This window comes from Podarcis liolepis, assembly GCF_965112155.1.
Source record: "Podarcis liolepis genome assembly, chromosome: 5".
NCBI classification, from domain to species: Eukaryota; Metazoa; Chordata; class Lepidosauria; order Squamata; family Lacertidae; genus Podarcis; species Podarcis liolepis.
Genome location: NC_139556.1, coordinates 49,889,728 through 50,033,906, shown reverse-complemented (window position 1 = coordinate 50,033,906; position 144,179 = coordinate 49,889,728). Strand labels below are relative to the sequence as shown.

The window sequence follows — 144,179 nt, the reverse complement described above, 5'->3', positions numbered from 1 at the left end:
TTGAAAAAGGACAATTTCTTTTATGTTGCTACAAATCTCCAAGAAGGGCTGCAAATGCTTATGGTTTGGAGTAAGGAAAGGTGGCATACAAGTATGCATGTATGCATGTAATGTGTTTAACACATATAAAAAGAGCCCAACTGCATCCTCTATTAATTTGTCCAATCCTTTTTTTAAAGCCACCCAACCTCGCACACTGGCAGTGCAACATAGCCACTGGTGGACCTTACAGAGAAACATTTCTCGCCTCTAATAAGTAGAGAGCCCCTTTCATTTTCCAGTGTCAGCTGCACTGCTGCAGTATGTAAAGTGACCCAGAACAGAATTAAAAAAGCTTTGAGATAAAACCCACGGGGGTTTCAGGAAAGGTGAAGAGCTATGATGATAGGCAAGAGGATGGCTGAGTGGGACCTGACAGGCCTGATCGCTTGTGTTGCACATTCCTAGAGTGTGAACACTCTTTTTAACAAAAGGGTTAGCTCCCTTGGGGGGGGGATAACACCCTGTATTTTGACCATCGGTTATTGATCATATGACCCAATCTCAACTCACATAACTTTTTGAGCCAGTGGATGATGTGATATTTTTCTTTAACTTGAACTGATCCCCCCCCCTGCAATGCTACAGGGTCAGAAAAGCCATGTGACATCTGGTCACTGCTCCCAAAAGCACATTGAGTTCAGCCTGGATCAGGCAATGGTTACAAAGAGCTGTCTCAAGAAGAGCTTAGTGTGCAACAGGCAGCAGTGGTCTGATTTTACATGACCATATGAACTCAAGACTGCATAAAAAAAGACATTCCAGGCTGACCAAAAGCCACTGCCTACCATGGACTCAAAAGTTTCTGCAAGTCAGCCTGAGAATATGAATTCAGATGATTCTTGAGAACCACCTTGGCTTGTCATTCTTTCAACATGAACACATATTAAAAGTATCTTCTCCCCACCGTCTAGTTGCCTTTGAACTGAATTGACTTTGCTCCCAAGATAATGGATTGCAACTGGAAAAAGTGGTGCATCAAAAAGACCGTTCTCACAACAAAGCTACCTGTCATCTTCAATCTAATTATCACTGAGTAATGAGACAAGCCTAGCGAGCAAGAAGTCACGATTTTGAGAATTTAGCTAGAGGAAGCTGGGAAGACACAATTCCTCTGATCTCTTTAATCTTACAGCATGGGCTTCACTGTGTGCTGCTTACCACACAAATAGCTAGCTCTCTGTTGAAACCTGTCCACCATTTTTTCTAAAAGAACTTTCTCAGAATGCTCTAGTATTTCTTTAGCATTTCAGTGAGGTCAGAGTTGAGCTTCCCTTTTTGTTACAAGGTGGCTGTAGGCGGTGGGGCTTTTCTTTTTTGCTACATTGCAGGGATGTTTTTGTCCAAACCACACCTGAGACTCTGACTTACTTTTAAGTGAACATACGCAGACTAAGGCTGTAATGCGAAGTCAGTTTACCTGGTCATAAGTCCATGAATTCACTAAAACTTAACTTCTGAGCCAAAAAGGTTGGGATTCTAGCCGTTGCTCTTATTTTGTAACATTTCATTATGTCATTCCATAGCACTTAGGGGTTGCTGCTCTGGGCTGCTTTTGGGAGGGAGGACAGGATATAAATGTATCAAATAAATGAAGTACCTAAGAATTTGAGGTGGTCACTTTCTTGAATACTCCTATAGGAGCCTAGATATATGGAAGTATCAATGGCACTTACTTCTGTGCAGACATAGAAATACAATGTAATTCTCCTCCCCCCCCCAAAAGTACAAGGAGTTTGCGCCTTGTCCCTGCCTGAGCATCAGGCAGTTGGAGTCTGTGTCCACCACCCACCCCTTAGCACCCCTGAGAAGATGAGAGACATCTGTCTTAAGAGCCAATATGAAAATAAGGCATTAATTACTCATCAGATAGATAGAGGAGACATTTCATGTGGGCAGCACAGGCAGAGGCTTCCATTTTAGATACTGGAGTGATCTGGGTTTAGAGACTGTTTAAATAGGAAATGATTCTATGGGGTGTAACTCTAATATGTGGAACACCTCAGTTATAAAACTTAAGTTCTTTAGTGACAGGCTCCTGCTTAGAGTAAACACTTCATTTCTTAAGAAAATGCTATTTGGACCCTTTTATGTTGCCATGCACATTGATGTAACCTAAGCCACTCTGTAGAAGGACAATATCTATTACTTAGCATTTGCGTTTTCATGAGAATCCATTACATATTCCTATTCAGAATCACCAGTAATTTACCTGCATTTTTCATCATGTAGGAATGCTTTAATGGGATATGCAGAGTATTAAATAAAACACAGGATAATAAGGAAAGAGAGCTATGGCGTGCTTTCTGATTCTTCACATCAAGGCCACTTATTATATTAACTGGACTTCTGTCTTAAACAGAGGTCCTGTGGAGTGTGAGGAACAGTCCCTAGGAAGACATCTTATTATTGGGGGGCAGTACTCTTCTGAGAAGTGCTATGCTTAAATCCAACCTCCAATTCCTCAAAAGTTTCCTCCTGCTTTGCAAGTGGTGTCCCTTGTTCTATCTCATTCTCTTTGCGCTTTAGAACTCCTTTATAATTTTGGTGGGTGAGGGGTTTTGAGCTTACCTTGTCACTGCAAGGTGGCCAACCGTGATGTGTGCTTTTTCCTTTCCAGTTTACATTTATCCAGCACTCCCTGTAGCTTCCCTGTCTGCTCATGCTTCCAGATCTGAAAAAGTCCCATGGGAGGAGCTACCTCATGGTGGTCTTTAATTGAAGCATGGGCATCTATGAAGGCTGTACAGTGCAGGCCGCTGGTGAGATGACTGGAAAGGGAGCACACTCTCTTCCGGTCTGCTGCGGAGGACAATGGCGGTGTGCTAAGTGTCGTCCGCGACACAGAGCTGGCAGAGAGGCTTGAAGGGCAGCTCAGTGCACCCCCCAAAAAAACCGCACAGGAGAGTGGGGACCTGAGGATTCCAGTGGAGTGAGAATTCTTGCTCCCCCGATCGCCTTCCGGCCACTGTTGTGCGCATGGAAAGGAAGGGGAAGAGGCATGAGATCTCTCTCAATAAAACATTTCAAACGTGGAATTAGACTCTAAAATTGCAATCTGGCAAAACGGAAGCAAAACGGGAAGTCAGCTTCCGATCTTTGCGGACATGCTCTGCAAAGGGAACTTTTTTGTGAATGGGACTCAGACTCTGCTTATAGCAAAGGAGAATTGCAACAGTTAACTTTGGCTGGAGGGATGGTTACATTCTAATGGTTTGCAGATTTAACTGTATCCAGTTACCTAGAGAGTTACAAGTGAAAGTCCATTGACAGCTGGAGGTTTGAGCAACTTTTTAAAAATTGGAGGAGCTAAGGAAGAAAAGGGGGAAGAAAGGAAAGGAAGCCTGCAGGGAACTCTTGCACATTTGGGGGGCAACCCCAATAAAAGTGGAAAAGAGCTTGGAACAGCTTCCCAATCACTCTGATGTACCCCCCCAATTTTTTTTGAAAGAGCTCTTCAAAAAACAACTGTGAACTAAAACCCCAGCCTGTTTGCGAATTGCAAAACAAGACAACTGCCATGGGGTTAAAAATAAGAATTAATAAAATAAAAAGGAGCTACAACTTCTGGAACTATTGTAAACCATCATTATTAGAGATTTCATAAGTGGATAAGTATAACTCAAAGAACAAACACAAATGCTGCATCCCACCCATGAGAATTTCAATATATTTTCTCTCTCGCCTTCATAATTTTCAAAAACAATTTCTTTTTTCATTGATTTATGGAGAATGGTTTAAAAAAGAGATGTGGGAGAAATTTTTGAGAAGAGCATGCCTGGTAGTTGTGGGTACTTTGTTCAGTAGTGAAGTTAACAATAAGAAATAGTGAGATTAATAGTAATAATACTGGTGCTGGTAATCATCATCATCAATTCTGCTCTATCGCCCAAAAAAGCTCGGGGCAGAAGTTCAGGGCATTGTTTTATGTAAGCAATGAAATTAGTGATCTTTTGTAGAATTCTAGAAAATTGCATCTGTGAACCTCTTTAATCTCATGATGGAATATCACATTATTTTCATTGAGTTGTAAAAACACAGCGTCAGGAAGGTGTGATCCCAAGAGTATGGAAGAGCTACAGGTTTTGTTAAAAAATGTAAAGCAGTTGTAATATCCTTAAACAGTTAAGACTCAAATATAGTTTGTCTGATGATTATCTTTATAAATATTTATGAAACTGACATTTGGTTGCGTGGTCCCTAGTGAATAAAGGAAGGCTTCTGTTGCCTTTTCTTCCTGTTAGAATTTCTGCTATACACAAACAATTATTATGAACTCCTCTCCAGGGCTCTATACAACAGTGAATGGTGGTGTGGTTGTACTGAGAGCAGGAGGGGCCAGGTGGTGGCCAGGTTGGCATGGTGCAAACAAGCTGGCGGAGCTATCCTGGCACATTTGTGCACCTGCAGGTGCTTTCTACTGCACTGAGCTCTCTGCCTGGTCCATTCCTCTCTCCATCCCAGCATGCAGCTGTGACTCAGTCAGAGAGAGATCAGGTGAGCTTGCAGTTCCATCACCCCATTTGCAGCAGACTCCATTAGAACCCAAGGGTGGTGAAGCTAAAACTAGCATAGCAGAAATATACTGTAGTAGCTCCTGAACATACTTTACATTGGTTGGTTGCTGCAGAGTGAGGATAACAGTAGTATAGATGCATGACACTCCATTCAAGACCATCTACTGTCCTATGTGAATATGAGCTCAGCTGCTTATAAATGTAAGCATCACTTTTAGTGAACACACTTCACAGACATTTATCCTAACCCGTGACAACCTGCTCCTTTTTGTTCTTTCAGTTCTTACCCCGCCCTTATGCACTTCCAGGCTCTCTATCTGGCTATAGATGAGCAAGCAGAGCTTCTTGCAGATTCTTCTCCACATGTGCAGTTGACTCTCTGGGACATGAGTCGGCAAACTAAGGCCCACGGGCTGGATCAGGCCCAATTGCCTTCTGGAGCTGGCTCGCGGATGGTCCGGGAATCGCAGTGTGGATCGCCAGTGCATGCGTTCTTTCCCTCTCCCTCCCTCACACGGTGGCAGTCCCTCCTCCTGGCTTCTCCCCACGCTGCCTAGGGGAGGAAGGGGGCTGGGCTTTGTTGGTGCCAGCAGCAGCAGTGCTCGAGTGGCCGCCATTTTAAGCTGCCCCTCTCCAGAGCCCTTTCGCATGCTGCTCAATGTCCCGTTCCCGCCACCAGCCCCTGCTGCTTGCAAGACACAGGTAAGCTGCCACTGGGGTTTGTGGTGCTCTTGCATCAGCCCCCCCCCAAATATAGTCTGTCCCCCCACAAGGTCTGCGGGAAAGTGGACTGGCCCTCTGCTGAAAAAGTTTGCCGATCCCTGCTCTAGGAATTAAGGGCCAGATTCAAATATGTTGTCCTGCTAGCAGAAGCTAGTGCAAGGACTCCTGCTAGTGCAGTGGGGCTTGCCCCTCCCCTCCCCCCTACCCTGTATGACTGAATTCCACCCTATATATTTCCCCTATTTAGAGTACAACACCTTTGCTAAAGCATCTACGTAAGTAGCAAATGCTCAATGTCTTCTTTTACCTCAATAGTAGAAACTTTAGGTGCGGATAATCCTGTTTGAACCGTCCCTGCATTTATAATGGAAAACCTGTCCTTTTAATTAACAATTGCTAACAACCTGAACACATTACTGCACAAGATCATAAAGGGTACTCATTCAGATAATGATGCTATGCTGTTTACAAATCACAAATCACCTCTTTGATTTATTGCACCGTTATAATGGAACTGTTTGGGAAACTGATTCTTGGGCTCTTGATGCACTGATGGAAGGATTTGTTTCACTGGAGAGCTGTTGAGTGGTTGCGTAATAAACAAAAAAACCTTAAACAAATAAGAAACTAAATGCATACAGATGTATTCGACCATGTGCCCTCCCCCCCCAAATTACACAGATACTCACTTGAGAGCATTTTCTGGAGCCAGTAATGAAGATCCTTAAACCCATTTATGGCAATTTAAGAGGAGAAAACAGGGATTAAGAAGTCTTGAACAACTTACTTATGCATTAGGCTGTTAAAAAGAATAGCTGCAATTACCATAGCTATTCATTTTAGCATTTACATTTACGAATTCACAAATTTCGTGGGAATATGTCAATAGTAAGTCTTAATGAAATGTATAGTGATTGTTGGAAAATCACATAAGGCATTTGTAAAAGGCAGGAAAATGGGTCAAGGTCAGCTGCCAAAGGTATGAAGACCATTATAAAGAAAGAATATGAAACCTAATCAGCTCCGAATTTTATTTCTTGTAATTCAGTTTGGTTCAATAAAATATATTACCTGTAACAATTCTGAGTCTCGGCAATAAACGTCCGAGATTCTAAACTGGCAAAATCAACTTTAAGTGGGCTAAATCACAAGTTTTAATTATCTTCTTGCGCTTTAGAATCTGTGTGTCTTTCCATTTAGAAATGGGAAAATGTTCTTTTCGTTTTAGAATATAGGGCCTTGGTTTTTATTACAAGATTCAGGCTTCATTATAAGCCTGAATTTAAAGAGAGGCCACCACTCACTCATTCGTTTTATTTTTTAAATAGGGAATATATGTTTTACACGGGGTTGAAAGTACTTCTTGTAGAGGTCACCTGAAATTTCAGGGCTTTCCATAGCCAACTGACACAGGCCCAATTTGCATATCCCAACCATGGCTTAGAATGAACAAGTGTGCAGTTTCTTAGAGTGAAGATTGGGGCTATTGCATTCCTCATGCAGTCCTGCTGCTGCCATGATATCCAGGGCAAAGCAATGGTTTGGTTTAGTGATACATTCAGACCTGAGATGGTTTGTTTGTTTCACCCTGTGAGTGTCTGCTAGCTCAGGCCAAGGCTCCATCTGGCCCAGCATTCTGTTCTCACAGTGGCCAACCAGTTGCCTATGTGCAGCCTGCAAACAGGACCTGAGTGGTACAGCCACTCTCCCCTGTTTTGATTCCCAGCACCTGGTTTGTGACAAGCGCCTCATCAGCATGTTTCTGCAACAAGTGACCCTACTGCTTCCTACAAAAAGTGCAACCTGTAAATAACACATGGTGCATTTCAAGATATCCTGCCAATATTTGGCTGGGGAAAAAACCTACATCTCTGAAGCTGCTATTGTAGCCTCCCCAAAAGGGTCTATTATCCTGAGTTACCAGACAGCAATATGATAATCTTCTGACACTTTGGGGACTGGGAGTTTGCAAATGGTCTTGTTGACTTGAAAATGCACTGATATATCATTTCACTACTCGCAACAAGACAGCTAAGGGTGTTGCATGAGGGGGAGTTGGGGGTTATGGTGTTGTTCTGCTTATTATTATAATATGCCTCCTCCCCCCTCCCTCAGTGAATTCTCTGTAGCTACAGGTTTCGTATCTCTAGCTCAAACAATGTTTTGTAATAGTAATAAATAAATAAAAATAATTCCCAGTCTTGTCCTCTATGGACTGTGTCACAGGCTCAAGTATTACAGTGTACAGCTGCTGTCAGATGCTTTTCCTATGAGAAATGAAGAAAAAGAATGAAAAGCAATTTATTTCTCCCATTTCATTTAGGATTTGAATGATTAAAAAACCCTAGGAAATACATTGCTATGAAGTATTCCCCCCTCCCCTTTTTGTCTCACCGGACCTCATCATGCTACGAAATCAATTCTCCAGAACAAATATTAAATGTCAACATTGTTTCCATACTGCAAGGGTGGAAAGTAATAAAGGGATAATAGATGATGCATATAGGCATTTTCCTTTCAAAAGAATGGATTTCTAGCATTCTTTCAGTACTAAGATATTTTCTGTATACTTCAATTCTTGTGAAAAAGTGAGCCCTTACATTAATGTGGAAATAGTTATTTGTGTAGAACATATTTGTACTGTCAGTTTCCTTGGAGACTATTATAATGGTTCCCCCAAAAATTCAAAACCTAATTCAGTAGCAGTTTGGTCTGCATTAAGGAATGAAACTTTTTGGAATTCTGGAAATAGATTTTTGTGCCAAATGGCCTTTGAGAATTAAAATGTGGTTGGTGTGGTAAATGAATCTAAAAGAATCAGAGCAAACATAGTATTAGACAAGACTCTGTTCTCTCAGGCCCTGTCTTAAATGACTTTTAAACATATTTCTGAAAAAATAAGGAAAAACATTGAATGTTTGAAACGTATGATGACCTGGTTCAGATGCAAAACTAAATCATTGAGCATTCCTCACTCCAAAGTCCAGGGTTGCACCAGAGGAGGAAATTGGAAGCATCAGATTCTTGTTTTGCACTAACCACAGTTTGTCATGCAATTTTAACTGTGTTTTGTTGAAACTATGGCTTATTGAAACAAGTCAAGATCAAACAATAACTTCCAAAATTGGACCTATATGAATGCTAAGTGTTCTTATTATATTCCAGTGGTCCACACTGCTATGCAGGCACACTCAAGTTTTGCACTGGATATTGGTTTCTTGCAAGTAGCCCTATTAATCCTATAGACCTATCAATTTGCACTGAAGCAGTCTGTTCTCATGCAAAATTGGCCAGCTCAAGGCCTTCTTTCATTCCATTGCACTGTGTCAGGGAATGGTCTGAATCAGAGGTGTGGGGAATGCATTCTCAGGCAGATCAGCTCCTTTCTGAAGAGAAGGAGGAGGGGCAAGATTCGCCCCCCCTTGTTTCCAGTGGTTTCAGGAGCAGAGAGAGACACAGACACTCAGCAGCTTCAACAGGAGTTGCCTAGTTACAAGATAGTGGAAAGAGAAACAGAAGGGAGGGAACAGCCAGCAGAGACGTCATTAGAACTAGGAGGTCCATCCGTATTAGAGAACAAAGAACAGAGAGGAGGAGGAACTTCCTGTTGGTGCCCAGGATGTTGCTGGGGACGGAAGGGGGAGGACTGAGAGTAGCCAACTGCTCTCCTTATGGAGAGATATGGATTTTTGCTTGTAACCAGATGACTGAATAAAAAAACCCATAAAATATAAGCTGCTCATTAATTCTTGTTTGTAAAGTTACCAAAGAGAGGGGAGGACTCTTCATGCAAGACACACTGTCATCAAATCTATGGGGAAGGTGGCTTACTGTTTCACTATATGTTGCCTCTTGTGGATTCCCAACATTTTCATAGCAATTGAGTTCAATAATTCAAATAAGATCAAGTCATTACAACATTGTGTATGCTGAGTGCTTTAGCTACACAGACCTTTGGGTGGCAGTAGCATGGCATGGGGGGAGCCCCACTGGCCCTGGGTGCATTTTTTTTGAGGGGGTGCGACCAGGCACCCTCACAACAGCTTCTCTCATGAGAGCATGGCTCTGGCATGCAAAGGAGCTGCAGAGACAGCTTCCTCGTGCGACAGCCCAGCGCTGCCAGCTGCAGTTCCACCCCTGGTTCAAGCCTGCCCAGGGGGCAGAAAGAGACTGTGGTGTGTGAAGAAGCTGCCAGGTGGTGGCGTTGGCAGTGGCGTAGCGTGGGGGGTGCAGGGGGGCCCGGCCGCACCGGGCGCAACATCTGGGGGTTAGGGGGCGCAAATCCACAGGTTAGGGGGCGCAAATTACTTGCCTTGCCCCGGGTGCTGACAACCCACGCTACGCCACTGGGCGTTGGCTTATGCTATGCCACTGAGTCTGGGGCTTGAAAAGAATGGGAAGTTCTAGAAAAAATGAAAACACTTCACACACTTCCCATTCTGAAAACTGAGACAGAATATCTAAAATATGGGGAGAGGGAAAGATAAAGAATAGTATTGTCTATATAGGCCTCTTTCTAGCCAGAAGGATTTTCAAGGCGATACACAATCCAGTCCCAATTCGCTTTCTAGCAGCTCTAATAGACTTGACATTATTCTTCGTAATGGCACGGATGCTGATTAATACAGCTGAGATTCAAAGCGGTCTTCTTGCACTGCTTCAGGAGTTCGGTTCTAATTCATTAATTTTCAAATAAAATTATTGGTACAGGTTTTTGTTTTGCCTCAAATAGGATAGCAAGAATGGTGCCTCTGGGGAGTGGAGGACAGTTTGTGATTGGCGTTGTGCAGTTTCCCCCTCAGATGCAGCGATAACCAAATTGGGTTTATTATGAGCAACAGCTTTATTAAAGACAACTTTTCAAAAGCGTTTGTGCTGAATAGAATGCTAGGTACAAAGGTATTTCTCTGCAGTGTGGCTCCCTCTTGATGTAATGTAGAGCTGGGGAACCTCAGGTCCAGGAACCAGTGGCGTAGAGTGGGTTGTCAGCACCCGGGGCAAGGCAAGTAATTTGCGCCCCCTAACCCATGGATTTGCGCCCCCTAACCTGTGGATTTGAGCCCCTAACCCTAACCCCCAGATGTTGCGCCCGGTGCGGCTGGCCCCCCCTGCACCCCCCACACTACGCCACTGCCAGGAACCAAAGCTGCCCTGAGCCATTCAGTCTGACCCTCAGGATTCTCCCTTTGCCAGTGCTGCTTTGCACCTTCCTTGAATATTTTGGCCTGACCGGAATGAGTCCTTCAACTCTGATCATGCCTATTGCTTGCCGGGATGGAGAACAGAGACATGTGTGTGAGTGTCTGTAGAAACTAGCCTACTATACAAAAGTAAAAATTGCATCTGCTCCTCTGCCCACTGTTCCCACTGTCTTGCTCTGGCATGTGGGCTTCAGTAGGGAACTGGGCTGAGAAAGGGTTCCCCATCAACAGTTAAGGCATTGGCCAATTCCTGCTTATGCCCTACCCCTTTGGTGGGTTGAGACTGCATGCTCAGGGGTCCTGAGTAGTTAATTCTCTCACCTTGATGAAGTTCTTCTTCTCCTCAGAGGGAGAAGGTCCATTCCTACTGATGGAAAGGGATAGCTCTGACAGTGCTTTTTGTCCCTGCAGTTCTCCCTTGGCTAAAGTGAATGGGGCAGAAATGAATGCAGTGGTACCTTGGGTTACATACTCTTCAGGTTACATACGCTTCAGGTTACAGACTCCGCTAATCCAGAAATATTACCTCTGATTAAGAACTTTGCTTCAGGATGACAACAGAAATCGTGCTCCAGTGGCGTGGCAGCCGCAGGAGGCCCCATTAGCTAAAGTGGTGCTTCAGGTTAAGAACAGTTTCAGGTTAAGAACGGACCTCCAGAACGAATTAAGTATTTAACCCGAGGTACTACTGTACCTTATATCAGGGGTGGCCAATTCCCAAGAGACTGCGATCTACTTACCATGTTCCTTCAGTTGTTCTGACAGTTACTGACCTCTCTCATTTTCTCTCTCTCTCTCTCTCTCTCTCTCTCTCTCTCTCTCTCTCTCACACACACACACACACACACACACACACACACACACACACGTGGCTGCTTGCTTGACACGCAGCTTCCCATTTATTCTAATTTTTGTACCTCTTGGCACCCCAAAGTATCAAGATGGGAATAATTCAATCATGCTCAATTTTCTCACACAGCTTGGACTTCATATGGTGTCTGAAAAGGCACCAAATCCAATTTGTTTCTGACAAGATGCAGCCAATATTTATCTTAGTTAGCACTAATGAATGGGAAGAATTGTTACAGGTGACATCTATTGGTGAATACACAAAGGCAACAGGTTACATGGTACAGTGCATTATCTACTTTCACACGCAATAGACAAATGCCTATTTCTTTTCTCTGCTGGTTCACCTCCTGTATCTGTGAAATACCGGTAGTTCCTTTGAGTTACCTTCTTGGCACCAAAGTTTGGAAAGGGCATCAGTTTTTTCCTTTGTTTAATATGATTTGAAACCAGTCTCATAGTGCTTTTGCTATATGTTTCATTCCTTTATTGAAAGTAAAAAATGCATTTCCATTTATGTCCTTCCTAACTGTATGACAGAAATAGCAAAAGCGTATATTAGACATTATACAAGCTGACCCTGTTATGGAGGAGCTCACAGCATTAACACCCAAGGAAGGTCTTGCTTCCCCCATAGCCACAGCCTTGGATTCCAACAGAAATCAGGCATGACTCTGTCTCCCAGCTGCCCAACCTTCATCCTGCCAGTTTCTAGCTTCTAGATCACATAACTCAACTTTCCACTCTGCCTTTGTCTAACTGCCAGTGAGTTGAGGGAGGGGCCCCCAGACATTTGGCATCTGGCACAGAGCCATTTCCTTTGTTACCTTAAAGGCCCATACTAAGAGGGCCATTACCTCTTCAGGAAACTAGCCTGGCTATTCCAGGAATTTGAAACCTTACTTAGATTTTAACACTTGCTGGATCCAGGAATTAAAAGGGTCTCAGCACACAGCCCACCAACCCATAGAACTAAAAAATACTTTTCATTTCTCTTAACAATATAGAAAAGTGGTGCCATAGCTTCTAATTCCCTACTAAGGAGGGCAGCATTGGGTGGTCCATTGCTGGTGCCAGACCAGGAAAGCTCCATAAAATTCTTCCATACAACACAGCTGTGCCATGCAGGGAAAAGGATGGTGGGAAAGGCTGATGTGGCAGTTGTCTCTGTGAGGATTGCAATGAAGTTAAACCTTTGTATAGGATTGCTTGAATCTGCCTGAGCTATCATTGTCTCAAACACAGCAGGATAATACACAGACAGTGAACCCCATGTGATTTGTGCTACCTTGCTAGATATCTTCACCATTACTCCACTCCTTCTTGACAATGCATTTCAGGCAGATGACAAGAGATGCACTGTGTTTAAGTACAGCTGTTTTGCTTTGCTCAAAACTTTTGAGCATGTGCCAGGATCATGAGAATCTGATCAGTCCTCAAATTGCAGTGCTAAAAGCTGTTGTTGTCTGATTTTCTTCTCTCTCTCTATTTTTAAATCCCACAGAGATAGAAAAACAATTAAAAGTGAGGCTAATGAAGGGCACTTCTTGCATTTCACTGTGGCCCCCTGAAACAGGAATTAAATTACACTGAATTTTCACTAGAGAATTGTATCCGACAGATTGTTGAGAACAAGAGAAGATTAATACTCTTATTCTCAAAGCAGTAACTGCCTGGACGGTTTGATAATAAAAAAATGCAAGCACATTGTTATAAAGTGAATGAAAGCAGAGAAAATAATTGGCTCTAAGAGAACAGCAAAACCAAACAAAGCTATCTGTATTTCACCTATTGTGTAATCCTGTTGTTTATTTTGGAGTAAGGAATGGAGAAGCAGTTTTGGAACAGACATGCTGAGTCCAGACTAGCACTCTTTGGATACAATCCTAAATGCATTTACTAGGAAGGAAGCTCCATTGACCACAGTGGGATTTACTTCTGAGTAAACATGCAGAGGATTGTGCTGCATAGCAATCATTACTCATAGTGGCTTCTAGTGTGCTGTTAGCTTAACCAGTTGTATAAACGTCTAATCAGAAGTAAATTCAACTGAGTTCAATGGAATTTACTTCTGGGTAAGCTTGCATAGGATTGTAGCCTAATCCATATTGTTTTTAAAAAGCCATTTTAGATGGTTCTAGCTGTCCTTTCCAAACCCTTGTGTCATTCTTGCAGATAAAATTCAGCACAAACTCCTGTACATGTCTGTGGGCATCACTTTTAATAAAGTTCAAGAGGTGTATTAATCTTAGGTTTAAACATCGTGCTATATCGTGTTCTATAATTCCTCTTCTCAGCTGTCCAGGGAGAGCTGCAGGTTTGAGAGGAAGAAGGGTGGTGGGTAAATCTTTTCACCCTTTGGTCATTATTTCAGTCCAGAAATGCTCCCCTGGTTGCTTTTTCACCTGCAGGGGGAAAAATATAGGTCCCTACGGGGGCATTCTGGACTAAAAAAACAACAAACAGCTGGGGGAAGAAACTCTCAAGCTCAAAAGGACTTGGGAGGTGATGGAATGATTATTTAGCCCCTCTCAACATTTTTCTTCTCAATCTCCTAGCCTGTCCAGGCTGCTTTTGATTTTTCGAAAACTGCTATCAATAAAATATGTTGCCCATATGTGCATGAAGCATATACAAAAATGGGATAAGAGACAAGAGTTCCTGAAGATGAGAGCATTTAGGGAAGTCAAGCTCCCACTTCCCCCAAAACTGGCAGGGACTGCCCTCACGCTGTCACTGAATTCAGATGAGTTAGAGAGCAGAGCACAAGCTCTCACCCTCTGGAGTTGGGAGACAAAAGGGAAGCAAGTGACTTGTTAATTTAAAATTTCATTAATGAGGATTTATAATCTGCTTAATCATAAATACCTCAGTTTTACATAAAACCTCTTTTTAGCCTGGAGCCTAAAAGTGCCCCCCCCAAAAAAACATGCACCGTCAGACTCCATGCACCTGTACCCTGAGCCCAGCTCTGCCATAGGGTCATTTAAACTACAAGGCAGAAATGGTTGTGCATTCAAATGCACATCCTTTTACAGGCACACCATCTGGGACCCTAGCCATCATCTGACCCTATTAGGGCTTTTGAAGGTTCAACTTAGCATTGGACTCTCTTGAATCAGCTCTGGATGTCCCTGGGAGCTCTCCAAGGTCCTGTAGTAACTGAATCTGAAAGCAGCAATTTCAGCCCACTTCTCCACTCTCCAAAATCTTCTCTTTTCTACCGCATCCCACTGCCTGCTTCTGGTTGCTCTTAGCTCCAAGTCAATTGCCCCAGACATTGTTTAGCACTTTTCAGACGGTCAGCCTATCAAACACAGCAGTGACATCAGCAGTGGATATGTTAGCTGGTTTTCCTCAGGATAGGTAAAGGTAAAGGGACCCCTGACCATTAGGTCCAGTCGTGACCGACTCTGGGGTTGTGGCGCTCATTTCGTTTTATTGGCTGAGGGAGCCGGCGTACAGCTTCCGGGTCATGTGGCCAGCATGACTATGCCGCTTCTGGCGAACCAGAGCAATGCACGGAAACGCCATTTACCTTCCCACCAGAGTGGTACCTATTTATCTACTTGCACTTTGATGTGCTTTCGAACTGCTAGGTTGGCAGGAGCTGGGACCAAGCAACAGGAGCTCACCCCGTCATAGGGATTCAAACCGCTGACCTTCTGATCGGCAAGTCCTAGGCTCTGTGGTTTAACCCACAGCGCCACCTGTGTCCCATTCCTCAGGATAAAGCATAGCAAATCCAGCAAATTCTGTGTAACAACTGCAGACTTACTGCATTAACAACAGAATTCTGAAAGTTCCCATATCTTGGCTTGGTATAAGACTGTATCCTTTCCCCTTCCCTTTCTCTAGAAACCAACTTCTGCAGCTGGAGTAATGCTTCAGTAGCATCCAGAGCACCCCCATAATTTAAAACAATAAGAACAAAGGCAGTAGATCACATATTTTAGCGTGTGTGGGAAGGCTCCCCAGTTCATTATGATAGATTGGTCTCTGAAGATCAAAGATCCAACATATTCTGGAGACTTCATACTGTGGCGAGTCTGCCCATCTTATAAAACTATTAATAATTTAATCTGTTCAGTTTCGGCTAATGTGCTTCTGAGTGATGTGCCAGCTGGGAAAAATGATACATTTATGAACTTTCTTAAACAATGCCATTGATCACATCTGGTGTCAGCTTCTTGAGAGGAGCTAATTCTTCAGCAATTTTGTCCCTGATTAGGTTTGCTCTCAGAAAATCTACTTACTGAATCTGGCACTGGGGGGAAACATTACATTACAAGACAGAAAACTGGATTTCAAATTTGTTATTGGTTGAAGATGGTCGAAAATCAGAAAATGTTGAGTGGCATTAATTTGAAATCATCCAAAACTGGCACTAAAAAATTGACATAGATATCACAGATCTGGAATTCCTTGATATTCCTTGAGTTACTTTAACATATAACATAAAACAACTGTGTATCAGCACTTTTTATCTTTGTAGGAGCTGAAATATGAAATACAGCACAATGTGGGCTAATTTATAGGACAGCGTGTGGAGTGAGAGAATATCAAATGTGGTGGGGTTTCCCCTCAGAATATTAATATTGAAAAATGGTTCTCTGAAGTTGCCTCATCTGTTAGGAAGCCCAGACCTTGAATCAAAAACCTGAGGTTAGCACCTAAGCCTGGCAAGCTGTTAAGTCCCAATAAGATTTTCAGATGGAGAACAGAAGTGGACTATGTAATATTGGCTCTTACCACTGGAAGGTAATAGGAAGCCGCTGTTGTCCAGGCCTAGTATGCATTCTGTGAGCCAAACTTTCTATCCTTGACCAAACAACAGAGCATTTTAGGGCCCAGTCACTGACCTCAAAGATTTGGAGAACACACCGTTCATATCAGATTTGGGTATAGCCAGCACACGAATATAGGAAGGTTATTACTTGCATCATGTTTATATTGTGGATTCTTTTAGAGGAAAAGTGAACAGGATGTGCAGTAAATGATAGCCTAGTACCGATGCAATGTTTCCATATTGCCAACCATGGGTTGGTGACTAGAAGGGCTCACACACTCCTTCCTCACTCCCTCTTCATCTCTCATTATAGGCACTGTCCTTCTCTTTCAGAGTAGGTAAGCGCTATAGTTACAGTTACACCTGTTCTGGTATTTTTGCTAACCATAGTTAGCACAGTCTGCCAACATGCTTCTGACCATGATAGCAAACTGTGGTTTGTCATTTACTTTGGTTCACAATGTGAAAAATCAGTACGACAATCAGTACTATTGTAAAGGTTGTTGTAAATTCCAGCAACTGTTCATTTTTCATTAAATACAGCATGAATATTAAACTGTTGGAATATTAACAGATTCTAAGATATCTATGTATATATTTTCCATGGATTATACCTCCCTCTTTAGTTCATTTTTAATGTTTGTGCTGCATTTTACTGCACTTCAAAAAAGAAACATAAATATAAAAATCCATAGCAAAGGTGGCAAACCTTTTTCATTTCAAGCACCATTCTCTCTCTCTCTCTCTCTCTCTCTCTCTCTCTCTCTCTCTCTCTCTCCTACCATATCTATATGGGCTGCATTAAATTAGTCTTAGGGACACATATAACCCATGTGGCCACAGGATGCTCATCCCAGATGGGAAGGGCCTCTCTCCCCAGTTTGCTATTCCTTTAAAAACCTCAGTTGATAAAGATTGATATCTATGGCTCTTTCCAATCTCTTTGCATAACTTTGGTATGTTAGATTTATTTCAGAGGTTAAAAGCATTATCATCCTTGTTAGGGGTCTCTGGCTGGGCTTTTGTGAATTAAAACTGATTAGAATGGATGGGGAATACGAGGACATATTTCAAGGTCACCAGCTCCTTGTTGATGTAAAAAAGCACGACTCTGTATTATTTAGAGAGCAACCCAGCTCATGGAAATGTGAGCTTCTCTTTATAAATATTAATCCACAAATGCATCCTTCTTGTCGGAGAGGGGTTGTGATCAAATCAAACCCCGAAGCTAAAACCGTAGAACAAGATTGTGGTAAAGGATGTCTCCAAGATGTCAAGAAACATCCAGGGCACCATTAAAGAAAAGGTGAATTTGAAAACGTTGAGACTATGCTAAGAGGGGAACTAATTCATGAAAGAAGTAGAGAGGGAAGCTGAAGTTCAAGTTGTACTAGTTTTAAAAGTCCTGGGGGTGATAGAGTCCCCATTAAAACCCTTGGCAAGGATACAGCTGTTTGCTGTGTTGGGTTGTGATGGTGGTGGACTATACAGAGAAAAATCACACCAAACCAGGCTAATGAGTAAACGTTGAATGTTTCTTGAGAAAAGCAGAGGCCAACTTTCCGCAAGCAGAGCATATTCCAAGGGGGATAGACCAGGAATGACCCTTGAATTAATGATAACAGTAGTAGTAGAAATGAAAAGTCAGGGACAACTAATCAAGGGCTCGGTAAAGCCTAAGATCACATCTCTCATCTTAGAAGGCACCTCTGAGTTTTATCATTACTGGAACAGCATAGGAATGGAGCTTATTTGGAGCAAGCATGCGAACGAAGATGGCTGAAAATGCTTTAGGGACTCTAAAACGAAGAAATCAATTGACAGGCCAGAGTGAAGCGAAGTTGCTGTAGAACCAACTTAATTCTCACTATTGGAGAAACTCCTTCCTGAGACCGAGAGAGAATCAATTCCACAGCCACGCTGTGGTAGATTGGTCCTATTTCAAAGTAATCCAAATAATAACTGTGCCCTAGAGGCAACCTTGTAAAGATCCAGTGCCCCTTCTCCATATACAAACACTCCATTTTCCTTGCCCAGCCACATAGTGAAAGGATTTCTGATTTCCCATACCAATAGCAAATAGGAACAGCATCTGCGTCTGCATAATACTTGGTGGCATTATTGGACTCCAATGTTTCGCCATCTCAGTTGTCAATTACTTATAGTAGTTATCTCAGGAGTTGGTCAAGACTTCATAGGATAGGAATGGAGAACCTGTGACCCATCCAATGTTGCTGGACTCCAGCTCCCTTCCACTCCAGTCGACATGGTCAATGATCAGTTGATTATGGGAGTAGAGTCCACCAACATCTGGAGGGCCACAGGATCTCATCCTTGAGATAGGGCTTCTAAGTGCTCTTCAGGTGTTATTTGGGAGGGTTGCTGCACTTTGTTGGGGTTTATTGGGGACGTGTTTTTTGATGTTGACCATATTTTGCGCTCTCCTCTTTCACCTTCATTAAAAGGTTGTTTAATTCCTCATCACTTTCTGCCATCAAGGTTGTGTCATCTTCATATCTGAGATTGTTGATATTTCTTCTGGCAATCTTAATTCCGGTTTGGGATTCATCCAGCCCAGCCTTTCGCATGATGAATTCTGCATATAAGTTTACATCCAGGTAAATGTGTATAGGATTGCAGCTCCCACTGAACTCAGTGATACCTATTTCTAAGTAGACTTGCAATAAAAAGCCCTCTCACTGGCATGCCTAGGATTGTAGAGGAAGAACTTCTATCACCAGTATTTTTCCTACTGTTTGTCTTTGAGCATTAATAGAGATACATTTCTGGAGAAAGTCATTTTAACCCTTCCCCCACTGCTTTGACTGAAAAGCTAGTGCTAGTTTTGCAATTCATTGAACTGATCCAAAATAAATGAATGCAATTAATTCCACCTCCGTCAAGGAATTGCACTAATTATACTAATTAGTGCAATCCATTCTACTTTCACAGACATAAAAGAAGAAAGTCCCTGAAATGTTGGTCATATTGTTACCTTAAGAGCAAGAAAGATGATTTTGGAGAAAAGAATACGACTAAATAAACAAAGGCTGGAAGGAAATGCTTTAACTGCACTAGCAAAAATCTGAAACAAATACACTACTGGGTCTTTCAAACTATTTCTCCTGGCTGGAAACACAAAAAAGCAGGTTTTCCCACTCCCAGGACTCGGAAACTTCACAACGAAAATGAGGAGGAGTAAATGATAAACCGAAAAAGCAATACTATCTATTATTCAGAAATAAGCAGTACATACCCTTGCCAGCTTTGTTCCTGGCACCAGAGTGGAATAATGCTTCAAACACACCCTGGGTTCCACAAAAGCAGCTAGACCTCATCCTGGTCTGTCCTAATAAAGTGCTACATTTATTTTGTGCAGAATGTGTAACTATGGGATTTCACAGGAGGTTGCTTTAAGGGAGTATAGCAGGGTTGTTGTTTTTTAATGCCAGTAGTGTGTTTTTCAAATAAAATAATAACCACGCTGAATCAATATTTCATGTAACTTTTTAAAATACCCATAATGAGATCCGCATATGAAATCCTGAAATGCATTTCAAACCTGTTCATATTTACCAAACATCCTTTCCAACATTCCTTTCCTCCTGTGCATACGTGAATGAGATATGGCAACAGGGGCAACAACAGAAACAAAGAAACAAAAATATTGTGGGCATAGGGCTCTCTGTTTACTTATTAATCTGAGTACAAATCCTGCCTTTCTTGTTATACTCAAGGTGGCTAACCTAAGCAAAGAAGCAGCAAATAAAAATTACAGAAACATAGAACTGTATTTCAATGGGCAAGTGAAACACATAGCAAGCTGCCATATACTGGGTCTGACCATTGGCCCATCTAGCTCAGCATTGTCTACTTTGACTGGCAGTGGCTCCCCAAGGTTTCAGCCAGGTGTCTCCCGTAGCCTTACCTGGAGGTGCCAGGGATTGGACCTGGGATCTTCTGCATGCAAAGCAGATGCTGTGCTATAGAGCTACTTGCCCATCCCACATACAGTGGTGCCCCGCAAGACGAAATTAATTCGTTCCGCAATTTTTGTTGTCTAGCGAATTTTTCGTCTTGCGAAGCACGAAATCCCATAGGAATGCATTGAAAATCAATTAATGCGTTCCTATGGTCAAAAAAAGTCCAAACAAAGCCAAATTTGGTACAACAACAGTTTATTAACTGCTCTTTAAAGTCACACATACTGTAAAGAGCAGTTCGAAAATTTAAGGGAAAATAAATTAACTTTATAAACAAAACATGTCTTTGTTTTTAGTCAAAGAAAAAAAGTCGCGAGACGTTTTCGTCTTGCGAAGCAAGCCCATAGGGGAAATTCGTCTTGCGAGGCAAATCGCGAACGGAAAAACCTTTCGTCTAGCGAGTTTTTTGTCTTGCGAGGCATTCTTCTTGCGGGGCACCACTGTACTTAACTATCTCCCATTGAAATAATGGGTACCACCAAGATGCTTACTGTATTGTGCCTGGAGATAGATAGATAGATAGATAGATAGATAGATAGATAGATAGATGATAGATAGATAGATTACATATCTGGTTCAATATACACTGAGCAATCATCAATGGTCAGATCTAATGGGGAGGAAATAGGAGCCACCTAGAGAATTCTTTTGGATTCTTGTTACAGCTTGTATTTTCTCCTTTAAAGGTAAAGGTAAAGGTACCCCTGCCCGTACGGGCCAGTCTTGACAGACTCTAGGGTTGTGTGCTCATCTCAGTCTAGAGGCCAGGAGCCAGTGCTGTCCGCAGACACTTCCGGGTCACATGGCCAGCGTGACGAAGCTGCTCCAGCGAACCAGCACCAGAGCAGCACATGCAAACGCCGTTTACCTTCCCGCTATAAAGCGGCACCTATTTATCTACTTGCACTTAAGAGTGCTTTCGAACTGCTAGGTGGGCAGGAGCTGGGACCGAACGACGGGAGCTCACCCCACCGCGGGGATTCGAACCACCGACCATGCGATCGGCAAGTCCTAGGCGCCACCCGTGTCCCATTTTCTCCTTTACATCCCAAATAATCAAAATTTATTAATTTCTAGGTTTTAGGAGAGACCCGTCAAATCCATAACGATATATACCAATGCATTTAAGGTTTTGGTTTTTTTAATTGCAATACAGAAAATAGCATTGGGCATTCTGGCCAGATATCCAGAAACTGAATTTCTTCCTTTTAGAGTATTGAAATGTATTTGTATGAACAGCATCTCAGAAGAATTCACAGCAGAGCTGCCATAATGTGCCCTGCAATAATGGCCTGGAAGAGCTCAAATGGCCAGAATTTTCAATCTGCTGTTTCCTGTTTGGCCTTTTAGGACTTCTATTGATGCAGCGAATGACAGTTGTGACAGGATGGCATCTTTGATTGCATAGCCATTTGTCTTCTAGGTCTTAGAGTGATTTCACAAAGGATCTGAAGTGGCTGTCAAATGCTCCTGCCAATCTGATGTGGCTTGGATGGCTGACCTGGAGATTAAAGAAAACATCTAGGATTCTTCTTTCTCTCTTGACTATAATTCACTTATCTTGACAACCCAGCCAGCTTTCCATTTTTCTGCCTTCCAGCCTTGTTATGACCTCCTTACTCTCTCTTTTGCCTTGTCTAGCCTTCCTTTTAAACTCTCCTTTTTTCATGGTATCCTGTCTCTCTGAAGGGCATGTATATTTCAAATAATGTGCCCATCTTCAACTAAATGCACACAACAGTCTCCATTTGTGTCTGTTCTGAGGCGGCCACTTTCTCTTGCTAACTATGGGCAATTTCTCTCCGGTGGACCATCAAACATGTTCTATAAAGCCTGTGGATTTTTTTTCAAGGAAACTTGTGTGAAATACTGATGCAGAATTTCAAATGTCAACAAATAGGCTGAAGCTGTATGTGAATTCCTGCAACATTTGGAGTTGGGGGTTGCATGTGGAATTTAAAGATGGATTGCCATCTATTGGTACTAAGTGCAAATGTTGTTGGTTAAATTCTCTGATTATACATTTCAGAGAAAAAAGCTTCTCTCCTTCACAATTTGTTAGTGTGGGATGTAACTTCTCAGTCCTTTTTAAAAAAACCCTAATTCAGTTATGTGTGCATACACAACAGTAGTTTATGGTGTACTTGCAACTGAGGAGTATCTTCCTAGCTTCGCTTTGGGGCTCTGCAGGCACAATTTTGAGACCCAGCAATGGTGCTTCTTAAGGCTTAACAGTAGTGGCTGGTGGGTCAGCAAAGGTGGGGCTGCTCTGATCTGGTTTACCAACATTGTACACAACTGCCATGTACTGAGAGGGAGAGAGGGAGGCAGCCTGGAGCTCACTACAGTGTGGCCAATCTGATGCCTCAGACATTGTGCCTGCACTGTGCTGACCTCCCTGTTACCTTGCCCCTTGCCCTCTCAGTAACCAGCAGTGGTGCCCAACACTGGGAATCCAGGTTAGTAACACATCCCTTCCTGTGCTGCCCCACTGGCTGCTATTGAGGCTTGAGGAAGTGCCCTCCTCAAGCAAGATGCCTTCTGATTGATCTCCTTTAGCATCTGAGTCTGGGCCATTTAATTTCCCCACAATTCTAGAGTGATGCAATGTTAGGAGCATTGCGAGAAATAAAAATTTTTTTGCCTGACTTTTCAGGTGCTGACTAAACCTGTAGCTGTGGTACCTGGGCAGTTCATCAATGGGCAACACAGCAAATGCACTAAACCTGGCAGCTGTCTAACAGTTATGGGGGTTGATTTCTGGCTTGATCTTGGGCATGTGAGCTTTGGGGTGAAGCTTTGAACATACAAACAGTGCATTTGCCCAATTGGGGTGCACATGAATAGCTCCAGGCTTCCCAGACAGTATCCATTTATTTTAAAGTATTCCTTATTTAGCAGGGGATGCATGGACCTAATCCAGCAATTTTCTTTTTGCTGGATTGGAACAGTTCCCTTCAAAGTCAATCTGCTGAAATCAATAGGTCTTTGCCCAAGCAAATGTGTTTAGGATTAGGATGCAAATTGGTAGCTGTTCAAATATTTTTATAGTAACATGGATGTTTACAACTTGCAAATATGTGGCTTGAACTTTACAAGCCATGCAGTGCAAATTTAAGCTCAGTCATCAGAAGAAAGGAAGATAGGAGAAGCTCTTGAAAATGCTGTTACATGCCTGCTTTGATTCTACTATATAGGGTACTATATAGTGGTGGTGGTGGGGGAACACATGCTGGTTATTTGAAACATGTTACTGGGTTGTGTGTTTGACAAGACAATATACTTATGGTTTGCTGCTAATGACCTACTCTGCTGAGCCAGGAGCTCATAGCAACAGGTGCAAAGGTCCTCCTGCTGAAACGAGATGAATCTGAGAGCCCTAATGTGCAAGCTAGAAAAAGCTCTGGATCATGTAGGGCTCAACACTCCTCTGCAACAGCTGCTGTATTGTACTGGCAAGAGAGGAACCAGAGGAAGGCATATTTCCATGTGCCAAATAAGGGTTATGTACTGTTACATGGGTCGTGTAATCCTGAGATTATGGTTCTGGGTTACATTCAAAACGCTTGCAGTAAAAGCCCCATACAGTCTGGGACCAAGATACCATAAGAGCTGCCTCCTTCCAAGCCCTAAGATGGCATCAGAGGTTGCACTTTGTGCCCTATCACCATTAGATGTAAAGCGGCTGGGCCACAAGAGAATAGTAGTGTCCAGGACCGCAGCTGAACATAGCTAAAGCAATATTATACTACTTCAAGCAGTCATGGCTTTCCCCAAAGAATTTGTTGTGTGTTGAGAGTTGTTTGGATACCCCCTCACTGAGCTGCCCCCCCAACTTCATTGTGCAGAAGGAATGATTGTTCAGCCATTCTGGGAACTGCAGCTCTGTCCCTTCAGTGGACTGGCGGAATATGCTCAATTGCTCTTATGCAAACCCGGCATTTTTGGACCCACAATAAACAGTGAAAACAGTAGCTCTCCTTGGCCATAGTGAACCCAATGCAACAGTTGCCTAGCAACTATTAAGGCATCTTGTAACAGCAGCAAGTGTCCCTTAAGAGCCATACCTTTGACTCCACTATAACATGCTGTGCAATTTAGAAGAAAACATGCTATAGAATCACTTGTCTCAACTTTGAAATGGACCTCTCAAGGAAACATGGAGTATCGCGAGGGAGGAATCTGATTTTTCTCATCATCCTCTCCTTCAGTGTTTTAGCTGGACTAAATGAAGTAAGGTGGCAGTTCCCAGCTCTCTCCACCAGTGCAAAATACGGTGCTCCAAAAATGGGTGCTGATTGCGGATGCTTAAGTGGAATAGAATGGCAATCCTCCCATTTTAAATAAGCTGATTGGTTTCATTGAAGTTGCTTCCTAGATGCATTGGGGAAGGTGCAAGAAGCAGTCACTAATCAAGACTTCGTTTTGAGAAACGAAGTTCAAGCATATTTTGCAGGCAGTTGCAACTTCTAATCTGGATGCTATTTCCCCATGTGTGAGGACTTATGGCTAAGGGAAAGACATTCTCCATTTGCCCAGAGACACTCTTTATGTGTACGTTGCTGGTGTCTAGCAGATTCCAGGGCTGCTTAAATTCTGATTTCACTTACGTGAAAGACAGTATTTTCCAATATCCCCAGAGTTACAGAGAGGTTTCCCTCTAAAGTATGACTTTTATTTTGAATCCCAGCTGTGATCTCTAACTGTGGAAATAAGGCTTCTGCAGGATAACATTGATTTACTGTCACATTTCAATAAATGTTATCCTACATCAGTGTGCTTTTATTTGTTTTAATTTGCAGTGACTGTTGGGTCTTCATTTGCTGCTTGTCTTAAAGAATCCTTGCAGTCATTTTATTATCAAAAACACTTCAGAGACTTTCCAAGTTACTTTACTAGTATCTGCACCTTTCACATTTTGCTGTATCTTCCTCTTTCCAGAAATCTGTCTTGTGCCCATGACAGATAATATGGTCTCATGCTTGCCATCCATTATGGATAACTCTGCGCTCTTGAATATGTATTTTCTGTTTGTTTTCTTATTGAGTAGAAGGTTTTTTAAAAGGAAATTTAATAGCAGTGTGTGTGTGTGTGTGTGTGTGTGTGTGTATAAACACACACACACACACACACACACACACACACACACTATATCTGACATGATTGTGCAGTGCAATCTGGTTCCCATAGTTATTTTTAATACATCACTTGGAATTCCACAGTAGAGATACAACTTTTCATTTAATGCTAATGGATTTTTTTGGAGAGGTGAGCATTACAAGGTAGGATTGCATGAGGCAGACTTGGAGGCTGCACTGTAAGAAAGGGTAACTATCTCCCTTGTATCCTTTTATGCTCCCTATAGGACTAGCCCTCCCAAAGAGGCAGGTATCAACTTGATTCTATCCCTATTTACTCACAGATACATCTCTTGGGTTTCAATGGGAGTTACTCTGACGTATCCTTAGGCTCCCACCCTAGGGTAAATATTGACAACTAGGGCCTTGTAACATCTGCACACTTCCTGTGAAAACACTTGTATGCAAGCCCAAAACAAGAAAAAGTAGTGAACGATGGGGGAGTAGCAATTGCCAAGAAACGCAACACAGAAACATTCCAACAAGGACAAACTACTGGTGTGGATGAGAAACCCTGGAACACCTATGAAAATCCAACACTTAAAAATGGAGGTAGCAGATAGACAGATGATCCGTAGCTACTGAAATTCATTGATCCTCCATGAATTTGTCTAATCTCCCTGCAACTGCATAAATCGTTTTCCTAGCATGCTATACTGGATAGTAGGGATTGTTTCGCAAATGCTCCCACGGTTAAGGATGAAAAGAAATCCTCTGACCCGCAGTGCTGTGACCATTTTAAAAGCCATTTCTCTCTCTTTCTCTTTGCTCTCTACTCCTTTTTTTATAAGCCCAATTCCAGCTTCAGTAGCACAGAGCCCAATACCATATGCTGTCTTTAAGATTTGAACTCCAGTAGTTTAAAGCCTCTTTCCATTTTGTTCTTTAATTGCTAACATCAGTCATGGTGCTCTGGAATACTGACAGCTAGGTGATGTTAGGGCAGCTGGTACTATCCTGTATTATCATGAAATGATGGTTGTGATCAAGGTTCTATTCAGTTGGTGGGGGTCTTCTTTTCGTAAAGGGGATGCTGCAAATTCACATGACCTACGCAGGCACACGGTTCCCTTCAAATAACTGCAGTTTTATGCACCTTGGCATTCTTTTGATGCTTCCTTGTATTGCCATTGGGCATTTCTGTGTAGCATTTTTCACTGGTGATTTTATCTCTCAGTTCTGAGCTTTATTTGTTGAATTATGGCACAGGTGACTGAGCTAGAACTCATGACTCACCTACCTGAAAGCACAAGTATGCACTATATGGCTCTCAGAGTCAGATGAGAATGAAACAACCAAGTTCACAACTACTGTACCCATGAACTGAGGAGCTATACTGAGTTCCTGATACTGAACCTAAGGCTAGTGATCAGCAGCTCGCAGGACCTGAGCTTAACTCTTCACAGATACTTTTCTCCAAACCTAATTCACCTGAAGATCCAAATACCTCCTACTCTACCCTATCTGCTCAACAGTGCAGGGAATGTGCTAGACTGAAGAAAGGTGGAGGAATGCTCCCTTTCAGGCGGATGATATTTCTCGATCCCCTTAAGCACCTGCCTTTTTTCCCATAATTGAGAAACCAGATGAGTGCACCATCAATTTCTAGCAAAAGTGAGAGAGGGGAAGCTCTCAACAGATGCTACAAAACAGAAAAGGAAATATAGGGGAAGGAGGAAATCTGCTGCCTAACTACCATTAAGGGTTAAAAGTCCTTTTCAAGGACAATTCAATTTTTTCAAGTTTATCCCAAAATAGCGATGTATTTTGCTATCTCCTACGCTGACGATTTCCTCAATCAGCAACTTGCCTTCCATTTAAGGCTATTGCATATGACAAAATGTGCCCTGGGAAACCCTGGGATGAGCTGCTGTGAGTTCAATTTTATGATGCTTGACAGAACCGTAAAAGTGCCATAAAGCTGATAAACAAGAATGCTGGTGGTTCCCCCCCCCCCTGTTTTTCAGGAAAGCTTCATTGCTGCTGCACAATAAAAATGCTTATTGTGCTCTGAACATATAATACAAAACAAATGACAAAGAAACAAATGAACAAAAGAGCACAACCAGGTTCCACTGAAGGAACTTATCTCGACAGCAAGAACATAATGGTGTTACTAAAGCATTATAACTGTGTGCCTTTTTTTTGTGCTGATCAGCCAAAATCCTTCTCATCGTAACTTCCTGCAGACCATGATAAGCCTGTCCATATGCACCAAAAGATAATGGCTCATATTCACAAAGCAATATGGGCAACAGGTCAGTGGGGATAGCAGTAAAGTCCAAATGCAACCACGTTGCATTGGCGTACCCAAATACCTCCAATTGTGGAATGAGGGATGTTAGTTTTTTTAAAAAGAGATTCAGTGCTATCTTGAGCTACAGAATGATTCAATACATGCAGATCCGTCTACACTGTCACTCCTCATGAGTAAACAGGACAATGACAGGCATAATAGTGATTGAGCAGGCCACAAAAATGGCCTCTTGGACAGATCAAGGGAGCACTGGTGGCAAAAATGATAGATTTTTCTTGGGACTCTTCTCAGCCTCCAAGTCTACCAGGTGCTGTTGGAAATGTGTAAGGTTACCATCTAGAGAAAACCCTATAACTCATACAATGGTTTCATTTCATTCTCAGAATGAGCCTCACTGAACCTGATTAGCTACTACAACAGTTACATTTGAGGGATCCCCATTTTTTCATAGAATCATAGAGTTGGAAGGGACCAAGAGGGTCATCTGGTCCAACCCCCTGAAATAAAGGAATCTCAACACACGGTCCCCCATCCAATCTGAAACCATGTCAGACTCTGTCTAGCTTTGCAAATGTGCTAAATTGCTCTTCTACCAGGGAAGGAGGTTTTCAGAGGTGGAGCCCACCATTAGCAATGGCAGTAGCACAACTTCTTTCTCCAACGCTCCCCATTTGTTGTGTTTTCAAAAATATATACTGATCTGGTCACCATTTTGTAGCCTCCACAATTTTGCAGACCCAGCATCACTCTGAGACATTGTGGAGGTAGGAGGAATGGTGGTTAAAAAACACACACATGACAAAGGGGGACAATAGTCAGAGAAAATTTTGTGATGTGATCTTCTTCTTGGTGGGGCAGGAGATGAGAAGTAGAAAAACCTCAGACTTTTTTTTCAGCAAAGAAGTATTCTGAGAGACTTTAGCCTAGCTCTAATTTGCTACTTATTTAGATTCATGGATTAAAATCCACATATCTCCTTTAGCCACAGCTTCAGGTGGGAAGCTATAGGTAGTGAAGAAGGTAGCATCTCATTTATTATCGTAGACGGACTACCTCTGTTGGACAATCTGCACTAGCTTTTACTGTGGAGATGCCATAAGTAGCTTTTTTTAAAAAAAAATTGTGGCAGAATGAGAAAAGAAAGGGAGAGAATTGTGAGCTTGAATTTCATTGAACTGCAGGCTTGGCTTTATCCATTTCAAACAGACATGTTTTCCTAGCAAGAACTGATTAGCTTCCGTGTTTTTCTTACAGCAGAATAATCTTGAGACCCAAGATTAATGGGTCGCTTTCCTTTTCTTAAATTGTTTCCAGATGTACGGTTCCAATTGGCAAAGAGATAGCTATGCAGATTGACTGTGTTGAACGTTTCTGCTGAGCTGAGTTCTTAACAAGACCTGAAAGCATGAAGAATGTCCTGTCTGCTGCTATTAGAGCTCTGTGAAGTTCCTACATTTGGAAAGTATGTTGTCCAATTTGGTGCTCTGAGGCGGAAGAGGAACTGTCTCCATGTTGTTGTGTGGTTGTGCATGCAACTTTCACAGTAACATCTCTGAGGGTCTTCTGCCCTTCTCGAAGGAGGAAATTGCAAGCACCCTAAAAAGAATGGACTGAAAAATGGAATAAAGCATCCAGGAAATTGGAGAAGAGATTTTGGCACTGCCATTCCTACTTTTGACTTGGATGAATTTGCCACAACCCTGCTCCCCTATGAAGAAGCCTTGAATGGCTTGTCTTTACTGAATTTTCTTTGGGTCCCGATGAACCAAATTCTGATCAAACCTTCTTCAAAGTCAATCTTTTTTCTTGCCAGCACTGCAAAGTTTACAACCCTGCTGGAGACTTAATCATGAATCTTAATCAAGATCTGCTATTTATGTGCCATGACAATGCCACAAAGAAACAATAGGCTGTCTCTTGGGGGATTCATTATTATCTCCATCATTCATGTAAACAAGTTCATTTTTTTTAATATCAACCACCTTTATAATGGCATGAATGGTGTATCACAGAAAACATATTGGGAGATTTAATGACATAAAGCTTGTGATGGGATTGAAAAACTGCTGATGAAAAGATGCTACGAAGGTGTTCATTATTCTCTTGCAAGAACTGATTTGGATGTGCCATGTTTGTGTAACTTGCAGAAAGGTGAATGACTCATTCTTTGAAAGCCCTGCCTATATGGGATGTCTGAACTGTTGTTTATAGCAGCCTCACACTTTACAATGCAAATGTGTGTGAGGGAAGTACAGTCTTGCAGTAATATTTTATGCAGCTAACATACAGGCTTCCCAGTGGTGGAAGTGGCAGAAGAGACTTTCACCAATTCCTCATTTCCCTGCAGCCTAATAATAATAATAATAATAATAATAATAATAATAATAAATTTATTATTTATACCCCGCCCATCTGGCTGGGTTTCCCCAGCCACTCTGGGCGGCTTCCAACAAAATATTAAAAACACGATAAAACATCAAACATTATAAACTTCCTTAAAAAGGGCTGCCTTCAGGTGTCTTCTAAAAGTCAGATAGTTGTTTATTTCCTTGACATCTGGTGGGAGGGCGTTCCACAGGGGGGTGCCACTACCGAGAAGGCCCTCTGCCTGGTTCCCTGTGAAGGAACCACCAGAACTCCCTCAGCACTGTACCTCAGTGTCTGGGCTGGATGATGGGGGTGGAGACTCTCCTTCAGGTATACTGGGCTGAGGCCATTTAGGGCTTTAAAAGTCAGCACCAACATGTTGAGTTGTGCTCGGAAATGTACTGGAAGCTTCTTTAAAGGCTGTTTTAGAAAGGGGGGGGGAGAGTCTGGTGGGCCCCAGGGAAGAACTTTGTAGGCACATGTGTGCCTGTGGGGGCCACAGTGACCCTTGCCTCAAATTTACTTAGGATCCAAACCTTATGTGCCATTCGAAAACAATTATAACAATACCACTCAAAAGCACAAAGAACATTGCTAGGAAACCGTGATTGAGGAATATTTCTACAGTGGTGTGCTTATAGCTTCCGAAACTGCCGGATGTGCATTTTGTAGTTCTTGCCAGTGTATGGAAGGCAAGAAAATCCTTTTTAAGTTTTGACAGGAAATGCTGTGATGTGTTACCATACAAAGCAAAGCAAGCTTTTCTTATCCCTAGCAATTCCTCAATATAGTAGCAATAATAATGACATCAAAACAAGTTAGTATTGTGGGTTCAGTGCATTGCTGAAAAGTGAAGGTATGTAGCTCACTTCAGATGCAGGCAGCCTTCCAAGATAAAATGTGTAAGCTATTAACACATTTTAAAGGGAGTAATTAACTCTTCTCGTCTGCCCCTCCAGGTCAAGAGGTATACTGTGAGGAGTCCATTAGAAACACATAGTGGTGTGAGTGTGGCTTCTCTTTTCCTTCAAAGAGGCCATAAAACATTCGAGTCTACACCAAGGTTTCTCATAGCTGAAGCCCATGAAGGTTATGAGGCTAGTCAGTTTTGACTAGAAATGTTTGAACCACAGAAAATAATCAGTCTCCTTATCACTGATTTATTCAGTGATAGTCAGTTAGTCATCCCAACATGGAAATCAATCATCAAGTTGGAGTAAATGGGTCTAGTGAGTTCATATATTTTAATAGGTCTACTGTGATTATGACTAAGTAGACTATTGTCCATTGTGTTCATTGACAGGCAACTCTTGCCCATCTCTGCTGATATTCACAAACTCTTCTTCTTCTTCTTCTTCTTCTTCTTCTTCTTCTTCTTCTTCTTCTTCTTCTTCTTCTTCTTCTTCTTCTTAGCTCACCTTTAACTCAAGGTGGCATACATGGGTCTACCCTCATCATTGAGAATCCAGCCTCCCATCCCTTCTGAGTAGCAGAATTTTACTTTTAAAAAAGAGCTTCATGCATGCATTGTAGCTCCTATTATTATTATTGATTGCCCGCCCTTCACCCTATGGTCCCACAACTTAAAATGCAACATTAAAAGCAGTTTAAAAATCTACAGTTATGCACAATGCAGTCACAAAATCTTATGGATCCTAATCATATACATCTCAGGTGTCAAAGTCCAGGTTAAAGAGGTGCATTTGCTGAAAAATGATCTTGCCAGATGTACCTCTGCTGGGAAGAGAAGGATAATTATTATTATTAACCATATAACCATATGGAATAATGGAGCAAATTAAAATACTGTACAGAAACAGCCCATTCAAACAGACAAAAAGATTAACCTGCTCTCACTTAATCAGCTCTCACTTTATGTTTCCCCAAGCTTTTAGGAACAGCTGATGTTATGATTCTATGATTGCTACAGTATGCCGGGTGATGTTTTCTGTTCCTGTTCTCTCTCCCCCCCCCCTGCCCTTTCACATTCAAGCAACAGAGACAGACATGCCTCAACTTATCTCTCTGCCTTATCTCTCTGAGGCTGCCTTTGCTATATATTTCTACCCAAGAACATTTACCTGCATATTCTTATGGTTGCATGAAGATAGTGCATGATTGTGACATCGGATTAAGTAAGTAAATCATTTTTAAACTTACTTCAGATTGTGGTCTGTTTCATTGTATGAGGGATGAAAGTGGGTCAGCTGCCTCAAACAGCTGGACCATATTTAAAAGCTTTTATGACCTGTTCCTATGCTTCATTCATCATCTAGCCTGAGTATAGTGGCTGCTGTGACCTGTTCCTGAGCTCATATCTCTTTTCTGTCTGAAGATCGATCTCTTCCTTACTCTCAAGTAAAAGCCAATGTGCTTGTGACCTGGGCAAGATCCAGGATAATAACACCCATAACTTTAAAAAATCAAGAGATTCACCCTGGGCAACATTAATAAACAGGAAAAATAAGCACAGAGAAATGACAAAAATTATGTCAGAACACTAAATATTTCTTACCACACTCCTTTCATGGTGGGAAAAGCTCCATGCAAAGGTTTTACTGGCATCATATCCTTCATCCTATTAAAGTCTGGGAAGACAGGTATAAAACTGCATTTCGGGATAAACAGAAAAACCAGGCAGATGGAAGAACAGTGAAGCTTTATGACTTATCTAGGGATCCTCTAGTGTGCCAATCAAGTCCATTTCAAAAAGAATACTTTATAGCCACTGCAAATCTGAAGTATAGTATTGTTCCACCCTAAGGTGAGGTTAACTTTGATGATCACATAAAGTTTTCCTACCCCCTCTCAACCGTAAACTGAAGCTTGGTTAGAAATTCTCCTTAGATTAAATTAGGACCTAACACACTTCTTCAGTGGGTGAGGGGCATATGTACTCAAATCTTGGGAAATCCTGACCTATTTGTGGGCTTTATTATGATCAAATATATATTCTCTTTTATTCAGGGAGACTATGCTCTGACAGCTATGGAGCTATTCATCTCAAAAATACCTTCTAATCATCCTTAATTTATCTGATAGTTCTGGGTACCCATAATATTTATTATGTGGGGCAGAGAATTAATTAGAAATTAGAACATAGGAATCCCCCCATTGTGGTTTTAATTTAATTGATACCATCTGCATTAAATGATATCCTTGCTGAGCACCTCCATCACGCTGATTCCCTTCATATATTCATGAAATACTTAGGCTTTGATCCAAAATATCTCTCTGTAGTACAGTACTATTCTATGTTGATCTTAATTATGGCACAAGGTGCTTTCTCTATGAAATCACGTTTGGATAGTTGCAAAAATCGGCCTAGAGATTTTTATAATAATAATAATAATAATAATAATAATAATAATAATAATAATAACAACGCCTTAAGATCCTGTTCATGTATTAGATTTATTAACTTCTTTTCTTGGTGTTGCAGGAAGTCACTTCTGCATGTGGAGAACTTGCATAGATAGATGCTTGAAGCCTAGATAGATGCTTGAAGCTATCCCCTGAGGGATGGCTCAGTTGGTAGAGCATGAGACTCTTAATCTCAGGTTTGTAGGTTCAAGCCCCATGTTGGGTGAAAGATTCTTGCTTTGCAGGGAACTGGACTAAATGATCATTGTGCACCTTCCAATTCTACGATTCTATTGGGCAGGGAGTGTTAATTTTGGAATACACCCCAGCTATTACTCTTCCAGTGTTCCCACAATGCTCTTTCTATACCCTAATGCTTTGCTTAAGGAAGGGGGCTTGGCTGCTTTGCATGCAGCTTGGGGGCAGAGCTCATGCTTTGCATGCAGAAGATCCCAGGTTCAATCTCGAGGCATGGCTTGAAAAGACTTCTGTCTGAAATCCTGGAGAATTGTTGCCAATTGACTTTGTTATGTCTCCAAATCTGATAAGCTATTTTGCATCAGAATTTTGCACTATTGTACAATTTTGCTTATATAAATGCAAGGACGGGTCTCTGTTGGAAAAAGTCAAGTGAAGGGCAATCAGATTTACTGAACACTTAAGGAATAGGCTAAAAAGATTAACAACCTGATCCTAAAAGTGGGACTTATATCATGCCAGCTTTTAGACCCCATCTTGTGCCTTTCCACTCCTGCCACAAGGACAGAAATAACTCCAGTGCTGATGGTTAGAATAGTAGATTCAGGAGAGTCTGGGTAAAATGTAATCTACGTTGACCTCATTATCTAATGACTGCAAATTTGGTGCGGCAGAAAGCTGTCATGGAGACAAATTTTGCTTTGTTGCAAAATTGCATTGTGTGATAGCTCGTATCTGCAGGAGCATCTCCAGAACTCCCCATGCCTCAAAGGCCAGCCTTTAACAACCAGTGATGCAAAGAAACCAAGCAGATATACGTAGTTTCTCTTTCCACAATGATGCAAGAAACTTCTCTGTGACGTTCACCTTTCAAAGGCTCAGAGAAACCTTTATAGGCAGCGGTGGAGGGACCAGAGCAAGCTCGGATATACTCACCATATCTGCATAGTTCTGTACACTTCTTTAGCTATATGAGTCATTCACATTATTTAACCAGCACTGCTAGAAAGAGGCATGGGCAAAGTATTCTATTTGATCTCTGACGCAGGTGTCCCTTTGCTTCCAGTGAGGATAGGGCAGCTGATTATTGTTGAAATCACATAACATGGGATCAGTTTGGAGCATTGGTGTGGTATGGACTGGAAGCTCATAGGTCAGGCTTTTATAAAAAGAAAAGTAAATGTATTTTCCTCTTAGTATGCAAGTACACATATTTTTTGTATATTTAAGGAGTTCCCAGAGTATGTGAAAACCACCTTTGGTGACTCTGTTTTTCTCCCATACTGATTGCACTCAATCACTTCAGTTTGCTATTAAGAGGAATGATGAACTTGAAACCCAGGACTGATTTATTATACCTTGGAAGCCAGGACTCAAGCAGTTTTCTTGCTTAATAAAGAACCTTCACTGTACCATAGATTGCAGGAAATTAACAATACATTTATGCTTGCATGAACACTCTCACACACAGCTGTGAATCATGTTGCCTTTTTATCTTCTTCACAGTTACAATTTTGTAGGAAATTGCGGGGGAAACAGCACAAAAGAAGAAAAATATTAAAGGAGATCATTTAACTAGTACACTAAAGGAGCCCTGTGGTCCTTTTCTCAGGGAACATACGAAGAAGTAATTATCCAACCTTACGAGTCATTGCCCTAAAGGTCCTTCTAGAAATCATTTTTTTGTTCTTTATTGATGATGATTTGTGCTCATGATGCTATCAGGGTGGTTATATGCAATTCCAGTTTCTTTTCTTTTTTGTACCTGTTAAGGTTTAAGAATGGATCTACTGCTTCATTCCCAATTGGGACTCGTCTCATAGCTTCCTGCAAAAAATCCTGTAACTTTTCCTACTACAAATGTTCTGTTGCTGTTGTTTTTTTTGGTATCACTTCTATTGCATTATAGCATAAGAGTGCCGTTTTAGGCAGCAGTGATGCAGCAACCCAGTGGAAGCATAACAGAACAATGAATTGATGTGTAGATGTTCAGAATAAATCCATCACTAGCATGTTGGATCATTATTGCATCAGTATCACATTGCAGAATACATCCACAATAAATCACCAGTCTGGAGAGGCCCTAACATAGGAACTCAAATGTTTCAGTATACTGGGCCTTATGTTTCAGGGAAGGCAGTGATGGAACTTTGTTTTTAAAATTCTCAAGAAACACAAAGGTAATAATGACATTCTTTCACTGAAGAGACACATTATTAACAGAGAGCTGACCTAGTTTTATATCACTGGGAACATCTGGCAAGTGCAAGAAAACTACTTTAGATGGGATGCTCCTCAAGTGATGATTTGGTGTGAAAGAAAAAGGGATGGCATAATTCTTCTCCCCTTTTTCTGAGACAGGGAAGGACTGAGGAGCTGCTTCTGTCCTATTTGGGTAACATTCAATAACAGATCTGTTTCATACCATTCCAGGCCTTTCTGTTGCATTTATGCACACTTTTTACATAAAGGACAGACGTTTATGTAAAATCCACACTTGGCAGTGCACTCACCAGCAAGATACAGTACATATTCTATATGCATCTCTTACAGAAAATATGTGTAAAATATATGATATTAAATTAGTCCTGGTTTTCTGTGTTTCAAGGTAAAGGTAAAGGGACCCCTGACCATTTGGTCCAGTCATGACTGACTCTGGGGTTGCGGCGCTCATCTCGCTTTATTGGCCGAGGGAGCCGGTGTACAGCTTCCAGGTCATGTGGCCAGCATGAATAAGCTGCTTCTGGCTAACCAAAGCAGCACACGGAAACACCGTTTACCTTCCCGCCGGAGCAGTACCTATTTATCTACTTGCACTTTGACGTGCTTTTGAACAACTAGGTTGACAGGAGCAGGGACCGAACAACGAGAGCTCACCCCATCACGGGGATTTGAACCACCGACCTTCTGATTGGCAAGTCCTAGGCTTTGTGATTTAACCCACAGCGCCACCCGCATCCCGCGTTTCAAGAGATTAACACAATTACAAATTGTAACATAACACACACGCTAACACCCATAACACCCACACTACAACTGGCTCTTCTAAACATCTTTGAGGAAGATAATAAAGGATTATGGTGTATGCTAAATGTGGCCAGAGCCACTTATAGCCTGATTTTTTGGAGGGACATAACCAGAACACACACTTCTTGCTGGTACACGAAGACATGGGAATCAGCCCTGCTAGAAAAATTGACAAATAAACGGAGAAACTCTAGAGGTCAAAAAAGTAAAGGCAAATTTCTTTCTGTCTGGTATGACTTTATTGTTTACATTAATTATGCAGAACATCACCAATCTCCTGCTCCCCACCCCTGGCCTATAAATGTCTGTGGATAATACAATAAAGCAGGAATACGTGCAGAGCTTCACAAAAGAAGCTTTGCTGGAAATGCAGCTCATTCCTCTGGAAAATAAGGAATATCCATGTCAATAGTGATTTTATTTTTATAACTTGTTAATCTCTCTTATTTCAACAATCTGGAATGTATGGCACCTGCTTCAATGTTTCATACTTGTTTTCTGCAATGATTTTGTTCTGTGCTTAATTTTGCATTTTATTAATTTTTTAAAAAACAACAACAACAGCAGCAGCAGCAGTCTCACATCTTCTCTTCTTTCTTAGTAATGATTAGAAACAAAATGTGGCATGTATTTTCCCCACAAGCAGTAGCCGGAGATGTGGAGCAGGAGTGGGGGAAATTTGCAGCATGTGATACATCATCTCATGTTCTGCAAGCTGGTGTCATCCAGATGTTTTGAACTAGAACCTCCATCAGCCTCAGGCAGTGCAGCTGTGGCTGATGTGAGCTGCCATGCAAAACACCTGGAAGACACGAGGTTGGAGAAGGCTGCCTTATGGCATTGAAATAATGCACCCCAAGTCCGTTGTAATCCAAAACATCTGGAGGGTACTAAGGGCTCACTCACAATTTCTCTTGTCTGGGATTTCTTCCATTTGGTCCATGACTTCTAGGCACATGTCCAAGCTGTTTTTCTTTTGTCCCTCCACTTTTCCCAGGAAAACCCTGTTTCCCACTGAATTGGAACAAACGTCAGTCTGCGGGAAGCTTGATTGACATTTGCTCTGATTCAGCAATAAACAGCAGGTTTTCCCAGTGAAACCAGCGGGACAAGAGAAAAACCTATTGGACCCATGCCCACAAGTCATGGACCAAACAGAAATGTGAATGAACCCATAGCTGAGTAAAGCTGCTGTACACTTTTCTGAGTCTGGTATGTTATAAGACTTTGAATGATCATTTATCTCATGGAAGAAATGAACAAAAGCTTGCATAAGAATTCCACTCATTTTAGGCAAGCAAACAATGATAATTTTCCCTCTTCGAAATGATTTGCTATAACCATTAGTAAGATTTAAAAAGGAAAACGACACTTTATGACTCTGTTCAAACCTCGAACACATAAGCTGCTACATAACCATCACAGGCAGTTTTATTACTCCTGATTGCCAGAATTAGCTGATGTTGTAAGAACACCGCAAAGCAGTAAATTCACAAAGGTGTCTTGTTTTGCTAGTGCACGGAATTCTTTAGAATAACAATGACAACATTAAAATCTGGTAGAAGTCTGCACAATCGGGTGTACATTAGTCACCTAATTACAGTTGTGTCGTGGAGGACACACAATGCATTTTAAGATGCACTGGGTGCACTTTTATTTTAGCTATTTGTTTTACAGGATGTGAAGGGTAGGTAAAATGAATATTACGTTGCTCATTTACATGGTCACATATATTGCTGCACTTCTAATGAAGGCACAGATTGGCACAAATGTGTTTCTGGTAATACATGGATCTGTTTTGTTCATTTCCCCTCTTGCTAAAGTATCTGAACGCTTTCCAGATCTGCGATAATGGAATGCTTTTGCACAGGCCCATCTGATTAATTCATCCTTTCTGCTCAATGGCAGAAATCAATACATTTTCAAACTGGCAATGCTGATTCCACTAGAGAGAATTTCAGAATTTTCTGTCCACAACTAACTGTGTGAAGCATTTTCAAAGTTTTCTGCTTCCTTTGCTCCTTGAAAGATTGCCATCTGCAATGATCTGGTACGGGGCAGGACAAAGAAACATCGAATCTTTATCTGCTTAATGATCAACATCAGGGTCCACATCAATGGGAATGTGCATGTCTTGCATGCCTAATGTAATAGGCTCAATCTCTGGCACCAAGCTGGCAGGAAAAAGACTTCCTTCTGAAAACCTGGAGGAGTGGTGTCAGACAACACTGGACTTGGTACAAGGCAGCTCTCTGACATAATGGAATGATGTCATCTGGAAGCAATGCCTCACCTGTTACGGGAAACCAAGTGAGGAAAAAAAAAAAGTATCTGCTTGATCACTTGACTGTAATAACCATATTCCTAGGGGCTACAATTTGAAATTTTAAAAATAGCCATCCTCCAAATTAAATACTAAAATGAAGCTTTCCTCAGCACCACCGGTAAAAGTGGCCATAAACAGATGTCCAGTTATTCTGTAAGTTTGCAAATCATATTCCGCTTGTAGGAGCACATTTTTGGGATGCGGTAGAATAGCACACTGGCAGGTGCTGTCCCCCCCCCCAGTTCTCTACCTGAAGTTCTGTTTAACTGTCTATTCACTGCAGGTAAAATGACAGGATACTGTGATTCATTCTAGGAAATTCCTGGCTCAGTGCTTCTGAAGTCCCTTGGTGTGGATGCTTTGAGCCCAAGCACCTAATTTTGTATCCGTGTTGACTGTTCTGCATCCCACATTGCACCTGACAGTTATATATCTAGCTGGGGGGGGGGGAGGGTGGCGGTGGCAGAATGAGAACTGGACCTGTGCTACTAAACTTTTATGATACTTCTCCACACACACACATAGTCAAAAGAAAAGAAAAGTTGGTGTAGCTAGATGGAGTTACGGATAATCTTAAGGAGCAGGTGCTCTACTTCCATTCAGGAAAAAGAAAGATTTTATGTCAATGCTGGAGTGTAGAGGAAAGCTCCAGGCATTGCCAGAGGAGAGACATAAAATGTCAATTCAAACTCCATCACAGCATTATGATAAATAGGAACCCTCTGGGTAAGGTTGTCTGGCACCAGAGCAGCACTCAAATCTTGGCTTTCCTGATGGAACAATGATTTAGTTAAAATGGCCTATTAGGTTATTCAAGTCCCCTTCTCTTTTCCCCCATGAAGCTGTCAAGTAGAGATGGGAAAAAACAAAAAAGAAGACTTGAGTCTTCTTCATCCCCTCCTACTGCCGTGACTTTAGGAGGGGATGAGCAAAAGCAATCCATTTCTAGAGTCTTAAATGGGTTTCCCTGCCAGAATGTAGACATTTTGAAGTGTGACAAAAATTCTCTCTGGAATTTCTCTTATTGTAATGTATTTTCTCTTCTCCATTCCACCAATGATCCCCCTCCTTTTAGTCCTATTGTGAAATACTTGTCAGTGGCATCCAGCAAGATCATCCTGCTTAACAATATTAATTAGACTATCAGCCATATTGATTGCTACATTAGGGTTATAAACCAGGATTTAAAGCAAATTGCTGAACACATACGCCATGGACATTATTACTGCCCCTGGTACATACCCCTTGCCACCCAGTATGCATATCCATCTTGTGTTACTACACATTGCAGTATGATTTTAGGACACAAGGGGGCTCCCATCACATATATTCAAAGCCTCATAAATTTCCTGTCCGTAGCTGACATAATTTCTTTAAATGAACAGTGCTAAAGCAACACTGATACTTTAATGAACAGAATAGCTGTCCAATTAGCCACAGACACCAGACAATTGCAGTTGGTTATACAAGAACCCAGCAGAAGTGTGAACCGTGGTTTTTGTTTTTTTTGGAAGGTTAAGATTTGCTGCATAAAGTAATTAAGATGTGGATGATTACATCAAAGTGACTGAAGTCTGCAAGTCCTTTGAGTCTTTCTTTCCTATTGAAAGACCCTGTCCTGTGGAATGACTTTCATGTGGCACTGATACTCTCTTCTGCCTCACTTGCCACAGAACAACTTCTCTTGCTAGGAGACAAGGTCACATTTCTGCCTCTGAATCAGTGTGCCTGAATCAGTTTTTCCTGTTCTGCCAAGAACTCAACATACACAGAGCCTACGCCTTGAGCGCATTACAGGACTCATTCAGACGTCTTGCGTATGAAGCTTTCCTCTTGATTTGCTTGCACAAAAACGTACATAGAAGTTAGACCATGTCCAAGTTCTTTCCGATGTGAATGTTCTTTCTGATTTGTTAGTTATGCAACAATAATGAGCATGCTTGATCCTGATTTGCTTGTGGGGTGTTCACACATGTTCCTTTTAATTATTTGTTCATACAACACTTTCCACTGCATTCCCATGTCACTTTTGTAATGGCACATTTATTTATTTTTTGCATATGCTTTTTTAAAAGTGAACTTCTTGCGCTAGGGAGACAGAGCACTTTAATGGTGCAAACTTTAATTGTGCAAACCTAAATTTCCAGTATGTTATTGAATCCCTCCCACAAAATAGTGACAGTCTGGAGAAGGAGGAGGCACCCACGGTTGTGACAGCAAAGGTTAGTGGCCGTGCTGATATGTGGGTGAGATTGGTTCAAAGTGCTCTCATCAGTCCAGATATCTTCTTGTGACAACTAGAATCTGGCATTTAGGTGTCGTGAACTGGTAGGGCAACAGGGAGGAGGAAGAGGATCTTGGCGAGGTATGTAGCCCGGACTGGGACACATTGAGACGAGCAGGAGATGGGGAAGTAAGTACTCAGAGGGTGATGGAGGATGGCAAGGGGATGGAGGTCAAGGCACAGGAACCAGAGCAACAGGACCCATCACCAGAGCCAGAGGGAGCCCTGTCTTCATGAACCTGGCAGACTCTGAGGTGTAGGAAGCAGCAGGAAGGACACGTTAGGAGGCAGGTGCAAGCAAGGGCCCACAGCCCAGCTCCCTAGCTGGCCAGGTGAGGCTCGCTAGCTCTGGGAGGAGGTGTGTGATTCCTCAGCTGGAGTAGGCTTGGAGGAGATGAAGGTCACATGACTCATCAAATCCAGGTGCTGCAAACAGCAGGCAAAATATAAAAGGGCAGCAGAGCTGAAGTGCTGGGTCTGCTCACCTGCCCATGTTGAGGGACCTTGGCTTGGATGCTCCTGGACCTCTAAGGAACTGTGCTTTGGGTTTGACTCTGGGCTGTATCCTGACTGCTGGACTTCAGACTTGGCCTGCTTGGAATGACCCTGGACTGTGTTTTCTAACCTTTGGAGTCCCAGACTTTGAACTTGACATACTGACTTGCTGCCAGGGGTTCAGGACATTAGCTGAACTGACTTTCCTAAACACATCTTTGCTATCTGGATCAGGAGATGAACTTCTTCAGGTCTGTTTTTATATATGTCAAAAATCCAAACAAAGAGCCCGCACTGTGCATCTATGTGATTAATTGAGTTGAATAAGCTAGATCTTTCCATTCTGTGGACTCAAAAAAAGGCCTCCCATATTTCAACAGAATTATGCATAATGATGGCTGTATTGAAGGTGATCATAGTTTTTAGGACACTGAGATTTTATTTTATTTTAAAAATCTAAAACCAGCAACACTGGAGAGGCGAGCATAGTGTCTGAGGATGAAGTGGGCAACACACCAGTCTATTTCATATCTCCTAGGACAGTATGTGCCAAAAATGACTCATCAATTGGGGCAGAGGTGCTATCCTAGGTTCACAGCAGGTGTGTCAATATTACCTTACCAAGAGGGAGGGCGGGATGATGGGGAGTATGGTGTGGTGCAAATGCAATGGCAGAGCCATTTCAGTACTCCTGTTGATGCATTTGCACCGTGCTGATCTCTCCACCACCTCATCCATCAGCCTCTCCCTTCCAGTCAGCCACTTCTGGCAACATGCACAGAAACGAGCCTTTCAAACAGTTAGAATATAGGCAGGACTATAGAGCTCCCAGAGCTTCCAGGGAAGAGGAATGGTCTGTTACTCTGGGGACTGTATCTCTGGGAGGGGAAGAGAGGTATTCTAACAATTCTCAGCACTCTTATCAAACTGAACTTCCCAGGATTCTTTCGGGGAAGCCATTGATATTTTAAGTACTGCTTTATTTTAAGTACTGTAAATTGGTAGAGGGAAAATGTAACTATTCAAGAGGTCCAGAGCCGCAGATGGGATTGATCCTCTGAGAACTCTGCTCATGAAAAAGAACATTATTGAAAATGCCCAGCTGTGGTTGCATAAACACAGAATCATAGAACTGTAGAGTTAGAAGGGACTCCAGGGTCATCTAGTCCAAGCCCCTCCAAGTGTCTCAAAGTAGTCTACATGCTTCTTCCCCTTCCCATTTTATCATCACAACAACACTGTGAAGCAGGTTAGTTTGAAAGCCAGTGGGTGGTCAAAGGTTGCCAGTGAGCTCCATGGCTGAGTGGGAATTTGAACCCTGGTCTCCTGAGTGCTGGTCAAAAACTCTTAATTACTGCCCCACACTGGGACCATAAATATACAGTAGTACATCGGGTTCATTACTTAATTCATTCCGGAGGTCCGTTCTTAACCTGAAACTGTTCTTAACCTGAAGCACCGCTTTAGCTAATGGGGCCTCCTGCTGCCGCCACGCCGCCGATGCCAGATTTCTGTTCTCATCCTGAAGCAAAGTTCTTAACCCGAGGTAATATTTCTGGGTTAGCGGAGTCTGTAACCTGAAGTGTATGTAACCCGAGGTACCACTGTATAGCCATTGGTTCTGGAGGGAGTTTTGTCAGGCTATCTTCTTAGAGGAGAAAGACAGACTGCTTTCCTCTTGTGTTTTCCCTCACACCACAGCTGATGCAGCCAGGTAGAACAGTGTGGGGAGGGCAGAAGTCCCTAAGCCACAGAAAGAATACACTTGCTGTATTCATTGCTGTTGAAGAAACGAAGCTGTGTGGCAGCATATATGGTATTCAAAATGCCATTCCCCTTCTCTGGTCCCAATGGACAAACTTTTTTTTTTTATGACTCTAGTTTCTATGGTGGCAATTTCAGAAGTTATGCTAGGAAGACTTGTGTCATCCTGTCTCAAAGGAATAAAGTGATGCAGCAGCCAAGTTCTTCTGTTGCCTTATATTTCCCTTCTGTGTATCATCAAAAGTCTGACCAAAGCCTTGCAAAGTGAATAAGCAGCTTTCTCCTGTAAAGCTCCAGTGCCTGCCGAGCTCTCTTCTCTTTCTCTCAGATATCATGGCAAACACATTGTTTTGTGAAGTGGAGTCTTGGGCCAGTCCTGCATTTCAATTCCAGCTAGGGGCCTTGTGAATGTCCATAGCATCACCATTCCTCTACAAATCTCCAGAAAACTCAGCCTTATTCTGAGCCTACAATAGCTTCCTACATTTCTCTCATTCTATCCGTGGCTCAGTTCAGACATCACACCAAACCATGTGCTAACCAGAGCTGAGAACACACACCATGATTTGGGCTTCCAGATGTACAGCAGACAAACCATAGCTTAGAGTAGAGATGGGGAACCTGCGGCCCTTCAGATGTTGGCTGAGACTGAAGCATGGCCCCAAAGGAGCAAGAGCTGCATTCAATCTATCTGGATGCCAGAGCAGTTGCAAAGGTAGGAGGACGCCACTGTGAGCCGCCATCTTGTATTCCATTTGTCTCTGCCCTTGGCCTTAGAACCTGATTTCAGAACAAGACACAATCATGGAGTTGTAGAGTAACAAATGTGCATTGAGTGATATCGTGGAGCTTCCATTGAGGGGCATAGGACATGCCTGAGATCAGAGCAGAACAATATTGAAAGAGTACAGTATACATCTTAATTATTTTCCTCTATCCTTGGATCAATTTTGCTCTCTTGAATACTCCAAAGGAAATTTAACCAGCTGCTAGCACAGCAAACCCCACCTAGTATTAGAAAATCAATCTTCAATCTTTATGCTACATAAATAACCAGGAGCAATAAATGTTTAGTGATCAGGCATCAGCAAGCCAATGATGATAGCAGGGGAAAAACTTTGCTTCATTTTTATGAATTTATTATGATGACTATTACAGCAGGTAATGGGACATATAAGCAATCTCATGGGGGAAAAATCTTGTTTTCACTGCGCAGGATAGCAAGTACCTAATGAATTTAAATTAAGGAGGCAGCTTCTAGCCAAATTAAATGATGTGTTCAATATGGAAAATGAAAAGGGATATTTTTTCTGCTGCTTGAATCCCATATACTTAGGGCTAGATCCACAGTTTAGCACTATAATAGTTCAAGGGAGAGAAAGTGTTCTTTGGTTTGTTACTACGGAAATATTTGCCTCTTAATTTTGATTTCTTCCTGTTTGCCATTCTAAAAAAATATAACAGATGAAAAGTTTTACAACATGAATGATCTCGGAGCTGATAAGAATATTCAGTGTTTTTAGCTTTTTAGACTTTTAAAAAAGTTTTCATAATTTAGATTTCAGTTTTTTTTTTTAAATGTTCAAAGTGCTTTGGATTTAATCCTCAACACACCTTGTACGAAGTCCCATTGGACTCAGTGGGACTTAGCATGATGCCATTGTTTCTGCTTAACATTTACTTAATGTCATTTGTGAGCTAGATTCCAAGTAGAACGTAGAAAATGACGATGCCCAGAGAGAGATTTAAGTCTACACTCCCAACATTTGTCTGACAGTTCGATGCATGGGGATGACAGGCTGACTTTTTTTGAAAAATGCCACCTCTATACTATTTTCGCACATATAATGTGAGCTGCATTGAACGACAAAACAACCTGACTATCTTAAAGAAACTGTGCCCATGGTATACCTACTTTCCTCCTTCTCATTTTGACTCTCCAGCCTCATACTTGTCTAAACTAACCATCCCAAAATACAGACGTGCCTTTACATTGGCTAGATGGGATGTTCTTCCCTCTGCTGTACTCGAAGGGCGTTACCAAAAGACTCCATTTGAAAAACGACTCTGCCCATGTGGAGTTGGTAACACGGAAACAGTGTCCCACGTCCTTCTTTCTTGCCCCCTTTACAAAGACCTAAGGAATGAGATTATTACTCCACTCATTCTCTCCAACCCCGGCCGTTCACCAGACATTACACTGTATTTTCTATTATCTGATACGGATAGTCAGATAACAGAGAAGGTCGCGAGGTACATCGAGAGAGCTGCGAAATTGAGGGCCACCATCTGAGTGACAGACCTGTTTACCCGACGGACCTCCTTTTGCCTGTTCTTTTCTTCCTTTTATCCCCATTCTCACTTTTAACTTTTGTACAGCTGTGGCCTGTTGGCTTTGCTAATAAAGTTTTGATTTGATTTGATTTGATTTGAGCTGCATCATTTCTGTGCAATGGGTCACAAATATAGATTGGCTTTTTAAAACAACAACAAAAAACTACTGGAAATGAGCTTGAAAAATTTAATAAAGCAGTATCCATGTGTGTAAATTACTCCTAAGCAGGACTATTGCAAGTGAGACTATCCACTGAAAAAGCCTGATGATCAATATGGCCAGTAATATTGATTCAGTGGCAGAAACATCCCAGATGAATCAAAGATAAGGCAAACAAATATCTCTATCCAGATTCACATCTGGTGCTTTACAAGTGCATAGAAGAGTCCATTTCATGACCCAGAGGAAGGGAACCTGAGGATCTCCAGACGTTGTTGGACTACAACTTGCATCATCCCTAACCATATGCCATGCTAGATGGGGCTGATGGACAGTGGCGTAGCGTGGGGGGTGCCAGGGGTGCCGGCCGCACTGGGCGCAACATTGGGGGGGGGCGCATTTGGCCGGCCCTCCTCGAGGAAGCAGGAACCCCACTGTCCTCGGACCTCCTCCAAAGGCTGGCGGTGGGGCGGAGAGACCTCCTCCCGCCGCCAGGCTTCGGATGGCTGTCCTGAAGACCTGTGGTGGGAGCAGTGGCATAGCGTGGGGGGTGCAGGGGGGCCTGCTGCACCTGGCGCAGCATGGGGGGGCGCGGAAGAGACTCGAATGCTAAAATCCACGGGTTAGGGGGCGCAAATTACTTGCCTTGCCCCGGGTTAGGGGGCGCAAATTACTTGCCTTGCCCCGGGTGCTGAGAACCCACGCTACGCCACTGCTGATGGAAGCCAGATTCCAACAATCAGGAGGGCCACAGATCCCTGTTGTAGCCTGCCAGGGTTTTGAATGTTCAGTCCTGGCCCCTACAGGCCGCCCTACACATCCTTATCTAGGGAGGAATAAATCTGTTGATTTTGATTTTTCTCAAATTCACAATTTTAAGTTCAGTTCTCAATGTGTATCAAAGTATTATATATGACTTCTCAAAACCACATTCTCCTACAATACACATTTTTGTAATCTATTTTCACTAATACAGGTATACAAGTAATTTTTTTGCAAGTATTTTCCCCCAATATACTGAGTTTTGTAAATTATTTTATGCAGACTTTCCCCAGCCATATGCATTTTTGGCTGGCTGAATTACTGTATCACAAAACTTAGAGAAATGATAATTTCAGAGGGTAGCTGGTAGTTTGCATTTTGTTTTGGGATGTGTGAATCACGTAGTTTCTCATTAAAATGCCAGCTGAACCAAATGTCTCTCCTCACCCCATCCATCGAGGGTGCTGTCTTGTCATCCATGTTGAAAGAAGATTCAATCTCTGGTGTAACCACTTTCTGTACTGTACTGGAAGCACCACCTTGATTCCAGCAGCAGAATGTATTGGACTGGCGCTGGATAGTACTGTATTCAGTTTATGGTGGGTCCTTTGTGAAATTCACCAGCCCTGACCACTGACTCCTCCCAGTTTAGCTTAACCTTACCACTTCTAGCCTTCTGAAAACAATAGCTAAGGGAGATGACATCTGAGGTTAATGGGTCAGAGCCTTTCTTCTCGCTCATAATTTGGGTACTGGTTTAGATGGGTGTTGGCTCTGAGAGTGCAAATAGTGCAGAATGCAGTGAGCTTGTATAGTCTGATGACAGGTACTGGCTATGGAGAGAAATTTAATAGTGACATACCAGGTAAGCAGACTGTTCACCATTCTGAATTCTCTCCGTATCATCAAATGGAATACCTGGCTGTAGAGATTTAACAGATAACTCTTGGAGAATCTCTGATCTGATACTTAAATGCTTCATGAGAATGACAGCAGGCATATTATGCCTGACATTTCCATTTACATCTACTACCTGGGGGGAAGAGAGAAATCAGCCATTTGGCTTTTGTTATGAAGGAAAAAAAAATACATATATTACTATTGAATCTTGGAGATTATTTTAGCCTGTAGGGGATCAGATAAAAAAACACTTCTAACATTTGTTGCTTGCCTAAGCAACCACTAAGAAGATTCAGCCGTGGCATTCCTTTGCTGGCAACTATATAGACACCTTTTTAGTAATTAAGGCAAAGATCACACAACACAAACAGACGCCAAAAATATTACAGAAGAAAAAAGGCATGGAATACTCCTAGATACAGAATTATTTATTGCTTTATATGTGTTCAGTTAATGCTGGAATATGTGGCATGCCTAGTTATCCCTGCATCTACAAGTGTTACATTCTAGGTTTGGAATACTTGTATTACTCGTCTCAAGCAGAAGATCTAAAACTTCCACCTGCAGATGACTTGAAAATGACTAGAGTCTCAGCAGACCACTTCATATATATATATATATATATTTTCCCTTCAGCAATGGCATTTTCATCAAAAGCAGTGCTGTGTTATGAATATCACAGGCCCTAGGCTAGGCTGCTTAGAAAGTCCCCTTTAGCCGGAACATTTCGAGGGGGAAATTAGTAGGCTGCAGTGATGCCATATTATGAGAAATCACAGGGCCTGTTTCACCAATCTGGCCCTGTAAAAATGGGCTAGATCTCTCTTGTTAGACAAAATAAATCAGGTGTGCCACCAACTAGACATTCTCAGTTGCTCCATAATCTTTCCACAGCTCACCTGATTGGAGATCACAGCCTGGGGCCTATGCACCTCTATTCCACAGGCACCCAGTGAATAAATCTAGAAAGCCCCATTGCACTGCTGTGGAGGACCACAGTTCTTTTGTTGACTACTGTTTTCATGAAGTCTTCATTAGTAAAGAAAAAACAGAAGCTACGATATAGGAATCAAACTAAAAACTGAGATTATATGCCTTACTGAATATGTTGTAGCTATTTCAGTTGATTTCAGGTAGACCATTTTATGCTTCAGCAGCAAACCTTTAACAAGACAACAGCTGGCTTTAAACACTGGAGGATGTTACATGCATGCATGGTATATCAACTATGCCACAAGAAATCAGAGCCTCCTTGAAATTCACGGCATGTAGTGCCTTAAAGGAAAACATTATGAAAATGGTATACAGGTGGTACATGACCCCAGTCAAACTTGCAAAGATATATCATTTGTCTGACAATAAATGTTGGAAATGTAAGGAGGCTGAAGGAACTTTTTTTCACCTCTGGTGGACATGCCCGAGGGTGAAGGCTTTTTGGGAAATGATCTATAACGAGTTGAAAAAGGTGTTTAAATACACCTTTCACAAGAAACCAGAGGCCTTCCTCCTGGGCATTGTGGGCCAGAGAGTGTTAAAAAAAGATAGAACTTTCTTTTTATATGCAACTACAGCAGCAAGAATTCTTATAGCCAAACACTGGAAGGCACAGGAGCTACCCACGCTGGAAGAATGGCATTCGCAGCTGATCGACTACATGGAATTAGCTGAAATGACAGGCAGAATCCGAGATTTGGGAGAAGATGCAGTGGAAGAGTATAATTACATGCCCAATTGGAAGTGTGTTTGTCTAGCAGGCCTGAGACTAGGGTCTCTATAGGAACACCTTTTGCTTGTTCGGACCCAGAAACCTCCCTCCTAAATAAATTCACACATCACTCAAATTTTGGTTTGGGTTTTTGGCAGAATTTAGGTCACAACTTTATTGATTACAGAAAGTGACTGGTTACATAGACTCTGGTTCGACTAGCTCCCTGCCTTGCAGGTAGCGCTGACCTGGGGCACCAGCACATGTCAGCCAAGGGTGAACATCTGGATAAACGGAAAGCCGGGAACGGGCTAACTCCGCCACCCAAATGTCCCCCTGGACTCAGGCAAGGGCACAACCCCCTCTCAGGGGTTGACCAAACCATTGAGCCCCTGGATTCCTTTAATGGAATACCCTTCACATAGGGATGGCGAGAGGATTTTCCCATCCCTATCACCTGAACCAGAGCCTATCCGCAACCTTACAAATTGTGATGATTTGCTATGTGGCAGGCGAAACCCAAATGGCAACAGCCAATCAGCCAAGTGGGGAAAATTCCTGCCGTGCCCCTGTCCCAATGACAGACGACACACGACGACATAGCAAGGCCAAGCGCAAAGCCCTAAAGGTAGGGAGAGGTGGGTGGGTGTTCCTAATGCACGTGCCAAAAGAGGAAGCTCTTGTTCACGTGCATGGGCATAAATAGGTCCCTCAAACCATTTGCACTGTGTCCCACTGGCCAGATTGCACCCAGCTTTGAGGGACCTACCAATCAGGTGTTGAGGCTGACCAATTGTACCCACCCACAACACAGGGTGTCAGTTTTCCAGGTCTCACCACAAGGGAGGACCCAATTTCCCCTCCCCTAGAAATCTGCCCATTGACCAGGGGCGATGCATCCAATTTTGTTGTGTGAAGCAAAATAGGAAGGTGCCACCCTGCCATCACTGCCCCGCTGCTGAAACCTCTGGCTGCCAAAGCCTCCCCCTTACCTAGATTGCGTGGCTGCAGCTGCAAAGCGGCAACAGTGAGCTCCAGCACATCTCACAGAGCCTACAAGATCTCATGATATTTTGGTGAGCTTCTGCAAGAGTTCACTGCTTTTCCGCAAGAGGGCCATCACCTCTTTGGGTTCTGCTGGCCAAGGCGGCTGCTTCAGCCTGCCTCATGGTCAGCCTGGCCCTGCCATTGATTGAAATGCTGCCCCATTCTCAGAAGTTAACAGGTGGCCATTTTGTTTGTGGCACCCTGGCTTTGGGACACTCTCCTCACAAGAAGGCTCACTTACCACCTACCACCTGCTCTGCTCTTTTATCTGCTAGGGCAGCGGTGGGCAATGCGTGACCCTACAGGTATTGTTGGACTCCAACTCCCATGAGCCCGAGGCAGCATGGCCAGTGGCTGGGGATGATGGGAGACCCAGTCCAACAGCATATGGTGAGCCACAGGCTCCTTATGCCTTTACTGGGTGGATATTCCCTAGTCGAAGAGAGTCTTAGCAATATTCATTGGCATTTTATGGTTTTATGGTTGATTTATCATTTTATATGTTTAATGTGAGCTACCTTGGACAATTAATCAGAAAGACAGGATGTAAATGTGTTCGTTAAATAAAATATATAAAACCTCTGCTGGTTTCAGTGTGGGATATTGGGTGTTGTAAATGTGTATGAGGGGAGAGAGGGAGTGCCATGCTTGAAGTTTTTCTTGGGAATTTAGCAGGATTATTCTCTCTTCCAAGGTGCCTTTATTTTGCGACTTTTAATATTCCAGTATTATTATCTACACATGTTCTATCTTTATGCAGTACATTAGAATCAAGATGTTGGGTGATGGGGCGAAGGATTTGAGATATTTTAAGGAGAAAAGCAATACAAGCACAATCATGTCCAGGCATTTGTGGTCAAGACACTGCTTCTTGCTGTCAGCAGCCAAACTAAACGTGACATTAGTTACAGGAATTAATGTGCATGGTTTCCCCAATGTAAATAGCTAATATGGGGGTGAAGAGCAGGAGTTTTACTGTGGCAGGCAGGACAACTTTACCCTTTCCTCCCAACTCTCTGATCCCAATGAAAATTGTGCTCAGTCTCCAGCCCAAGAGCTGCTATTTGCCCTGGAACCAAATATTCTGTTGGCTATCTTTTAGAAAACCAGTGAAGAGCTTGAGTGCTATAGTCGAAAACAGCATGCAAAAGCTCACACAAGATGCTATTTTCTTGGTGTGAGGGTCCTGATTCTCATATTCCCAATTCAGCCCTTGTCATTTGTTTACCAGGGGGATGAAAACCTGCTATATAGTGAGGCTATGGTGACCTAGGTTCAAATCTCAATTCACCCATGAAGCTTGCAGAGCACATCGGGACAGCCATTCTTTCACACGCTAGCCTACCTCACAGGGTTGTTGTGAGAACAAAAATGGGAGGAGAGAGTGGAAGCATGATTATGAAGCTAATAAATAAATGCTGACTGGGGATTTTTTTGGGGGGAGGGGTACTACTTCTGAAAATTTTTGCCTTATTTAGAACTCTTCCTGGCAGGGCTTCTGTGTCAGGAGAACAGAAAGCAAACCATTCATCCAAGAAAGCTTTCCTGATGCCTGCCTGCTGAAAGCTTTACCTGCTCCATCTCTGCCTGTGATGCTGCGCTACGCAGGCTTGACAGGAGCGTTAGCCCTTATTCCAGCACCTTGCAACTCCGTAAACATAACGGGTGATTTTTCACGCCGTACTACACACTGAATGAGCGTTGGCATTTCGCTCCTGGGTAACGCGTCTCTGCGGGCGAAAATGGGCAACTCCGGATGCTGATCAAGAGAGCCAAGGAGATCCTGCCAGAGGGGAATCTCCCGAGCTGGTGGGCGGGAGGCGGAGAGGCAGGAGAGCGTCGGACCACTAGAGGCAGGCAACAGATAGTTTTCCTCGACGGGGAGGGGCATGGAAACCCCCCAGGATCCCTTCAGCCCAGACTGCTCTCGGAAGCGAAAGGCGTCTCTTCTGCCAGGCGTGCTTGGAGCGAGACTGCGAGAGGAAAGGGAGTCCCGGCCAGAAGGCGAAGAGCGGCAGCGCCGGGTGGGCAGCGCGGGAGAGTCAGCAGCAGCTCCAAGAGGCCAGCGCGCCGTCGCCGACGCCGCAGTCGCGGCTGCCGTCTAGGGCGCAGGCTGCACTCCCGGGCGCTTGGCATGGACTCGGAGCGCCGCGCTGGACTCGGCTGGCCACGGAGGGCTCCGGAGAGACGCCGCGCTTGGGCTGAGGTTCTCACCTCCCTGTTGCCTCTTTCCATGGGATTAAAACCAAGGTGGTGAAGCAGCCGCCGGCCGAGTGGATCGGACCTCTCACCTGCCTCCACACCACCATCACCCCCCCCCCCAAAAGCCCGTCTTCTCTTTGGACCGAGCCATGTGGGACCTCGCTCTAGAGGTGGGGATACGGGCCCTGCTCTTCGGCGTCTTCATGTAAGTAGCCAAGGAAGTTTCCTCTAGACGGCGGCTCGGCTCGCCAGTGCGCACCAACCGAGTACTATTATTATTGTTTATTATTATTATTTTTTTAAAGCTCCGTTGCCAAAGCCGGGGAGAGTTGGAGGGGAGGGGATAGACTAGATGGCCTTTGGGTGCAGCCAACCCGGGAGGACTGTGGCAGCGGGAGGGAGAGGCTCTAGCTGAGCGCCCTACCCGTCAAGGTGGTCAGGGAGGACCTGCGGTACTGAAAGCTTCCCAAAATGAAATTGCCTCCCCTTAAAGCCTTACTCTAACCAAAGGGTACCCTCTTTTTTAACTTAAAAGTCTTTTTCTAGACACCCCCCAGCCCAATATGCGAAATCTGCTTGTGGTCACATGGTAGGAAAAGAAATGCACTCTGCACGCGCTCAGACACCTTTCTCAGAGGTGTCTCTGCGTGCTCCAGAGTTAAGTCCTGTCACTGGAAACAGGCAGCCCTGGCACAAACGAATCCTGCCGCACAGAACGTGTTTTTCACTCCGAAAGCTGCCTGAGGGGAGGGGTGTTAAAATGCTCCCAACAGTAAAACATTGACACAGTCGGCCATTGGTTGGTGCAGTTTGTTCCACAGGGGGAAAAGAAATAAAACATTTTCTTCTTCTTCTCATGAAAATTAATAATTCTGAAGAATTTGTAAAACAGCACCATCTAGATAATGGAACATGATTGCAACGTGTGGCTGCAAAGTGTCCCTCTGTAGAAGTTCTGTTCATTATCTGCTGGGAATGGTTTAGAAGGGGAGGAGGGGATCAACACCAGGAGAAATCCCGTTTTTGTTCCTCAATATTTGTGGCTTTCTCTGCTTGACTTACAGTGCAATCCGGTGCATGTCCTCCCAAAAATAAGCCCCATGACCAGCGCTGTATTTGTTCTATGGCTTGTTTAAATTTTGTTCCGTTAAAAATAAATAAATCATTGTTAATGGCTCACTTTAGTATCCTATCCATACTTTCAATTCTCCCTCAACCTGCTTCAACTTTTCTGTTCCTTCTCTTCTCCTCATTATAACTTTCGGTTGCGATCCTATGCCCACTTACAAGGGAGTAAGCTCTACTGAACCCAGTGGCACTAACTTCCGAGTTAACATAGGAAGCTGGCTTATACTGAGTCAGACCACTGGTCCATCTAACTCAGTACTGCCTTCACTGACTGGCAGTAGCTCTCCAGGGTTTTTACCAGCCCTCCCTGGAGATGCCCACGATTAGACATAGGACCTTCTGCATGCTCTAACCCTAAGCTGCAGCCCTTTCCCAACATGCTGTAAGGTGGCAGCCCTATGGCTGCTTACCCCAGAATATGTCCCATTGACGTCAGTGAGACTTACTTTTTGAGTAGTCATGCATAGGCTTGTAGTGTAAAAAAAATGTACAGATAGTGATAAATAGCACCAAGGTTGCTAGCAGAGTTGTGTATTTCAATTCCTCACTCCACCAAGGATAGAAAAAACATGCTTGCTTTGACCAGTTGAACAACATCAAGGAATCTTGACCTGAGAGCCCAGGTGCTGCAGTGAGGCTTGGTTTATATGCTCTGTTCTCTCCTCCTTGCCTGTGCCAGGAATCTGCTGAATAGGTTCCTCCTGCCTTTTGCTGGAAGCTGACAAGAGGGAGAAAGATGACTGTGATTTGGGAAATGGGGGGGGGGGGGGGGACAGAAGAAAACAGGTTTTTGTCCTGCTGCCTCCACAGCCTCCCTGCACCACTGCTGCTTCTTAATTGGCTGGGATGCTTATGTTAGTGTTGCATGTTTGATAATTGTAAAGGATCTTGGACACTTGTGCTGAGTAATTTCCACCAAGTGTTTGGCTTTTGTAGTGCATGCTGTAGCTTGGAAGTAGTAGAAAACAGCTGCTGATTCTCATCTTCTTCTTCTTCTTTTAAAAAAGAAAGTGAATCAGCTGTATTTGGTGCCTTGTTTTGTCTTTTTTTCCCTTGCAGGGTGGAGGAGGACATGTTATGTAACATAACTTAAAAATGGTGCAGGGTCTATTTTGCTCAAAGGGACTCTGGAGCTAAAAAAGGAATCTTGTGTGCATTTATGAATGATTTGTCACATTTCTTGTTTTTAAACAAAAACTCACCCTTCTGTACCCTACCTTTCTTAGAAGAGGCAAACCACCTTTCTCTAGGGGGGGGATTATGTAGCAGATATCCCCCCCCCCCAATAGGGAACACACTTGGCTTTCACTTTACAGCCTTGAAATGCCACACAGCAGTTGGTAACCCTTATGATCATATTTGGGATTCTCCTTTCTGTTGAAACCTGCAGCATGGACTAAGGATTTGAAGGGCACGTATTCAGCGCAAAGTAAAAGAACAATGCAAATCTGTTTAAATAACTTCTCACAAGTGTTTCGTTCGGCAAGGCTACCTTAAGGAGCTTCCAAAGTAACATTAAGGGCTTGCTCCAATGACTGGATGTGAGATTTCCCCGTACTCCCTCCTTTGCCTGTTAATACCAGCCTTCACCCTCCAGATACACTGATCAGAAAAGCTTATGGTACAATTTTGTTTGGATCAACTTTTTATTAAGTTAGTGCATGCTGAAAGTGTTCACTTTTATGCTGCTAAGCCTGGAAGGATTTGCAGTGCACATTTTGTGATTTCTGTTCTGTGTGTCAGTAGAATATTTGTTTGACTATAGAGAAAGCAAAGGTGTTGACCCATAATAAATATCCACATTAGGGATTTTTATGAGGCCAATCAATATGTTACAAAATAGTGTGTATGCTTTCAGTTAAATATTCTGAATAGTCCTGCCTGGTTGCTGAGCGCAGGAGCCAAAACTGATGAGAGGGAGGACAAAGACTCCCTTTCTATGGGATCTCCCCTTTTTCTTTTTTTTAAAAAGACCTCCCTCTGGTACAACTAAAAATGACAGATAGGGTGTTAAAAAGGTTGCAGTTTGAAATGCGCCATAAGAAAACCCAATGCAGGGAAATCTTCACAGAATTGTACTGTAGGCTATGAAAGGAAAAGAAAACATTAATGTTCCAGTTTGAATTGGCTACCACATCAGATGGTTGTGTGCGGAAACATGTAAATAGTGTAGTAAGACACCAAGTGCGGGGTTTAACTAGGGTCACTTTCATTTGCTACATTGTAGGATCTGAATGGGTGGAAAACATATGTGGGGATAAACTTCAATCCTTCTAACAGGGAAATAAAGCAGATATAACTGGATGAAACTCTCCTGCCAAGGAAAGAAGTAGTGAAATATATTCCCTATCCCCATGGTCACACCTTTCAAGTGAGGAGGAAGGTCTTCCTTTCTCCTCTCTCCTTGGTGCCTTGTAGCTCTGAGTGGGTGATACAGGTTAGCCCCCCCCCCCAAATGATACATATGGTGCTCCTGGGTCTCCCAGCCCTGAGTGGAAGCCTCAGGAATCACCGTTCACCTGCAAAAATGTCTCGGGGTGCCTACCTGTTCCTGCACATACCTGCCAAGCCATCAAATACAGCCAACCTATTTAACTTGGGCCCCTCACTAACGGTCAGTCTTCAGAGTAGAAAAAAATAAAAGCCATTCTTCCAGGCCAATCAAAGCACGGGACAAAAAGATTCCCATTCAACTCTTTGAAACCAGCCAGCAAATTCTATACTGCATATAGGGAGAGTGAGATCGTTGTTGGTCAGAAGCTGTGAGGAACACCTCTAGGTGGGGCATGCTTAAAGCTGTTGCTTTCTCTTCCCACAAGCTGGCACACTGCCCACCAGTGCTTCCTGGAAGCATCAGATGTACCCACCAAGTCCTTTCCAGATGAGATAAGCATCATTGCATGTATACATAGATATCCTTTTCTAAATGGGAGTGAATGAGTTTAAGATTGGGATGCAATATAAGGGAAGGCAGATGGAACAGCTACAGTCTTCAACCCAGCTGAAGAAAAGGGGAAATCCCCTTCCCCCCATTCTAAAATCCCAAGTGGTTTGGTTTGTGGATTGGGTTGGCAGTTTAGAACCCCTGACTGTGTTGACTGGGGCTGATGGGAGATGGAGTTCAACAGCATGCAAAGGTTTGTTGGCTACCCTCAGAGAATATGATCCTGTTAACATTGAAGGTGAGACTAGAGTTAGTTGAGAAGAATGGAAGGTGGCAAAATTCTTACTTCAGGAGCAAGACTGTTGCTGCCTTAAAGTGAACAACTCGGGGGGGGGGTATACTCCTGAGATGTTTCATGCATTTCCAGTTCTGTTGGTCTTGAGTTTAGATAGAAGGCTTGTAGTTATTCTCAGTTCTTTAAAAAAACATGAGCTGGTTAACATGCTGTGTAAGACAAAAGTTTACCCTGTACTGGCAAATGTAGAGATTACCATCTTTTGTTCAGCTTGATTGCTTTTTAATTAACATTGATGATCATGCCATCTGATGTTTCCAGAACTGGCTGAAAATGTTGGTACAACAACTTTCGATGCCTAGAAGTTACTTCTTTGTTGCACATCGATGGCTGATAGCTTCTGAACTAGGAGATTCCCCGTCATGGTTGGCTGTGGGCTGGAGGGTTGTGGTCTATTCAGTGAAAAATTTGCAGTTGCCTAAAAGAAGGAGCCTTGAATGGGGGTCCTCCAGGTTGAATTTGTTTGTTTCTTAGAGAGCTGAGGCTTGTCCATAGGGAAGTTGCCTGATATTGAGCTAGAACATTGGTCTATTGTTTACACCAAGAATTGGGAACATCAGGCACAGGGCTGAATGTGGTGCTCCAAGCTTCTCTGTCTTGTAGGACAGGCCATTCACTCCACCAACCTTACCCCATACCCTGCTTCCCTGCTTTTGCTTGGCTGAACTATCATAGTCCTTGTATTGTGATGTCGCTTACTGAATGGAGAGGTGTGTGTGAACACATGTGTAGAAACATCTGACTTTTGCATGGCTGGAATGTAGCCTCCTATGCATATCTGTTGCTCTACTCACTTTTGCTGCTGGTCCCACCCTCAGGAGGCTCTCTTTGAGGTGATACAGCCCCTGAGCTGAAAACATTTCTCCATCCCTGGCAGGAACTCTCCACCATTTCACCTTGAAGTCTTAGTTGCACTCCTACCTGGAGATACCAGGATTTGAATCTTCTACCTTTTACATCCAAAGCATATAATATTACCAAGGAGCTTCCTCCTTTTAACTGATTTCCCACCTGTTCAATTATGTTACGTCCATAAACCTTCTACTGTGGAACTCTCCCCTCTGAAATTCAGCAGGTGCCTATAGTTGTTTCATTCAGACACAGCTTAAAACTTGGCTCTTCACTCTGGCTTTTGTAAGTTATTAATACCCAGCTGGAACTGCAGTTTTCTTTTTCCATTTCTGTGATTAATTGTTCAGTGTATTGTATTCTGCTCATAATTGTTATGGTCTTGTATTTTTTATTTAAATAGATTTTATTGTTTACTTGCCCAGATATCTCCAGATGGAGAGTGGACTATAAATATTTTAAACGAATACATTTGTCAGTTGACAGCACAAAAATGCCACCACTCTCTTGACAAGGAAACATTCCCACTGAATAGATGAAAATGATGATGAGGTAATTTAAGTGCCTGGTGTATCTGTTGCTGGAGCTTGGTAGCACAGAAAAATGCAATGCCACTCCCTTCTACCACATATTGGCAAAGGTCATTGGGATTTGTATTGTTGCTGATAGATTGTTAGCTGAATGAGGTTTCAAAAGTACATTGGCCCCCTTCTTTGCATATATATATATATATATATATAGAGAGAGAGAGAGAGAGAGAGAGATGAATAATGCTTGATAAATGTGACATCTTCATGTTAAAGCAGTTAGTCTGTTGCTCCATAAATGTTGTCCTACATAAATTGGTAAGGCTGATAAAATACAGAACAGCACCAGAATTCATACTTGGATGCTCTCATTATGGAAACGACACATCACTAGGCATGGATTTAGGCAACATGATTTTAATGATAATTACAATAGATGTTGTGAAAGCTTGGTTGTTAGCTGATTTGTGATAAAAGAGTCAAATAAAGATGGAATTGTATTTGTCAGGAGTACTTTCAGTGGGACTCCTGCTGGCAAGTGATAAGATTTCCATGTGTGCTAACCACCATGGGAACTACTCACAGATTTATGCTAGTATGATTCATTTTGCTACAATCCTCGGTTATGTTTTATGTGTTTGTGTTTAGTAGAAGGGTCTGGGGTGAGCTAGTGTAGCAGAATGGCTATGAAACTGAACTTTCGACCAGAAAGTAAGTCCTGGTGGAAAAGACATCTCACCTCTGCCAGAAATTAATTACCAGGGCACAAGAAAGTCCTGATAATTCCCTTCCCTAGAAGCAAGAGGGTGATCATACTGATTACAGGAGCACATTTTAGAACACTGAAGTAATGCATTCATGTCATGACAAAGCATGGTTTGTTGCAGGGATAGACTATTGCAGGAGTGCAGAAGTTGGGGCCCACCCAATGCTGTTGGAACTCCAGTTCCTCATCACTGTAGTGGTAACTTCAAAGACAACCCCATTTCTCTTAGTTTTCCATATCTTCCCCCATAGCTCTGATGTGCTACCTGAAAAAGTGAACCATGAACCACACTTCTAATATGAACCACACTTCTAATCCCCCCCCATGCTGCAGGAACTGAACCTGCACTTTTCTCAGGAGAAGGGGGAGAGTTGGTAAAAGCTCTTTTTGTTCTTTGTGACGATGTCACAGAGTTGCTGGTTCATGTGGGGCAAATGCTGTCAGGTTTGCATTCCGTATTCATGGGAATAAACTCCACTCTTCCTTGAATACTAAAGTTGGATGAAAGTGGAGAAAGAAAAATAGAATTCTTTATCAAGCCAGGATATCAAATTCATTGCTGGATCAAAAGATTGATTTTAATGAGAAGGGATTTGCAAATTATTACTGGTTTTCTAAGGTATCTATTACTCCAAATACATTTCCAGTGTCTGGCACTTTAAACCATATAAGAGAGACATCCTGTGTTCATTAGTTCTAGCTTTAATGAATGAAAAATAAGTACAGGTAGAAAAGTTAACTCGTCCCACCAGCCATCTGTTTTGCATATATAGTATCCTGGCCGTGTTCTTTAACTGTGATAGCAAACACCAGTGCTGTAATGGGCTATTTTCTTTGTGTTGTGCATAAAATTCTCCCAATAGTCTGCCTTTCCTTGCAGTACAGCCAAGAATGGGTGCTGTCCAGTAGGACAGTGCTGATGCCCTGTTTCAGGACAATGGACAGTACCTATATTTATAGTACTTCCACTTCTCCAGAGCACCAACAGTAGTGCAGTGCAAGGGTGATGTGCACAGCACATAACAACCATTAATGCCTGTGTACACTCATGGGACTAGCTTTCTTTTTCTCATCATGCCTCCCTTTTTTGAGCATCCAGGCACTCAAGATTCAGATTGGTTTTTGCATGTGAATGACCCTGGCTGGACTTGACTAGCAATCTCCAGCTATTTCAAAGTGATGAAAACTCTTGGGCCTAAGTTATCGCAGAGCACTGGGGTGTGACATGTATTTGAGTTAGAGTGGGAGTATGGCACTCATAAAAGTAATAAAACTGCAAGCAATTGTTTGAGATGGCATCAGCTGTACTTGATGAATGAGTAATTAATAACCTAATTAAAATTTGAGTAAGTGAATACTCCTTTGCATTTAGAAATATCAAATGGTGAAGGTTACCTCATCCTCCAGGGTGTTCTGCTACTGAAGTTAGATAGCTTAAGTAGCCTAATGATGGTTCGAATCAGGGGTAAGATAAGTGTATGCTTTTGAAGGCAGAATGAAGTGAAGGCTTTTGAAGGCAGAATGTTTGACCTAGCAGGTCTATTCAGACATGATTCAGAGTCATAGTTAGACATTTCTGTGCCCAGTAAATAGTTGAATATCTGTCTGCATCCCTGATTTACTCTTTTGAGTAATGGTGTTTTTCCCCCACAGGCAGACACAAGAGATAAAGTAGATTGCTTTGCAATCCTGGTTCCCTTTCCTGCCTTTTCTTGGAGAGAAAAAGCCTGCCAGATCCTCCTGTTCTCTGTCCATCTCTGTCTACAGCAGGGTTGGGGCAACCTTTTTGGTATCAAGGTGTGCATTCCATTCTGGATAACCTTTTGGACTGCATGCCTGAGGTAGGTAGGGCCAGAAGCAAAAGCAGGTGGAGAAACAAGTGTACATCTTACTTTTGTACAGTAGGTTAATTTCTACATACACTTGCATGCACCTTTCTATTCTTTCTGACCTTCTGTAGCCACCTGTTTGCATGTAGCATGCTGGATACTGTAGGATGAAATATAGGGTTGAATATCCAGACTTTGGACAGGGGGCTGGGATGAATCACACCACCAAAATGACACCTTAGATATGGTGTTATGATGTTAAAATGAATGACAGTGAGGATGCGAGATGGATAAGAGAAGTCGAGGGGAGATTGCATGAACTAGAACCTGCTTAAACAAAGGTTCAGTTTTAACGTGGAACCTCAAGGCAGATGTGGGCAGAGGAAAACAGACCACTAATTCTACATGGTTTAGTACTGCTGAAAGTGTATAAAGCAGATCTCTACTTGTGGCGACCATAATGCCTGAATAAGGCTTGCAGTGATGCTAAATCAAAATGTTCCTTTTGAAAGGTGTCACTATTTTTTGCTGTTAGACTAGACACAGCACAAAGTCAGAGTGAAGTTTATGGCTTCTTCATAGTTTTGTGGTATTTAAAGGACCACCTTACTTTTTATATCCCTGCACTACATTTATGGTCCATCACTGAGGCATGATTGACTGCTCTTGTAATGTCATGTTATCACTAACTAGAAATGTGCATGCAGAGTTGTGGCTACTGAGATTATGGAACTCTGTGTCCACTGGGATCAGGCTGGCACTATCTGCAATGTGTTTTAGGCATTAGCTAAGTGTTAATAAAAATGGCTAAATAATAAAATGTTATTGTTCCAGCAAGTCTTTGAAGGTGTATTGTATTTCTGCGAACTCATTGATATATACTGTCTTTTATTATGTTCTCTGCATTGATTTGTGAGCTTGGTTTCTACATTTTGTATCTTGTATACCTGATACCATATAAATATATTTATCTGGATTACAAGATACAAATTGGAACAAAGTGTCTGCTCATTAAACACTTGAAGTAGATTTGGGCGTATTTTTTTTTAAAAAAGAAACATGGCTGCTTATAAGATGCATGGGCTTTAAAAATACAGCAGTGACTGAGAATGCAGGAAAGGGTGATGCGAGGAAGTCCAAAGACTATGAAAATAAGATTTTAAGGATAAATTGATTTGGTTGCACTTTTTCTTCTCATCTTATGTTTATGTTCTAAACTCTTTTTGTTCTTTCTGTTATGGTGTATGGTGATGGTATTCTATATGTTTATTGGTTTGTTTTTCTTTTGTGTAAAACTTTGCAATAAATTTTTTTTGGGAAAAAAAATAAAAATAAAAATACAGCAGTGATAAGGTGGGGTATGGTTGTCATTAGGTAGGAATAATTTTATTTGCTTAGCTAAAAGCCATAACAAAACAGAATGCAAAAAATAAACAATAGGAAAAAAATCATAGTTGAGTCACAAATTTAGCTCTTGATTTCCTGGCTGCCAGCCTAAATAAAGGAACATGCAAAGTAACATAGTTTTCATTATCAAACTGCATAAAAGCCAACATACCATGCATCCCTTTGCATGGTCGCAATTAGCTTTTTGGTGAGATGGCATTCATAAAAAGTATGCTATTTTGTGACTTTTCAGATTTGACTACTGCAGCCATGACTGGGATCTAGTGTTGATTAAGGTGACATTGTCTAACATTAAAAATTGTTTCACGTGTTAAGAACAACATCTTTTCAGGGCCATTTTATCGTAGCTTGAGATCTTCACTGATTGTGAGGTAATTCACAGTAGAAATGTCATTCAGGGTAATTGGATTGTGCTTTAGAAGCAATATCTTGTTAACAGCATCCCTTGGAGACATGTGTTTATCTGTGGGGTGATATGGATGTAATCTGTATAGACATGTACATTATTATTATTGAATAGTTATTATATTAAACCTGTGTAATCCTACGTCAGTTAAGACTTAATCAGCTATTGGTAACACAGACCTGTCCTTTGTGGGTGGCATAACAAATACATTCACTCATGACTATAGATAGAATCCTATGTTTCAGTCCCCATGAGAAACAAGGATACGAACATGTTTTCTTCTCTCCTACGTTTGCTGTATGATGATGCAAAAGTTCATCAAATTGGTCCTGTCTCTCACCTTATTTATATTTAATCTCAATGTCCTCAATGCGGGTGTTTTGTGTGTGTGTGTGTGTGTGTGTGTGTGTGTGTGTGAGACGGTGGCTCTCATTTATTGGAAGCCTCCTCAACATGGAGCATGCCATTTTTATGTACTTCAAGGTACCAGCAAACAACTGGTGATTTATAATAAGTAGTATTAGTACTAGGTAAGCAGAAAGGATTACAGCTTTTATATTGGCACAAAATTGTGGTGGTGAGTAGAAAATAGACCATCCAACAGTGCAGGCAACTGATCTTCAGAAGATTATGTATTTAATGCCGACAGAGTAATTTTGTCTCATGCTCTCGCTGATATGACTCGATGGACAGTGAATTGGGGTTCCTCTGCAGAAAGATTTTTGGTGCCTCAGATACAACTTTTTCTTGAAACAGTCTCCTTGAGATGCCAGAACAATTTTATATGATTTCCAGATGCCTGTGCACCTGTCTTTTGACCAGTGTGGACTGTCAGAAAGATGGCAAGGAAGGGGAAGGGGCAAAGGCAGTTTGGTGACAGCCCTCCCAAATGAAATACCCACTTAAGAAAAGCAGGAAGGACAAACATATCTTAAGGGTTGTTTTTATCCCAGGAATCAGAAGTTGATTCTCTCTGTCTGCCCTCCCTGTATTTACACGCTTGGAAATTCTGAGATTACAATGGATAGGTGGCCTATGTTTAAAACTACAGACATAGTCAACATTTGGTGGGCTTCCTGCTAATGGCAAATTAATGTTCCTGACTGTTCTCTTATCTGTTCTGAACTCTGCTATCTGCGAAGAGTAACTAAACTGCTGAACCATTTGTTACATTTGTGCTATGGTTGTCTTTGCGGGGAATGATTCATAGACTTGTAGAATTGGAAGGGATTCCCTAGGCTCATCTAGTCCGACCTCTGCAATGCAGGAATCTCAACTAAATCATGACTAACCAATGACCATCCAACCTCTAATGTCATGTTATGGTTGAGTCACTTGGTGGCCCTGGACTTAGAGTGGAGCTGAGTGCTCTCTACAGCTCTTCTGTTCCTGTTTTCAGAGGTGATGAAATTCTTGTCCAGCTTCCTGTCAAGAGCAGCTTAAGGACATGTGTGGCTGCCTCATGTGGTAAACCACGGAAATGCATTAAGAAACCTTCTTAACTGCCCCCCCCCCACTTCCCACTACGCTGGCTGATCATTGTTTTTTCCTTGCAGGAAAAGGTATAAAAGGCTTCCCCTTTTCATCTGTGTCTTGCTTGAGCAGCAAACTCTGCCTAAGCCCTGGCATATCTCTGCATTTCTGATCTTTCCTTAAATCCTGACTTGTTCTCCCACCTTGCCTGCATGTTCTCCACTGGATCCTAATTATACTTTGGTTCTGCTTCCTGGTTTGATCTTTGATTGCTCTTTGATCCAGAGTCCTGGCTCCCAACTCTGGACATGCTCCAGACTACTTCCCATGGCCCAGCCCTTCCTTGCTGGTCTGGCTGCATCTGCTGGTGGGCTCCCTGCCTTCCACCTCACCAGCTGTATTGGGTACCAGTCACTGCTGCTTCGGCACTTTCCACATCATTGTCAATAAGTCACCATCAATTTCATCTTCCTTGTTGTCATTTTTCAGTAACCCTTCAACAACGAAGCTGCCAAGGGCTCTTGTTGAGACAAGACTGTGAAACGGATTCTGCAAATAAATTGGGTATTATCATTTTATGTTTCCATCTTTTCTATTCCATGTGAATGTCTGGATGTTCAGTTATAATGTGAGTGTGCTACATCGTTGCACCCAGTCGAAAAAGTGGCCAGTTTCCTTTTGAACCTGTTGATTGAATTTTGGTTTCAATCGATTTCCATTGCAATTTTGTATTGTGGGGAGGCTGTAGTGCCATCAAGTGCATGTTTTTCACTTGCAATGAGAAATGTAATTCATTCTGTTGCAAAACAACATCATCGACCTTTTCTACTGTGGTAGATAAATAAGGAGGACTTGGCTCTGAGACTGTTCCTTGGCACCGCTGCTGTCAGTTACTTTTTATTTTTGCAATCTCCATCTTGTGATTTCTAATAACTGAACAAAACTCTGAACTGTGAACTTGGACAAGACATGGTCTGCCAATTTCAGACCTGTGAAGAGATGGCTCCCTGCCGCCTTTCACAGCTGCAAAGGAAGAAAATGTTACCCTTACGTATTCAGAAGCATGCTTTGAAGTGTGTAAGCTGGAGGATCTGGATTTTAGTCAATAACAGTCACATGGCTGGTAATTTTGTTGGATGTTGTTCTCCTCTTGTCCTATCAAGAATGACATATCTGTGACACGAGGCACAACTCAGTGAACCACAAGTGCTTAAATTTAAGATGATGTAGTGGAGGAGCAAAGGAAATGTGCAGATACAAGAAAAACACAGAGAAAGGGGGAAAGGGGTGGTGAAACAAAAGCATTTGTACGAACCATCGAGCCATATTTATATGCCTTCCTGAAATCAGTGTTTTGACGACAAAATGTATGTAGCTGTATGAAGCCATCTTTGCAGTAGAAACTAATTTTCTTTTTTTTTTTTTTGCAAGTAAATTTTTATTCAGAATTTGTGAAAGAAAGAAGAAAAAAGGACAAACAAATACAAAAATAAACATTTTAACATAAATTATTCATCCTATTTTCATGCTATACAAAAAGTAAGCGTACAATCATACAAAAAAAATAATATAAACATTAGGCTCTACTTAGCCTTTGACTTCCCTTCACCCTTTTGGTAAGTATCAAATAAATCCTGGGTTACGTAATTAGCTTATTAAAGTTTATAATTATTAGCTGATAAAGTTTTTCTAATACCGCCAGTTCCTCCTATATATCCGTTCCAATATATTTCCAAAATTTACTCCAATTTTTTTGAAATTTCTGGTCGTCTTGGTCTCGTATTCTGCCTGTTAATCTATCTAGCTCGGCATAGTTAATCATTTTGACCTGCCAGTCACTTACGTTAGGTATAGTTTCTGTTTTCCAGTTTTGTGCCAGCATAATTCTTGCGGCTGTGGTGGCATAGAGAAATATTTTTTTATCTTCATTTTTTATTTCCTTACCCATAATTCCCAGCAAAAAGGCCTCAGGTCTTTTGGGAAAAGTATATTTAAAAACTTTTTTAAGTTCATTATAAATTGCTTCCCAAAAAACCTTCACCTTGTTGCATTGCCACCACATATGGTAGAGGTCTCCCTCCACTTCACCACATTTCCAGCATGTCTTATTTTCTGATCTATAGATTTTAGCCAATTTTGCCAGCGTAAGATACCATCTATAGAGCATTTTCCAAGCATTTTCTCTCAAACTCGTACAGGCCGTAAATTTAATATCTCTATTCCACAATTTCAACCACTTTTCAAACTCGATGTTATAGCCGAAGTCAATTGCCCATTTAATCATTGCCTCTTTGACTCCCTCATCTTTTGTATGCCATTCCAGTAATATGTCATATAATTTAGACAGTGTTTTGTTTTTACCTTCTATTATTTCTATATTGAATTTTGATTTCTTGTCCTCAAAGCCCATTTTTCTTTTGTCTTGCTTTAACATATCATTCACCTGATGATATTGTAGCCAACCGGTGAATTGATCCTTTATTTCCTCATACGGTTTAAGTTTAAGCCCTTGTTCTGATTTTCTTACCAAATCTTCGTAAGTGGCTGTCTTCCCTTCCATGTTGGTTTTTTTTATTGTTAAGACCTCTACTGGTGAGATCCACCATGGTGTTTTTCTTTCAAGAAGGTTCTTATTTCTTTCCCAGACCTGATATATTGGTCCCCTGAAAATATGATTTACGAAAGCCCTGTGGACTTTCACCTTCTCATACCAGAGATATGCGTGCCACCCGTACCAATTATTGAAACCTTCTAAATCCAATAGGTCTCTGTTCTCCAGTTTTATCCAATCTTTTAGCCAAAGTAGGCATGCTGCTTCATAATATAGGCTCAAATCTGGGAGAGCAAAACCTCCTCTTTCCTTTTTATCAGTTAATATTTTCATTTTAATCCTTGGTCTTTTCCCCTGCCAGATGAATTTCATCAGGGTTCTCTGCCATTCTTTACATTGTTTTAAACCTTTAATAACTGGAAGAGTTTGAAATAAAAACAACATCCTCGGCAAAACATTCATTTTAACCACTGCTATCCTCCCTAAAAAGGAAAATTTCATCCTCCCCCATATTTCCAGATCTTTCTTTATTTTTTTCCATGTAACTTCATAATTATCTTTATATAGGTTTATGTTTTTTGCCGTGATCCACACTCCCAAATATTTCACTTTTTTCACCACCATGATTTCCACTTTTTGTTCTAGATCTTTCGTTTCTTCCTTAGTTAGATTAATTTTCTAATTTTCTATTGAGAGTGACTGCTTCGAAGATGCTATTGTCTTCAGATTTGACTACCAAGAGTGAAGCTTATATTTCTCCAACATTAGGGCATTTCAACGAATTACCTTTGCCTTTCTGTAATTTAAACCACTAATATGAATGAATGATTTTCATTTAGTTCTAAAGGCTATAAAACCACCTGCTTTGAATTAATCCACAAGGAGAACAATGTGTTTCGAAAACTCTCCTCTAGTTCTTCAGCATTTTAATTCTAGGCATGGTTAAAAAAACAGAGCAGCTTGGGAGACTGTGATGAAGCTTTCAGTCCAGTCCTATGCATATTTAAGCAGAAGTTCCTTTGATTTACTCCACCAATGTATGATCTCTTCTCCAAAATAAGTCCCCCCAAGTTTAATGGTGCCTACTCCCATGTAGTTGTGTTGCAGGATTCTACTGAAAAATATGGGAAAATTCCAGATATACAGATACCCTTCTAGTGAATCTTTCTCTCCCCACTCCCACTGCCTCAGATCAGCACTCTGGGAGAGGATGTGTATCTTGGAGAGTTGAATTTAATTGGCAGAAGGGTTCAGCAGCCCTAGATTTGTTGTCAGGCTGAGCTCTGGAGTATGTACAGCAAAAGTTAAGAACAGTGCCTATGCATGCGCAGAGTGTTTTCTTTCATCACCAAAACCGGCAGCCTGTCCCTGACACTTGGGATGAGAAAAGGAATCCAAGGCAGATTGAATTTTGTTAGCAAACCCACTAAAGAAAAATTCAAGGACTGGCCCGAGCAACAATAGAGGTGCCCCAAAAGGATTGTCTGTCCTTCACTCACTCACCCACCCACCCACCCATTGGGTTTGATCAAGGAAATTAAAGGAACTACAACCCATCTACTATCTCTGCCTCATCCACAGTTCATAGGCAGCCCTTCTGCTGTGCTCCTATATCCTAACCCAGGCTGGTCATAATTCCCACTAGACATGTGTTCAGCAACTGTTGAGAAAGGGCCTCATCCCATTGTGCACCTATAGGGGAGGTTCAAAAAGTATCTACATGGTGCTTGAGAATAACTTGACCTAAATATTAGTAAGACAAAGGAGATGGTGTTGGACTTCCGGAGGAAGAGAGGGGAACCTGCCCCATTGTATATTGGGGGGGGGGGCTGTGTGGAGAGAGTCTCCTCCTTTAAATTCCTGGGATTGGAAAATCAACATTACTCAGGTGGTAAGAAAGGCCCAGCAGAGACTCCATTTCCTCAGGGTTTTGCGAAAGAATAATGTTAAACAACAACTGATGAACTCCTTTTACCAGTCCACAATAGAAAGTGTCCTTTCATATTGTATCACAGTCTGGTATGCTGGCCTGACAGCCACAGACAGAAAGTCTCTACAGAGGGTGGGGAATACAGCACATGATATCATGGGCTGTCCCTTGAGTCTGCTAGATGACATCGCAGGGGATCGTTGCCTCAGGAGAGCGAGAAAAATTTTGAGGGGTGACTCACACCCCAGCCATCACCTCTTTAATTTTCTACCCTCAGGCAGGAGATATAGAGGTATAATCAGCCGTACCAACAGGCTAAAAAATAGCTTCTATCTGTGGGATGTTAGGCTGTTGAACGGAAAATAACATCGCGAAATTGACTTGCGAGGTGGTGTGTTGTTCGATAAGAGATTGAGTGGTGGTGGGAGAAGGCTTGTTTAATTTCATTTTACACAGGTTGTACAATAACAATAAAGGTGTTGTTGTTGTTGCTGTTGTTATTAGAGCTCCTCCTTTGCAAATCAGGATCTCCCCTTGCATGGAGCAGTACTGTGCAATGTGACCCCCCATTGTTCTTTCAGCAAATGAGTTCAGTTAAGCCCTTTCTCGTGAGGTGACAATCTAGTTCTCTGCCACCAGCATCAGATGCTGGGCAAGGTGAGAGAGAACAATGTGGGCAGCAGGACACCTCAAGTGGAATAGGGCGTTTCCTACAGAAGAACCGACGGGTAATCCTGACCCTGCTACGGTTGTCAGGCTCCAGCTTGCAAGCCGGGGATGTGCTCTGCCTCATCTTCCAGGCTGGCTGACCTACTTGGAGGGTAAAAGCACCCAGGCTGCTGAGTTACCATCTGGATCGCTGAAGCTGCTTGCTTCCAAGAAGCCAAGCAGACTTGGTTACAACAGGGGAAAAGGAGTTATGATTTACTGTAGTAATGCTTATTTGTGAATTATGGCATGGTTATCATACACTCCTGGTGTGTGAGTGGTCTGGGTAAGCCACACAGTGATTGGTAAGGGCTCAAGCAGAGGAAAAAGAACAACTTTGCAGGGGATGAACCTGGTCCTGGTGTGGTCCATGTGTTACATATCTCTAGCTTGTGCTCCTGCATCCCTGACTATTGATCATGCTGTTGGGAGTTGGAGTCCAACAACCTCTGTCCAATTCCCCATCGCTGCACAACTCTGACCTGCTCTTAAGGTTAGGACAATTGTTTCACCTGTTTCTCCATATCTACCGTTGAAAGCCATTACATCTTGCCTTGCTTCTGTTTTCATAGCACTGCTAAGGGGAGAGGGCAATAAAAAGGAAAGCAAAGAGCTTGTTTGATCAGTTTTTCCCTTCACTGAACTGTATCTATCTTGGTTCAATGGTTCACTACTGTCACATCTGAAACAGTGATACTTAACAGTCCTATAGAGCTTTTCACATCCTTAAGAGCTCACCAAACATTATCTAATTCATAAGAAGAGAAGCTAGTTTATTAAGCTCTTGCAAATCTTTGGACACAAGTAAAATTTGTGGGGCAAGGTTTCACATTGTGTCAGCCAGATTTCCCTTTTAAGTCAGTGGCTGGCAGAAGGTAGATCTGGATGTGCCGGTAGATCCCTGGGTGATTGGTATTAGATCAGTAAGGATTTCTGACTCTGATTTGTTTAACGATAGCAGCAACAAAATGACGTCCCCCAGTCCACCCTAAACTATACTGCTGAAATGAAGAAAGCTTGAGGTCACTAGGAGTGGATTTTTTAAATGTGAGCTCTGTTCAGTTCTGGTACTTCTCAGAACAAATTAAATTCTGAAGCTTTGGTCAGGCATTTTGTTGCTGGGTAGAGTAATCCCCTAAGAGTGGGCTGTAGGGATGAGTGTGCTCACTCTTTCCCCTTGTTACCTTCTCTGAGTTGGGGGTAGGTGGGGTGTGATCACATGAAGCAGGGAGGCTTCTGTGTTCATCGATGCTCCCCACACATTTCAAAACCCTGGAAAAGCAGGGTTCTAAAAGGCACAGAGTCCCTATGGATACAGAAGATGCCCTGTTACAGCAGGCCCTCCCAATATTTGAATGTCAGGGGCCCAGAATGAATAATGTACTGATCAGGGTTAATGGCGGCTGCTACTTGTAACATCTCAATGGTTTAGCTCAATGGTTTGTTATTGAGTAATTGGTCTTCATATATTTTACTGAGTAGGGGTGGATATTCAGCTATTGCACGATTTATCCTTTCAATAAATGAAATTCAGTTCAGCCCCATGGTTGGAATGAAGGGCTAAAACTTATTTAAGCTCCATGATCTGGTTTTAGATACTTACGGGATTGTGATGGTTTATTCCTATCTACTGTGCCTCCAAGACTGCTTTTCATCCTCCATTATTAAAGCTGTAATGTGCATGTTTGCAATCCTAAACACAGTAGACAGTAAGCCACATTGAACACCGCAGGGCTTATTTCAAAATAAACATTTATAGGATTGTACATTGCTTTGCTTGACATCTTAAAGTCCCCACCCCCCACCATCACATTAATGTGTTTTATTAGACTATGAAGTGGGATTTATAAATTTGCCTTTCTTCTGGGGTTATTTTCCCAGTATTGAGACACACAGACACAAACACACACACACACACACACACACACACACACACACACACACAACTTTGAAGACAGAAAAGGTAATTTTTCTCTCTTCAGTGTTTTGTTTAAAGTATTTTGCAGTATTATGACACTTTTTCCTGAAGGGTTTTAAAATAAATAAATGCATTTCATTCATAGGTACAGAATCAACACACAATTAGTTTTAAATCACTGTTCTAACTCAGCTTGATCCAGAGTAGATCTTAGACAAACGCAGCAAGAGCAACAATCATTTAAAAATATGTGCTGATTCCGTACCTATAAATGTTTTATTTTAATATTTAAAAAAACTGTCATGGAAAGCTGTGAGGACTCACTGAACAGTTAGGTAAACAAGAAGTTTATCTCTCTTAAATGAGAACAGAATTTCAACAGGAAACTCCTCACTTCAGCCACAAACACTTAGTGACACAGTATAGTACTATATGACACTAATTACAATTACAATGACACTAACTGTAATGTTTCCTGGGACTCATTTACACAGCTGCAAGTAAAACATTTTAAATGTGTTTTAAAGTGCAATATACAAATGTGACACTAGATGGTGACAGTGAGCTATACAAAATTCCATGTATTTTTCGAAACCTTAAAAAATAATATTTCCCAGAGTTTTTTATATGTGTGTAAATTCCACCCGGTTCTTGCTAGAGAACTCTCTACAATGCACCTTCAGAGAGTGGCAATACTTGTGATCTGATACTGGTTTTAACCCATATCTTTCTGTAAGCTGAAGGGCCATAAATAGGCTGGGAATGTTGACACCTCCTGGAAGGAGCTTACTGTGCTGTCTTAAAAAGCCTCGTCAAGTCCGTATGTGCAGAATTCATGATATTGCAAGGAATGGAGATGTTATTGGGGTTCAGTTTGTGAGAAAAAAGCAGAAGGGCTATATATTCAGATTAGGGGCCAGAGAAGGGGCTGAAAAGACCTCTAGTTGGGACAAATGTGTAATTCCTTTCCTCTGTATCTTCCTTAGAATATCTAGGTTTGGGGGCAGCAGTGCCAGCTCATGGGGGGGGGGTGAGCTGTCTTGGGCGGTGTGGCTGGCTCCTCCTCCTCCTGCTACTGCTGTGGAAGGAGGCCGAGTGCGAGAGAGGATGAGCTGCTGGCCTTAGAAGCCACACCATGCTTGGCTCCCTGCTCGGCCTCATCCAACAATGTGTGTGTGATGTCACACTCGTGCATCTCACGTGTAACGTGACCCATGGGCCCCTTCAACCTACGGCATAAGTTGGCACCTCTGTTTAGGGGTCTTGACACTCAGTGAGATTTAGGCCATTAAATATAGGCAGCGTGAATATGAGCAAGAGATCTTGCACTGCAGAACAGCCGTAGCCTAGGGAAAGGTAAGCCTGCCCTGGTTTGGGAGCCATCTGCTGAGTGAGAAAGCATAAAAAAGCAGCTACAACCTCCCGTAGTGCTTAGAAGAGAACCTGATTTACAGAACACCTGGTGGCTTACTGAAAAAGCCTATTGGGTTCCACAGACACGCTTAAAGCCTTTGTTTCCTCCCTACCTGCTTATCATAGTACATTGTAAGTCAGTGGCAAGGATCCATTTCCTTGGAATATCTACATTCACACTCAACTTTCCAAATCCCTTAACAAACTTTGGTCATTTGTAAATGTATAATTGATGTTCCTTTATCAGCAGAGTATCAGGATTGTATATTTCATGGCAGATACCCTAGCGAGACTAATGGGGATATCAAGATCAGCATAAAATTACAATAAATTGTGAATCGCAAAATCAGCAGATTATTGGATATAAATTGTGTGTGCACAAACTTTTAAAATTTGTTCGTTCTCCAGGGCTTTCCACAGAAAGCTTCTGACTGTGGTAAGAATTAGAACTCATAGTTTTTGAACTGCTGATTTTCCTTGACGTTAAAAGCAACAAGGAAGAATATATAGCAAATCTTTATCTTATCTGTATCATTGGACTAGGACAAAGACAAATCCTTCTCCACTGAAATTCCCTTTTAAAAGTAATTTATTATTTCTACTGATTTCCTTAAAGTATCTCCAGGGCGCAACCATGAATTTTTCATGTTTGAAATGATACAGAGTCAGGTTCCACAAAGAAGCAACGTTGTTAAACATTCTGAGGTCACTCCTACTTATTCATCTGGGATACCCAGGAGAGGATGTGCACGACAAATTAGTGTTTCATTGGAAAGCTGATTTTAATAAACAAATGTAAGCGAGACAGACTTTCTGATCGCTAGTCCAAGTTTGGCAGAAAATACAGGTGTGTTCTAATAACTTTTTGTTTGCCAATTAGTATCCCAGTGCAATTTAGTTTCTATAATATTTCCCCAGCATTTGACTCAATAGTGGGTGCTGATCCTTTACCTACTTACACCAGTGATTTCCGTAAAATTAGCTCTTCCCTTCCTCCCTAAGGAGAGGAGATAAATAAATAGTGCATAGCTTGGTAACTGCTCCAGACCTGTGGAGTCAGTTGGCCAGATTGACAGTATATAAAAGCAATTTCCATTTGACAGAGGAGGAACACATTATTGAATGGAGGGGAGATGTTGTAAGGAGCTCATCCTGCTCTCGAGTAGGACCCTGGCAGAGACACATGCCTGACTGGCATGTTATCTCCCTCCTGGTCGATTGTTCGGGAGCTTCAAAAGCTTTCTTCAGCCCGAACATTACAGCGACCGATGCCAACAGACATTGGCACACTTAGGGATCTGCAGAGTCTTTGCAGCTTGCGTAACAGACCTCAGCAACTCAGCATTTTGGCTAATCTACTTTATTTACATATAAACACACATAGAGCACTGCAACATGGCTCCCTCTTTCTCTAGCATCAGACAGCAAAGATAAAGAACAAAGGATAATAGTCCCACTTCATGGAACACAGTAACACAAACATCCTGTATCCGTCACTTCCCACTCTGTGGAGTCAAAACATACATCGTCATGTGATAGACAAAAATCCCATGACTGCAATCATGGAGCAGGAATTCTAACAGATGTGACTGGCCAATGGGTGTGTTATGCATTTGATCCATGTCCATCAAAACTAGAGGTGAATTGTAGCCATTTATCTGCTCACCCAGGTAGGATAAGGGAGCCACAACTTTGGACCCTTTTATTCTCCTTGATTTTTCTAAAATTTTATGGTTGTTGTTGTTTAGTCGTTTAGTCGTGTCCGACTCTTCGTGACCCCATGGACCAGAGCACGCCAGGCACTCCTGTCTTCCACTGCCTCCTGCAGTTTGGTCAGACTCATGTTTGTAGCTTCAAGAACACCGTCCAACCATCTCATCCTCTGTCGTCCCCTTCTCCTTGTGCCCTCAATCTTTCCCAACATCAGGGTCTTTTCCAGGGAGTCTTCTCTTCTCATAAGGTGGCCAAAGTATTGGAGTCTCAGCTTCAGGATCTGTCCTTCCAGTGAGCACTCAGGGCTGATTTTCTTCAGAATGGATAGGTTTGATCTTCTTGCAGTCCATGGGACTCTCAAGAGTCTCCTCCAGCACCATAATTCAAAAGCATCAATTCTTTGGTGATCAGCCTTCTTTATGGTCCAGCTCTCACTTCCATACATCACTACTGGGAAAACCATGGCTTTAACTATACGGACCTTCGTTACTCCATGGACAAAGACAACAGGCATATAAAATTTTATATATGTGTTTAAATAGACAAAGATATATTTTGTTTCAATTACTGTATCCTTTGTTTTAACTTTTGCAAATGAGACACTATCTCTGGGAAGGGGAAGCTACTTTGAGAGTTAGAAAAGAAGTGGATAAAAACTGTTGTTCCACTGAATTAGAAGTAATAGCCTTAATTACAGTTGAGTTTGCTCCACACTAGTTTTCGACAACTATGATAAAACCGAACTGAAACAAATGGAGATTAAAAGAAAATAAATGAAGGAGAAATTGCTCTGGCTTGAAAAGAGGAAAGGAACAATTCAAGATCCTACCTGACAGAAGGACCTGACTAATTAAATACAGTGGTACCTTGGTTCTCAAACTTAATCCGTTCCGGAAGTTGGTTCCAAAACCAAAGCGTTCCAAAACCAAGGCGCACTTTCCCATAGAAAGTAACGCAAAATGGATTAATCCATTCCAGACTTTTAAAAACAACCCTTAAAACAGCAATTTAATATGAATTTTACTATCTAACAAGACCATTGATCCATAAAATGAAAGCAATAATCAATGTACTGTACTATAAAATAGATGATAAAAATAACAATAATAATAAATTCTTACCTGCACTGATGATAGTCATTGTTTGGATGGGGGGCTTTTATCCATTTCTGCAGTCACTCACTGACAAACTCACTCACTCACTCACTCACTGAATCAATCAGTAGCTGAACTCAGTTCCACACAGTCACAAAAACAAATTAACTGAAAAAGCCACAAACGCAAAATAAATAGCAAAAACAAAAGCGCCAAACTTAATCTATTCTGGAAGTCTGTTTGACTTCTGAAATGTTCAAAAACCAAAGTGCAGCTTCTGATTGGTGCAGGTGCCCTGGAAACAATAGCTGACAACCACATGTTTGGCTGGAAACAATAGCTGACAACCACATGTTTGGCTTCTGAAAAATGTTCAAAAAACGGAATACTTACTTCCGGGTTTTCAGCATTTGGGAATCAAGGCGTTTGAGGACCAAGGTATCACTGTAGCTAACTCATATCTAATATGAACAGGAAACAACTAATTGAAGGGCTACAGGCTTCAAAGGTGCTCCTTTTCTAAGGTAGTAAGTTCGAGTGAAACAATGAGGCATACTTTAAAATAAACTTATAGTGTAAAATTGTGCAATGCATGTTAAGTTCCAGAGATTTACTTTCAGAGAACTGTATATAACCAGGGACGTGGGTGGCACTGTGGTCTAAACCACTGAGCCTCTTGGGCTTCCATATCAGAAGGTCGGCAGTTCGAATCCCCGCTCCTGTTGCTTAGTCCCAGCTTCTGCCAACCTAGCAGTTCGAAAGCACGCCAAAAAAAGGTGCAAGTAGATAAATAGGTGCCACTCTGGCAGAAAGGTAAACGGCGTTTCTGTGCACTGCTCTGGTTTTGGTGATCTGTTGCACCAGAAGCAGCTTAGTCATGCTGGCCACATGACCGGAAAAACTGTCTGCAGACAAATGCCGGCTTCCCTCGGCCTGTAAAGCAAGATGAGCGTCGCAACCCCAGAGTCGTCTGTGACTGGACTTAACTTAACTGTCAGGGATCCTTTACCTTTACCTTTTTAATTGTGTTTATTGCCATAGAACTTTTACTTGGACTCAGGTTCCCGGTATTTCACCACTGGGCACCACAGTGCCATTGGGCATGCCCCTCACTCTTGGCACCCACTAAGGCCTTTGTTTGTTGGGCGCCCATTTTTTAGAAGCGGGCATTGCCTGCTTTTTTGTGGTGCTCTTGACCATTTCTTACAGCTGCTGCACTCACTGTCGTTGCATAGCAATGTACTATTTTAGCATTGGACTGTACCTGGAATGTGCTTTTATGTTTTGAATCTCATTTGACTTGCCATTTAGTTTTGATTGGGCTTCCTGGATTCTTGACCCATGCTTTACTAACTTTGTCATCTAGACTGCCTCCTACTGCAAACTATATTATCTATTCCCAATAGTGTCATTACTGCTGTCTTAATATTTGGTGTTTTTTTTTTAAAGCAATCCCTAATTACAGTGTGGCTAAGAATAAAAATGAGATACTGTACTAGATCTGTTCATTTCTGAAACGAATTTTAAATTCTTTGCATGGTGCGTTTGCTGAATATTAAGAACCCTCTGTCCCTTAGGACAATCAAAGGCAATAGAGGCTCATGTTTGCTTTATAGACTGTTAATCAAAACTGAGAGTAAACACTAAATATTACTTTGTTCAGAAACTTATCATGCAGCATTTCCCCTTTACGACACAGGAGCCAAAATTTGATTTGCAATTGTGTTAACAGCCTGGTCAAACTATAAATCTTACGGTTTGCAATAAGCCTTTGTAGTGCATGAACACAACAAGTATACTTGATGAACATTTGTTGAAGCGTGGGGGAAATCAGGATAATTATTGATGCTTTTAATTATTTAGATAATTGCATTCTAGACTTCAATGGTTTTTCAGAAGAACAAATACTGCTGTATGGGTAGGAAACCTGTGGCTCTCCAGAGTGGAACCTACACACATATAAAAAAAACACTGTGAAAATCTTTTTTAAAAAATGTTTTGAAAAATACATTGAATTTGGCATAGCTGACTGTCGCCAACTAGTGTCACATTTGTATATTGCACTTTACAACACATTTAAAATGTTTTATTTGCAGCTTATATCTGAGTCCCAGCTCTTGTTTGTCCCATCAGTACCAGCAAAAACAGCCAAAGGGTCAGGACAGGGAAGGTGTCAGCCACCAATTTTCCACCCCTGAAATAGAATGTGTTGCTGGAATTTAGTTTTTTTCTTCTCTCAGGTCTGGCAAGCATCTTTCTTCCCCACCCTGAATCTATTGTCTTCATACCCTTCCGATATATATCAGGAGTGAGGAATCTCTGGCCCTCCAGATGTTGGACTTCAACTCGCAACAGCCCTAGCCAGCATGGCCAATGGTCAGAACCGATAGGACCTGTAGCCACAGATTCCTCACCCCAGGAAAATATGAAGGCAGCAGGGTAGGCATGGACAAAGTAGTCTCTTCCTAAGCTATGCCACTTTTACACGTGCACACTCATAGGTTTGTTCTCTCCAGTTTTCACATTATTTTTTAGGTTTTTATGAAGACCCAAAAGAAAAATTCAGATCTAAATGGAAACATTTGTTCCTCAAGATAAACATTTTAAAGGATTTGATCTCAAAATGTTCATTTTGAAATGCTTGTTGCTGCCTCTTTTGCCTGAAAACAGAAATGCCCGGAGGAGAGCGAAACCTAATGGATGACTGAATTCCGATCCATGCATTAGGCCAGGAGATGTGGATTAGGACAGCTTCTAGTGGAATTTGCAAAACATGAGCTCCTCAAACATCCTTTGAACAGGGGTCCACAGCAGTAATCGGTGTGATGTGTCTCCCATCACTTGGGAACTGTCCAAACAGATTCTGACCTTATGGCCATTTATATGAACTGCCTCCTCTGTGTGGGGACTATACATACAGAAACCATAATGTGTGCACTCACATAAGGAGAGACCTGCTGGATCAGGCCAGTGGCCCATCTAGTCCAGCATCCTTTTTCCACAGTGGCCAGCCAGAGGCCAGTGAGATCCACAAGCAGCACCTTGAGCTCAGCATCAGCATCTCCGCTGTTATGGTTCCCAGCAACCAGCATTCAGACACAGAGGAAGACTGAAGCCATAAGGGTTAGTAGCCATCACAGTGGTTCGTTCAGCATTCATCCTATGGGCTTCTGAAGCTGGTCCATACTCTCTGCTCCATTGAATCTGTCACAATCTTTATATATTCGGCGAAGAAGGCAGAATGCTGCCCTGTAGAAGTGGGGGACATTGTCAATGCCAGCTTAATATTTTGGTAATAGCATTCTGTTTATTTTATTGCACCCTTCAGACTAATGAATTGCAACTGTCCTGAAAACAGCCTCCCTGCTCTGGGGAGTCTTTGTGCTCAAATAAAAGCAGTTTATTTGAGCAGCACAACTGGTCAGCAACATTTTGTTCTGTTTAATAGAATTCCTCCAACTTCCATGTGGTAAACAGGATGACAGTGATAAACACCGGCATTTGTACTTATCTTGCCTCACCAATGCCCCTGACTATCAGCTTCTGGCCTCCTTTTGGGTTGGCTTTTCATCAAAGCGGCAGTAAGGAATTTCATATCGGTCATTTATTTGCAGAGGAACTAGAAAGAGGTTCAAAAACCTTTTTTTTAAAGTGGTATTTTAAATATGCATGAAGGCGACATAAAGTTTCTTTTGTGATGCAGAGGTTCCTTAACGTTTATGGTGGTTATTTGCAAGGCATGAAAGGTGAGGTTTAAGTAGTGAAATAAAAGGAGGGAATTGTTGGTAATATATTTATTCAATTTATTGAAAAGCATTTAAATGAACTGCTTAAAATTTTTAAAATCTCTAAGTATTGTACCCCAGATTAGGATGCGGATGGCGCTGTGATCTAAACCACTGAGCTTCTTGGGCTTGCTGATCAGAAGGTTGGCAGTTCGAATCCCCACATTGGAATGAGCTCCAGTTGCTCTGTCCCAGCTCCTGCCAACCTAGCAGTTCGAAAGCGTGCCAGTAGATAAATAGGTACCGCTGCAGCGGGAAGGTAAACAGCGTTTCCGTGCGCTCTGGCTTCTGTCACGGTGTTCCGTGCACCAGAAGCAGTTTAGTCATGCTGGCCACATGACCCAGAAATCTGTCTGTGGACAAATGCCAGCTCCCTCATCCTGAAGCGAGATGAGCACCGCACCCCATAGTCACCTTTGGCTGGACTTAACCATCCAGGGGACTTTTACCTTTACCTTTACCCCAGATTATATTAGGAAGTAATCTACAATACATGTATCTTTATTATTTAGTAAGGAAGGCTTGCTCCACATCTTTCATGAGTGGAACCTCTATTCCTCCTTTTCCTTATGTTAGGAATGGGGAAGGTTTTTCTGGGGTATGTGGACTACAACTTGGCAATTGGCCATGCTGAGAAGCACACTTTGGTATGGACGGAGGAGCCATGGGCTTCCAGATTCACCTGGACTCCAGTTCCCATCATCCTTGGCATTTGGCCAAGGGCTGATAAGTCCAAGTGCATCTGGAAGCCCATCATAGCTCCTTCATTCATACCAAAGGGTGTCTCTCAAAATGGAGCTCTTCTCTCTATGATGGAGTCCCTTGACTCTACTTCTACTTCCAAATTTGATATCTAGGCTTGATACCTGCTAACATGTTCTTTTCCATCCTTTAGAGTCTTTCCTGTTAAGATCGTCTTCCTCAGTTAGCCTTGCTGTGCATCCTCTCACAGATGGCCTCACTTTGCAGGTGGCTGTGGGAGGAAGGAAGGTTTGAGAAACTTATCCTCTAGAACGTTCTCAAGTTAAATTTGTGGTGATATCCTTTTGAGAGGCTTGCTATATTTTGGAGGTAAACTCTCTGGGAGGTTTATGTAAGAAGGTACAGCCTCAGGCAGATGGAGACTGAGGCTGGGAGCATTGTGTGAAGTAGCTAACATGAATATGATGAAATAAATGCTAAAGCTACCTTCTGATTGTTAAATAATTGAAACATCAATTATATGGAAGAAATCAGATATCTGTCCTCACTGGTTCATCTAACAAACTTATCCAAGCCTGTCCCTTAACTATGGTCTGAGTCTAAAACCTTTCACGTTGGGTCCTCCAGCAAAGCATAAAATAAAAAGCACAGAAACCTGAACCAATTTTTATAAAATGTGGCAATCTTGACTTCCAATGGTATTTCTGAAAACTCTGTTCTCTGGGAAAGTCTCATTAAAAAGCACTAAAAGTCAGCAAATATTGTTCCATTGGCTTATTGGCACCTGTATCATAGCTTTAGATTTGAAATGTTTGCTCATAGCCTTCAGCAAATACACATTTCTATGCCCAACTGTACAGAAAAGGGCAAAAAGAAAGAACACCAGGGTAAGTATTTTGTTTCTGATGACTGATATATAGCTGGAAGCCTACATATGGTATTCTGGACTGGAGATTCTGGATGAAATACAAAGACCTTCCTATTTTCACTGAAAAAAAGAAAAAAAAAGAAAAACAGGCCAGACTTTCCTTTGTGAAAGTCTGTTGAAATATTTTCCGGTATGTCTTTGGGAGTAATCTTTGTCTGAACTTTCCTGGAGGAACTCTGGTGTGTGTGTGTGAGAGAGAGAGAATGAGGAGAGGCAAGAGACACTTAAAACTTATGAAAACTACTTTTTTTTTTACTAGAAGCCCAAGAGCCACTAACTGGAGCCTGGTGTAAAAGAAATAAAACCCGCCCAACAACAAATATTCACCTATACTATCAGCAACTTAACACATACTCAAAGATGTGTTCCTCTTCACTGAACCTGCAGATGCAATAACAACTGACTTCGCCAAACCCAATATTTGGGTTTCACGATTTGATGGCTGCTTTGGAAATGTCTTCTGGAAACTGCAGTCTGCACTCCTGACTCTTTCTTGCTTAGGGCTTGTTCACATTTCCACCAGTTTTGGCTTTGCCCTGCTGCTTGTCCCCGGAAAAACCCGCCCTTTAGCACTAAATCAGAACAAAAGGCAATTTTGTGGAAAATGTGATTGCTGTTGGTTCTGATTCAGTACCAAACAATGGGTTTTTCTGGGGGAAAGTGACAGGGCAAATGGAGATGTGGTTAAGCCCAAAGTTCCAGCCACAACTACAAGGTTGCTACATCTTTAATACTGTGATATAGCTATTGCCATAGACTTTTGATCCCTGTGAAGTGTTTGGCAGAGGGTGGTTGTTGTACTAAGGGTTTCACTATAGGACTCTCAGAGCTCCCCCCCCCTTCCAGTGACAAGAAAAAGTAGAGTAAATGGTGCAATGAAAGCAAAACGTGAACATACTTGATTGAGGCAAACAGTAACTTTGAACCAACTTCTTGGTTCAGAATTTGGCATTTGGTTCTGATGGCATTTATTTTGCATGGAGTTCATGGGTGTGCATTGGGGATGACAGATGGAAATGTGCTCAATGAAATGGCTAATTATGCTGCATGTTCTGGAAAGAAGCTCTTGCTCAGAAAACCTAGTTAGGATTAGCCTTTTTGGGTGATCCCCTGATCAAATTAATTTCTGAATGGATGTTATGTAATTTGATGGCACAGATTTATAACATACACACACTGTGTGTGTGTGTGTGTGTGTGTGTGTAGATTGTAAAATGGCCACTTCAGGAATTGCACACAAAGTTGCTGGTAGTGCTGAGCCATAGATATGACAGGTTTACTTATGATATTTCAGAAGAGGGGGGAAAGGTGATTGTGACTTCTTTTTCATTAGAGAAAAAAACCCTTTGCTTACATTGGCAGCCAACAGCTTCCTGTTTGCTAAAACATAATGGCTTGGATCCAAACATCCCCCTTCTGCTAGCAGAAAGCCTCTTCTGATCATGGAAGGGCTGTTTCTGACCAAGTGGAAGAGCATAATGGGAGAAAAATAACCCTAAATCCAGAGAAATTATTCTGTTTGTACGAGCTCTTTCTCAAAACCTAATTTGTTTATTTTACTAATAATATTTATAAGAAATCCCTAAATGGGTTTACTTAAAACAGAATAATTTTACACACACACACACACACACTATAGCTTAAAATACAAAAAATGGTTTTTTCTTTCTCTTTTTCTACCTTGTTTTCTTTTGTAATTCTAAAAAAATTTCAATAAATATCATTAAAAAAAGAAGAAATACATCAGAAAAAACAAAGAATCCATCAACAACATCAGTAAAACAGAGGAGTGCAATGTATGCTATGAGCCAGGGAAATCCTGTACGTATAGATAGGTCTTTAGGAATTATTTGCACCTTCTGAGCAGCCCTTTGCTGAGGAGGGGGGCAGGGATTGCAGGGTAGGTGATAATTCATATACTACAGCAGAGGTTCCCAAAATGAGGTCCATTGACCACCAGGGCTCCACAAGCTTCATTCAGGCCCCCAGTGATAACTTTGGTATCTAGCACAGTGCACTACAAATGCTTAAAAAAGAGGCAAAAAAGTGGCCTGCCAAGACCTCCAATAACCGGTCTGTATAGTTTAGGAGCCACTGTACTACTGAGTTCACATATGCACAAGTGTTGACAAACAGCATGAAATACATCTGGTCTTTTGACGGGAGGGGTGGTGGTGCTGTTTTGTGTTTTGGATTTGCAGCCAAGTCTTCAGCAGGAGTTTCTTTTTCTGTTGTGACTCTAGTTGATTATTGTTCGCTTTCATCAGGTTAATTTGCCTGTTCCCTCCCTCCCCCGCATATGGCTGAAAGACATAATTTGAACATTTTACATAGACGGAAGAGGAAATGTAGAAGGAAGCAATCTGACAGTATTTAAATGCAGTGGATTTTGTTGCTGTGACTACATTGACTTTTTCTTTATAAAACAAAAGGTAACGTAGGCCTGAAGAAACTGATGAGCTGGCATGCCGAATGCAGCATGCATTCAAGCATGTCAGATGCGTGACAACGCCTCATCCTTTGCTTTTGCATTCCCAGAAAGGTAGCAAACCCAGTATTTTTAATGAGTCTTTGGGTCACGTTGGCTTGCTGGGCCACAGGTTGTGCAGGCCAGCCTGCTCAAAAACGCTTCTGAACACATCTTTTAATAGGTTTTTCACCCATCCAATGCAAGACTGGGAGGTAGGAGGGAACGAAGAGATCACAGGTGGGGAATCTCAGCCCCAGAGGGTGAACGTAGTTTTCCAGGGATTTATAGAATTCAGTCCAGGCTATACCACTCCAGGCTACAGTCCTCCTTGGCCCTGGACCCTCCTCTAGTTATTTAACCTGACTAGCCTGTGTCCCTGATCTGTGATAATACCTCTTGATTGCTTGGATAGAGAATGAAGAGTTATGTCTGTTGGGCCACACCCACTGTTGCTGCGCCCGCCATTGGTTTGCAGATCTGAGACGCATGAGTGTGAAGGCTGTGTGGCATAGAATCTGCTTTGCATGCAGAAGGTCCCAAGTTCCATTGCCAGCATCTCTAGATTGGCCAGAGCCTTGCCTAAAACCCTGCAGAGCCATTGCCAGTGAATGTAGACAATGACTGGGCTAGATGGACCAGTGGTCTGACTCAACTTAAGCCAGGCTCCTGTGTTTCTATGTGTGGCCATTTATGGCAGCTTTGACAGATGTGTGCCTCTTGGGGGTCAGTTTACATGTTATGGTTGCCCTGTGGAAACTCTTCAGGTAGTTCCAAGTACGGTAGTACCTCGGCTCCCGAATGCCTTGGGAGTCGAACTTTCTGGCTCCCAAACAATCAAAAACCAGAAGTGAGTGTTCCGGTTTTTGAACATTTTTTTGTAAGCTGAACGTCCAATGGGGCTTCTGCGGCTTCCGATTGGTGCTTTGGTTTTCAAATGTTTTGGAAGGCCAATGGATTTCCGAAACAGATTCCATTCTACTTCCAAGTACGACTGTACTCTCAAAGGCCAAACAAAGGGGAAACAAATGGAGGAAAAGGTCCAAAATATTATATTGCTGCCCCACAAACTTTGGAAACAAGAGATTTCTTCAATGGGGCAATCCTCTTTAACAGTTCGGCAAAGGAGGAAGCTAGAGTACTATATTTTCGCAGCTTGCTGAGGAAGTTTGCTTCTGAAGAACAAATTTGTTATTTTCCAAAGTGTGTTGGGCAACAATAAAATACTTCAGGCATTTTGTCTTTGACTCATTGCTCCAAATACTGTCTGTCACTGCTTTGTAAGTTTACCACATAACTCAGGTTTATTTCTTCATGCTGCTGATACCTTTTCATTTTGGACAACAGTGGTGTGAGGAAAACTCCAGCTTGTATGGTATAAGGAACTGGAGATATAAAGCAGTGAGTGGAGTACCATTCATGTTACATGGCTTTCCCTTCTTCTACTTTTCCTGCAAACTGTAAAAATCTGCTCTGGAGAATTCCCTAACCCATTTTAAGGGTGTACAATGAGAGGTTGCTGGGGGTAGGAGGGGAAGTTCCATTGCACAAGTGCAACAGCTTCATTGGATACAACTCATAATATGTATTCTGCTTTCTTAGTCTGTTTTTATTTTGCTATGTCTTTGTTTGCCTATTGTAATATAGAATTCACCCTGGACTCTAGAGATGGGTAAGGGTAAGAAGGGAGATAAACAAACATTTTCTGCCTTGTATTTGCTTGCACTTGATTAAACAATGTCTCTCTTTCAATATGGCAAGCGGGAATCTCCCGTGATGTACTTTTTGAGGTTTTTTGCTCCAGGTACATGGTGAAACAATGTGTTCTTTTATTGTTTTGTTTAGTTTTACAGAATTTTTGGATCCATTCCAGAGAGTTATTCAGCCAGAAGAGATCTGGCTCTATAAAAACCCTTTGGTTGAATCTGACAACATACCTACACGCCTCATGTTTGTAAGTACTAGAGATTTAATGATTGTTTGACGGCTGTGTGAAGCTTGTTTGATGACTGTGTGTTAGCTAAAGCGAAACTGGAAATGAGTGCATTTTTAAAAGAACAGTTACATTTGCAGGCTGCAGTGAGAACATAAATGGAACATGATATTATCTGCATGTTGGGGTGAAGGACAGTATGACATTTCTTTAAGCCACCCTGTCACAAATTCTGATTGATTGATGTTCTCATTTTATAAATTGTTGACTGCCAGTCAAATTAGGTTTGTTCAATTTATATATCACTCCCTCTCCAGAAGTTCCAAAAGTGATTTACAACTAAAGATTGTGTGTGTGTGTGTGTGTGTGTGTTTGTGTGTATTACAAGAGCATTATTTGAAATAGATTTAACCATACAATATCATATCATTGGTGCTGTTCAGATGCCCCAGGAAAATGTCTGCCTGCAACCAAAATTGTTGGTGCCAGTCTGCTTTCCCTGTGTCAGGTAAACATGGATCCCAAAGCATTTTAAATATTGATGTAATAGTGGTTGTAAATCAAAGCAGGCTTCTGGAACTCAAACGGTTGCAGCTAAACACCCATCTCTTGTTCACTATCCACCACATCTCCTCCCCAGCTTGTCAGTTTCATCATTGCCATCTACGCTTCCTTGGAGGAGTGAGAGGAAAAAAGCATCCTTGCAGCAGTTAGCCTGATGGTCTGTCTAGCCCAGTGTTTCCCAACCTTTTTTGGGCAAAGGCACACTTGTTTCATGAAAAAAATCTCGAGGCACACCACCATGCCAGATGGGGAAAGGTCACTTTTTACTTATGTAAAAAAAAATAAAAAATAGTAACAGCATAGAAGGTAATGGTTAGGCTAGCATCCCTCTTCCAAATATGCTAGGTTTTTATTTGCAGGGACTGTTCTACATGGGAAAGCATTCAGCACTGTCATTCTCCCATCTGCCATCTGAATTGGTACTATTCTGGGTCAACTTACTCTGCTGCATGTGTAGATGAAAATGGCACCAAGTGTGGGGGAGGGGGCAGAACAGGTTTCAGATACAGGATATTAAGCATACACGTACTTCAGACTGAACTGGTTGCTTGCTTTGCAAGTTTTCATTTCCCAAATGACTGCCTTGGCAAGCGCAATACCTACCAGGCTCAACGCCGGTCTCGCGCTGCCGCTTCCCGCGCTCTCAAGGACCCGGGAGGAGGAAGGCGTGAAGGGAATCCCGAAGGCGCGAAAACCTCATGCATGCGCAGGCCTTCCGCCTGCGACAGCCCAGTAGGCCGGCCGAAGCGAGCGGCGATGGGATGTGGGAGGGAGCTCGCTTGCTGCCCTGCGTGTGCCTATGTGGGGCACGTTACAGCCCCGTGACGTCAGCGCCACGCAGGCAGCCAGGCAGGCAGACGGCGAGAGCCCCGCGCTGGGCGGCCTCTCCTCGCCGCCGCCGCCCCGCCTCTCGTCGCCCGCCTCGCCCGCCTCCCTCCCACGGCACACCAGGCAACGTGTAGTGTGCCGCGGAACACCAGTTGGGAAACACTGGTCTAGCCTACTGTTCTGATCTTTTCCCAGTGCAGATGGCAGTAGAGTAATTCTAACAGGGATTGGGCCAGAATGCTAGAGGGTTCCCTGCTTTTCTTCATGGACTCTGTGCCATCATGCTATCTGGCTTTCCAGGCAATATTACCAAGTCAGTTTGGTGTCTTACAGCTGGAGGACCTTGCTGTGTACTGCAAACCTGTTTGCTGAGGGAGATGACAGCCCATACTGTATGCACCACATGCATTTGCCATGTGAGATGTGGGACTGCTATAAGTTCAGCGCCAGCCAGTGGGCCTGAAGTATATAATTGTTTTCAGCACCAGTGGATTTATTGAGCAGGCAGGCTAGCTTTTATTTTTTTGGTTTGACATTGCTCAGACAAGTTCTGCAACATGGATTCAGTCCTCTGGATTCCTATTGAAAAGGAACAGAAGTGTTCTGTGCTCCTTAACCTTTCATGAGGTGCATGCATAACTGAGGTTGCTGCAAAGGATATACATGCAGGGCCAGCCCTACCATTAGGCAGAGTGAGGTGATTACCTCAGGTAGAATATATGCCAGGACAGCCCTATAGCCATTCATCCTGAATCACCACTCATTCTCTTCTGTTAGAGATCAGAGCTGAGTGCACCATGTAGCACCCTCCTCACCTAAAAAACACCATAGCCTGTATGGACAAGATCCTGTCACCAGCACTGAAGTAATATTGAACTGCCAATCATGTTGTCTTCTGTACACAGAATGGCTGGCACTATCTTGTCCTTTACCTCAGATGGCTAAATGTTTGAGGTCAGCTCTGCATACATACGTTTTTTTTCATGGCACTTCTCTCTTTAACAAACACAAGTTGTCAACTGGGAAAAGATTAGGCCTGTATGTGGGCCAAGCCCTCCTAATACATAATGTGCCCCTCACTTCTGGCATGGGCCATAAGCATTTTGGACTTGGGTGTTGTAGATAGGTATGAATCTACTCTCTGATTGGAGAGGGAGGTAAAATCTTGCAAATTCTGTATACTGATGTGTGGTTCTGCACTCCAGGAGCAAAACATGGCTTCCTTTCATTTCATAACAGTAAGGTTGCCCAGTTGTCCACTGACTTTTTTGTTTAAAAGGAAAGGGGGGGAATGTTTCAGTACAGCAGTGACCTATTAAAAATATTACCCAGGAAAAATATTATCCAGGTGGCCCTAAATGAAAATCAATATTTTTCAGCACACACATTAAATCTTATCTGATAGTGGGTTTTCCTGAAGTAATGAGAGGGCATGAAGTGCTTTTCTGGAAGGTTTGTACAGCTCTGTATCTTTCAGCTGCCAGGATAGATAATGAATGTGCTTGATTTTAAGAAGGTCTTACCCATGAAAGCAGCCACTATCCAGGAAAATGTCACTGGCAGGACAGAAAACATTACCTGGAATTATATAGAGGAGATCTCATCTAGGATTATTTTATGGATTTTATTCTGAGGAAAGATAATAACTTGTAAAAGACAACCAATTAGCCTTGGCTCTTGAAGGGGGCTGGGGAGTACAGAAGAATGTTTTAGAGTTGCACACCATAGCATTGTATTTATAATTACATTTTTTGGGTGTGCATAAACACAAAGTACTCTTATTCATTATGCTATTATGAGTTGGTTGCTGTCAGGGCTAGAACTGACCTTGGAGTTAGGTGAACTCAGGTGGCTAATTTGTAAAGATGGGGCATTGCTATAGCAGTTAATGGAAGGGACAAGCATGCAGGGATCTCTGTTGCTGGAAAATAGCATAGTTAAGGCAAAGGACAGCAAATCTGATACTATGTAAGGAACAGAGAGCAAAGCAAAGCAAAGCAAAGCAAAGCAAAGCAAAGCAAAGGAAAGGAAAGCAAAGGAAAGGAAAGGAAAGGAAAGGAAAGGATGATACGTAGGGGAAAGATGGTAAAGGTCACAAAAAGATTTAAGGTAGCTTACGATTGATTGCTTTAACTTGATCTGATTTTTAATATTTCTATGCCCCCTTTTCATTTAAATGAGTCCCAAAGTGGCTTACAAACAATAAATAATAATAAGAAAATGGAACATCACAAATACAGCATATAGAGTAACAGATCATCAGTGAAACAATTGCAATTTATAAAACTCTGTTAACAAAGCAACAACTAAAAAAATAATAAGCTGAATGTCACAATCACAATTAAAGCAAAAGTCATGCCATATGATTAACGAGTCAACACCGCATTTACAATCTATAGAACAGTATTAACAACATCAACAAAATAGCAACCAAAAGATAAACTTAGCACTGTTGAGTTCATACACCCACCGGAGGGGGAGGATTTTTGAGTGGGAAAACTTCAGGGGGAAGTATTGAACCTGCTGCTCTCAACAACTTGGCAGTGTTGCTCTACGACTACATTTCATTTAAAAAAAAGGGGGGGGGGAGAACAGGGAGCTCTAATCATGTCCCACATAAAGGGAAGCCCATCAAAATTATCAGGACCTTTATGTGCTCCAGACAAATTGGCAGCCCATCCCCACATGGCTCTTCTTTTCTTTAATGAAGGAAAAGCACCTGGACAGCCACCACAGATCTACTGCAATAATGTGTAGTTCAGCCCTCAGGCAGTTTAAAGAACAACAGAGGGAAATGTTCTGTGAATTCCCACATATATTAATAGGAACTCATTGTGTATGATTGCCGGTGGCTAGGAGACCTGTTTTAACCTGCTTGGAATACCTTTTGAGCAGCTTTCTTTAGTGCAAGGGCAGCTCCACACTTCACGTTACTGAGGTCATCTTCGCAAATCATGGTTGCTGCAGGAAATGCTGGTGTTACTAGTCTCATATGCATGCACATGCTAGGTGTGTGCAGCAATCACACGATTAGCCTTGTATCTGTAGCGTTCTATTATTTATTATTATTTACTGGATTTATATACTGTCCTATACCTGGAGCAGTTCTACAGCCCAATCTGTTTCAAATCTGCTTTGTGTCATTCCAATTTGATTTGTTATTTGGGTCCCAGTCAGATTGGTTAAATACAAAGCTCTGTTTTGGCCCTGTTGGCTATAATGTGGAATCTTAAAAAGGCTATAACTTTTCCCTCTTTACACATAAGTGGTTGACATTTGCTTGCAAAGGAACCCTTCCTGAGTGGATTGTGCCAGCCAAATTTCAAACAAATTTATCAGGGCATTTATGTGTTGGTGTTTTGTTATGTATTTTTAAAAAAGACTTAGCCTCTTCTATTTTCTGCCAGAATTGGATGCTCTCTGAAGGAATGAAGCCTGCCAAATTTCAGAAAAATATGTGGCAGCGATTTCCCTGCAAGGGCAGACTTTTACCATTTGAGGACGAGAAAATAGCAGACACATTCCGTCTCTCACATTGTTTTGGGCAATCATTTTGAAAACTGGGGACATGAGGGGACATTCATACATGGTGCCTGGGCACCAAAGCCACAAAAGTCTGGAGAAATAGGTCCACTGGCTATTGTGCTCAGTGATTTCACCTTTGAAGTAAAAAAATCCCTAAAAAGTTAGGGGTGTTTTTTTCTCATCACTCTTCCTGGAAGTACCCTCCATGAAGAAAAAACAAAGTGCTATGATTTTGTTTGTAAGAGAGAAAAAAAGAATGATGGGGGGGGGGAGCAGGTCACCCCCATAGTTTAACCCAACCACTTTTGTTCTGCTTTCCCAGCCAAAATTATAACGAGGAGGATCTGTGTGTTTCCTTCAGTATCCCTCCCCTAAATAACTTTGATTGGAGTTCACTGGGAGAATAATTCACTGTGATTAAAAGGTAGACCTGCTTGTCAAAACAAACGACCCAACTTTTTCTTTCTTGACTGCTTGACATTTCCCTAGTCAGCTTCATTTCATTTCTCGGGAAAGCAAAGTAAGGCAGTGGGTAGGGAGCTGAGAGTTTGACTTTATGTACAAAAAAGGAGGAAAAAGACAGCAGAGCCTCTCAGAAGTTTGGGAACTCCCTGATCCACCTCGACACGCCTTGTTAACATGGATCACCTCACGTTATTCATACAAACACACAGAGCTGATGCCACACCGCTAGTATACACAGCTCAAAATCCAATCTCAATTATATACACAAACACAGGTTGCTTAAAGATTTATAGCATTAAAAAATATGATTTATAGCCATTGTGGAAAAGCTAACTCACCAAATGCATTTATCCAAGGGATAATCAAAGACAGGCTCATTTGTCTGAATGTGGTAGGATGCAATTCTTTATACAAATAAGAGACCAAATAAGAGGCAGAAGTTTCTTCCCCCTTAACAGCCTGCAAACATTTGGAATAATAATATTTTTTTAAAAAAGATGCACGCACATGCATCTATGAGGTTCTCATGTGTCATGTTGTATATGGTAACTGGATGGTAAACACAGGTGCAAACTTGTGATGTGTGGAGCCTACATAATTGCAGCTTCCAGAACTTATGTATAAGGAAAGTCTTATACATGCTTATCTGGGAGTAAGGTAAAGGTAAAGGGACCCCTGACCATTAGGTCCAGTCGTGACCGACTGGGGTTGCAGCGCTCATCTCGCTTTATTGGCTGAGGGAGCCGGCGTACAGCTTCCGGGTCATGTGGCCAGCATGACTAAGCCGCTTCTGGCGAACCAGAGCAGTGCACGGAAATGCCGTTTACCTTCCCACCGGAGCGGTACCTATTTATCTACTTGCACTTTGATGTGCTTTCGAACTGCTAGGTGGGCAGGAGCAGGGATCGAGCAACGGGAGCTCACCCCGTTGCGGGGATTCGAACTGCCAACCTTCTGATCGGCAAGTCCTAGGCTCTGTGGTTTAACCCACAGCGCCACCCGCATCTCTTATCTGGGAGGAAGTCCTATTAAATGCAACGAGACTTCCTTCAGAGTAAACATACACAGGATTTCACTGTAAGTCTTGTTCCAACTAATTGGGCCTTTTGAATTTAGACTTACATTTTATATCGTAATCCCATCTCAAGACAAAAATAATCCTTTCTGTGAGAGTGGCAGGAACAAGTTGAAATGATGAATGGTAGCAGTGTCCCAGCACTAATGAAGCTTATGAGGCTTGTGATAAGAGTGATGGAAGCTGTGGGCAGTGGCATATTTCACAGCAGACAAGGCCCCGTGCATTTCCACTTACCAGACCTCTGGACTGTAAATCAGCCCATTCCCTTATTTTTTGGAAGCAAGAACAGGAACACTCTCAATTCTTGGAGAACTGAGCCCAAGTAGAAACCCCACACACACATCATGCAATTGCACAGAAACATTGTGGCTGAAAAGCAAAAATTTCTAATCCCTTTGTTAACAAGGAGCAGAACATAAGACGATCCTGCTGGATCAGGCCAGTGGCCCATCTAGTCCAGCGTCCTGTTCTCACAGTAGTCGACCAGATACTTGTGGGAAATGAGCAAGCAGGATTTGAATGCCAGAGCACTCTGCCCTTCTGTGGTTTCCGGCAACTAGTCTATATGCTTCTTGAAACTCTCAAAGAACACTTAATAGGTCAGTGAGAAGGGACGTGCGCTTGCAGAAACCATGCTGGCCCTGCATCAGCAAGACTTGTTCTTCTTGAACATGCCTTGATAATTTTATCTTTTGTAATGCTTTCTATTGATTTCCCAGAAGAGAAGTTAAGGTAAAGGGTAAAGGGACCCCTGACCATCAGGTCCAGTCGTGACCGACTCTGGGGTTGCAGCGCTCATCTCGCTTTATTGGCTGAGGGAGCCGGCGTACAGCTTCCGGGTTGCGTGGCCAGCATGACTAAGCCGCTTCTGGCGAACCACAGGAGCACACGGAAACGCCGTTTACCTTCCCGCCGGAGTGGTACCTATTTATCTACTTGCACTTTGACGTGCTTTTGAACTGCTAGGTTGGCAGGAGCAGGGACCAAGCAACGGGAGCTCACCCTGTCGCGGGGATTCGAACTACTGACCTTCTGATCGGCAAGTCCTAGGCTCTGTGGTTTAACCCACAGCGCCACCTGCATCCCAGAAGTTAAGTTAGCTGCTCTTAAATTTCCCATAACTCCTCTGGATCCCCTTTTTATTAATTGGTGTTACATTGGCCAGTTCTCAGCTATACAGACTGATCTTGAGGACAGCAATTTCAAATTTGAATTTTTAAAGAATGGATGCCATTAGGATCAGGTGTTTGGTGATTTTTATTTTGTCTATTAGGCCAAGAACATCTTCTCTTGTCACCACCATTTCCCCCAGTTGCTCAGTCTCCCTTCCTGCAAAAGTTAGTTCAGACACTGGGATCTGCGCTAAATAATAATAATAATAATAATAATAATAATAATAATAATAATAATAATAATATCTTTATTGTCATTGCCCCCTTCGGGGACAGCGAAATTACTTGACTGCTCCATAAAAACACTAATTAAACAATACAGTATAATACAGCAAGGGAGATTAGATGACTTTCAAAGTCCGGGCTTCCCATTGAGGGCCGAGATCACTCTGGAGAAGAAGCTGTTCTTAAGATGGCTCGTTCTTGTCTTCATCGTCCTGTATCTCCGTCCCGACGGCAAGAGCTCGAAGAGACGGTGACCAAGATGCGATGGATCTTTTACTATGTCCAGTGCCTTCCTATGGCACCTTGTGGCATAAATCTGCTCTAAGGTGGAGAGTGGGCAGCCAACAATGCTCTCTGCTGCCTTAACAACCCTGCACAACCCCATCCTGTCCTGGGTAGTACAGCTTCCATACCACACACATAAGCCATAAGTGAGCACGCTCTCAATGGCACAGTGATAGAAGGCAAGCAGCAGTTTCTGCGGAAGATGGTTTTTCCATAGTATTCTCAAAAAGTACAGTCTCTGCTGCGCCTTCTTCACAAGCCCCCTTGTGTTGACACTCCAGGACAGATCCTCTTGTAATTCAATGCCCAAAAATCTGAACGTTGTTACCCTCTCCACACAGACCCCAGGGTTAGGGTTAGGGTTATCTTCCGTTGTGAAGGCACATGCAAAGGATTCATTCAGCTTCTCCACAATCTCCTTATTCTCCTTTAGCATACCTTTGACTTCCTTTCCATTGGAGGATACGGCCCCCTCCCTAGTCAGCCTTCTGCTATTAATGTATTTAAAGTATTGTTTTATTGTTGGTCTTTTAGCATCCCTTATAGTCTGCTTGCCCCCCCCCCCAAAGTAATAACTACCTGACTCTGCCAGTTAATAACACTGGCATCCTAGTGGTACCAGGGCCAACAACATGGTTGCTTTTAAAACAACAACACTAGGTTGCATTTTTGTATATCACTAGCATGAAAACCTATTCAAAGCAATATGAACTGCCTTGACATCCTTGTGCCAAACTTTGCTTTGTCTATGGCAGGAAGGGATTCCTTGCTTCCTAGGAGAATGCAAAAATCATACAGGCTAGTTTACTGTTTCACTTTGCAACATTATTTTTATAGTATGTTATCTATCGGAATAGATGCTGATGCTGCAAACATTTAGGCGCATTACATGCCAGGCAATAAGCCCACACATCAAGGATGCATGGAAGCTCATGCTCAAGCCTAAGGAGGCTGCTGATTTCCTTTCTGTCTGCAGTTCCTTATCCGCACCAAATACCACTCTGCCCCATGCTTTCCAGCTTGTGTTGGGAGGAAACCAACCACGAACCTTGCCCTTAGAGTTTATCCAAACCCAACAAACAACAAAATGTAGGCAATGTTTGTTCTTGGCTTACTGATTCTGGTTTGTTGGAGAGAAACAAATCATGTTCCCTTGGTTGGACATAATACTTAACCAGGGATCATGGCTTATTTCTCCCTGGTGTGATTGGGAAGTAGTGCAAGTACCCAGTTTGGTGTGCTCATGGGAAACCATTAACTATGGTTTCCCATGATGTACAAACTGGACTGTCATGTACACACAGAGATTCCACACATTTGGGGCTTACAAACAGTGTAGCTATTTATGGGAAACACTGCTGATCTGCAATTTAGTAATCTGTCCTCTTTTAGCTCTTAGTTTCCATTTTAAAAGCTGACACATTTTAAGTAGGGCTCCAAGCGATTTATATATCAGTTAAGATTCAGAACTAAGCCTCTGATTTCTTAAAAAAAAAACAAAAATAAGCATGTGTGCTATTTGGCTACAGATAGTGATCATGCAGCTTTGCTCTAATCTAGGGAACTCGCCAGAGATAATTCAGCCAGATCATCTAAATGAAGCTAACTGGAAATTATTAATTCCATGGGACTGATGGAGAGAAGATGCAGTAACAAATGATGCCTTTTTATATCTCTCTCATAGGCCATTTCATTCCTGACACCTCTGGCTGTCATTTTTGTGGTGAAAATCATTCGACGGACAGACAAGACTGAAATTAAGGAAGCTTTTTTAGGTAAACTGAAAATCATATTCTTGCTTTTTTATTTGTTTTTTATCGGAAAGCTATTGCTCTCAGAAAATGTGGGAGGAACATTTTTATTTCTTTCAGGAAGCATGTGTCAGATGTTCTTATACCTTTAAAAGAAAAAGTAAAACAAAAACAACCAACATTTCCTGGGCTTTGTTAGGCAAGAGCTTTTATTCCTCCTGAAACCTGTGTTCATTCCGGCACCTTAAAGTCAGCAGAAATTACTGATAGAGCAGTAAAGAACAGGCAAAGGTGAGAGGAGTGGGTGAAAGCTATGTGGCAGTGGAAGGTTGTATTAAATAGTGTTTCTTTCTGTCCTTGGGGAGATGAGCAGTGGTGTGCGTGTTTGAATTTCTGCTGCAGCTATTTGGAAGAAGCCTACACTTCTTCTTGTGGTAATTGATCTAAAGAGAAAGAGTGAGAGGTTTCTAAACTTTCTAAGCGAGCCTCACACCAAAGCCTTATATTATCATTCAGACTGCCAGGCAGTTTTAGGCTAAGCCCGGCAACCTTTCCCAGACTCAGCATCATATATGATAACCAGGCACAGAAAAGTTCAAGCTATGGCTTGAAACTTTAAGCTGCAGTGAAGACAAAAGAACTTGTAGTACACTCTCAAGTCTTCATTTGCAGCCAACACTCTGTGCTTTTTGAACTGGGTGCCTATCTGCCTTTTAGAAGACGTCTGAAGGCAGCCCTGTTTAGGGAAGTTTTAAATGTTTGATGTTTTATTGTGCTTTTAATATTCTGTTGAGAGCCACCCAGAGTGGCATACAAATAATAATAATAATAATAATAATAATAATAATAATAATAATAATAATAATTTTTAGAAATTGTTATTTCAGCAACCTCTGAAAGGCTTAAGGATCCCCACACCTGGTGTGTACACAAAAAATCAAGGAGTTCACGTAGAGTCCAAATCTTCCTATGTATCCCCAGTTTGAATTAATCTTGGGAATAAAATGGATCTTCCTTTGCAGGTGTCATTTGATTTCAAGGAAGAAAGGATTGTACTCTTCCATTTGAAGCCGAAGCAGCTACCATGCTAGTGGCATCACCTGTCAAAGTAGCTTGTGGGCAACTGGGGACTGGAAAGATCTAGTCACCTCCCATTACACGCCATCAAACCAGTTCTATCCCTCCCTTCTACCCCTTTCCACTCTATTTTGCCCAGACCACCAGAGTTACATGTCTCTTCCTATTACATTAGCCTTTTCAGTGGCTTTGCTTTTTAGCAAACCTTTATGGCCTCTCCAAATGCTACACAAGGAAAAAGACACATTTGCTTTGAGCAGTCACTGAGGACGTACTCTCATGCCACTATTTCAAGGTACCTACTTGAGTCATTTGAAGTGTGATCATAAACAAGAACTGTGGGTTTAAGAGTTCCAATTCCACCACAAAACTATTGGCATCCCCTGCTCATTTACCGTTCATAGTTATTTTCTTCATACTAGCTGCAAAGCTGTTTCATGGAACTTGTTCCTTGAAATGGCACATATTTAATGTCAACTTTGACCCCTCCAGCACTGTAGCCTTCATTACTTGGGTTGTCTACCTCTATTGCAAAAAAGGATACTTTCAATCACGAAAGTGTGAAGTGCCTTGCCACATTCTACACAAGAAAGCTGTTTCTTAGGAGCTGTCCAGCACTTTAAGCGTGAAAGAATGCTATTTATACGGCAACACCTTAATTTAATTCTGGCTCCTCAAACCAGAAGCATCTCAAGGTAATGCCACAGACTTGTGCTGTGGCATTCTTGCATTTCTATTGAATCCTTTGAGAGGCAAGTAACCCTTAAGAAATGATTGTTCAGAAATTTTCAGGACAATTGAATGACTTCAGATAATTGCTGGATGCCCCTGTGCTAACTTGCCACCTAACAGTGTTGCACAGTGCTATCACTCTGCAGAAAGGAACACCAAGTAACAAAGCCCTATAAGTTTGTTAGCAGAGGCCATGAAATGCTGTTCTTTAAATAGTATTGCATAAACAGGCCTTTTTATACTAGAAGAAAAAACTTGTTGTTGAGCAAGAACGCCACTTGGTATACTATGACAAGAGAGAAGCCACACATATTTTGCTCAAAGATGGGGAATGCTAAGCTATTGGTGGGCTTTTCTCTCATACTAGCACAGTCTTCATGCCACTGGATATGCAAGATTCCAGGTGTAGTTAGTTCAAAATATACATAAGTCTCACTGTGTGGCCTTTTAAAATCATCACCTTGTATTAGAGAGCCATCATGAGATTTTAAAACAGGCGCCCCCAAACTCTGCCCTCCAGATGTTTTGGGACTACAACTCCCATCATCCCTAGCTAACAGGACCAGTGGTCAGGGATAATGGGAATTGTAGTCCCAAAACATCTGGAGGGCTGAGTTTGGGGATGCCTGTTTTAAAACAAAACGCCAGACCTCATGGAGCAAGTCTCACCTGAGTGATCTGTCTCAAAATATTGCAGGATGCTTTTTAATCAAAGCCGCAAGGCAGTTGGGGAGAAGCATTCTTTCACTTTTAAGGATCTATAGGTCTCAGCACTTGGCAGTTTTCTGTATAACTTTTCTGGATGCTAATGAACTGACCAACATCCCCTGCTTGTCCTTTTGGTTGGATGGAAGATTCCTAGATGGTCTTTTGCTATCGGTTGTTGCTTCTTTGATTGCTGGCTTGCTGGGACCCATATGCTTTCTCCTGTCCACTTTCCTCTTATCTCATTGACTCAGTACAGGGCTGACCTTCTCAGTGTAACTTTGGAATCACAATCCAGCTTCCTAATTGGTTAGTTGTGTTACTTTATTTAGATATTTATAAACCATGTTTTTATAGGAAAGCTAGCAAGGTGATATGCAACCTGAAAACATGGCACAAGAACAGTAACATTTGATAAAAGCTGGTTGGAGAAACAATGAGACTTTTAAAGACCTGCTAAGCAGTACAGTATTTAAAAGATGAGAAAGCATGGATGACTCCTGCCACACCTCTGTTGGTAAGGCATTTGACAGTTACACTAAAGGCTCAGTCCCTGTTAAAGGCTGACCAAACCTCAGGAGTGTGGGAAACTACCCAACAAAGCCCAGAAGATCTCTTATTGAGGTAGAGGTTAAGAAATCAGGAGCCTTATGGGCTCCATCAGTGCTATATGTGTAATTGGAGCCCACCACAAAACCATCTATCTCACCAATAAAGAGGCAACTTTAAGACACAAACCCACGATGCAAGAAAACCAAGGAGAATTGGGTATTTGAGTTGTATCTGACTACTGTAAGCCATACTCAGAGGAGATCTACTAAAATTACTAGCTTGCCCATTGATTTTAGTGTGGGTTCTCTGAGAATAGCGTGTATACAATATTTTAGATTGTTATCCACCCTGTGATTTTTGAAGGAAGGGTGATATACACACACACACACACGCTTTTAATATTTACAAGCTATGAGTTAACCTTACGGAAGACTCTTATTTCAATCTATTTCTGAGTTCTCAACATATTGAGAAAATGTATGGTTGGAATTCAACATCATGCTAAGGAGATTGTTCCCTGAGTGCAAGCATTTCTGTTTGCCAGGAGGGATGATCTCTCCTCTCTATTCTGAGGGTTCTTCTGACCTTCTTGAACAGATTTGGGGAGGGAATGTGGAGAGGAGAGGGGTGGAATATCCTGTTGCACCAGTGCAACAACTGACTTGAATCTGGCTCTATATGCTGTGGTTCTGGGTTATTATGTTCTTGTTTCATTTTGTTTTTTAGCTGTTTCCTTGGCTCTTGCTTTGAATGGAGTCTGCACAAACACTATTAAATTAATTGTGGGGAGGTAAGTCCTGGAATATTCCAGCTGTTGACTTGAGCTTTGCTAACTGACAAGTAACCATGAACTTCTGAATGGAAATGGTAATCAGGAAGTTTGCATAAATAAAAGTTAGTACAAAGGTAGTGTAATGATTGCAGCACCTGTCCTTGTAGAATAGGAATCTGCTATATAAAGGATGGAGATACTAATGGCTTGTTCTAACAGTTCTGCTATTCTTTAGAAATATCTAGTATGTGTGGGCTCAGTAACACATCTGAAGGTATTAATCTTCTGTACCTGAAATCGTTCATTGTGCATAAGCAGGAATAATGCAGTCCCCTTATGAAACAGTATTCATATCCAGTATTCTTTCTTCCAGTAACTACCTCCCATGAACCACTTTTTCATATGGCCAGTGTGGAATCAACAATTGTTTTAAATGCCCAATAGAATGAACAATATAAATGGAGTTATAGTTACAAGTAGGTAGCCGTGTTGGCCTGCCGTAGTCTAAACAAAATAAAAAATTCCTTCCAGTAGCACCTTGGAGACCAACTAAGTTTGTTATTGGTATGAGCTTTCATGTGCATGCACACTTCTTCGGAGGTGCAGGTATTCAGATAGAAGCTATAAAAAATAACCTGGCAGCCAGAGTTCCACCCCCACCCCCGCATTTTATAGTCCTTGAAAATAAAATCTCATGAAAATAAGTTTCAGCAACAAGCTCATAGCCACACTGAAAGATTATGGAAAGTTACTGTGGAATGGACTGGACATAGATTTCTTCCTAGAAGAGCATTAGGCTTTTTTTTTTTGCAAAATAACTAGTAGCAAGAACATAAAAGGTCAAAGAGGAAGTGTCACTTAAATGATGATTAAGGGGAATGTAATTTGAATAGTTAACAACTGCCTCACAGAGAATGTGCAGAGGGAATTGTGGCACATTGCTTGGTCAATATGCAAAATTTTAAGCAGGGAAATATGCATTAATCAACTGAATTTTGTATATTCTCTTGTCATTATGCATAATCCCCAAAAGGCCTTTTGGGATTATTGTTATGTATAATGTCAGATAGAGGGCCTCATGTCAAGCTCTGTGCTTCTCCTACTCCCTCCATCCCAGTTATTTTTCATTCAAACACTTGCTGCAGCAATATATCTTAACTCAGCTTTGGGGAACCTTGGCTGTCTAGATCCACCTTCTCGAACCTGATGTGCCTCTAAACTTTTTTGGACTACAACTCCATCAGCATAGCCAGTGGTCAGGGATGGTGGGAGCTGTAGTCTAAAATATCTGGAGGACACCACTTGTAGAAAGCAGCTCTAGATAATGCTGGACTACAACTCCCAATAGGCCTCATCACTGACCAGGGCCATAGGATCCTCATCTTTGTTTTAATGGAATCTTACTCTTCCTTCTCTCTGGTATGTGAAAATGGGGCATCACTTGGAAAGCATAGGCTTGGTTTGTTTTCCTTACATTAGCTTCTCAGGGTTACTCAGTTTGAATGGATCAGGGATGTGGTGGCCAGCGGGCTGGGAAGACCCATGACATTCACCCATGGTTTTGCATCAGTTTGTCAACATCATGAGCAATAGGAGGGTGTGGTGTTTTTTTCACCACTTCTCTGCCCATGAATTTTGATAATGTGCACTCCAGTGATTCATTAGGAGTTGGGCAGATAAAAGCTTAGCTTGCTGAAGATCTTTAATATTTATGAACAGTTTTCCCCTGCCTTAATGTTTCTTCATTCTTGCGTCTGTGAGATACGTACTGTTTCTATAAATTGTTGTTTACATATTCAGCTTTCTCTGGTGTCTCTTATAAAATAGTGAAATTTTTGGGGAGGGGAGGGATCCATAATAATTTTTAGGTTCACACCAGTCTGTCTCTCTCTTTTAGCTTTGTTTCATCAGCTGAAATCTCTGTCAGCCTTAAAAGAAAGACTTATAATAATCTGGAATTTAGTTGTGCTTTGTGCATGACATATGGGCCCATACCACAATTTTCTCCATTTCCCCCTCACACACAGTTCTGGGTTTTTCAGAGATGAAGAAACTGAGGCCCCCAGAGATGATGTTGGACCACAGCTTCCTCATTCCTGACTGCTGGTCATGCTGGATGAGGGTAATGAAAGCTGAAGTCTGGCAGTGTCTGTGTTGGTTTGGTAAAAGGGAAAATAGATATGATAGAATAAAAGGTGAATTCCCTGGATGCCTAGATCCAGGTTTGGGGCAAGTACTCTCTGGTGAGAGCCCCAGCAGAGATTTAAAATAACAAAACATGCAACAAAATAAAGTGTGGAAATATAAGACCTTTAAAATATCACATTCTAAATTGCTTCCAAAGTTCTCCACTTCCATTAGCATAGAAAGAGACCACAAGTTTGGTAAGTTAGAAATGGTTTACTTACAAACTCTTCAAAGGTCAGATTCAGGTGCTACTCCATACAGCAGCAAGAAAAGACATGCAGCTTTACTTAGGTTCCAAAAGTTGTAAATGCTTCTAAATCATTTGTATAAAAACACAAAGATGGTTTGCTTAAGCCACACTGTCTAAGCTTGGATGATCTAGTTTAGACTTCCTTACCGGTAGGGTTCACATGGTGGAAAGAGAGAAAACAAAGTGTTTAGTAAGTAACTCTTCCTCCCAAGGTGAGAAGTTGTGACCTAGCAAAGCCTGGCAGGACAGCTTACTCTATGGTCTTAACCCCTTCAAATGTACTTTAAAACTGAACTATCCAGTTAATTTTCTAAAGAAACTGCTCTGCACTCTGTGGCTCATCTATTTCTTTACCAACACTATGTAGTAGGCTGTTAGAATTCCTAACAACTTTCATGGCCAGAGCACTCTAGATTAAATCACCAAGTAAATTGATTTCCTGCAGCACCCTTGCTCAACAGACAAGAGGAGGAAATGAACTCCCTCAATGTAAACAGTCAGTTTAATGTAATTATCACTTTGAGGTTTTACTAATGGCTGCTCTTTCGTTTCAAATGTTCATGGTGTTCCTTGCAGACCTCGTCCCGATTTCTTTTACCGCTGCTTTCCAGATGGAGACATGAAGTCTAACATGGACTGCACAGGTGATCCAGATGTGGTCTCCGAAGGCAGGAAAAGCTTTCCAAGTATCCATTCTTCCTGTAAGTTCATTCCAAAGTAGCTCCACATTTTTGCTCAACTTTATTTATTTATTTATTTTGGCCTTTATTCCTCCTGAGGGTTCAAGAGTGATTTGAGATGGAAGGAATGTCCAGGGCTGCAACTTAAAAATAAATGTTTTGGGTCTAAAGGACTAGCAAATGTCAGTACTGCATACTGGGCTGGTGAGGGGTGACAGCGAGGTCAGGAAAGTTAGAGTATGCTTGCGGGAGCACCAGATTGGCTCTGCCAATCTGAACTGTTGCAACCTTGCAACTATGCCGCCTCACCTGCTCACTAAAGCCTCTCCTTGGGAGGCCAGGTTCAGAACTCTGCCCTTCTCTACCAGGTGCTCCTGAGAATGGCCTGCCAGCTACTTCATCAGTCCCTGTTTTTTGGAAGGCCATGAGTTTTTCAAACCTTGATAGGCCATCATACATGGCTGGTGAGCTGCATTCAGTACGTTGCATCGCAAGTTGTTCAGGCTTGGTTTACAAGATAAGTAACTGTATAAATTTAAATGAGGAAATAAATGATGTGTTGGAGGAAGTGCAGCCTTTGTGATCGTCATCTCTCTTGGCAGTCTTTTGTTCAGCACCTGTCATTTCTGTTGGGATACTGTTATTGCGTTGTTGTTTTTTAAAGGAAGTAGATGCACCAGTAACATACACCCAGCAAATTATGTACAGAAGAATGCAAAAGAACACTGTCATTGTGCACGCAGAACTGTCAGGCATTCACGGAGAGTGGCAGCTACTCAAGTGCATTGCATTTGAATGAATAAGTAATCTGCTTTGCGAAAATTGCTGAAAGATTAGCAGTGTTGTTAGAGAAGTGGCTGTAGAATTATATGCATGCTTTTGATGGAGTTTGATTTGAGATGCCCCTTTCCAAAATATATAGGATGTCTTGAAGAAGCAGTTGCCAGTATGCATGTGCAAAGTTGACTTTGGACAAACCAGTATCTCCCTAATGGTTTTCACTAGGGCATGTCTGGGCCCTCCAGAGATGGATTAATGCTGAAGCAGGAAAAGAGGGGGTGAGTCTGTGAATCTGTGAAACAAGTAAGAGCCTGGCGGGAGATGGAAGCGAGAGGGTTGGTCTTATTTGTAGCCAGTTAATTCAACAGAATGGCATTCTGCTAATATATGTTGTGTTGTCATAGGGAACCTCAGGCCTGGGTGCTGAAGGTGGCCTGCTAAATCTATCAATCCTTCACGATTCTTCCCAGGCCTTCCCCCTCCTCAGGCCACATTTCCCACTTGCCTGCTCCACACTCTTCTCAAATGCTTTCCCTGACTGGAAGGTGCTCTTTCACTCTTAATAATGCCTCTTGCTTGCCTGGATGGAGGATAGAGAGTGATGTGCATGTGCAGAAACATAGCCTACTATAGAAAAAAATAGTGTACTTTGTCCCTGTCCACTATTGGAATGTGGCACCCTTAAATTAAGGTTACCAGATTTCTTTCAATGAATCCGGCGACACTTTTCAACTTCAATGGATTTGGTATAGGGGCTGATTTGTAAATCTGGGGACCGTCCCCGGAAAACAGGGACATCTGGTAACCTTACCTTAAATCTGTCAGTGAATGAATGTGGCCCTCAGATTGAAAATGGTTCCCCACTCTTGTTGTAAACACCATTCAAGGTTAGTTCAACAAATTTTCACCAGCACCTGTTGCATTTGGAAATATTGCAAAAACAACAACAACACAACCCTTCTTTTGCTGGTTTTCATTTTTTTTTACAGTAGGGTTTTTAAAAAATGTAGCTGGCTCTCTCAGAAAAGAATGGCAGTTGCCATGATTAATGCATGATGAGTCTCTTGAAAGGAGAATTAAAAGCAGTCTCCTATGATTAAATATAACCCCCCCCCCAGCCCAGGTTTGTCTAAACATGGGAAGGAAATTGTAGATGAAGCTAACATGTCACACACTATGAGTAAAGAAGATCAGTTGAAAGCAGGTGATCTTCTTAGTTCGTAATATCAAATTCTTGCTATGTGAGGTTCCATTTTCTTGATGGTGTTCAGCAAGGATTGGATTGGCATGTTTGACATATTACATAACATTTCCCACCTTGGTCCTAGAGCCAGATCATGCATTACCTTCTCCGGTTCTTTTGAATATTTAACAGCTGAAGTGAGAAAGCTGCATAACGCCAGAAGAAGGAATCCAATGAACACCTCAGCAAAGGGGAAGAGTCATGTAGTGAGATTAGAAATCCATTACCATGGAAGCCCAAGAAAATGCCTTCCAGGCTTTTTCTCTTCTAAATAAATGGATTGTGATTCTGGATGTAGTTGCAGGGGAGGAGGAAGAGCCAGGGGACAGATTTTCACTTCAAAGTTGGCCTTGAGTTCTGCTCTTTGATCACATGCTAAGAAGAAAGTGCTGCATTTGGGTTCAGCATTATGGTGCCTGCAAAACTTGCTCATTCTTCCTGACGTGGAAGTCCTGGCCTCCACTCACATGAACTCCATTGGAAGGGAGATACATTGCAATGTATCTCACTGCCTGTCTTTATGACATGCTTTTGGATAGCAACAGAATGTTGGCGAATATTCTGCGATTTTCCTCTTCTCTTTATGCCTTGGAGAGGGTCCTACTGAAAGCAAAACAAGACAAATCTCACATCTTAAAGAGGGAGGGAAAATTGCTGAATAGTTTGCTTTCACATAAATCTGCAGTCCATCCTCTTGTGTACATCTAGTCCTAGATCTGCCAGACTTAAAAAAACCCAAAATCCTCTGCTATCTTTCCACTTTATTAACGAGCAAGTGTGATAGCTGAACATCCAATAAGCAACAACATATTCTTACCACCAATGATCAGTGGTAGGATCAAAACATGCTTTAAATCATACAATTTGCTCTTGGCATCAAATGAGGGTGATTTCTTTGCAGGCTGATTATGACAGTGCTAAAATGGGGACTGTTTGATATGTCAGCCTGTCCTTGTATTATTCTTATTCCAGGAAGTATTGCTGAGTGTTTCTCTTTATATAATAGCAATAATAATAATTTATTATTTCTACCCCACCGATCCTTTTTTGCTGGGAGAAGGCTGGATGTTCCTTGGATGTATAGGAAGACAATTAGCTGAGTAGCCCCTGAAATAAACTGATGAACAGAAGTTGACAAAAGTGTGTGGTTCATGAAGAAAGGCCTTATTTTGTGCTCTGTCAGTCTTTTTATAGATGCTGGTGTCTGTTCAGCTGGCTGCAAAACAAAATTAAATGAGAGAGCAGAGGAATACAAAAAGAGGCTCTCAGTCTTTCAAAACATACTGCTTGTTTACAGAGATGTTGATTGCCTATCAGTTTCTTAAGAGCAAAGGATTGAACATAGTGATTAAGAACATGAGCCTTGCATGCCCCTATTCAAATGTCAGAACAGCCATGGAGTTATTGGGTGATCTTTGACAAGCCACTTATTTCTCAGCCTCTTCTCCCCATCTTCAAAATGGGGTTAATATTAATAATACTGATTTCCCTTACAGAGCCATAAAAATTATTCTCAGCATGCATGTAATGTGCTTGAGTACTCACAAAGTCCTACATGAGTACTATTAGTAAATCAATTCCATGTCAGCCACAAAAACGAAGCACAAGATCCGTGACCTTGTTGGCCTTTGGGAAAGGTCCACACAAGCGCATGGCTTTATATGTTGGGTTTTGTCACAGGCAGGAGCTTTTGGTCTGGCTCACTTGCAGAAATTGACAGACAGGTGGCGAAGAAAGGAATTTGAGAGCTGGCTCACTGAAAAAATCAAAACCAATGTTATTCCCAAAGCTGCCAGGAATAGTGCAAAAGAAGAAAGCCATAAAAACTTGCAAAAGGATTTAGCAAAGCTAAAAAAAATAAATCCTTTTTGAACACCATCCTCCACCAGGGCCAATCGTAATTAAATGACACAAACATTATCAGATAAATCTCGAAGGTACCTATGACTTCATTATCTAGTAAAAGCAAAATATATTATTGTTAGATTTTTATACTGCACTTTCTCCAATGAGCTCATAAAATACTACTATATTTTGTTCTCTCCCTTCAGTTTCAATGATGGCCCAATACCTATGGAATTCCCTTCGTAGATCATGTTGTATGTCCTCTATTTTGAAGGTTTTTAAATGGGTTTTGAATACTTTTTTTTTATTCCAAATTCCTTTTGATAGATACTTTTCTGGTACTGGTCTTTTTATCTGCTATTCTTGCTGCCTGGGTCTGCACTTGTATTCTCCCCCCACTTGAAAGAGGGGGAAACATTTTTAAAGCAGGAAGATTAAGGAAACAACTGGAAAAGAAGGAGCTCTGATGGGTAGATGGATGCAGTTGCTTCAGGAAGCACTAGGGGAGGACATACAGCCCCTAGGCTAAGGGGTACTCACCTGCGTTCTCTAGGGACCAGTATATGTGTTTTAACTAAATAAGATAGAAAAGTTGGCAACCATTCCATGTACTTTAACAGAATAATCAAATGGTACTTCCAGATTGGACTTGTGGCAGGTTCAAGTAATATCCATGCCAAGTCAAGAATATACTTTCATAAGGGAGGTATGTGGCTTGAGTCCTGTAGGGTAATTCATCAGCAAATTAATAACGTGTCACTCTTTGAATATTTGTTGGAGAATTTCCGCCAGACAAGCGTCTCTTGTTAAGTGTAATTTTGGCTTTAAATAATGTCACAGAGTGAGAGTGCATGGGAAATAAACTCTTCTGAGGCCATCATTTGCATGCAAATCCAGGCTGACCAGATGTCCAGCGATAAAAGGTTGGAAATTAAATCTGGGAGGTGCTTTTAAAAAATAGCTCCGCTCTTTGTTACTGTAAATAGCCCTCTGTTTTTGAGCAATTGAGGAATGATTTCTCAGTGCATCATTTCTGAATGCCTTCTGCCCCTTGCAGTGAATACTTGATTTCAGGCACCAGCTGCTACTTGTGAGAGCTGGGAAGTTACATTCATTCTTGAACTGAGGAGATGAATGGCTTGAGTGTGACCTAAATCAACACTTGGATTATTTTAGCCTGCAAGTCTGAACATAGCTGCTCAGTGTTATTAATACAACTGGAAAGTATTCTGAAAAGCATGTCTTCTAGGACAATTATCAATGTTAAACTTTTAAAGTGTGGTTTGTTAGGAAAGGTCTAGCTAAAAACCTTTGTAATTATGTGTACAGTGTTATAAAAAAATGAACCATTTCTCAAATACTTTTTTTGTGAACATGCAGTATGCATGGGATATATGGAGGATTCCCAGATTGCTTGCACGCGTGCACACACACACACAGAGCTGTTGAATTTAAAAGGAAGTAATTAAAAGGAAGTAATTAAAGAGCAAAGGTCCATCTAGTCTTGTATCACAAGGAGGGCACAAAAGCAGCAACCCAATAAGATTAGGAGGAATGTGTATTGCCATTAGAAGTTGGAAAACAATCTGCTGGGCATTATATGCACAGCCTCCTGCTGAATTAGCATACCAATTTTCTAACAGTATGAGAACCTGACAAGTCTCTTTTTCAAAGTTATTATCTGAATTTTTAATTAACTTCCATCTGTTTAAAAATGGTTATAGTAATCGGAGATTTTCTGGTGCCTCATGTCTAGCTTTTCATTGCAATGAATCAATTTTTTAAAAAAATATGGGGGTGTTTCTCTCCTGGGTTCAACATTCTGCATGCAATGTATATACTTTACCAGGGTTTCTTCCATATAGCTGGGATTCTGCAATCCAGGCAGGGTGGAGTACAATATTTTAACCTGGGCACTAAGCTATTTCCTGTCCATCACCCATGTCCTTTCTACCAGACAATTCCTGAATTCCCTGTTTTTTTAACACCCAGTTACAATTTCAGCCCTAATGTTGGCACTCTGTTGAACTTCTCTTGACTTTTAGAGACGTTGAATTACTTTGTAAATGAAAAATACCATTGTGAGAAATGTTTATATACCCTAATATTGATGAATAAAGGGACTACTGTGTATGCTGCACTCCTGCCAATAATTGTGTGGCCTCTGATGAGATCATTTAATTCAGGCACCCCCAAACTCGGCCCTCCAGATGTTTTGGGACTGCAATTCCGATCATCCCTGACCACTGGTCCTGTTAGCTAGGGATGATGGGAGTTGTAGTCCCAAAACATCTGGAGGGCTGGTTTGGGGGTGCCTGATTTAATTTATTCCCCTTACCCCTGTAAGTTGTTTAATTTTCTTAGATATAGTTCAATTAGTAAAGATTCACTTATGTGATATGTTGACTTTTGGGTAGAGTGTGAAATTGCTTTTGAAGCCAAAAGCCTTCATTGACTTAAAAGCAACAACACTCACTTGAGATCTGAATATTTAGGACATTATCTGGGGTATTATCTCTGCTCATTGTTTATTTCTTCCACTATAAGTTTTAGCCCTTTACACTAAATCTTTCTGTTTATTTTCATCTAACCATTATGTGTGTTCTATTGACTGAATAATAGTTGTGGCAATTACTGTTGACTACAGCAGATCAGAGTCTTTCATTATGAGAAACCGTAAGATAAAGCATGTAATCAGTGTATTTGGCTGTAACTTCTATAACAGTAATTATCGTGTCCTTTGCTTGTGGAAGTGGCTGCACTCTGACTTCCGTTTTTTTTAAGCTAGAATTTTTTTTTTATTTTATTTGAAAGAATTATGTCCCTATAAAAGAAAAGCTGTTTCGCTTTTCCAGGTTCACTAATACACATAATAGTATGAAACTGAAAGTTAAAGCACTAATAAGGGGTGCTATTTCTGTTGATGCTTTCTGGTCAGAAAGCATGCTCTTTTATATTACTTTTTATTGCCAAGAATGATAAAACAGCAAGCATGAACCGAAACCACTAGAAAACCTTTGCTAGTGTTTTAAAAAGCCAATATAAAGTTTATTGATCACCCCACCCCACCTACTCCTGTGAGAAGACTGGAGTCACATGGAATTTCCTCACCTGCGATTCTGCTGAGAAGATGCAAAGATTCCTCCCATGCCATTGCAGGCAACTGAGTATCAGAAAACATTTACGTGGACAGGCAGAGTCCCCCCCCCAACCCCAGGTGACTCCCGGGTAGAATAATGACTCAAGACAAAGTGCTATGGGATTAAAATTGGCCACAACTTTATTAAGTTTCAGATGTAGGGAGACCTTGGCTCAGGCATTGGGCACCTATCCTTCCTAGTCCCCAGCCGGGGATCTGGGGGACGTCAGGGTTATCCAGAATGTGTGGGGATCAGGCTGGCTCTGGAGAACATATGTTCAAGCAGAGAGCCAGCCCTGGTTTCGCTGCCATCACAGGGGAGAGTGATGACAACCTCTCAGCGTATGGCCAATGCCTCCCTGAAGACCCCTTTAACGGGGAACCCTGGGATCACTGCCACAAGGGCGGCGTGGGTCACCACTTCACACACCCCCCCCCCCATTTAGGGAAGATAGCCTAAAGGATTCTTTGGCCTGAAACTGCCAAAGTTGTGATGTTTTGCTACGGGGAAGGCAAAACCTGCCAATGCAGAAAAATTAATTTCTGGCCCTTCAACAGCGACCATGACGTAGCAGCACCCACATACCTGTGGAGAAGAGGTTAACCTGCACAAGAAGGCTTAACTGAGGGAGGGCAGGGTGGGAGAAGCTCTGGAGCCAACTGAGGCTTTTCAGGTGAGATTCACCTTCTGTTGTGTGGGCAGGGCGGGCCCTCCCCTTACCTGGCCAATCCCTTGGCAACACCTCCCCAGGTGGGATTGGGCGATTGGCTGAGGTATGTGGAGACCTCCAGGTATCCAGCCTGGGGAGGGTGAAGCCAGCCCATACTACTGGGAGCCACCCTGGATCTGGGGGACTGCATGCGACCATGCAAACGGTGCCCCCCATTTGATGTGGGGAGCGGTCATCAGAATACCTGGAATTTAGGTAGCGCATGGTCCAGGGGCTACACATCCTGCAGGGATGGAGCACCAAGGGTATGCAACTCCTGACTGTGGTCCATTGCACAGGACAAGGATTTGGCTTCCTGTCTTTTGTGGGGATGGGGAAGGTATGCCCATGAGCAGTAGCTGTATGTATCATATCTAACAAGCCTGTGTCCACCCCAGCAATTTAATCAGTGAGCTAATTGGAAGATACCTAATATGTAAGCAAGGAATTCCAAGGGGGTCAGCTAGCATGACCCCTCACTCATAAGTCCCTGAATAACAATTGCATTCCTTAATAGACGATGGGGCATTGACTGGAGATGAGTAGAAATCCAGTGAAGGAATCTCAGGGTAGCTGCCATAGCTAGGGAGGGTATAGAAAGTGGTATAATATTGCTTTAAAAATTAAAATAAATTGAGTGCAAGGACATAGGATCACACTGACACTACACTACATTACAGATCTAAAATATAGAAGAAGCATCTTGGATATTTCTGTATCAGTGGACTACAGAAGAGCACTTCAGTATGTAACTGACTGAACACAGATATATTGGTTGAGGCTGTTGTCCAGCTCCCCTTGCATAGAAATTATAACCTTTTCTCATGGACTCTCAAATGTAGGAATGTGTTGTGCCAGTGCCAACTTATAGCCTATGAAATGGCTGCAAGTTGCATCATATTAGTAAACAGGAGCAATTGTACAGAGTTCTTTAGCTGGATGAGCTGTTTGTGAAATAGTCTCTCTCTCTCTCTCTCTCTCTCTAATATTATTATCTGTTTCACAAAATGCAGATTGATTTCATTATGTTCTGCCCAAGACTATAACCTTCTGATGTTTTTGCTATTCTTTAGGTAGCTTCTTTTATTGCTTTAAATTGGGACTGGACAACGTAATAGAGGATAAAGCTATCAGCCACAATAATTGCATTCTACCTCCACAGTCCCAGGTGATAATGCTTCTGAATACCAGTTGCTGGAAACTGAAACTGCAGAAGCAGAGAGTGCTTTTGTGCTTGGGTCCTGTTTGCAGGTTTCTCATAAGCATCTGGATGGCCAATATGAGAACAAGATGCTGGACTATATGTGCCATTGGCCTGATCCAGTAGGCTTTTCTTACATCCTTATCTTCTTAAATTCAACGATAGTTTCATTTTAAGCTATGGTAACCTCAGGGCTGTTCCTCTTGCAATGTCTTTGTGCAGATACCAACCATTCCCAATATGTTTACAGTAGTCAAAAGCACTCACTGTGTAAGAATTATGAAGCAGTTGGTCCTTGACAATAACTCCACATTTTTTAGGAGCAACTGCCAATATCTGGTTGGGTGAACACACCTCTAAGGAAAAAATTGCTTGCAGGATTTTATACATAATAAAATCACTTTAAAGAAGATTTTATGTTTAGGTGGGAACTTCCTAATTTGGTCAATTTTGTGGTGCAAAAAAAAATGGCTTTAGCATTATCCAGGCAACACTCCAGAAAGCAGACATGACTTAATATACATTTCTTAACCCAACTGGTTGCATTCATGATTTTGTTTTATCTCTTGTTTAATTAGGCAGCCAGTTAGTGGTGTGAAATGGATGGTTCTAATTTGAAGGTGCCATTGAGGCATAAGCTAAATTATATAGGGCAAATCTTACATAAGAAATAAAAGGTGAAAACTACACACTCCTTAATCTTGCATGGTAAATTGATAGCTTGATTTTGATTGACTCACTAGATATGAATTGAATTGAGTTGAAATTGAATTAGTGCTGCACTTGGCCATTGGGTTGTACTGGTTGTACTAGCAACTAGGACATTGGAGATAGGTCACCTTGGACTAGTTGCTGTCTGTCAGCCTAACATACCTTGCAAAGCTGTCAGGGTATAATGGAGGGATGATAAAATGGGATGATTCATACATGTTTCCATGTAATATCTGACTATTTGAACTTAACTCCTGCATTAGCGGTTGTGTGAGATAATAGGAAAGTACTGTCTGTGGTTTACCTGTGATGAGACTTCTGCACATTCAAGTATGTGAAGTGATGATATGCATGTTTGAAGCATTCCTAAGTTTAGAAGCGCATCCTCTATGGTGTGTGTGTGTGTGTGTGTGTGTGTGTGTGTATTTGCATTTCTGCTGTTGAAGTTGAAGGGTTGCATTCAATTTACACTAAGTAGACCCATTGAAATCAATGAATTTAAGTGATTCATGGCAACCTTGCTAATTGAATTCATTTCTGAATATATGGATTTACTCCTGCACCACAGATGACTAAAGAGTTCATTGATTCCAGTGGATGTACTCTGAGTATGATTTAGTAAGATGCATTCCAAAGGAAATAAGATTAATGTAGAAAAATATGCAATCTGGCAGATTATTTTCATCAAAAATCTCTTCACATAAACTAACTGGGACATGAATGAATTATGGAAGACAATAGTCTTGTTTTTCCTGAAGCTATTCATTAGCTTAAAGAAACTCAAACTGTGTGTGGTGTAGTGGAGACATAATTTAGTTTCAATAGCCTACTTTTGTACAGTAAGAGAATTTATATCATGCATGATTTCTGCACATGCCATTATAGTTGGGTATGAGAATCTGAGCTATTAATTATCTTCAGTTAGTAATTTCATGGAGTATAACCATATTTCCTTCAGCACTGATTGAACAGTTTAAGTAATAGATGAGCTACAAGCTCCAGGTCTTTGGCCATAATTGCAACCACTTTCCTATTTTCAAGATAAATCTGTTAATTAACAACTGTGTAGGAATGTCTCTGAAATATTTCACCCTCTGAAGAAGCCATAGCAATAAAGGGAAGAGTTCAGTTGAGGAGAACAAAGACCTCCTGTAGACCTCCTAATTTTAGTTTGGGGACATTTAGTGTGATTTGTTATCCTCATTCTCTTATATTTGTTTAGAATAGTTTGGACCCTGGAAGGTTTTCTTTCTCTTAAATGTCTCCCAACATAACAACATTTGAGTTAAGGACACCTGCCCCCATCCAGTGCTTCCTTGTTAGTGTGGAAACATAAATATATACATACAATGCTCCCTTCTGTAAGGGCAATTCCATAAACTTCACGAGTGAGGTGAGCCCTATCCAAGGCACCCAGAAGCATGCAGTGACAAGCATATGATGGATGTGCACATTTGCCCCATCCCTGCTGGATTGCACTGGCTTCTTCCCTACACTTTGGGGGGAATATCTGCAGTAGGGATGAAGGAGGAATATATTTTTTAAGGGAGTCACACCTGAAATTTGGCAATTCTGACCCATTTCAGTTCTGCTTGCATTGGTCTGCCCCGTTTCGAACACCCTCTTACGTCTGAGATGCTCACGTGTTGTTGTTTTCCTTTTAAAGCCTGGCTAATTATGCAGCGTTATATGCAAATATACGGACAAAAATTAAATAGCAGTAGAAACAAAGACAACAGACAAAACCAATCTTAAGAAGAAAACAACTAGACAGGTCAACCACAAAAGAATTCTCTATCCAGCTGGTCAAATTCTGCTGTGTAATTGTAAATCTGTAAAGGACTAAGGACAATCAATAGCTTTTCAGAGAGAAGCTTGGGACAGAGAAGAGCTTGCGGCCAAATTATACAAGATGTTCTTTTTCTTTCAGTTGGGGTTTTTCTTTTTGTTGTTATACAAAATGCAGTTACAGAGGCTGCAGCCCTAAACTGAGAGGGAGAAAGCTATCCAAATATGGGTACCCAGATGATTATTATGTTCTCTGTGGCAAAAAGTAGCCAGGAGGGGAAAGGGTTAAGAAGCCACTCTCCTTCATGAGTTTTTCACTGTAAAGTGTAGTTCCTATGACTTCATTTTTTATTTTTTATTTGTAAATGGAAAAATAAAGTAAGGGAACAAAATGCACATGTCTAAGCATCCTGTTTAGCTTAGTCTGCATTTGTAGTCCTAAAATTCTGAGCACCCAGAGCATTGGAACATACAGCAGAAATCTATTTTTTCCTGTTGTTACACAGTCCTCTGCAAATTTGGAACTAGTAGCTTTGGGGCTTGCGCTATGAGTAGGGCTGCTTTTACATTCCAGTTCTGTGCTGTTAAATCCCAAATGTTTAAAATCCCCTGAGCCAATAAAATGAAATCCTTGATAGAGGCCTAAAAATAATGAGAACTGCTATCATATTTTCAAACTTATCCCCAAAGACTCAAGAGCTGTAAATTTACTATTTCAAATTGACCATTGGGATTCTTTGGTGCTTAATAAAATCCAATTGCCAACACAAAACACCTTGGGGAGAAGTGGGCCATGAAGAATCATTTGAGTTGCATGCAGCCTACTCATGATGTATATTATAACCAAACAGTTTACTTGCTTACTTTGATGAAAATGACATTGATTTTTCAGTGCACACACCACACAAGTATGAGCTGAGCATTTTCGTCACAGTCTAGAGAACTGCACTCCCAGTGTAGTTTTAAATCTTTCCCCCCTCCTCACTTTGAACAGCAAGCCACTTTTGAAACACAGAAGTGCTTCAGATAACATTTCCACTGGTGTTCAAACTGGGCAGGGAAGGCCAGTCGGACATGAAATGAACAGGTAGTCTCAGATTATAGGTTCCTCCTGTTTATTGGGCATCCATCTTGGATTAGGTTGCACAAAGGCAAGCAACCAAGAGGGCACTCAAAGTTGGGTGTCCAGTATTTAAAACCTCTGACCCCTCCTTCAAAATTGGCAACAAGCAATTCTCCCCAGAGACCTGATTAACCAATTCACTGCCTGGGTCCCTTCGCAAATCCGCCCAGCAACAATGGGGTGGCTTGTATCCCCCACCGCAACACGCGCTCTCTGCTAGGGAGAACACGTTTTATGCCCACTTTGTTTGATGGAATTTACTCCTGTTCACTGAAGTCCTCTGTGTGGTTACTCAGACTTAATTACCATTTGGGTTCCATGGAACTTAATCCCAATTAAGTGAGTATAGGGTTGCAGCCTAAGTGTATACAAAAATGTGTTTAGGATTGCAACCTCAAGTATTTTCCTTCTAGAATCAATACAACCGGGGCTATGTTTTTCAGCCAGAACTCACCAGAACTCAATTCCGGCACCTCTCAGGTGGGCACCATTGCCATTCTAAGAAAAATAGCACTGGATATGGGATCCTCCTTAATGAGGGTCCTGGTTGCACATGGGCCCCTAAGCCACCCCACTGGGAGTGTTGTTGCCAGGCATGGCCCAAGCCTTAACCGTTAGGCCCCGGGATTGCGCCAGGTTGTTTGGGCCAATCGGGGGCGCGATTCCTGGGACCTATAAAAGCGGCAGCGCGGCGTAACTGGGGGAACTTGCATCGCGCTGCCGAACACCCACCCCCTCCCTAATTTTAGGTACTGCTGCTTTGGCCTTGCTTTGGATTGGGTTGCCTGCTTTGGAGCATGGGCTGGGTAGGAATCATTCCATTTGGCAGACTGGATGTAGCCACTTGGTTTTTGCCTACCCCCTTAGCAATCGTCACAACTTTGTAAGGTTTGGCAGTTAGGCATTGGCTTATTGAAGTGTGTGGGAGAGGAGGTGCGGCCATCACCTGCCCCCCCATGAATAAGGGTATTCCGGTAAAGGAATCTGGGGGTCCTGGATCTTGTCCGAAGTCCGCTTGAGGGGCTAGGGCCATGCCAGGACCACAGGAACCCCGGGGTGAGGTTCGTTGGTCTTCATCGATGTTGCTCCCTCGTTTGGTGTTTACCCTTTCAGACTTCCAGACAGAGAGGCAGGAGTCAGTTCTAGTCTGTTGTCAATGCCTAAGCCAACACCACTCACTTTGCTGTAATCAATAAAGTTGTGGCCTAAATTTTGCCCAATAACTTAAACTAAAATTACATGTCAGTGTGAAGTTATTTTCAGGGGAAGGACTTGGGGGCCTCAGGGTGCAAACATTATTAGTTAATTAGCTAAGTTCCTGCCCCAGTTTCAGCTACCTACCATTGGTCATGGTTGAAGCTTCAGAGGAGAAACAAAACTCCTGTTTAAAGTTTAATGTTTATTAACTTTTTATTATTCAAGAAACTTTTAAATAAATAAAAAATGAGCAGCCTCAAATATTATATAGGAACCTGATGAAGTAAATCTTATGAGGAAAATTAATCACCGGTCTGGCTTCTGGGAAGAAAGGCAAAGAAACTGAAAGGAACCAAATGATTAAGCTAAAAATAGCAGACAAGAAAGCAGGATTGAGAAGAATCATAGCAGCTTGTGACTAAACGCCAAATTAAATATCGTTCTATGAGAGAAAGCAAAAAAGAAGTCCCATTGTTGGCTGAAGTAATACTATTATAAATGTGATGCTATGACCCAGTTCAGTTTGAACAATATTTGCTACATTTCCCCCAAAGGTAATTCCACACACCTTTGTCTCATACAGACTTGGGAGATGAAAAAGCTTGCTATAGGCAATTGGAGACTGGGCAGATTCCAATAAAACACAAATCCCAAGAGACTGGTAAAAAATGTCCACATGTGCTCTCCTTTGACTTTAATAAGCAGTACTTTACCTCTTACAGAGGTACAATACATCAAAAGGATAAATGTGCTTAGTAGAAAGGCAAACTTTCTGCATGGGTTTAGTTATTTTGAGTGTTCCTCACATAAAAATCCAAATCCAGCTATAACTCTGTAACAAATGCCTCAGCAAAAGGTGTTTTGGGTTTGTTTCTTGGTTGTTTGGTTTGCTTGCTTTCCAACCTGCCTGACTTCACATACCTACATACCCTAGAGGGCAGGCTCTGAGTCTGAGAGTGGTCCTGGGCAAAATGCCCCCTGGTGAGCCTCATAGGATAAGAAGAAACCTCCAAGGGGCAGCTGGGAGGTGCCACTTCAGTTGGCCACGTTCATGCCAAAAGTTAGTGTCACTCCAGGGCATTGTGGGAAATTTAAATGGATACTTGCAGACCCAGCTGCTGAACGTGGAAAGTTCTAGAGAAGTGACAACACTGTTGGGGTGTTGGAGCTCATTCTCCCATATTTTATAGGGAGATTATATGACTGGTCTGCCTTACAGGGATGCTGTGAGGAACACATACTGTATCTAGCATTGGTAAGTTATGTATCATTGTAAAATCCTATCGCCAATGTCTGCTATATTGTTTGTTTATTACGTTTTGTCTCATATTTATAATATTCATATACCTTCTTTTGAAAGGTTCACTGCCTTCTTTCTCTGCTACTCTGTATATTAAAAAATGTGAGAACATACCGTTCTGTCCTGGTTTATTATCTCATTTGTTCACAAAGGTGTTGTTCCTGTGCCAATAAATCCAGAATGTTGACCTTGAAATGTACATCCATCAACTGTTCTTTTGGTTGCACAGTCAGATTGTAATTTCGACTTCCATCTGATGTCATGCATTTTCCTTAAGGAGAGAGACATATATCCAGTTGGAGGAACAGTGTGAAGCTCGCAGTGTAAAACCTCTTCTAGAATTGTAGCAAGTTGTTGTGCCATTCCAATGATGAATGTTATCTGTTTGCATTTGGAAAATAGATGGTAATCATGGCAAGTATCAGGCTCTATAAACAAAAGCGCTGCATCATTTGTCTCTTGCTGTTGCTCGGGCAGCTTTGTAAATTGGTGTTTTGGCAATTCTATAATTTTCTGCCATTTAGAAATTGTGATAATTTTCTTCTTTAGTGCAAAGTAATATATGCTCATCGGATGCAGCTCATATTTCAGCAGACATTGCAATGTTATATGAGGTTGCAGGGGGTTGGGCTACATGACCCTTAAGGTCCCTTCCAACTCTACAATTCTATGACCTAGCATTGTCAAGGTATGGTATGTCAGCCCACTGCAGGAGACCAGCAAGAAATTCACTAGTTACCAGGGCTGTATTATAGGTGTAGCTCTGTTCCCCTGGGGCATTCTGTTCCCAATTTCCAAAGGAATACTGATGGGTTGCTAAGGGTAGCCAACCACCCCTGAAAGTCTCAACTGTTCCTCACCATCATCACACACATTATTTTTTTAGGGATTGAAAAGGGCAGATGGGGGGGTGGATATCAGTTATTACAGCACTTTCGAGTACTCCGAACACAGCTGCATTGGCAGCAGATCCAAAAGGTTACATGTTACGCATAGTAACACATTGCAAAGACTTCTAAGTCAAGCTTTCCAAAGTCAAGTATCAGTACTAGAAGATTAGCACCCAACTACAGAAGTCAGCTTTAAAATGATAGCCATGTAATTGGGGCCTTCAGATGTTTGGCTATATATTTTTGTTCTCCTATTTATGTTTGTTTGTTTGTTTTGTTTGTCGACTGGCTGGCTGGCTGTTTTGGTAGCGTTTAATGGCTGAGGAATGTGCTGGTGTTGAGAAGCATTCATCGACTTACCCTACATAAAGTAGGAGAAGTTCATTATGATAACTATATTGTATTCACCAACTGACATGCAGAAACATGTTGCCAGGTATGCGTGGGTTCAAATGTGTGTCATGCTTATGGGCCGCAGAACTAACATGGTGTACAGGCGGTGACCATTTTGGGTGCATGCAATTGACGTGCAACCGCAGATGTGTGGGTCGTTTTGAATCTGGAAGAGAGCAGAATGAGGATGGAATGGGATCTGCAAATCTGGGGTTGCCTGTATTTTGTGAAATCTGGAGCCAATCCATGTTGTCTAGATGGCTGCTCTCCTTCCAGTCTCTGAAGTGAGACCGTAAGGGTGCACTTAAAGAAGTCAGTTTTGCACAGCCATGAAGTGTCTTTCAAGGTCCTTACCTGTGCCACTGTTTTGCTGCCCTTTCTGGTTCTGGGCCTCAGGTGCAGATGAAGGGAAGATTGGGGCAGTTAGAGCTTTTCCCCTCATCAGACTCTTCCTGTTTTTGTCTGTTAAAATGTGGACAAAAATCTGCCTGTCCAGGAGCTTCCTCTGCAAATTTCTTGTGCATCTGTTTCTGCAAATAAATAAATAAAAACCTGGCACACTTCTGGTGCTTTATAAATAATAAATATTCACCCTGAATTATTTTCTTCCAGAATTCTCTGAGAGAGAGAGAGAGAGAGAGAGAGAGAGAGAGAGAGAGAGGATGCATTCACATCTTACAATGCCTGTGGGAGAGGAAAACGATCACTGCTTTACTTTCTTTTTTGCTTAAGCTTCCCAATCTTTCCCCTGTTCTGTGGCCTCTGTGATCTAAAAAAGTAACATGTTAAAGGGAAGAGCCAGCTCAAATCTGAGTTAAGACTCTTCGGAGACATATCTGTCTCACAACGAAATCAACACATGAATATTTACCATCTGCTGCCTCAAGCTAAGACATTCTGTGACAACTGTATACAGAAAGAGCTAATTTGTCATACATGTTGCTTTGCAGTATTAAAATCAGAATACGATTTTTGTTTCATTTTATACAAAAAATGCTGCATGCACATATTAGTTGTATTTGGGTTGTATCTAAGCCCTATTCAGAGTAGACCCACTGAAATTAATAAACCCAAGTTAGTCATGCTCATTAACTTTAGTAGGGCTACTCTGAGCAGGACTAGCACAGAATACCACCCATTGAGGTTTAATTCATCAGTCTAAAAAGCTTGTGCTTTGCACATTCTAGATACGAAAAGTGCAAATCATTCAATGAAAATTCACTCCAAGTTTGCATATTACAATCATACCAAACCACTTTTCTAAGTGAAGAAGATGAGGCTTGTTTATTAGGTGTTCCTTAATTAGACAATCAGTCATGATGACCAAGCTTCCCTGAAAATAAGTTGTTTTTTTGCCATGACTGATCTTCCCCTGTAAATGAACAACCACAGAGGAGTTTGGCTGTAACGCTTTATTACATGGATGAAGTTTTAGTCCCAACAACCCTGCCTAGATTAGAGTGTGCCCTAGGCTGTACCTCAGAATGCTCACCCATGTTCAGGGGTTTATTGAAAGATAGGTCCATGTCGAGAGGGTTCTAAGCAGATGGGAGTCCTTTCCAAACCATAATGCTAGAAAATTGTTCCACAAGGCATGAACCTGTTGCCCGCTTTCCACCATTGCAACCAAATAGGCTGGGAGGACTGATAAACAATTGAGCTTTAGGTTCAGCCTTTCACAATTTTTACAGATCCAGGTGCACTTTGAATGTTTTTAACTACTGCTTCTGTCAGCCCCAGCCAGCAGTGCCAATGGTCAGGGATGTTGTTGGCTGTTGTCCAAACATCTGGAGAACACCAGGTTGGGAAGGCTGCTTAAAGGTAAAGGGACCCCTAACCATTAGGTCCAGTCCAGACTCTGGGGTTGCGGCACTCATCTTGCTTTATTGGCTGAGGGAGCCAGCGTACAGCTTCCGGGTCATGTGGCCAGCATGACTAAGCCGCTTCTGGCGAACCAGAACAGCACACGGAAATGCTGTTTACCTTCCCACCGGAGTGGTACCTATTTATCTACCTGCACTTTGACGTGCTTTCGAACTGCTAGGTTGGCAGGAGCAGGGACCGAGCAACGGGAGCTCACCCCATTGCAGGGATTCGAACCGCCGACTTTCTGATCGGCAAGCCCTAGGCTCTGGGGTTTAGACCACAGTGCCACCCGCGTCCCAGAAGGCTGCTTAGGTATTTCTTAATGTGGACATCCAATGAATTTAACCCCTTGTGGACATCCAGTGAAGCTGAATGATGGAAGATTCAGAACCGATAAAAGCATTTCACTCAGTACATATGGAACTTCTACTGAAGGCAGTGATGGCAACCAACCTAGATGGCTTTAAAAGAGGAATAGACACATTCATGGAGGAAAGAGTCATGGCCATGATGGCTATGTTCTGCCTCCACAGTTGGAGGCAGCAATGTTTCTGAATACCAGTTGCTGGAAACCAGAAGACGGGGAATGCCGTTGTGCTCAAATTTTGCTTGCTGGTTTCCCACAGGCATCTGGTTGGCCACTGTGAGAACAGGATACTAGATTAGATGGACCATTGGCCTGATTCAGCAGGCGTTTCTTATGTTCTTATTTTTTTTAAGTCTATTGAATCGTTTTACATGATTTAAATATTTATAATTCATATTATATTCAAATATTTTATGGTTTCTCTTTCATCTTGCTGTCTTCCATGGGCTTCAGCAGCCTAGAGGAAAGCCAGTCCGTTATCTTCTTTGCCAGGCACCACAGAAGAACAGTGTTTATGGAATGATCTGCCCCAGTTGCTTTGTTTCCTCTATCTCTGCAGCATTTACTTATAGCTTCAAAAGGCCTAGAGAAAGTAAACTCTGTAATATTTCCAGTGTTTGTCAGGGTTGGCATTGCTGCTGACATACTGCAGAGTCCTAAGTGGAGAGAGCAGTGAACTCCCCCAGTGAATTTCTGCCCCTTAAATTATTACAAAGCAGACGATAAATACTGTTTTGTATTACTTCACCGTGGGAACCTGCATGAAATGAATGTGCACTGCTTCACCTCTGCCTAAGGTGGGTTGATGGAATGTTTCTCAGCATTGAAAAGATAGGGGAACTCTTTGAGGAGAAAAATTGCTTTGGCCCTCCCTCATGTGGAGATCATGCAATGAGCCATACTTCTGTGGAGATTTTTCTTCCTCTTCTTCTTCTTTTTTAAGACAGAGCTATTGATGAGCTTGCAGACAAAAGGAAATGGAGATTGTTGGCTTGCAGGTTATTTTCCCATACATTCAACATGAACCCTCTTCAAATGACAATTACACATAGTGCAATAGACTTAAGTGTTCACTACAGTATGTAAAACGCAAGTGTAAGTGTAAAACTCAGAAGTAAGTCCCACTTGGTACAAGGGTTCTTATTTTCCTATTAGCACCAAACCCAAGATCCACCAAGATGAATGGACTTGGAATAGGTGTATTCCTACTATCAAGGTTTGAAAACAGTGAGCTTATGTTAACGGTAGATTTATCAAAGCCTGACAAACTTTCTGATGATTGTTTGCTATTTCATTTCCTCCTGTTTTCACTGGAGTTGTAGTATGTCAAATCATTACATGGACCGTCTCAGAATATTAATTCTTCACAACTAGGGGAAAAGGCAGTTGATAATGGAGCAAAAGTAGAATGTAAACCTTGTTTAAAGTACTTTAATATGACGTTTTCCAGCTTTAATACTTTGATATGATGTTTTCCAGCTTTATTTGTTAGCTTCTATAGGTGTATTAGAATTGTGTGTGTGTGTCTGCATGGTTGGATGGAGGTGATGAATTTATACTTTGCATTTTAAAAATACATACTTTGCTTGAGTATCTCCTTGGTTAATAGGATTACTGAATGTGCTTTCTTCATGACCTATCCTCAAATGACTTTTCATTTTCCTTAATCATTGTGGAAAGAAATTGCTGAGAAAATAAGATAATGAGATAATTTTGATCAGACTGTACATAACCTATCTCAATTCAACCACATCAAATCCCCCAATACTTACCTTTGCCTCCCCCTTCCTTTTCACTCTACTGAGCACTACATTTCTACGCCTAAGCTTCTTCCTCCTTGTCCTTCATGAAACCAATCAAATAGTGGTTTGATTCTCACATAATTGCAAGCTATGGTTTTGCTATTTCCCACATCTGGGCTTGTACGCTCCCTCTCTTTGCATATTCTAGTTCCTTCCCGTACTTCCTAGTTTGCAGAAACCATAGTTTCCCTAGTTCAGATGTAATGGCAGAGCATAAATTTCCTCAACCAAGGAAGTGAGGGAGCAAATCAAGAGTGCATGATGTGGGGAGGAAGAGGAAAACATGCATGTCTAATATTCTGGTGGTACCACCAGTCAAACCATACTTGCCATTACATATGAATTGAGCTAGCATCCTTAGGGGCCTTTTACCATTTTCACAAAAGCATTTTTTGTGCCATCAGGTTTAACACACACTGTAGGAGTTTCTGTGCCTGCAAATTTAATACGCTTCTGCCCAAAGGAAAAAAATTATATTCATTTTTAGATTTCCCCTAAGAATGAATGTGAAACACAGAGTTTTGATTTACGCAGAGTGAATTGGAACTCAAATCACAGATCAAAGTGAACCGAGGACAGACTGAGAAAACTATGGGACTGTTTTAACAACAGAATAATGGATACAAGGTTAATCATGGGGTACATGCAGGGTCCTAGTAGAAAAATGCCATACCATCTTTCCATCTTGAAAATGCAGATCAGTTGTGCTATTGAGAATCAGCTGTACTATTGAGCCAGGTACCTGGCAGAAGTATGTTGCATATGAGAGAGAGAGGCTGGCTTCTGTATGCCATGACTCATCCTCTGGATCCTTTTGCAACTGTGCAGGTGTGCCATAAGCACCTATTACATTGTGGCCACAGGCTGATCACCTCACAATGTATAGAGTGTAGCAAAACAAAGTATAGTATTGGAAGAAGCAAAGCTAATTTGTGGCAGAGGAAACAGCACCCCCAAGTCCTTAGGACATAATGTTACCACTCCTATTTATTTTACTAATTACACCCTCACCTTATCAAACTGAGAATTAGTTTACAGACAATGCACAGCTATTCGAGAATTTCAAAATCCATATGCATCTCAAGATTGGAGAGCTTTCAAACTGCTGATAATTACATTTCTTTTCTTTTCTACTAACATTTTGTGCACTGGTTGTTGGATAAATAACCCAATTTTGGATGGTTGCACAGCTGGGAAAATCAATCTTAACAATAAATATTTCACTAGAAAGGCTAGGGCTGGCAAAAATTGCATTTAGTTTCATAGCCACACAACACAGCAGGGCTCCCTTGGTTAGTCATCTTGCACAAGAGTAGCAGCTCCACGTGACAGGAAAGATTTGATGGTACTCAGGACTGTAAGTGTCAATATTTGCCCTCATCCCCTTCACCTTAAAGGAATAAGCTTAACAATTTAAGGCAGAGTTTGCTAGATATCCACCTTCTGGTTCAATCCTATCATGTTCTTTCTATTATTTACCAGTTTTCACACAGCCAAAAGATAATACTTAATAAAGGGAGGAGGAAAGAGCTATATTAATTGTAACAGCTAGATTAGACTCCATTTCATAGGTGGACAACATCACAAGTGCTTTCCCTCTAACATACCAGCATCAAATGGCATTAAAATATTACAACTATACAAAACACAATGTGGGGACACTGAAATGTCATAAAGAGCCCTGAAATGTCATTTCCAGCAAACTCAACACTGAACTATTTGTTATACCATTCATACAAAAAAACCCAATGCTTAGTCTAGGAGGTGTGAATTAGGTCAGTTCTCTTAAATAAAAACCAAACAAAGTAAAAAAAACACACAACTCCATTCCTAAACAATTCTTAGTTATAGGAACAAATTCTACTTCACATCTGGCATTAACAGCTCCACATAGTCTGTTTGATTCCGTCGTAATACATTTCAGTCTGATTTGTTTCACAGCCTTTTGCCCCTTACCCCCAATTACATTTGTTTTCTTCTCAAAGGGGGGAAAAGCATTAAAGCCTGCCTCCTTTTTTTCCTAAAATAAGGCCTGGAAACCCTGTGGATGTGGTAATTTGTGCCTTCTTCATGTTGCCTTTGTGTAGTTAAAAGGAAAAAATAATATCTCATACTCTGGGAACCCTTCTGAGACTATCCGTTCAGCAAAAGCTAAACATCAAGGAAGCTGCCTATTATCTCTGGTTCCTATGAGGCTGGAGGAAAACTCATAATGATTCTAGCTATATCTATCATCTATCTCTATCTATCTATCATCTATATCTATCTATCTATCTATCTATCTATCTATCTATCTATCTATCATCTATCCATCATCTATCTATCATCTATCTCTATCTCTATCTCTATCTCTATCTCTATCTCTATCTCTATCTCTATCTCTATCTCTATCTCTATCTCTCATCTATCTATCTATCTATCATCTATCTATCTATCTATCTATCTATCTATCTATCTATCTATCATCTATCTATCATCTATCATCATCATCATCTATCTATCTATCTATCTATCATCTATCTATCTATCATCTATCTATCTATCTATCTATCTATCTATCTATCTATATCTGTCATCTGTCTATCATCTTCAAGTGCCCATTTAGATTATTAAAATGACTTGTAAGCTATTTTACAATTTTCATCATTATTTTACAATACCCTTCCCTGAGACAGCTCTGTGGCAGGTACCCCAAATGTGACAGTCATTCTCTGCACCCCTGCACAAGAGTCCCGTCTCCCCTTCTACATGAGACGAGATATCTTCTCATCACTGACACTCAATTGGAAGTATTACTAAGATTTAGTGTAACAAAACATTAAGCCTTTTACATAAGACCATAAAAGTTAGTTGCCAGCAAAAATATTACTTATCATGCTTTGACCTCAACTGTGTGCCGGCAACCAAACCCTCTTATGAATAGAAATCATTCATATTTATTTATTGCATATAAAAATGTAAGAAGGCCTAATTATCTGTTCTACCCTGTATTCATTGCATGCAGCACTGTTTCCATTCTGTTGCAGTTCATCTTCCACCAAACACTACATTACTTGCCTGCCTGTCCTCTGTGATGAAATTGCATAGCATACAGATCCTCCAAGTGTCCCTGTTTTCCAGGGATGTCCCTGATTTAGAGAAGCCGTCCTGGTTTCTGATTTGATTCTGGAATGTCCCACTTTTCCTTAGAGTGTCCCTATTTTCATTGAATAAATGTTGGAGGGTATGGAGTTATCCGACCCCCAAGTCATCTGAATGCAATCCTGTATTGGGAAGGTTTTTTTAAACATTAAATGTTTTATTATGTTTCTATATGTGTTTGAAGCTACCCAGAGTGGCTGGGGCAACCCAGGACTCAGCTATATAGCTTCAAATAAAATGTTTTAAATGTGTTTTAAAGTGCAATATACAAATGTGACATTTGGTTATGCCAAATTCAATGTATTTTTCAAAACATTTCTTTAAAAAGCACAGCTTTTTTATGTGTGTAGATTCTACCCCAGTCAGATGTTGGAGGGGGGTGTAAATAGTAAAATTATCATTATGGATGGGACGTCCTTATTTTCATTGGAGAAATGTTGGAGGGTGTGAGCTTACATAATTTACGCAAGGAATTATGTAAATGACATGTTATGATGTCATTACATTATTCCACCCCATTCATTTTAATACCAGGGATACACATTGCAAATGTGGCTGGGGATCTCTGGTTTTATCTCTGACTACAAACCAGGATATCAAGCAACCATCAGAGCCCAGTTTGATATCCTGGCTTGTAGTCAGAGACTGAACCACAGTTTCTCAGTTCTGATGTAATCGGAAACTGTGGCTTATTTATTTATTTTGCATGAGAGTAGGGGGAGGAGGAAGCACGGAAAGCAGAACGGGAGTGTGGGTTTAATATACTATGCTTTGTTATACCAGGAGTATTTTAGCTAGGCAAATGGCTGATTGTAATCCAGATCTTCCCTGCCCAACTCCATTAAAGGTAAAGGTAAAGGGACCCCTGACCATTAGGTCCAGTCGTGACTGACTCTGGTGTTGCGGCGCTCATCTCGCTTTATTGGTCGTGGGAGCCGGCGTACAGCTTCTGGGTCATGTGGCCAGCATGACTAAGCTGCTTCTGGCGAACCAGAGCAGCACACGGAAATGCCGTTTACCTTCCCACCGGACTTATTTATCTACTTGCACTTTGATGTGCTTTCAAACTGCTAGGTTGGCAGGAGCAGGCACCGAGCAACGGGAGCTCACCCCATTGCAGGGATTCGAACTGCCGACCTTCTGATCGGCAAGTCCTAGACTCTGTGGTTTAACCCACAGCACCAAATACAAAGGAAGTAGTAACCAATAGGATGCCATTTGCTTCCTTCTCCATTTGCTTCCATTCACTTAAACATTCCCTAAATTGCCAGTAGCCAAGAATGGGCATTGTACTTCTACAAAGGCATAATTATTGAGTACTGGAGTTTTGTTAACCCTCTTATCTTGCATGCATTGCTTCTGAAAACAAAGGCCAAAATGGCATTTGCTTTTGAAGCTTTTGGCACATTTCATCCCTCAAAACAAATGCATTTTTAATCACAGATTCAAATCGATGGCAAGTTCAGTTGGAAGGCTGATTGAGAGAGGTGTTTTATCTTTAGACAAGGCATAACTATAAAACTGTAAGGAGCTGCTGTCCTGATGGAAATTGCAGCTGCTGATTCTTTTTCTGTGTAGAAATTGACCTTCATTGATGCTAAATGAAAGAAGACATTATACCAAAGAAGTGTTATGCCACAGAAAAGATTCACCCACTTTTCTGACCCCTTTGGAAATGTTCACGTGAAACAATCTCATGAGAATAGGCTTGCATGATGAAGTTTATGCTACATTTAGCACTGTGCATTTCCAACAGATCTTTTCAGAGGTGGGGCAAACCCCTAACAAGAGGGGTTTTCAGTAATTGCTCTGACTTAAATTGTAGTTTTGAAAACTGACAGCTTGTGCTCAAGGGGCAATCTATTCACCAGCGCTCCCCCTAGGTTTTATCTTATAATTCCTATATGCCTTCATGCAAATCAGCTGTTGATGCGGTCTATGCATTTTGCTACTTCCACTAACTGCCTTCCTTGCACTACATTGGGCTGCTGGTGCATCTTTGCAAGACTTTTCTGAAATCATCATGAGAGAATTTGGTATCTGGGCTCCCCCGTTGTTTTTGTTTCAAAGAGGTGATGTATTGGTGTGATTAAAGACAAAAAGCAGCTCTTTAGTAATTGTGCACAAACGCTTGCAGGCTTCAAATTAGAGCATGCTTAAAAAACCAACTATTATAATTTCAGCTAAAATTGCATCTTTATCTGTCTTGCACTGAAGTAATTATAATTTTTTCCCCATTTTGTATGGGAAGGTACGTACAGTGGGACAAGTGGAGGCCTGTGGCAAGTTTATAGAAATCAAACGTGTAAATTATTATATTTGAACTTGAATTTAATGGGGATTTTTCTTTAAGTGCTTTGTGAGCAATAACAGTAGCTATTCCATTTAAATTATCTCACATGCTCTATGTGTAAACACAACTCCCACTTACTTGGATAGCCAGAGAGCACCCTGTAAGCAATGCTTTTGAATCAAGTGAGAAATTGCATTTATTTTTCATATCTTGATTCCCACCTTTGGCAATGGAACCCCTTAATTAGAGATGGGAATCCTCACCGGTTATCCCAGGACCCTTGGAATTATCTTTTATAGACTCACCAGAGCCAACCTGAATAACCTGAGGACAAGGCATTACAAACCAGGCACAACAAACGGATCTGCTCTAAAGACTGGTCTAGAAGCTGCTGTTGGTGCAGAAAGGAGTGGCTAGGTTGCTAAGTGAAGTTACTTGCCATGATCCTGAGACACCGCTTTTAAAAGAACTGCGCTGGCTGCCAGTTTGCTGTCCGCAGTCAGGTTTAATGTGTTGGTACTGACCTATAAAGATTAAAGCAGTTTATCTGAGGAAATACCTTCTCCAGTAGTGGATACTAGGGTGGAGTGGAGTGTAGATGCCCACCTGAATTACCAGCAGCTGGAAGAGGAAAAGTGGCAAGTAGCTTTGCTGTGCAAATGCACCGGTGGAGCCAATAAGGTGCTAGCTCACCCCACCAAGAGTTGCCATCCCAACCCACCATTGATTACTGGCCCTCTTCCATATTGACCTGCTCTTTCACTAAGATCTTCTAATGAGGCCCTTGGAGGGTTGCCATGCGTCTGGAATTTCCTGGACAACCACAGAATACTGCAGTTGGAAACAGTATCTGGGCAGAAATCAGCGAAAATGTCCGGACATATGGCAACCCATGTTGGCAGTCTTGTTTTTGCCAATTTTCCTTAAAAATAGCTCCAAAACAACCTGCTGAGGTCCATCCTGATGAGATCCAGCTCACAGCAAGCAGAGGCAAGGCCTTTTTGTTTTGGTGAAGTCCAGTGTACAGTGGTACCTCGGATTAAGTACTTAATTCGTTCCGGAGGTCTGTTCTTAACCTGAAGCACCACTTTAGCTAATGGGGCCTCATGCTGCTGCTGTGCCGCCGCCGCCCAATTTCTGTTCTTATCCTGAAGCAAAGTTCTTAACCTGAGGTACTATTTCTGGGTTAGCGGAGTCTGTAACCTGAAGCGTATGTAACCTGAAGCATATGTAACCCGAGGTACCACTGTATTGAACAACCTCCCCTCTGAAAGAAAGCAGGCACCAATGGTGCCTTGCTTTCTTGCTTTCAGAACCTGCTAAAAAAATTATTTATTCTCCCAGGCCTTCACTGGTCATTACTACCAGCTTACAGAGATTTGCATTGGTTTATAACTGATGCTGTATTGCTTGTTTTATTCTATTTTTATGTGTGTGTGGTGGTGTGTTTTTAAAAAAGTAAGCGAACCACTTTGACATTTTTAAAAAAGAAAGATGGTAGGGGACATCTTTAAAATAAATAACAGCATCACACATTACCTAAAGCCAGTTACGTGTGCATCTTGATATATATCAGCCATTTATGAATATTTACATAATGTTTACCAGAGTAACATTATGTAAATATTCACAAATGATTGAAATGTGTCATGATGTATCATGGGGGGTGGGGGTGGGGAAGAGGTGAATTAAGCAATGCTGGTATTGATATGGAGGCGAATCTTTATTGCAATAAAACAGGAAGAAACTAGAATGTACCTAGGGGTTGTTGTAGATAAAAAAGATGGAGAAAATGTAAGTCTCTAATAAGTCGTATGAGAGCAGATACAGAATAATGCCTCTGAATGCCAGTTGTTGGAAATCACAAGAGATCCTTAACGATGATGCACTGTGAGCTTAAGATCTCATCGTTAGCTGTTGCTTCCCTGCAGCAAAAGGATTGGACTTCTAGATGCACAACTCTCTAAACAGCCTCTTTGTATCATTCTGCTAACTCTCATCTGCTACCTGGTTCTACATTTTCTTTTTCCTTTGGCAGTTGCATTTTCAGGCCTTGGCTTCACCACCTTCTACTTGGCTGGGAAGTTGCATTGCTTTACCGAGAAAGGCCGTGGGAAAAGCTGGCGGCTCTGTGCAGCGATTCTACCTCTGTATTGCGCCATGATGATCGCTCTGTCACGCATGTGCGATTACAAGCATCACTGGCAAGGTGAGCCATGGGAATCTCCCCCTGATGTCAGTTGTCCATGCTCTTTGTCTGCTATAGTGATTCTTGTCCATGTACAGTAAGGGGAAAGACAGATCACTGCTCTGATTCAGTATCCACACATAGGCTTTTTTTTAAAAAAAATTACAATAAATCTTTTAAATGAAATACAGGGCAGAGGTAATTAGTTAAGGCTTTTTGACCCAGTTCATTTTTGTAATTGTAGGCTTGTAAGTGACATCTGTTCCAATTTCAGAGTTGCTCTTCCATGAATAATCCAGCAGAGGCTCTGGCTTGTGGAACATTTTTGCCAATTTCCTCTTCCCCATCCCACTTCTCTTGTGACTCTGGGGGCTCTCCCAATACTCTGGAACAGATTTTCCAAGGAAAGAAGGGAATGTAGGTTGGAAGGGAAATTGGTATTGATGGCAGTGGGCATCCCATAAACAGCAATTTACTCACAAGATCTCTGGCTACAAATTGGAAGCTAGATCTCTGGCTAGAGGTCAGCAATTAGTTTAGCCAGTGTAAAACAGAACGGAGTTGGCAAGGGTCCAAGCTGTCCCCCATTCCACCTTACAAATTTTCTGACCCCAGGGTATTCCTTTGGAAATATATTTTTTTATTTACATAATAAAGTAGAAAGAAATGATGGTCCACTCTAACTGTTAGTTTACTGAGCCTACATGTGTCCATTTTTGTGTTATGTTTTACTATAGATACCGGTAGGTACTGATTTGAGGTACAGGCATGCATGTATTTGATTTACATCATCAAGTGTTATATCCAGGCATCATATGCTTAACTGTATTTTCAGGATGCTTCCTCTACTGCAGAAAGCAGAATCACTGTAGATTACATCTGTAGTTAACTACATAGATAAATACTGTATTTGTAACATCATACTATAGATGATATAACATTAACACAGTGAATCCAAAATATAGTGAATGTTTACATTCATATGAACATTAGCATCCCAGATAAATCTTATGCCCAGAATCTTAGAAATAAACAGATGGCTGTTAATAGTCTCCTAAATGTGATTTGTCAGCATACACTGGTGTTTTTTTCAAGAAGTGGGGGAATGTATAACTATTTTCAGACACACATTAAAAAAAAATTTCAATTTTTTGATAGCCTATCTTAAACTTTGAAGATCTGGGAGTAGATTATCCTCTGTTTTTGACAAGGGATTGAATAATTTTATCATCTGGTGTTTTGATCCAGCTCTGAGTCATTGAAAATGAATCCTTTAATAGCTTTAAGGTTTCATTTTAAGATAATATAGAAAAAGGAGAAGAAACCCAGTTTGTTTAAAGGTAGTTAGATAACAGTCCTGCAACTCCCTAATAAATGCACCAAAGGTTTATAAAAAGACCCATTGAATACAGTGGGTCTTGCATCTGGATGAGCACGTAGAGGGTGTGTTGGAAGGCTCTTGGGGATAGTTCAGTGAAAACTATTTCAGAATTCTACTCACACAAGAAGTCTTCTCTTAATCTCATATCATGACCCGAGAGTGTGTTGTCAAATTCATAGATATTATGTTGTACAATATGCTTTCCCCTGATCTGCTATGCAGGGCATGTGATGTGTTCAGAATGCGTATGTGTGTGTACCTGTGGGTATGCATATGTATATGTGTAAAAGGCAAAACTATTCTGAAGGCTGCTGTAGAGGTAAGTCTAGAAGTATGTGCTTAAGAAATCTGCTGTGCCAAAAGCCAGAATTATTCATGGAATGAAATGTGTGCTGTGAGGTAGATAATTACAGGAGCGTTTTCTGTATGGTGGAAATACACTGTACCCAAGGGGATTACTGCTATGTCCATTACGGCTGTCTATGCTTGTCTTTGAAGTTTAAGGAGGTAGAACTGGGAAAACTCTGCTGGCTTTTTGATGGGAACCAAGGACTGTATTAACAACATGTTTTTCTGCAGGTGGCCTTAGCACTTACCTAAAAGGACCACGTCCAGAATGGGGAGACTTAAATGACTCAGTAAAATGCAGCTACAGGCTTTGTTGCTCAGTCATTGTCTCTTATGATGAGAGGAGACAGGCAATTGTGCTGAATTACTTGTGATAACAGCCTTTATTGCCCAGTGGGGAACAAACAGGGACGATCAGCATAACATATGGGACACAGGTACTGTATGTGAAAGGCAAATAGGACAGCCATACACCTAAAAAGTCATATATAAGTTTGACTAAATTAATATGACGAGCCGCTTTCCACTCTAATGGGAAAGCATAGCATACTGGTGGAACGATGGCAGATGAACTTGCTCCATTATGAATTCCAAGCAGGTCGGTAATTACTTTTAACAAGGTTTTCCACCCTACTTTTCTTTTCTTAAAAAAAGACTGCAATTTATTTTCCCAACAAGGTACACAGAAATAATTATAATGGATAAAAGGCTACTGAGTGTCAAGCATTAAATCTGGCCTAACAGCCTATTCCTTGTGACATCCTTTGTGTACTTCCGTGCTGGAGAGATAAAAAAAGAAAGTAAAAAAAATTCTGAGGCAGTTCCAAAAAGTTCAAAGTCACAGGCCCTTCCATTTGAGGTGGGGGATTGGGGAAATGGCTTTCTAGTTTGCCAGCTGCTAATGGAAGCACCACAAAGAAGAGAGAGAAGAGTGGGGTTGCATTCAGGTTCTGCTTTCAGGCTTTTGTTTTTAACGTCTTATATAGAACTTAATTGACAAAAATCTCCAAGTGGATTATATAAAAAATATAAAATATTCATTAACTACTCATAAAATGATATGTTGAAAAAAAGCAAAATGACTTAAAATTCATGCAAATATTTGCTCACGCCGGGAGAAGATTCTCACTCAAGAGGAATAGTCACAGGTTTCCCTTGAAGTAACAGTGGAAACACACCTGTGCAAGATGAGGTATTTTCATGCAAGATGGGGAAAGCATGCTCATCAGGGTGTTCAAATTAAACTCTTGGCTTTCCATGGGTATCTGGTTGGCCACTGTGAGGGAATTGCTGGATTAGATCCAGCAGTTCTTCTTATGTTCTTAGGTTTCTGATTATCCTACACATTAGTCTTAAGTTGATTGCATGAAATAGTTGCTCTATATGTGTGTCCCCCAAAATGTCTCTTGTTTTATTAGTTGCACAGGTGAATGTGTGTGTGTGTGCAAGTGTAATTCTTGCTCACTGTTTCACATTCCTATATGGTTGTCGTTGGCAACCTTAGATGCATACAGCTTTCTTGAATACAAGATGATATCCAATATTTGCTTGTGTTAAATTTGTTTTATCTCCTTTGGGACACCATTTATTTTCATGGGAGGGAAGAAAGAAGATTCTCTTGATAGAGGATGGGGGAGAAGCACTGCATGTTAATTATAATGAGGGCAGAACGCAAATGGAGAAAAATAAATAGATCTTGGTTATTTAGTGACAGGGCACTATAAATTCTGTGTAGGAAGTTTTAAAAGGCTGAGGGTAAAGACTATAAACATGAAGCCATGTATTTAAATAGATTTCTTTTGCATTTCCTTGTGGAAAGCAGTCATGCAATTAAGAAACAAGAACAAGCACTAATACCTTGGTTAAATGTCCTGGTTTTATTGTGTCAAAAATAATAAAAGTAGCAATAAGTAGCTGAAGCCCCTCATTTGAGTGCACACATAGGTGCAAAGGAGTTTAATAAAGGTGGAACAAATGGGTGATAATGCCCAGAGAGAGGGTGTTAGTCATCAATATCAATTAAAACAAATATGTATTGTTCAGCATGGCATGTTGTTGTTTTGCTCTAATTGCTTGATAGAACAAAGTATTAGTTTCCTCTAGTGGTTTCAAATAATGAACAAGTTTGAAGTTGGATGCAACCTTGTAAATCTATTCAAATTACAGTTGCTTGGAAATTACCTGGGTTGGTCTTAAAAGGCACAAATTTCATTTACTTAACACCAATGTAATAGCAACAACATAGCCCAGTACAGTCGCACCTTGGTTTTCGAACAGCTTAGTTCCCGAACGTTTTGGCTCCCAAACGCTCTAAACCCGGAAGTGACTGTTCCAGTTTGCAAACTATTTTTAGAAACCAAATGTCTGACGGGGCTTCTGTGGCTTCTGATTGGCTGCAGGAGCTTCCTACAGCCAATCAGAAACTGCACTTTGGTTTCCGAATGTTTTCGAAGTTGAACGGACTTCCGGGACGGCTTCCATTTGGCTTCCAATGTACGACTGTACTTATGTGATAACTGGTTTTGCTGCATGGAATGACTGTCATAGACCAGCTTTAATAATGAAGTGTTTTCAAGTCATTATGCTATCCACATGGCAATTGTAGTTGTTACTATTAAAGTGAATATGTGGAATTGTTAGCACCAGCACTAGTCATTAAAGATCATATGTTTAACCAGAGTGGTGATTCTCACTTAACCTTTGCAAGCGATTTTCAGGTCGATAGCATTTCCAGATAATAGGCTTCATAACAACATGATATAAACCCCAAATTAGTCTTCTGCCACTGCTAATAATCACACTGAAATTGTATATGAACCCTCTGTGGGTTTTGTTTCTCTTCAGCCTCTCTGTTGCCATCCGCCAAGATTTGGAGTGTGAACTTCAGCAGTGAGGAGTCTGCTGCATGTGTGTAAGCTCCTTACATGTTTTAGAACAGGGAAAGCTATTGTAGTGCTCTCCAGATGCTATGAACTACAACTCCCATAAGCCACTACAACCCTGGCCATGAATCAGGGATGTTGGAAGTTGAAGTCCACAACATTGGGTTGCCTACCCCAGCTTTAGAATCCTTATATATTTAAGCACAGCAAATTAGGGCTTTAATATATGCAGGAAGCATACATGAGTGCAACAGGCTCTTGTAACAGTGTAATTCACACTGTTACACTGAATGTAACTGTGCAGAAGCTTGCCTTTTAATATGTAGAGGACAGCGCTGGAGGGCATTGGGGGGCAGGGAGGCAGTTACCCCAGCTCCCTTCTCTATGTAATATCAATATTGTAGAGAAAGAAATATCTGAAGACGGATTCTCTGGGTACAGTTTCTTCTGCTGACTATCGAAAGTTGAACAACGAAACTAAAGTGTAAGAATTTTGCAGCTAAAGTATTCCAGGTCCCCTTTAATACAGAACATGTTGGTTAACCAAAATCAAACACGTGTGATTCCTACTTTTCTTAATGTGTGTTGCTTGTTTCAGTTGACTTACTGAATATAACAAGATGATCAAAATAAAAACCCTAGGTGATAACTAACATTAAAGCCAGAAAAGTTTCTACCAAATCGGGGGTGGGGGGGTGGGGGTGGCTGACACTTGTGTTTTACTAGACCCCAAGCTCCAACAGGAGCAAGGCATTAATCAAACAATTAATTTTAATGTGTGGACATGTTGCCTCTGAGCAGAGCATAGGATTTTGTTTTGAGGACTGGAACCAGGTGAGCTTCTACATTTTTTAAAATCAGTCTCTGGTCATTCCAAGCTGATTTCATTTCAGCAGTCCAGTTTAAGAAGACAAGGTATTTTGTTGTGAAGATTGTTCAGTGCCTGCTGGTGTGGTGGGGCAGAGCCACCAAGCCACCCTCCGCACACTAACTGCGCTATCCCCCTATCTGAAGGGGTGGGAAGGCCGTAGTGAGTTTATGCAGTATCTAATTTGGGGGATCTCCCTTTCCAGTAATATAATACTTTTTAGCAAATATTGTTCTCCTTTCCTTCCCACATCTAGATGCCTTTGTCGGAGGGGTCATCGGCCTCATGTTTGCTTACATTTGCTACAGACAACACTACCCTCCATTGGGTAACCTGTCTTGTCACAAGCCTTACGTCAGTCTGCTTGCTCAGACCGTGCTGAAGAAAGAAGAGGCGCCCACAGTGGATAATGCAACCAGCCTGCCTCTGGAAGGGATAACAGAAGGTCCGGTATGACTAATACACATGCAGGATGAACTTCTAGCCCTTTCATACATTCCGCCAATCCAAACTGGTCTCTCTGCATAACAAATGTCTCTTAAACAGCTGTGATTCTGCCATACCCCTCCCTTACTTTTCCATATCCTTTTCTTTCCCCTCACACACCTCTGTCCTGTGTTTCCCACACCCTCCGTTCCATGCAAAAGCAATGATTGTTTAAGGGGACAAATACAGAACTAAGATCCGTGAGACGCCGCTCATGATTACTAATCTCTATTTACATGGCACTTCCAGCGTGCAGAGTGCTAGCTTATTCATACTTACCAACAGCCGTCTGAGGCAGGTCATTATTATTCCCATTTTATAGATGGGTGGCAGAGGCTGGAAGAGAATGTGTTGCTCAAGGCCACCCAGTGAACCTGTGGCTAAGCTAGAACATGGATCCGGACCAACTCTTACTCGGATGGAGCATATCGACTGCAAAGGGATTCAATATCTTCTGCTAAGAAGTTAAAGGCATTCTGAGCTGTGATTGACACCACACCTTCTTTTCTGAAGGCATTCAACATGTATCAAAAAGGTTTATTTCTTTTATGTCTCATAACTCTGTATGCGGTTACAAGAGCATTCTGCGTGTCTCCTGGTTGTCTAACACGTAGCAGTGCAAATATCTTTGTGCCGCCCATCAAGTCTGGCAGCGTTCTTCTGTGCTGACTATAATGAAATGATAGTTTTAAATATACAAAAGAGCAAGAGCTGGAGGAGGCCAAGATTGCAGGCATCAGTCATTCCTGAGCAAGATGTCCACAGCACAGTTATGCAAAGACCTTGGAACTCTCAGCTGGCAATAACGTATATTGATAGGATCACTTGGACACTCTTAATATTAACACATTAGCGGAACGTTTTTTTCCCTTTCCCTTGAGAGCATAATTTACATTCAAGCTGAATAACTCAATGCCAAACAGCAACTTGTAGTCCTTTTTTTAAAGTAACAAAACAAAAAAACCTAACACCGAAAATATCCTGAATTGTGAAGGTGAAAAAAACAACACATTTTTGTGAATATGTGAGCTAGAGTCACATTAGTTTAATGGGTTTTCCTTCCTTTGTTTATTTGCTGGGGGTTTTAATAGTTTGCCATTCATGGCAATCTGTTTTTGGGAAGATTGACTCTCCCTGTCCCCACCAACGCTATATTAACTTGTGTTATCTTCTGCATCTGCAATTCTGAATCTAGCACTTTCCCAAGTACCTTGTTTGCATAGCTGTCAACGTTTCCCCTTTTTAAAGGGAAATTCCCTTATTCCGAATAGGATTCCTCGCAAGGAAAGGGAAAAGTTGACAGCTATGCTTGTTTGGGAGGCTGCTGTTATATAACTACAAGTGCATGCATGGGAGGGTGTGTGTGTGTGGCAGCACTCAGTGGCATATATGTGAACAATCGTAAACCTCATTTCAGAAGTCTGTGGCAAAAAGCGAGGACTCCCAGCCGAGCATGCTGCTTTGGTGAACTCCATAGGGACCCTTCACTCGTGTGCAGCCTTTCGCTTATGCAAGGTTGTTGGCAGTGTTCAAAGTATGAACTAGCCCACTGTATTTTGATAAGTACCTCAGGCTGTACCTCAGATTCGTGAACCTGCTGTGATATTTCACAGGCGTGCACAAGACTGCATCTACTGACAAAAAGGTTTATATCCTGTTCATTATTCCATCAGCCCCTCTTCAGATTTCAGATATCTCAGCAAAAACTCACAAAGTCATTGGCCACTGTTTGGTGTGGTGAATAACAAGGGTGACTCAAGGGAGATTTTTCTTTCTTCGGTCCCTCATTGCACACTGCGCACCCAGTGTTGGGAGCAATGCTCACAGCCTCAGGACATGAATACAACCACGTGGTCCAGGTTGCTGCCTTGTGCATCTTTTCCCCAGTCTAGTTAGGGATGCATTGGTGAAGGTCTCTGCCACCCTTATAGGAGCGGAGCAATTATGTAGCATATCCACATTCATTAATCTTTCCCTCCTTTATTTCTTTTTCTTCCATTAATTCTTTGTGCAAGTGTCATACTGCAGTGAAATCATGTCCCTTTTGATGGCAGAAAGAAAAACATGCCGCTGAAATCTTTATAAAAGCGTATTAGGGAAGAAGATGTTTTATGTAATAATCTGACAATGGGATTTTTTGGTTTGATCAGCTAGCTGGACTAACGGAGGCTGCTTTGATCAATGCTACCCATTATGGTGCTTTCAACTGGAAGGGATTGCTACCATAGCTATACTTACACCTAATGTGTGCCTGATGGACTATGCATTGGCCTAGTCTGTAATTTAACAAGCTCACATCCCCCTATAAAAACTGAGCATTTTCTTTGCCAATTTTTTCCTTTTTTGCGGGGTGTCGGGGGTTACCTGAAGGAAGTGATTATTGGTTGACAACTATGATTTTTTGGGTCAGAGGTGAGAACAGATAACCCCCCCCCCTTTTTAAAATAGATCCATTGCACACAGTAAAATAAAAAAAATACCCGGAATGAGGATTGTATATACTGAAAATATACAATAAATTTGAATCACATTCTTTTAAAAGCCCTGTAGAATTTAATAGGAAGAGACATTTGTGTTCCTGTGTGTGTGTTTTATGTAAATATACTGGGATGTAAAATATACTGTGGAGATATGGATCTTACACCTCTGTATGTATGAGAGAAAAGGAAATTATGAATGGGTGGAAAGTCAGAATAGTATCAGGATTCACTTTTCCTGAATATGCAATGACATAACTTTTGCCTTCCTTATAGGGTTTGGGAAGTTTTGCAGTATTTCCCCCAATGATCAGATACTTACATATACTCTGAATCACTTATCTTTACTGTCTTACTAGTGAAATTTTCACAATGGTCCTAGATCTATATTTTTGAGAGAAAAAAATTCTTACAGAATGAATTCTGTTATAGAGGTGCTCTAATTTTTTTATTCAGACATCTGTCTATGCATGAAACAAACTGTTCAAAACCTTAGTATGTTATATGTGCCAACTGTGGTTGGAGGAGGGACAGTGGGAATGTCCTGAAGAACACCCAAAGCCTTTGTCATGGGAACCGGCCTTTAAGCAGGAGGCGTTGCTGAAGTTGCCCTGGGCTTAAAAAAGCTTTCCAGGAGGTTTAGCTGCTCCTGTGCCTTCAGGTGTCCTGGTGAGACTAGTAGATGAGGCACAAGGTTTCTCTCCAAAGGTCTGTTTTCCCTGCTTCGTTTCCTTTGAGGCTGGCCCCAATCTGCTATTGTACTACTCATACATGCCCTCCACCAATGTCACTATATTTGGGATAAAAACTGAAAGTTGCTGCACTGGCACATCTCGAGTTTCTAAACCAGGTGGAGCTTTGGAGGCTACCAAGTCAAGTTGACTGTATGGGAAACTTCAGGCCCAGGAGGCAAATGCAGCAATCTAGGCCTCTCTGTCTGTGGCCCTTGAGACCCCCTCTAGGCCTTACATCCCCAAAGCCACATGCCTCACCAGGCATGTTCCTTGAGTGTTTTGACTTGGCTGAAATATGTAATTGAACTCTGATAATGCGTCTTGATGGAGGATCGAGAGAGGTGTGTTAGTGTGAAGAAGCTAGCATACTGTATGAAGGTAAAATTCATGCTTGTTGCTCTTACCACTTTTGCCACTGATATGTGGCCCCCAGAAAGTTGCCCAGGTCGGTGAATGTGGCCCTCAAGCTCTGGCTTAATCCATGTTTTTTTGAAAAAACTTCTCATGGTGGCCCAGTTTACAGGAACAAACTGAACATGGTGTCCATTTCAAAAGCAAGAAAGCAACCTCTTGTAGCAAGCCATTTGTGCACCACAATTCACTATGCAGGGCATTTGACTTCCACCGTACCATTTCAAGCTCTTTTCTGTGGCTTGCAGTGTCAATGGCAAAATTGGCCTGGTCACTATGTAGAGCAGCTTCACTCTGCTGATTTGAATGTAGCCACTGTTCCAGTATGCATTTGGATCTTGGCTTGATTCGCATAATGATGTTAAGGTATCATCAATCATTCTTAATTTTCCTCATAAATGTTCCCTCTTCCATAACAAAGCTGCCTTCCTAGTTTCCTCTCACAACAAGACTGAATGTTTCTAAGTGATGCATTAAATGCATTTTGTTCTGCCTAATTCTTAAAAATGAATGAAATACATAGGCTCTCCTCCAGAATGTTGTATGAACTCACCATGTCTTGGAAGAAGACATCCTTTCCTCCTCCAGCCATTTCCACCCATTTCCTTAAGATATAATTAGAAGACTTGCCAACCATTAAATGAATCCCGGCTAACCAGATTATAGAATGTGGCATTCAGTGCCACAAAAATATATCTATACTGCTAGATAAATAGTTGGGAGAGACTTTGCAATGCGGCAAAAGAATGAAGTGTATTTAATGGAGGTAATTACACTGAGGGCCATAAAAGAATCCATGTAAAAGCTTTTGATTTTAATGTAATTAAAATTTACTGAGGATGTAATGATGTAAACCTTACGGAAATATCCAGAAGAGCTGCAGTTACTAGTGCAAGTTGGTGAGGAAAAGGCATTTTTGTGGATCAGTGTCTTTTTAATTTTGTGCTTTTAATGTGAAGGAAATGTAAATGCTGTAATGCACCAATAAAAATGAACATGAATGTGGGAACTTTGTACATTGTGATGCTGTAATTTTTATTTTGTTGGCAAAAGACTTGGCTTTCTAAGCCTTACTGACTTCTGAATGTTTATAATGTTGTCAAGTAGTTGTCATCAAGCTGGTATTGGGAAGTACCCACGGTTGTCTCACAAAGGAAATGCTGTCTGTAATATTCCTTGAATCCCTAAATGATCTTATTTCTTTCCTTTTTATACAACTCCCGCAATCCAATTGTCAGCTTCATTCATGTTTACCTCTCTACGTTCTGCCAGGAGAAACTGTGGTTTCTGTGATGCATGTGAGAGCGACTGATAGCATATGATGCACGGAAGATTCTGTGCATCAAAATGTTTGGCTTAGCAGAGATGGTATATTATGTCCTTTAACTGAAAGCAAGTAGCATCACATTCTTAGGGCCTAATCAACTCAGAGCAATAGATGCCCAGGTGACTTTGAATTATAGCTTCAGGGGAAAATGGAGAGAAAAGAAAGCCAGTAGGCTATAAACCAGGTTTTTAACACAGCTGCCTGGTTCAGTGGACACATTCAGGTTCTGGGTATCTGTTTCTCTGGCAGTGAAACATGAATTATGATTCAGTCTTCTGCTTGTTTTATTTAAAAGCAGAAGATGCTAAATTTCGGCTTCATTCATCCTAGCCCTGTTGCTGGTAAGTTGGTAGAAGCAGAAAACGCATAGATTAATTACAGGACAGTAGAGATTTGTCTCTAGTTTTGTCTCTGTTTAATTTAGCACAGAGATAGCCTATGTGGCTCCCTCCAGACATTGCAGACTCCAACTACTATCAGACTCAGTCAGCATAACTAGTGGTTAGGGCAGATGGAAGTTGTGTCACAAAGCAGATGGAGGGCACCATATTGACTACCCTTAATGTATTATTATTATTATTATTATTATTATTATTATTATTATTATTATTAATTTCAATTTATACACCGCCCTATACCCTATATAATTGGTCATGGTTGGGGGACCTATTTCCCTTCAGGTTTTTCTCGACTACAACTTCCATCATCCTCGATTATTGGCCATCCTAGTTGAGGCTAATGGGAGTATGAGTTGATGATATCTGGAGAGCCATAGATGCCGTACCCCTGATCAATAGTTTTGATAAAGCTACTGCTATACAGTGGTACCCCGCAAGACGAACGCCTCGCGAGACGAAAAACTCGCAAAACGAAAGGTTTTTTTGTTTTCGAGTTGCCTCGCAAGACGAATTTCCCTATGGGCTTGCTTCGCAAAACGAAGCTTGCCCCGGGGACAGCGGGTCTTCTCTTTTGAAGCAAGGGGCGGCGGGGAGAAGCGATCTTCTCCCCACAGCCCCAGGTCCGGGGACAGCGGGAAGCACTTCCTGCTGCCCCTGGACCTCTTTTGAAGCAAGGGGCTGCGGGGAGATCCCGGTGCTCCGAAGCGGGGCGGGGGGTGGGAACACCTTCCCCCACCGCCCCGCTTTGGAACGCTGCTCCGAAGCGGGGCGGGGGGTGGGAACACCTTCCCCCACCGCCCCGCTTCGGAACGGTGCTCCGAAGCGGGGCGGGGGGGTGGGAACACCTTCTGAAGGCTGGCGGGGGGCAAAAGTCTTTGTCCCCCCTGCCTGCCTTCCCAGGGGCTTTTAAATCGCCCCGGACAGCGGAGAAGTCCTCCGCTGTCCCGGGGCGATTTTAAAATGCCGCCCACCAGCATTTTAAGATTGCCCGGACAGCGGAGAAGTCCTCCGCTGTCCCGGGGTTTTTTAAAATGCTGGGGGTGGGAAGAAAAGCCCTTATCCCTCCCCCAGCCCTCAGAAGAGGTCCGGGGACAGACTGTCCCCGGACCTGGTCTGAAGGCAGTTTCCCTAGGAACGCATTAATTGATTTTCAATGCATTCCTATGGGAAACCGTGCATCGCAAGACGAAAAACTCGCAAGACGAAGAGACTTGCGGAACGAATTAATTTCGTCTTGCGAGGCACCACTGTATTTACAAAGCACTTATTATAGCTTCAGGCAATCCAACTGCACAATTTATTAATTTTTGATAAGTGGTTCCCACATTCTCAAAGCAGTCCTTTTTTTGTTCCTAATTCTTATCCCTTATGCACAATAAAAATTCAACCGTAGCTATATTACACAATATTTTCTTGTTGGCAGCCAACAATGCATACTGAAATGACAATGTGTACATAGGCAGAATTTGCCTTCTGTGCATATAATAAGAACTCACTCAAAGAGAGCTTTTGGCAATCAGCAGATTTGTGCTATTTCATACAGTGGTACTCAGTGCATTGGATAGCTGGTCAGATAACTGTGAGTAAAGTCTGGTTTAGTGGTATCATTGAAATTTGTATTTCTAGGTTCACAGATATTTGTCTTGCAAGCATACAATACTCACCTGAAATATAAGGTAAGGATTATATATCCCGACATGTAATAGAAGCAGCCAATAGTAGAGGCAAGAAGTGATGGCAAACTGAAGGAGGAAAGGGAACACACAGTCTCTCCCCCTACAACTGTTCTGCTGCAATGTGTAAGGTACAATAATTGGGGGGCAGATTATTTTTGAGCCAATCCAGTTTAATCTGTAGTGATTTCACCTATCACTAGTATTAAGATGAAGCCAATATGCTTTTTGTGTGTGTGTGTGTGTGTGTATGTGTCAAAATTCTTAATGAATTTTATTAGTATTTTCCACACAATAACAACACGAAAGATATCAAAAAATAATAATACACATTGTTATACAAGCCAATATGCTTAATATACAAGCCAATATGCTTGTATGAATCTCACAAGAGAAATTTCACTACTCTTATACTCATTGGATTTCTCCCAAAATCCCTTGCCTGCAAAGTTGCCTTGAAGGTTGACCATTCTGAAAGTCAGACACAGAATCTGTACTATGGAGCCTCAATTCCTTGGAGATGGCTCTGTGGGGGTGATGTCAAATAACATGTAATAAATGAAAGGGAATCTCTGTCACTTGGGGTAATTTCAGACCTGGAATACTGATTTGAAACAAAACGTATGAAATAGGTAAGCCTCTTGGTGCCAGTTTGTTGTGGCTAACCTGTGGCAGATGAGTATTTTCTTATATAGCTTAAATTTATATTTTGAGACAAAATGGTCTGGAGTTATCATCATCATCATCATCAAACCTTTTATTGGCATCACATACAAACATCCATAGTAAATCAATACAGAGTTACCACCTCCCCAATGTCACAGAACATTTGTCAAATGAAAAGAGGCGAAAAAGTCTAACGTTACAGCTCTAGGTCTCCAGGGAGATCAGACGTCTGCAATGTGTTTCTGCGACAAAAAAACAAATAAAGATATTTAGCCACTAATTTGGTGAGCTCCTGATCATTCCCCAGTAATAGAAAATGTATGACCTCCAACTCTGGTTTCCATTTGGGGATGCAAAGTTGATCTAGAAACTGCTGGCGGAGATCAGCATATAGTTTACATTTAAGAACCATGTGAGTAAGAGTTTCCAGCAGGTGGTCTTCACATGGGCATATTCTTTCTCCTTCCCGAGAACCTACACCAAAAGGAGGTTTGATGGGTTTGAATT

General features: G+C 41.8%; 1 protein-coding gene and 1 long non-coding RNA gene across 4 annotated transcripts; one reads left to right on the top strand and one right to left on the bottom strand.

Moving 5' to 3' along the window:
• Nucleotides 1-51,898: 51,898 nt before the first annotated feature.
• PLPP4 (phospholipid phosphatase 4) lies at nt 51,899-140,613 on the top strand. 2 transcript variants are annotated; one of them, XM_083506236.1, is made up of 8 exons: nt 51,899-52,635; nt 85,109-85,217; nt 95,023-95,113; nt 98,882-98,945; nt 101,941-102,065; nt 129,872-130,042; nt 135,757-135,945; nt 136,309-140,613. In XM_083506236.1, the coding sequence occupies exons 1-8, from the start codon at nt 52,580-52,582 to the stop codon at nt 136,356-136,358; spliced, it is 855 nt and encodes a 284-aa protein (XP_083362362.1). In that variant the 5' UTR covers nt 51,899-52,579; the 3' UTR covers nt 136,359-140,613. The 2 variants fall into 2 exon arrangements, with proteins under 2 accessions (XP_083362362.1, XP_083362363.1); XM_083506237.1 differs by having other exon boundaries at nt 135,757-140,613.
• On the bottom strand, nt 74,972-80,084 carry LOC310708217. Of its 2 annotated transcripts, XR_014526919.1 has the most exons (3): nt 80,033-80,084; nt 78,324-78,630; nt 74,972-75,030 (listed from the first exon to the last, which is right to left on the bottom strand). It is a non-coding gene; the product is annotated as an uncharacterized lncRNA (long non-coding RNA). The 2 variants fall into 2 exon arrangements; XR_014526920.1 differs by lacking the exon at nt 74,972-75,030 and having other exon boundaries at nt 77,963-78,630.
• Nucleotides 140,614-144,179: the final 3,566 nt, after the last annotated feature.

What these genes read in the sequence shown, in the direction of transcription:
- PLPP4 (XM_083506236.1), top strand. Translation starts at nt 52,580, where the DNA reads ATGTGGGACCTCGCTCTAGAGGTGGGGATACGGGCCCTGCTCTTCGGC. An exon ending in AATTAAGGAAGCTTTTTTAG is followed by an intron (nt 95,114 to 98,881) that starts GTAAACTGAAAA and finishes TTTGTTTTTTAG; the next exon opens with CTGTTTCCTTGGCTCTTGCT. An exon ending in TCTGGAAGGGATAACAGAAG is followed by an intron (nt 135,946 to 136,308) that starts GTCCGGTATGAC and finishes CCCATTTTATAG; the next exon opens with ATGGGTGGCAGAGGCTGGAA.